This window comes from Myotis yumanensis, unplaced genomic scaffold (assembly GCF_028538775.1).
Source record: "Myotis yumanensis isolate MYYU_CA2020_CCGP unplaced genomic scaffold, mMyoYum1.0.hap1 SCAF_1, whole genome shotgun sequence".
Classification (NCBI taxonomy): Eukaryota; Metazoa; Chordata; class Mammalia; order Chiroptera; family Vespertilionidae; genus Myotis; species Myotis yumanensis.
Window position 1 is genome coordinate 236,009,237 of NW_027223752.1, and position 135,000 is coordinate 236,144,236.

A 135,000-nucleotide genomic window follows, 5' to 3' on the forward strand; every position below is an offset into this window, starting at 1 on the left:
ATATCCCGCTCTGCCTGGTGCTCACTGCCCCACTTTGGGGAAGTCTCTTCTTTCTCTGAGTGTCAGCTGCCTCTGCATTGTGGGGAGGCCGCCGCGCCTCAGAGTCCAGCCCGGCCTCCCGTGGACCCGTGGCCCCTCAGAGCCACTCCATTTAGGGGCTAAAAGACCTCACTTCTGCCTCCAAGAGCCTAAAACCTAGAACAGCGAATGTGGCCACATTATCTCCAAAGTGCTTTGGAACATAATGGTCTTTGATTCCAAACACCAGGTGAGGTCAAGATCAGAAACAAGACAGGATCCTGATTTAAAGCCGAAGTTCCCTAGGAGCCTGGGAAGACGGGCCTGGCGTCCCAGACCCCGGTGCAGGCTCGCAAGCGGCTCGGCCAGGGCCACATAAAGCTCACTGCACGTGGGAAACACGTCCCTTCTGTTTCTCAAGTCCGGGGAGCCTCTGAGGCCTTCATCAAAGGCCCGATGTCACGAAAGAGGCCGTGTGTTGAAAGTGTCAGAGAGCTCCCGGGCCCCAGATTAATGGCCGGCGCCTGGCTGGCTGGTGTACTGTTAATTTCTGCAGAATCAGGCAACTTGGAAGGATGCCAAGAGCTAATCACCACAAGGGTTCGGAGCCCGCAGCTGCAGGGCTCCCGCGAAGCCTGACTGGCCACTGCCTACAGGCCAGGGCCCGGAGAGGGGCGGGGGCCAGGATTCCAGGCCTGGTGTCCAATGCCCCACTCTCCGGAGGACGGGGGCAGGTTAGGGGGCCCTCTGAACCCCCGCTTGCCTTGTCTGGGAACTTGGGACAGTAGCAGCTAACCCACAGGGCCATTTTGAGTTTAAAATGGTAAACAGAGGCAACAGCAAGAGCTGGAAGTGGGACTCAGACTGAGGTCTCCTGGTTACCAGCAGCTCCAGGCCTCACTGCTCTGTGCCCAGTGTCCCCGCCGCCAACCAGGCCTCATAAATATTTACACCCGAGTGTGTTGCGATGCTCAGCTAATTGCTCCAGTGACGCACTCCGGGAGCCTCGGAGGAAAGGCCCGATGCCAGGGCCGACGCCAGGGCCGGGTCGTTAGAGGCACAAACGAGGCGCTCACAGAAGCAAAGTCCTCCAGAGCTTCCCATGGCCCCAGGGCAGTTCAGATCTTCGCTGACGTCAGGGAAAGGTGCTTCTATAGCACACTGTCCAGGGCCGGTGAGGCAGCCAGGCACAGAGCCGCTGGCAAAACAGCTAAGACCTATGCATATAACTTACCACAGAGGAATGCAAATGGCCCAAACCATTTAAAAGTTATTATAATAACAATATTAATTCAATCTCACTGGTCATCAAGGAAACCAGACAGGAACAAAATGCCAATCGGCAACGCTGTTTTAAAGGATGGATGTCACGGTGGTGAGATGCCGGGAAAGTTCCCTTCTCACCTGTGGGCTGGAATAGGCACCGATGCAGCCCATGAGGAAGGCCCTGGAGATCGATGTGAACAAGGGTGAGATGGCCCACATCACTGTCCCCTTCGTGGCACTGGATGAAGGGTCTTCATGGAAATATGCAGCCATGAGGTTACAAATGCAGGCACGGGTGGATGCATATTGCAACCTCGCTCACAATAGTGAACACTAGCCAGGCCCTACCTGCCCTTCCAGAAACTACACAGCCCGGACACATGTTTGTGAATAACAGTTAAAGATACACAACCCATTGTTAACATCAGGATCCTGCACAATCTCATATGCTATGCTCATACATCTGTGTATGTGAGTGTGTGCACACAGCCTCACACACACGGGCACCTGTGAACAGGAGGTTTGCCCAGACACTGCCTGTGCAGCTGGTTGTTTCCTGCCGCGTGCATTTTTCTATTTGCTATAGTCTCTGTCCTGAGCTGTTCCTTTGGGTCTAGGACAATACAAATATTGAGAAATCGTTCCGTAGGTTGACCTGTGAAACAGCCCTGGATGAGCGCCCTCCCCCCACTTCAGGAAGGTCTGTGACCCATGCAGCCGACTGACACTGACCTGGCTTCTCTGTTCTGCCCTAGGTCATTGCCTCGAGTCAGCAGCGCCGCAGGTGAGTCAGGGGCCCGTCCCCAAGGTGCGGGGAATGTCAGCAGGGGCCTGTCAGACCCTTCCTTTCCTCCGGGTCTTTCTGTTCTTCAGTAAAACCATTGGCCTGTTCCAATGACAGGAGCACTTATGGCCTTTCCCTGTTCTCGCTCCCAGGGACCAGCCTGGCCTGTGATGGCCACGGTGCTGGGACTAGGCTGAGCAGGTGGGAACCTGTCTCTCTGCCTGGCAGCTGTGTGTCCTGGGGTGGGGCACAGATCGCTCCTGGCCTGGGTTCCTTTGCCTATAGAGTGGGTAGGAGGAGCCTAAGCCAGTATTGTGGCTACTCATGAGTGTTCACTCAACTGGACTTGGTGTGATGGGTTCTCCCCAAAATATGCGTCAGGCGAATGGGTCAGAAACCACACTCTGCTTCTCTGTGCGTCTTCTCGGAGCCCAGCCCTTGGTACTTGGCGCTTATAGGAGCCCCTTCCAGTGTTACTAAGAGGCTGTACTGTTCCTGTTGGACCATCCTAATTTCAAGGAGCCTGACCCAAGTGGCTCGGTTGGTTGAGCATCGTCCTGTGCACCTAAAGGTTGCCGGTTCAGTTCCCAGTCAGGACACACACCTGGGTAGCAGTGAGGAGAACAGGAAGAAGTAAACTAAAAATCGCAAGTATGAATCTACATAAAAAATGAGCACCGAGCTCTAAGCCCTTCCAGAGAACATGTGATCAAGTTTCCCAGTCAGGTCCTAACAGAGGACCTTCTGTTCTCTCAAGGTCAATGCTCCCAAATTATACTTGAGTTTTAATCTCTAATGTACCCCATCCCACCATCCACTCAGAGTCCTGGGAAGATTGTAGGAAATGTTAAAGGGGGCATTGCCTGGGCATGAAGTTGCTCATTTGATGCCGTGGCTGATGAATTATAAACCCCAGGACCTGCATCCCTTCCTTTGACTTTGCTGTTCACCTGCATTAAGGGAGGCAGAAACTGGCAGGTGGGTATTCCATTCCATCAACAATGTTCTAGAGACTCGAGCAGGGAAAAAAACAAATCTACACACCCAGAATGTCCTGTGAGATACAGCTGCCCAGGCCCACACGCACTAGAGTGCATGCCCTGCCCAGAATTCTCAGCGGCAAAGCACCCCACCCCTGCACGCTGGCAGACCACTGCAGGTATCTGTTCAGCTCTAACAGAACCCATACAACTGGGATGCACATGGTGATTGACATGAGAGACGGCTTGTCACAGGGGCATGTATTACATTCCCAGGTGCTTTTAAATTGTCTGTGATTTTCTTTGCTAGGGGATTAGTTAAAAATAATGGTGGGGCATCCATATGAGAAAATGCTGTGTAGCCACTAGAAATGATGATGCTGAAGCAGGTTTCCTGACATGTCTGTGATAGCATGCAATTCTATGAGACAGCAGGCAGGAAAACAGCATACACACAGCATGACCATATGTATATGCATATACTATAACGTGTGTGTGCATGTGTTTAGGATGATTGTCTTGGTATGAGGAATTATGGTGATTTTCATTCTTTTTTACCTATTTGTATCTTAATTTTTCTACAGTAGTATATATTTTTAATATATTTTTATTGACTTCAGAGAAGAAGAGAGAGAGAGAGATAGAAACATCAATGATGAGAGAGAATCATTGATCAGCTGCCTCCTACCCACCCCCCACCCCCCCACCCCCCCCCCCCCCCCCCACACACACACACACACTCACTCACACACACTGGGGATTGAGCCCACAACCCAGGCATGGACCCTGACTGGGAATCGAACCCTGACCTCCTAGTTCATAGGTCAATGCTCAACCACTCAGCCATGCTGGCTGGACAGTAGTATGTATTTTTATATACTAAAAACTATCCAAAATTGAAGAGGATTCCAGGGCTGGAAAAGACAGACATGTATTCAAACATGACACTGTCAATACCAATACCCCTGTGAGGCTGATATATAGAGAACAGCGCCATGCATTTCGTAAAATAAACTGAGCTTTTCTCCTGCCACTGAATAGAGAATGAAATGGGAGAAGAGAGCCCTACTTAGAAAGTGGGTCATTCTGTCCTCAGTCACCATCCGCAGTAAAAACCCTGATCGTGCTGAGTCCATTAAACAGAGGAGAAACTTCATTTTGTCCAGAAATACTTGTTTTGTTTTGCTTTTAGTTTTCTAACAAAAGCAGTCTTGAAGGTTGTTTTTGTTGTTGTTTTTCCAATTTTAAAGGAAAAATAAATGATTTTAGAACTAGAGGAAGAAAAGGCAGGTGCGGGATATGTGAGCAGCTGGTGCCGCCTGCTGGCCCTTTCTGGATCTTGCAACACTGGCATCAATTTAGCAGAGCCTGGTGAACAAAAAGAAATTCAAAAGTTGACAGTTTATTTACTGGGAAAAGGTGTTTACTGATTTCTGGTAAGCCCAGGCAAAGATTTCAAATCATCTAAGATTGGTAAGCCCCAGGATTAAGAATTGTCTTTCAAATTCCATGTGTATCAGAATCACAACACTGAGAAGTGCATGTTCTCAAGCCCACCCCATGGTTTATGCTTTGGCAGGTTTATACCGAGACCAGGAATCTTTCATTTTAACAAGATAATTCCAATTCAGGAAGTTCTAGGGTGGTTTCTTAAGAATCACTGTTGGAAGCAAAAAGAAATTTTCAAGATTGTCCCCACCAAGAAGCTGCCGTCAACTCTCTGGACAAAAACCATCTCAGAAAATCTCGTTTGAATGTCTGGGGATCTCCCAAGAAAGAGAATGACAAGCAGCTTGGCCTCTCACCACTCCTGCATTCATCCACCTTCTCATTTAATCAATTGGTGGTTCTTCATCTAACAGATTCTAGGACCGTTGTGGGGACAGGCGCTCTTTAAAAAAAAAAGATAAAACGTCCCAAGGACTCAGCAAGTCTGAGGTTCTAAGGCCATGCTTTCCAGGTGAGGAGATTAAGAACTAGAGAGGGAGCTGGATTTCCAAGGGCCACCCAGTGAGAACATTAATACTGTTCTCCCAACCCACCAACAAATGTCGCTATTTCTGCAAGTTTGGACTCTTTGTGCTTGATATTTACAACTCACAATCTTCAGATAAGGAGACTGTGTTTCAGTGAATAAAACTGAAATGCCCAAAAGAGCTAAATGACTGAGCTGGTAGATGGATAGATAGATAGATAGGTAGATAGATAGATAGATAGATAGATAGATAGTAGATAGATAGATAGATAGATAGATAGATAATAGATAGATGGATAGTGATAGAGAGATAGATGATAGATAAATGAAAGATATAAATATATACAGTATATTATAATAGATATATAGAACAGTCATATTATACATTTATGTGTAATCTGTATCAATCTCTATTTCTGTCTCTTTCTCTTTCCCTTCTTCCTTCTTTTTCTCATTCTTCTTTCTCTTCTTCCCAAGTATAACTCATACCACCAGTGCTCATTGGATATTATAATCCTCCACTCAGAGAGAGTGAAAGTGATTATAAAGGAGTTCATTCCTGCTTTTACCTATAGCCGTAGACCGATGCTCTACAGTTTGGGACCTGCCAGAGTACAGGGTGTGGACGATCCTATTTCTCCTCACGGTGAGAGGAAAATCAGGTTGATGCCTCTGTCCCCAAATACCTTGGAGTTCCTAAAAGATAAGACGTGAGAAAGGCAGCACAGAGCGTAGGGAAGAACCCAAGGCTGTGAGCCTGGAGCCCGGAATTTGAGTGCTGGTTCTCTCAGGACATCAGCAGGTCCTAGGATCTGAAAGTGAGAGGAAATGGAAAGAAACTAACATCTATGGAGTCAGGTCCCTAGTGTGGGCACGTTTGATGCACGGGTGTCAGACAGCTGTAGGGAGGGGATTCTATTATGCTCAGTGCACAATTAGGCAAACAGAGCCCAGGAGGAGTGAGAGATGAAAACCCAGAAATCAGGAGAGGAGAGCCCCGATCCATCACCATACATTTGGCCTCAGTTCTTCTCATCTTTAAAATGAGAAGGTCAACAAGATGGTGACGGTCCCCGACTCTCCGAGCCGCACAGCTGGAAGGGGAGCCCCAGCTGGAAGAGCCCGTGTGAGGAAGCGACAGGTATGTGGCAACCAAGTTGAATGTTGAAAAAGATGCGTGTTTTGTTTTAAAAGGAGCATTAAATCACGGACAGTTTCGTACCATAGATCCAAAAGCGGAGAGTGATAAGGATCTGGGTTGAGTGAAAAAGATTTGCTCATGAACGTGACCTTGGAAAGACGTGGAACACAGAACACAGCCGTTCCTTAGAAGGGCACTGAGCCAGGGAGGTCCATTTCTAAACTTCCCCACAGCTGTTGGGGGTTGAGACTATGATTCCCATTCTACAAGTTAGTACCAGTTGACTGAGGCTCATACACTTGCCCAAGTTCCCACAGCCACAAAGGGCCACGGCCGGGATCGGAACCAGGAGCTCCTCACTCAGCTTCCCTGCTCGTGCCTGTGATCAGAGGCTCTGCTACGTCACTGGTGAACTGCAAAGCTGGTACAACATGAAAGGCTGCGTGACGTGTTAAAAAGGAAACCATGAGCCCTGACTGGTTTGGCTCAGTGGATAGAGTATCGGCCTGCGGATGGAAGGGTCCCAGGTTCAATTCCAGTCAAGGGCATGTACCTTGGTTGCGGGCACATCCCCAGTAGGGGGTGTGCAGGAGGCAACTGATCCGTGTTTCTCTCTCATCAATGTTTCTAACTCTCTATCCCTCTCCCTTCCTCTCTGTGAAAAATCAATAAAATAAGTATTTTTAAAAAACAGGAAACCATGAGGCTTCAACATGATGGGTATTTATTGTTTTCCTATGTGAGTCAAGTCTAGAGGTAAGCAGTCCAGAGCTGTGGGTGGTCCCGCTCCTCGAGGTCCTCAGAGCTCCCGCTCCTCCTGTCCCCCTCCCTCCCTTGCAGTTTCCTCAAATGGGATTTTGTCTCATCGCCTAAAGTAGTGATACCTGTGACCCGGACAGCAGGAGAGACAGAGGGGAGGAAAAGAAGGGATAAACAGCAAGCAACACTTTCTCTTCCCTGGAAATTGCGAGTTGACTTTCCACCTCTTCCATCAACCAAAACCTGGACTCATGGCCATATGCAGCTACCAGAATGATTTGGATGTGTCATGAATACTTACTCTAGGTGGCCATGTGCCCAGCTGACCTTGGGGTTCTAGTGCTGAGAAGAAAGGGGAAGTGGGGTGGGTGGGTGGCATAGGCTGTCTCTGAGACGGATTACTCGGTGATGGATTGGATCACTGGCCTCTTGCTTTCCACCACCTATTCCAGTAGGTCCTGCTGGTAGTGTCTGGAGTTGGAGGCAACCTGGACCCTCCCCCTTTCCTCTCCCCAACTCATCCCTCTGAAATCTTGTGAAGAAATAAAAATGAAAGTTGGTTCTGCTTCAGGAGTTTTTTCCAAGTATAACCATGGCAACAGCAGTTGGGGCCCGGCCAGCTCCCCTGTCCCTACAAGGGTAGTGAATGGGGTGTAGACAAGCACCAGTCTTGCGCCTCCAGGTGCCCAAGTTCATAGGAGCATTTACAAGTGCAAAGAGTCTGAGAGGGTCCATCTTCATGGCCATCTCCCATGGAAGGGAGCTGGAGCTTCCAAGTCGGGAGTTCTCCAACCGCAGTGTGCGTGTCAGCGTGGGAGCGTGGCTGCAAGCAGTCGGTTCATGCTGGGGACCCGCTTTTCCTTATTTCCTTCTTTTTTTTTTAAGCACCGAGATGAAAATGGTCAGGGGACCTCCTAATTTGATGGGCATTGGCCATACGCCTTTGTCATCCCTCCGTGGGCGTGAGAAGATGGTGTCCAAGTCCAGGGCTAATTGCTCTCTGCCCGTCAGTCAGGAAAGCCCTGCGCTTCTACCGGACACACATTCATTTTCATGTCCCTCTTAACAATAACGTCCAAGCGGGTGCTGCCTTTTGTGGAGAGATGCTTCCCCCGGGGCGCGCAGAAGAGCCGCGTGGTGTCGGCAGGTGATGAATGGGCCTCCGCAGACAGAACCTGAGCATAACTCTTCCAGGACAGCGGTGTGGGAAGCAGCTCCATTCATCTTGTTAGAAAACGGTGCTCTCTGAGGCGCCAACCTGTCCTTCAGCTCCAGGGAGGCTCAGAGACTGGGGAGCACTTGGGGGTGTCCATTCGATGGGGACGTGGGGCCCGGCAAGAGAAGGCTCAAGCTCCAGCTCACTCAGCGAGGGAGGAGGTCAGGCGGTGGCTGAAGTTTTGCCTCTGCTTCCCAGTTCTGGGGTGTATCCAATGCACCCCTCACGATCCCTCACAGCCCACTGTTCATTTATCATGCACTCAACGATGCATGGGGGTGATCGGGAGCCTGAAATCTCACCGCTGCCTGGGGGAGGAGGCGCTGGTCGGTGATGACACATTTATTGGCTTGCTTTGTTCCTTCAGAGAAACTGAAAAGACCAGATTAACCAGGGCAGGCGACCATCTATCATGCAAAAACTACAAATATTAGTCGTTTGAATAAAATAGAGGCTTCTTTCTCGCCCACATCACAATCCAATGTGGATCAAAGGAGGTCTTTTTCCAAAGGCTCTCCTTTTGCCCAATGGCATTTATTGTTCCTCAGGACTTTGGGGTCCTCTGTTTCTGGCCAGCCCCAGAGGCAGGAACCAGAGTGTGGAGTGGCCAGCGGGCCAGCCTGTCTCCACTCATGAGACAGTACAAATTGCTACTGGAAAGGGCCTGAGAAACCTGTGGGTTTCTCTTCCAGGGGGTGTAATCCTGCCGGGACAGAAGGTATTATTAGTGCCTCAGGATGGTGACAGATGCTAGTCCCACCACCAGGGGGCGCTGGCACTGGTGGCAGGCAGGATTCGGCCCCACCTATCTCAGATCTCCTGGAGATTAGCTTTGACTAATTAATAACCCCCTCCCCCCCACCACGACCCCCCGCCCCCACGCACAGGTCCTAAGCAACTTCCAGAGAGCTATGTTTCCACCCAGCCAAACTTTCATTAATTTACACATCCCACCCCACAGAAGACTGGGGACTGGGGACATATGCACAGCTATGATTTTTGTGTTTTGGTATAGCAAGAGAGCTCAGGGTAAAAGAACAACGTTTTAAAAAATGGTGAAGCCAGGCCCAGATGTAGAAATACATGTCAGACCACACTCCCTGGACACAGCCAGACATTTGCCCTGGGGTTCTCAACAGTCAAGGAGGAGGGGAAATATAATCTCTCCTGGGACTGGTGTTTTCCATTAAATCAAAGCAAACCAATTGCTAAGAAGCACACAGCTTCTGGTGCGGAGGCCTGCTGGGAACTTCTCACGTATGTGCTAATATAAGAGAATGTGATAAGAACATTTCCTGGGTATAATGTTCCTCATGCAGACTAACAGCATGACACCGGAGTGCAATTTAGGAAAATTAAGTCTAGGAGGAAGAAAAGAAAAAACACCTACAGACCATGTGACCGTCCTTCTTGGGTGTTTTTGCATAGTCTGAGGGTAAAAGGTCAGCCATGGAACACTGAGCGCCCTAGATGACCTTCAGGTAACCTTCACAACACAAGCCCAGGTGAGGGAGTAGCGTGCTGAGAAGCTTCCACTGAACAATATTCATTCAACAAATGCCTATCAAGAACTCACCTGGTCACCTGGCCAGTGTGGCTCAGTGGTTGAGCAGCGCCCCATGAACCAGGAGGTCACGGTTCAATTCCCGGTCAGGGCATGTGCCCAGGTTGTGGGCTCAGTCCTCAGTAGGGGGCATGCAGGAGGCAGCCGATCAATGATTCTCTCTCATCATTGATGTGTCTATCCCTCTCTCCCTCTCTCTTCCTCTCTCTGAAATCATTTTTTTTTTAAAAGTCACCTGGTCATATTGAGCCTTATGCCTGGAACTGGAGATAGATGAATGAATAGATATGACCCGCCCTCAAAATACTGGGGTACGGTCTGTTTAAGGAGACAGAGTTATGGACAGATAAGTGCAAAGGTAACGTGTGCCCTCGGTGGGGAGGGAAGAGGAAACCAGCCTCTCTGTGAGCTGAGTCATGGGTTGGGGAGCACTTGATGGGGGGGGGGGGGGGGTGTCTGCCTCTTTCCCTGAGTTTATTAACCTGCCGTGGAAACAGTGAGGCTTCTTGGTTTGGATTTGAGTCCTTCCCTTCCTTTCCATCGCCCCTGTTTTGCAAGAGCAGCAAAAAGAGTGAGAAGGACAGAAACATGCACTTCATTGGGAGCAATTACCATCCAGAAAAATTAATTGAAATAAGCACAGGGTTTCTGGAGAAAACCCAGGCGCATTAACCTTGGGTCTGTTTTTGTTGGCAGGCCGGCTCCAGCCCATCCGCGAGCCTTCCCTGGACTGCGTAAGTCAGCCACTGCCCTCTCCTCTTTCTCCGTCTTTGATATTTACAAAATAACTGGTTTTTTTCAAGGCGAGTGGTGGATTAAAAACAAAGAGAAAAACATTTTAAATGTGTAATTTATTGGCAGGGAAAATTGTATTTCCATTGTTGGGTATAAAACTGTATGCCAATTTCTCAGCTATAAAAGGGAGGTGAAAAGTAATTTACACGGCCACTGCGAAGATTGGATGAGTTGGAAATACCAACACGCAGTGCTGGCAAGTGTGTGATGAGGAAGGCACTTCCTCCCACTCGTGGCGAAATGTTCAAGTGGAACAAACATTCTGGAAAGCAATTTCATAATAGTAACCAGGCAACAGAAAAGTGTTCATTTCCTTTGGCCCAATAATCCTATGGTTGGGAATTTAAACTAAGAAACTAAGCCAAAATTTGGATTAATATTTAAACACACTCCTTTATATTTTATAATGATATATCTTAAATGGCAGCACACTGGAATCATGCTAAGTATTCAGTAATATAAGCATAGTTAAATATATTATATTCCCAGTATGAATCCATTAATAATATTTGCAAAGAATTCTAATGACTAGAGAAAATTTATAACATAACTCAGATAGCTAATATTTATAAGTAATTTTATTGTTAAATTGTATATGTATATGATTTAAATAGTTCCAACCACCATATCTGTATTATGACAGATGGAATAGATTGGATGGATGGATAGATAGATAGATAGATAGATAGACAGATAGATAGAATCTGCCAATAAAATCATTGGTTCTTTCCTGTTTAAAAGCTTTTTTAATCCAATTAAAGTTATGGAACTTCACTCCAGGACATACACACAACCAGTCAGTCACAAAGGATTTACCTTTGAGATGGGACAGTAGATAATAAATAGGTTAATAGGTAAAATAGATGTAACTTCTTATAATTAAAACAAAACTCTGTCTCCCTTCCCAGAAAGATATAAACCAGACTATTTCTATCCAGTTCTGTGGGCAAGACTCTCGGGGTCTAGTGCAGATTCTCCCCAGACAGGGGGAGGGGGTGGTGGCTACTATCCCCCCACCCACCCACCCCATGTCCCCACATGCCCTGCCCCCGTGATCCAGCAAGGCAACTGGTCAGAGATGGACTCCGCTCTCACCTCCCCAGTTCTCCCAGCAGGTCCAGGACTCGCCCAGAGCAGCTGCTCTCTGTGGGTGTCTTGGTGTTGGCCACACAGTATGGAGTGTAAATAGTGCCCTTGCGCAAATGCTCATCTGTCAAGTCCCCAAAGGAGCCGCATGCCTGTGCTCCAGCCCAGACCTCACTTCCGTGTGCGGTTCCTGAGAACAGCCGGCTCACCTTTCCCCTTCACCAGGTCACCTGTGAAACCTCTGGCAAGCCTGCTTCCCCCTGGCGCTCTGCTATACCTACACTCAGCACATCCACGGGAGGGAAGAGACCTAGCGTGTCCTGGGCAGGTGCCAAAGTGGAACCTTTACATGCCCTGTGCTCAGCTGGATACAACCAAATAGGGCAGGCTTAGCCATCTCCAATGTACAGATGGCGTGTCTGAGGCAGGGAGGAACCCTGACCTCCTGGTTCATGCATGGCTCGATGCTCAACCAGTGAGCCACCCCAGCCGGGCAAACGTTCTTAATTTCGAAGGCCAAATCAGGGAATGTGCATAAAAATCTCCTGTGACTGGGCCTGTTACTCCTGGCCATGGCCATTTGGCATCTTAGGAGAAACTTTAAGACGGCAAAGATCTTTCCAGTGTGTGTCACAGCCTCTCCCAGCTGCCAGCCCCCTCCCAGTCCAACGGTGTGACCTAAAGCCACCCAAATCCCCAGTCGGGCGCTCAAAGGAGACAGTAGACAGAGAGTGGCTCAGCCTCGCAGGGCCACCTTCCCCTTTCATCTGGAAACGACCCCGTCTCATCCTCCTGAGCTCCTGGCATCACACGACACTCTGCTCAGACCTCTCCAAGCTGCAGCACGACTGACCAGTGTGGCCCTTGGATTCTCTCTCGGGCCCAAGTAAAGACAAAAGTCATTTCTATCAATGAGACCAAGTGCAGCATTCTGAGGCCCCAGAAAGGAAAAGGGATCGCTTGGCGGCTCTGTGTGATGCACAGAGGGTCGCTGAGAGGAGTTTTCCTCCAGGTCCCGACACACGGTGCACATCCCAGGATTCCTATGATGGCGCCTACAGGATTGGGGACTGGTACCCAATCCTGCCATTCCTGGGGTTCCGATTGGGAGCTCATTACCAGTGTCTAGAAATGCAACTGAAATTTGTGCAACAGTTCTGTAACTTGCCACCTTACTAAATTGTATATTCTAATAATTTTTAGTGGGTTCCTTGGGCTTGCCTGCATATAAGATCATGGCCTCTGCAAATAGATCTCCTTTCTGCATTTAGGGGCTTAGGTAACCCAAGACGATTTCTCTATTTCAAAGACAGCCCATTAGTCATCTTTTTTTTTTGGGGGGGGGGGGGGGGATCCTCATTTGAGGATATTTTCCCATTGATTTTTTAGAGAGAGTGGGAGAGAAAAGGAAAGACAGAGAGAAACATCAATGTGAGAGAAACACATCAATTAGTTGCCTCCTGCATGTGCCCTGACCTGGGCTCAGGTCAGGGAGGAGCCTGCAACCCAACGGAGGTACGTGCCCTTGACCAGAATCGAACCTGGGACCCTTCCCTCCACAGTTCGACGCTCTATCCACTGAGCCAAGCCCGCTAGAGCCCATGTGTCATCTTAATCACATCTGCAGTGCCGCCTCATGGCAGCACCCAGATATTTATTTGATTGAATAACACACATGGGAGTATTGGGGGACATCATCAGAATGCTGCCTGCACTAGAATTTCCCTGCCCCAGAGCCCAGACTCTGAGCTCCCACCTCAGAGAACCTATCCCGCGCCCCTCGCCAGCCCTGCAGCCTGTCATCTTTATCAACGTTGTACCTTCCCTTGACTCACTCGAATGTCTCCTCCTGTTCAGGAAAGGAACTTCCCCGCAGTCCGGGATGGAGCAGAGGGCCCCGAGGATGACGACTATGAAGACCCCAATGTTCACGTGGAAGAGGGTTGGCAGTGGATGAAAATCCTACCCGCCCGGCCTATCAAGGAATCTGAATATGCAGGTAACAGTCGGGTCTGAAATCTGAAAATGCACGTGCTGCGATGTCCCACAGAAGTTAAAGCCGTGGGCTCTGCATTGAGTGACCGCGGGTTCAAATCCTGCCCGCGTGGCCTCCTAGAGGTGGGACCTTGAGCAAGTCTCTCAAACTCTTCTTCCCTGTTTGTTTGAAAGTGGGGTCATCATCATGGAACTTGTTCCAGAGAGTTCTGCAGAAGATGCCACCTAGGATGTATGTGGAGTTCCCACGAGAGGACTTGGCAGAACCAGGGCTCTGTAACTACTGGTGGTTTTTGTTGATGTTGCTATTGTTGTTTTAATATATATATTAAAATATATATTTCAAAGAGGAAGGGAGAGGGAGAGAGAGTAATAGAATCATCAATGATAAGAGAGAATCATCGTTTGGCTGCTTCCTGCACGCCCCCCACTGGGGATCAAGCCTGCAAACTAGGCATGTGCCCTGACTGGGAATCAAACCAGTGACCTCCTGGTTCATAGATAAATGTTCAACCATTGAGCCTTGCTGGCTGGGCTGTAACTACTGGCTTTTATCATCATAGCCAGAAGTCCTGGAGCTACTGGGAGCATGGCAAGGGGCAGGCAGCCAGAGATGCCTGCATAGAAGGGCAGAGAGTGACAGGAAGAATATTCACTGGGCGGATGCGTTTGGCAGGTAGCCCGCAGAGGAGCAGCACCTGAGCACGGCAGAAAAGCCCACCTTCCTCGGAGTGAGGGAGACCTAACCTCACACCCACATTGCCTCTCTCTAACCGGGGCACACCGGGCAGCTCCAGCGAGTTCGCCGAACCTTCGATGTGGCACACTTCTGGGAGGGAACGAGGACGGGTTGGGATGCCCGAGGGCCCGACCCACTGAAAGGATTCTATGGGAAGTTCTTTTGAAGAGAATCACCTTGTAAATAAGGATGCTATTCCTTGGTTCACTCTCTCAACAGGTATTTACTGAGTACCTACTGGGTGCCAGTTACCATGTTGGGACTGACCAAGGGGCACAAAGATAAACAAAGCATAATCCGTGTCCTCAGGGAGGTCACAATCTAGTGGCAGAAAGAGAAAGATCAACAGATAAACCCGATAGAATACGTTAAGTGTATAAAATAGAAGGAGAGCGTAGGATCTAGAAAGATCTTCAAAGGGTGTGACACAGCCCAGGCCTGAAAGGATGAGAAGAATTCCCAGGGGGTGTGAATGAGGGTGTTCTAGTCCAGACCTCCCCGTTTATGTGTATGGACCGAGCAGAGGAATCTCTCCTCTTCCTGCCTCCATCTGCTTCGTCTGTGAAGTAGGTGTGCAATTGCTGGCCTCACACTTTTGTTCTGGTGACTCCATGAGTTTGCAGATGTGCAAAGTTTTATAAATTGTGCCGAGTGCATGGCACGGATGAGTAATTTTTACTCTTTTCACAGATACACGCTATTTCAAGGAGATGATGGACACTCCCCTTTCCTTAGGTGCCAAGATTCCTATCCCTGCTGAGAGGCAAGCTTGGACCACACAGATGAGGCTGGAAGAAGTGAGTAAAGGTCAACTGTGTGACCACGTGAACCAAACCCACGTGGGGCACTTCCTAGCAGCCAGGAGCTCATCCCTCATTCCCAAGGCATCTTGTGAGGAATAAGATGGTCAGGCTCCTATGACTGGTGGGACCGTGGTCCCGTGGGAGGGAGGAGAGAACATTTGCTGAGGATATTCTGTGAGCCAGGCATCAGGTTTCCACATGCATTCTCCAAAATTCACCCCATTCTCCAGAAGCAGAATTTGAACTAGGATCATTTGGGTAATAACATACCATTTGGCCCAGATTCTTGGCCCAAAACAGAAATAAAAATCCCTGCCATGCTTACTTCAGAGGCTGTTGAGAAACTATAAAGTTAATCTTATGAAAATATTTTGTAAATGCAAATGCTCTAAACACATATTTAGAACATTATTTTTAATAACATTTTTGCTAATGTTTCATTTTCTTAATGCATAAAATACAAATTAATCACCCCTGGGGCTGCAGGGCTCTCAGTCCTAACATATGGGTGTATTTCCTATCAATATTTTCTATGCGGACATTTTATGCAAGGGAGTTCTTGTTGTATAGTATACACCTGATTTCCTTCTTTTCACCTTGTATTCTGGCCTGGGGGGATCGAGCCGAAACCAGCTCTCTGACATCCCCCGGGGGTCCCTGATTACGAGAGGGCACAGACCAGGCCAAGGGACCCCACTGGCGCACGATCGGGACTGGGGAAGGACCTCGGGAGGGCTCCAGGGTATGTCTGGCCCATTTTGTCTTAGCCAGTCTCGATTAGGGCCAATCGGGCTAGCTGGCCAGGGAGGGCCCGTGGGAGGGCTCCAGGGTGTGTCCGGCCCATCTAGCCCAGTCCCAATCAGCCAGACCCCAGAAGCAAGCTAACCTACCAGTCAGAGCATCTGCCCCCTGGTGGTTAGTGCGTGTCATAGCGACTCGTAGAACAGTAGAACAGTCAGTTGGACACTTAGCATATTAGGCTTTTATTATATAGGTTTGCCCATGTGATGAACATTAATAAGCATAATCTTTATTTAATATATTTTAGTGATTTTTTTTTACAGAGAGGAAGGGAGAGGGATAGAGAGTTAGAAACATCCATGAGAGAGCAACATGGATCAGCTGCCTCCTGCACACTCCCTACTGGGGATGTGCCTGCAGCCAAGGTACATGCCCTTGACGGGAATCGAACCTGGGACCCTTCAGTCCTCAGGCCAATGCTCTATCCGCTGAGCCTAACTGGTTAGGGCAATAAGCATAATCTTTATAGATATACCCCATTATGGAATTTTTTAAAAATATATTTTATTGATTTTCCACAGAGATGAAGGGAGAGGGACAGAGAGCCAGAAACATCGATGAGAGAGAAACATCAATCAGCTGCCTCCTGCACACCCCCCACTGGAGATGTGCCCGCAACCAAGGCATATGCCCTTGACCGGAATCGAACCTGGGACCCTTGAGTTCGCAGGCCGATGCTCTATCCACTGAGCCAAACCAGTTAGGGCCCCATTATGGAATTTTTAATTATGTTCCTTAACCATGGAGGGAAAACATTTTAAAAGCTTTTGGTACCTATTGTGAAATTTCTTATCTCAAAACATATTTAATTTACCCACCCAGCAGCTCTATATGGGAATGGCCACCTCATAGAACCAAGACCGGCTATTACTTTTTAGATTTTCTTTAAGTAATTTCACTGTTGTTTTTTTTCAATTGTGTCACATTTATTGATGAATGTGAACATGCTTTTGAATATAGCACATTCTTCCTTGGGCATTATTTTTTCACATTGTTCACCTATTTCACTTGAGGGCTTCTTTTAATATTGACAAGAAAAGGAAATCACAAATTTTACCAATGTCATTCACATAGAACACACCCAGGACAGACTAAGAGAGCAAGATGAGGGGTGAAATACTGAACACTTCCTCTTTACATAGGCACCATGCTTAACACTTTAATAATTCACTCAACAAATTCACTCAAGAAATATGTGTTGAGTGCCTGCCACGTACCAGACACAATTATAGGCTCTGGTATGCGAGTACCTGTGCTCATGAAACTTACATGCTAGTGGAGGGGACCATTCATAAATGAATAAGCATTAGACTGTCAAACAATATGGCAAGCGATAAGTGCTTTAAAAAAATAATTAAAGCCCAGCCGGTGTTGCTCAGTGGTTGAGCATCGACCTGTGAACCAGGAGGTCAGTATTTAATTCCCTGTCAGGGCATATGCCTGTGTTGCAGGCTCAGTCCCCAGTGTGGGGTATGCAGGAGGCAGCTGATCAGTGACTCTCTCATCATTAATGTTTCTATCTTTCTCTCCCTCTCCATTCCTCTCTGAAAGCAATAAAAATATATTTTAAAAAATAAAAATAATTAAAGATAAGTATGGAGAGTTATGGAAGGTCTTTCTGAGTAGAGGCTGAAATGAATAATGACATTTAATCCTCAAAATAACTTTTCAAGATGAGCATTATAATCCCTATGTTAACAGCTCCGACTTTTATGAGCTCTGTTGGTTTGGGCCAGTTACCCTCTCTGAAGCTTTATAGCTCAGTTCAAGATCTCATGACTGTTAGGCTCATACAGAACACAGGGAAGGCTGCAAGCTAAGGGTGCAAGAAGAACATTGAAATAAGCCTCCAGCACCCCAGGCTCCACAGGGTAACCTTGGAGGAATTAGAAGCTGATGGTGCAATGAAAGAAGCTATAGCAACAACAAAACCCAAACCACGCTCAACTCCCCACTAGGCTGACCAGCTGAAGAGCCATGCCCTTTTCAAGCATAAATGATGCAGTTCAATATTCCACAGAAGGCAGAGGTGGACATTGAACATCCAAGATAAGAGGTAACAGGGATCAATGACCCCTCCTACCCATCCACTTTGGCCACCCCAACTTGATGCCAATAAAGAGGAACACTAAGACCCTGTGTTAGTCAGGGTTGTATAGAAACATAGGAGAGAGAAAGAGAGAGAGACATATACATATATACATCTAAATAAAATAGCGGCTATGGAGGCTAACTCCAAGCTCTACCATCTGCAAGCTAGAGACCCAGGACAGCCAGTGGTGGAAGTTGCCACCGAGAGAGTCCATGGTGTCAATCCCAGTTGAGGGCAGGAGGAAACCAGTGTCCCAGCTCAAACAGTCAGGCAGAGATCAAATTATCCTTTCCTCTGCCTCTTAATTCTATGCAGCCCCTAGACTGGCTGAGGCCCACCTGCACCGGGAAGGGCCCTCTGCCTTATTCAGTCTACTGATTTTATTCAAAAGCTCATCTCCTCTGCCAACAGCCTCACAGACACACCCAGAAGTAACAGCTAATCAAATGTCTGGGGCCCTGCAAGTCAACATAAAACTAACCATCATAGACCCCAATATTGACCAGACTTAAAGGCTTTCAAAGGCACTGGGCATTATTATGATATATTCGTCATCTTCTTCACCCTCAGGTCTAGCAATTATATAGCCCTTAGTAGTTCATTAATGTCTTTCATAATATTAATAATGACAACTAACAATTATTACGCTTACATGGTGCCAACCCACTCCCTTCTCTAGGCACTTTGCATGATGTGTCACATGTAATCCTCCCTCTCTCCGGAGGTATCAGTACTTTTGTAGCCTCCACTTCACAGATGAGGAAACTGAGGCGCAGAAGGTTCAGTGACTTGCCATGTCTCATAGCTAGCACATGATGGAGGTGAAAGCCCAACCCAGGCAGCCAAGAGAGGCCACATGCTGATCTGCCTGCTCAATTCCTTCCAGTGTCCTTGATCCTGTATGTTGATCTTCATAACAGCTCAATAACATGAATTGACTAAGTATTGTCCCTATTATAAAAATGAAAAATCTAAGGCTCATAACATGCTGAATGCCTTTCCAAAGGTTCACAGCAATCAGAGACAGGCTTGGATCTCAAACCCAAGTATTTTTATGACAAATACCACCCAAGGCCACTACACTCTTCACTGGCACGGGGGGCAAATACTGGCATGTATTGACTGCCTGCCAACCATACACACGTGGTGATCTCTAAGAACAATGAGTCCAGAGACCTATACCTTTATCCTTTGGACTCTAACCAGACAGAGTAGTAGGGCATTATATGGTATCATAGTCACAATTAGTAGGACATTATATGGTATCATAGTCACAATGTAAGAGATAATGGTGCCCCATTGTCTTCTACAGGTGGACAAACCCACTACCAAGGACATCAGAAGCCAACGTGCTAAAGGTAAAGTCAAGTCACAATGTTTAACAGAAGTATAGTTCTTTGCTTCCAAAATCTTGCATTTTTGTCTGTGGTCACGGGTTTTCTTAAATCAGGGAGATCTATTGAACTTTCATTCTTCATGAAATATCTACTTTTTCAAGGATTCTCATACATCTTATGCCTTTTTATCACCTTATTTTATTGATGAAGTAATCTATTCTGAAAACTCATATTCTGTGTTGTGCAATTTCAGAAAGAAATTGTTTTAAAACGTATGGCTTGCATTTAACCTCTAAGTTGTTTTTCTAAGCATACCCCCAATAAAATCACAAGCTAGAAATCGAATTTTAAAATGTTGATTAATTAATATGAAAACAGATATTAAAGTTTTAAGCAAAGCAGCTCAGTTTGGAGATGAAGATACAAGTAAGAGGCAGAAGGGAACTAATCAATGTCAGTGGTGCTCGAAGCACAAATAGAGGACAAAGAAATGTAATAGGATCGTATCCACCATAATTTCTCTCATTATTTTCCCCTGTGTCCCCATCCTCTCTAACAATGCCCAATTGGAAAAGATGACAATCCCATGGTTTGTATTTCCCAATAACTGAAACATATCAAATTCACCTTTTATGTGTCTACTGCTATGTTCTACAACATATTACTAACCCCACACTTGCTTTAATGGGAAAATTAGGGTCCTAACAGGAAACAGCACACCCAAATTAGGGTAATTTAAGGTAGTTTACTTACTAAGGAGCAGTTTGCTGAGGGGTGTGGATATAGGGGAAGAACGAGGGATGGTGCCAGAACTGGGGCTAAAGCAGTGGCCACTGTCACCATTCCCTGGGCCCAGAGTGATGAGGGGACAGTGGCTGGAGACCAGGAGGGGCACCGTGCCTTCAGAGGAGCAGTGACCACTGGTTGAGGGACACCACCAGCCCAGTGGACCGCACAAGGTGGAAGCGAAGGAAACACATGCCTGGCCTCCCTCTTATCTCCTGGGGCTTCCCCAGGGCTGAGCCCACCAGAAAGCAGAGCACAGGACAGCCCATAAGTGGCCCATTCTAGTTGGTCCCGGGGCTGAGAGTGGGGTGGAGAAGGTGGATGGTGGACCTGGAAGAGAAAAGAGATGACCTCAGCACCAGGAAACATGGTGGAAGGAACAATGAGAGTAGCCAAAACCCAAGCGCTGCCACTCCCTGGCGGTGTGTCCTTAAGTGAGTCATTTTACCCAGCTGAGTCATTAAAACGTAAAGGGAGCAGGGCTTCTATGACTATTTAATTCTGTCGCATTAGTGGAGGCAGGAAGGATGCTGCAATGGTGGAAACAATAGTTACTCCTGGTACATCTCTGTCTCCATCCTGCATAGCCTCCCAGATCCCCTTCTTCCTCTTACCCCATTCCTAATCCCCCGAAAGTGGGGGCTTTTATACCAGTCCTCTTAGTCCTTAAAAGTGGCAACAGCTTCAATGTACACAGCACTCGTGACGGCTCTTCTCCATTAACTGATGCATTTTGCTCCTTAGAAACACCAGGTGCATCAGTATAGAAAGTATTGTCATGCTTCTTTTTTAATATATATTTGTATTGATCTCAGAGAGGAAGGGAGAGGGAGAGAGAGATAGAAACATCAATGATGAGAGCATCATTGATTGGCTGCCTCCTGCACACCCAACACTGGGGATCAAGCCCGCAACCCAGGCATGTGCCCTGACCGGGAATTGAACCGTGACCTCCTGGTTCATAGGTTGATGCTCAACCACTGAGCCATGCCAGCTGGCAGTATTGTCATGCTTCTTGACACAGAGGAAGACCAGATGCAGAGATCCCAGAACAGGCCATGAGCATTTGATATACAAACATTCCAGGTTACAATTGGACCTTCGTAGATGCTCATTGAGAAATGAGTCCTGGGGAAAAACCAGACAAGAGCAGGACTTCTCAATGTCTCTCTCTCTCTCTCTCTCTCTCTCTCTCTCTCTCTTCTCTCTCTCTCTTTCTCTCTCTCTCTTTCTCTCTCTCTCTTTTTTTTTTTACAGTTTGCTATAGATATCCACCTTTACTTCTTTAATTACAGAAGCTTCTTTGGGCATTATTTTACCTGTCAATATCTATGTTTAACTATTAAAATAGTTCTGATCCCAACTTCAATGTGTGGTTGGGGGCCACTGAGCTACTCTCAGACACCAGAATTGTCAATTCAATTCTGTCTCTATCTACCCCCACGTACGTAACCTGAGATTCCACAGGTGGAGGGCTCAGTCCCACAAGACCACCTCCCCCCTCCACTGCAGACGCCAGTCTCAGTCCCAATTGTCACCTGCTTCTGACCAACAGACTGGCCATAGATTGGAGATTCCCACTACCCCCTCCTTGGGTTTGATTAATTGACTAGAGTGCCTCACAGAACCCAAAGAAATATTTTACTCACTAGATTATTGGTTTAGTATGAAAGGTTATAACTCAGGAACAGCCAGATGGAAAAGATGCCCAGGGCAAGGCATGAGGGGAGGGTGAGGAGATTCCATGCTCCCTGATTCTCCAGGTGTTCACCAACCAGAAGCTTCATTACATGCATAAGAGTAATTACCTTAGTGGCCATTGGTGACTGTACCCCATCTCCAGCCCCCTCCCCTTCACAACTTCCAGTTAGACTGAAAGTTCCAGCCCACTGAGTCCATGAATGGCTCCACAGGCAACAGCTTCCACCCCCACCCTTAGGTGTGGCCTAAAACTTGCCTCATTAACATAACAAAAGACGCCTTTATAGTTCTCACTGCTTAGGAAATTCCAAGGGATTTGGGAGCTCTGGGCCAGACACAGGGACGAAGACCAAATATATATCTCTTGTTATAAATCACAATATCACAATTATCCTTTCATTTCTTTATCTACACTTTGCCTCTTTTCACAAAGAGATTGGAGTCATTAACAAAAATTTGCTTAATAAAATAGAAGAAAATGAAAATAAAAATCGTTGAAAAATCTAGGTAGCCCATATGACAAAGATAAAATTAGGGATCCTCAGGCACACATCCACTACATTCTATTAAGATTAAGATATTAATTGGCCTCTGAGTTTCCCGGTAGCCTAAGCAAAAAGGGGATCATGTTACTGTATGGATATGAATTGCCCATAACACAGAAAGCAAACCAAGTCTTCAGGGAGAGCAACAAGTACATACCTTTCAGAGATAAGTTAGTGCTGCTAATTTTACAGAGGATGTTGGCTGGAATGTGGGTACCATGGCTTCAAAAATATGACTGGTTTTTTTAAAATAGACCCCAGTCTAAACGGAGGCCAAAACTACAGAGAGTACCTCAGTGAAAGCCAGCAGTACAGAAGATGAGGCTTGTGGGGAGTGGGGGAGGGGGTGTGGAAAACTTCAGGAGGAATTATTTTCTTTACATCCTCCCACACATCCATAATTGATGGTTCTCCATTACCACCCAGAGCTCGAAGGTACTATACAGAGGAGGAAGCTGGAAGGGGCAGAATTGATATGAATGCCCCCGTTTTTAAGATTAGGCCTCTTGCTAGAAAATGCTTCAATGATTTATGTGTTTATTACAAACTTCTGTGTTTTTGATGCAAACAGATTCTCAGATAATTTATTCATTCTCACAAAAAAACATACTGGGTGGTTCAGTAATGGCAGGATTTTATGGTGATATTTTTGAGCAGTTATAGATTTATGTTAATGTACATTTCATGTCATTTTTCTTACAATCATCTTCTGACATTATCTTGAAACCATCAGATTTTAAGAACTTATCTTCCCTGAAGCTTGACTTTATTTTCATTCCTGAAAATGGATAAAAGTTTTACTTGAAGGCAAAGTACATATATATAGCATAAGTCCTCTGTGATGAACCATTAGCATTAAATACAGAGTCAGAAGAAATCACCTTTTCAAGTGGGGATGGCTATAATATTCAAATGTGGTGTGGCTTAGCTTCCTAACACTGAGAATAAAAGAAGCTAAACTGAATTTCTCTTTGCCTTGGGTGTACTAGTAAACAAAACAGAAACTCTAAACCAATTTCCTTTGAAATGACAAGCATACCCTACACAGGAAAGAATTTATAACAAAATACAATAAGCTACCCAAGAAAAGAAAGAGAGAATTACACAGAGGTGACTGAACATGCAAATCCAGAAACATGAGCTCGGTTGAAAAGAAGCAAAATAGAACTCCACATGATGCCATCGAAAGACCTTTCTACTGGTTGGCTTTCAAACTGATTGAGATGCCAAAGGAATCAGAATCAGAGTTGACGTTGACTTTAGTCTGGTTCAACTCCCTCACGTTATACAAGGGGGTGTAGCAGGAGAAGTGGCTTGCTCAAGGTCACCAAACAAGTAGTCATGGCCCAGACAAGAACCCAGAGTTTTGTCAACTATGGCAATGGTCGCAGAGTTCCACTGTTTGTGTTAGTATCTAAAATTTACTCTGCAAAGTCCCCCTCCTGTTCCCTAACGGATAGCCTACTCATCCACCTTGTGGAGAAAGACAAGAATTGATAGAGGGTGCTGCCGTCTAGTGGCAGAACACAGCAACACAAAATATCACAAAAAGGATGGAAGTTAGCATCCTATATATTATATCCTTAACAGATTTAAATTTATTTCAGACACAACCCCTGGCTCAAAAGCAACAGAGGCATTAATACAATATTCGGTTCAAAGTGAACGTTACAAACTCTTAAAAACCAATCATTGAGACGACAGGGCAGTATTCTGACTCACCACCACAGACAGTGCGGCTCAGGGAAAAGGAAAGGCGCCTGATAACTGCTTGGCATAGCACAGGTGTTTTCCGATAGAGACATATAAAGTAGCCACAAGTAGGAGACTTTGAAAAACAGGCAGCTGCAGGCCTCTGTGATAATGGCCAGGGGAGAAGGTCACTTGGTGTAAAATTGCTTCGTGCCAGGGCTACGAGGAGCCCAAGGCTGGCCAGTTCTCTGTTACATATGGTGGGAACTCAGGAACGATTTTCAGAACAAGAGGCATTGGGATGAGGTGTGAGACGGTAACCTCAGGAGGTGTCAAGTGTTATTTCTGGTGCCCGGGAGCAGCTCGGATGTGGTTGTGTGAATGTTGGACTTGAGGACAAGGTGCCTTGGGTTCAAACCCCTGCTGTAATGCTTTCCAAACATGGAATCTACAAGTATCTTCCCTCTCCAAGGTTAGCTTTCTATAAAATGGAGAAAACAGCACTACATCATGAGGTACTTGTGTGTGTTAAAGGTGCAGAATCCAGTCGCTGGGACATGGTGGAACCCAACAAAGGTACACTGAGCTAGCAATTCCCAGAGTGCTTTCCGCCCCCTTTACCTCTGCCGTTCACCCAGCACTCGGGTGTCTGCCTGACTCTCTCTGTAGACTGAGCATCTATCTAGATCAGCTGTGGGCAAACTACGGCCCGCGGGCCGGATCTGGCCCGTTTGAAATGAATAAAACTAAAAAAAAAAAAGACCGTACCCTTTTATGTAATGATGTTTACTTTGAATTTATATTCGTTCACACAAACACTCCATCCATGCTTTTGTTCCGGCCCTCCGGTCCAGTTTAAGAACCCATGGTGGCCCTCGAGTCAAAAAGTTTGCCCAGAATAAATCTAATCGAGGTAAATGTTGGAATAAGCTAGACTCCTCCATCCCAGAGACCACCGCCATTGACGTTGTTGTCCCTATAGTCATGCACAGCATCACGTCGGACACATAGTGGATGCACAGTAAATGTTTATTAAATCAACTCTAAAATCTAGCCCATTTCGATCAGGTATTAGATAAGCATTGCCGGTGTCTTGGGACCACCAAGAGACAAGCCAGGGGCCCTCCATCACACAGTCCCATGAGGTGGGCGCCTCCGGAAGGCAAGGCAAGTAGCCTGGGTTGCTTCTGGCCCCATCTGGGCTCCAATTTTTTGTTTTCTTTCAGAGAGGAAGGGAGAGGGAGAGAGAGCAGAAACACCAATGATGATAGGGAATCATTGATAGGCTGCCTCCTGTACACCCCACAATGGGGATAGAGCCCACAACCCGGGCATGTGGCCTTGACTGGAATCGAACCCGGGACCCTTAATTCTGCAGGCCTACGCTATATCCACTGTGCCAAACCAGCTAGGGCTCAGCTCCAATTTTAAACATAGGCAAATCATATTCCCTCACGGGGCCCTAATAGCCCTCATAGAAATATAGTGGGCTCAAGGGTCTCTAGGATTGTGTGAATCCATGGCTGTGGTTCATGCGCACAAAGCCACCCATCCCGCAGCCCAGGCCCACCCCCTTCAGTCCTAGCCCCTCACCTCATCCTGACTGCCCAGCCTTCCTCTGTTTCCCAGGACACCACGTCAGCAGGAAAGACGGCTCCCCTGGCTAGTTTTGGGAAGATGTTTTTATCCCACATTCCTCTCTAACCCCAGCATAAAGCTGTTCAAGTACATGATCCTAAAACATTGTACTTTATGAATTATTTGAGGCATTGTCAAAGCAAGTAGGTCCTTCCCACATCCTTCACTTTGCCTTAATTCCTCCTCCCACCTCAACCCTAAGACTGGTTTCAGCAATTTATTGTTGGAATACACTTCTGAAAGTCAACATGTGGAGAGGTTTCTCAAACAGGCCTTGTCAAATATACCTCAACTACTTGGATCATTAGTTGCTTCGCATCACTCTCCCACAATCAGTCATCAGGACTCCAAAGCCTCATGGTTCCCTTTCATACATCATGAAACTCTTAGTCATGGCAGTCCCGTGAATGAGGCCAGTATTTTGTCCTGAGTCTATTTCTCCACTTATAGTGATGGTCTGTTTCTAAAGGTGTTGGTTTTCATGATCATATTTTGTAGATAAAGGGTATTACATATGTTTAACACAAATTGAATGGTAACTAAGTGAAAAACAAGTATTATTTTATTTAATCCTAATCATCCAAGGAACAGAAATCCAGAGCCTTTAAATAACTTGCCCAAAGTGACTCAGTTAAGTGATAGAAGTGAGATCAGAACCCACTTGAGTGACTTCAAAGATCCTATTTGTGACCATTCTATTGTGCCATTGTCCCTTCTATCCAGAAACAAATGCTTGGGTCTTACATGTCTTCTTTACCAACTGTTTAAATCACAGAGAAGGGTGCCAAAGCTCAGAGAGGCCAAGCAATTTGTATTGAGTCACACAGCTCATTAGTTGTAGCACCAAAACCAGGTCACAAGCAGTGGAAAATGCTTAGAGATTGGATCTCTGAAAATACTAGTAATGTATAAGGGCAAAGTTGGAAAATTGACACTACTCAACTTCAAGCCTTACTGTAAAGTTGTAGTAATCAAGACAGTGAAAGAACAAATAGATCAATGAAACAGAATAGAGACCAGAAATAGACCCACATAAGTATAGTGAGCTCAACTTTGACCAAGAAGCAGAGACAGTACAATGCATCAAAGATATTTTTTCAACAAATAGTGCTTGGAACAACTGGATAATCACATGAAAAAAAAATTGTAGACACAGACCTTACACCCTTTACAGAAATTAACTCAAATGGGAATATAGCCTTAAATGAAAAAATCAAAACTACACAACTCCTGGAAGATAACGTAGGAGGAATCCTAGGTGACTTTGGGTATGGTGATGATTTCTTAGTTACAACCCCAAAGACACGATCCATGAAAGAAATGATTGATAAGCTGGACTTCATTAAAATAAAAACTGTCTGTGAAAGGCAATATCAAGAGAATTAGTAGACAAACCTCAGACTGGGAGAAAATAGTTTGAAAAGACACATCTGATAAAGTACTGCTATCCAAAATATACAAAGGACTCTTAAAACTTAACAGTAAGAAAACATACATCCTGATAAAAAATGAGTCCAAGATCTTCACAGACACCTTAGCAAAGAAGGTATGCAGATGGCAAATAGCGTATGAAAAGAGGCCCCACATTGTGTCATCAGGGAAATGCAAATTAAAACAATGAGATACCACTCCACACCTATTCCAATGGCCTAAATCCAGATGCTGACAATACCAAGTGCTGACAGTATGTGAAGCCACAGGAACTCTCAGTTGCCCAATTTTCCTCTTTTCACAATGGATATAGATGCAACACAATTTTAAATTTAATTTGCTTTATTAGCATTTTCTCCATCACTTTCTTAAGCCCAGACAAACAGCAAAAGAGGAAATCAAACCCTGATTTATATCATTGGCCAGTGTTCATGGTGTAAATAAATACTCCCACTATGGCAAACTTCCAGCTACCAACATGAAATAGTTGGATCTTAATTCTGGCGCTGGGGAAAGAGATGCCATTTCATGGTATTCCCACCATAGGCACAATAAAGGGACATAACTTCAACAGCAAAGATGCTAATAAAATATAGTGGGAGAATGAGGAAGTCGTGAGGTTTTTTTTGTTGTTGTTTTTTTTTTAAATATATTTTATTGATTTTTTACAGAGAGGAAGAGAGAAGGATAGAGAGTTAGAAATATCAATGAGAGAGAAACATCGATCAGCTGCCTCCTGCACACTCCCCACTGGGGATGTGCCCGCAACCAAGGTACATGCCCTTGACCGGAATCGAACCTGGGACCCTTGAGTCCGCAAGCCGACGCTCTATCCACTGAGCCAAACCGGTTAGGGCGAAGTCGTGAGTTTTGACCATGTGTTACCTTTGTCTTGAATGTAACTCCAGTGCACATTTATATAATTTACTAGAGGCCTTGGTGCACAAATTCATGCACTGGTGGGGTCCCTCGGGGTGGCCTGCGGGGATTGGGCTAAAACCCACAGTCCAATGCCACCTGCAGCTCCTACCTGCCCCTCCCGCTCATCCAGGCCCCACTGCACCTGCCGCCAGCTCCCGCCCAACCAGCTGTGAGTCCTGCGACTGGCGCCTGTCCAGAGGGGAGTGGCCTGCAGGATAAGGCGAAACTGGCTCTCCAACATCCCCCAAGGGGTCCCGGATTGCGAGAGGGCTCAGGCCAGGCAGAGGGACTCCATCAGTGCACTATCAGGCCTATGGAGGGACCACAGGAGGGCTCCAGGGTGTGTCTGGCCCATCTCACTCAGTCCCGATGGTCCTCATCCCAGTAGCAAGTTAACCTACTGGTCGGAGCATCTGCCCCCTGGTGATTAGTGCACATCATAGCAACTAGTGGACCAGTTGACTGTCTGCCCCCTGGTTGTCAGTGCACATCATAGTTAGCAGTTGAGTGACCTTAGCATATCATTAGCATATTATGCTTTGATTGGTTGAACAGTCAACCGGTCACTGGATGACCAGAACTTAGCATATTAGGCTTTTATTATATAGGATTTTTAAATAATGGCTGTGTTTAATGACTGCATTGCAAAACCCCTGAAAATGAAACAACCAGCCTTATAAATTGTTACAAGCTGCTCAGGACACGCCACAAAAACTTCTGGCGAGACAATCTTCTTCTCCGGGAGGTTTTGCTTTAACTTCACAGACCCCTGTGAGGCTGAAACATTCTTAATATTGAGATGTTGGGGTCCAACCCCAGCAGGTCCAGGGGCCCCCAAAGGTGTGAACAGAGTTGCGAAGAAGGAATGACACGGAGACAGCGTTCAGTTGATCAGCAGCCTAGCCAGGATCTCTAGCCAGGATCTCCGGCCAAGTTCTGGTTCTCTTTTATTGTCTTGTTACATCTGGATTTATACCAGTTGATTTTAATCCTGACAATTTCTATTCCAAAGGTTAGGGCGTTTCTTATCTCCATTCCAGAGAGTAAAGATTATGTAGCTTAAGGGTGATTGTTCGTAGTTAAAGTGATTAACTACCTGCCTGGCATTTATTTAAGGGGTTTTATCCCCTCCCTAACTTCAAGGAAAAATCCCTACCTGGGGAAACAACCTTTCTCGGAGAGGTGACCTTGGTTAAAACACATAGCGCTAAGGCGAGCAAACACATTAAGAACAGTATGCTATATACGCCAGGTCCCTTGAAACATATGCTGTGCAGATGTTTCTTTTCTGCAGTGACTGTGTCAAGCAGCAAGGATGGGCCAGCTTCCGGCAGGTTATCTTCAAAGCTATATGACAACATGACACATTGCTTCCTGGGTGGTCCGGTTTTCTTACTCATGGACTCTCTGATAGTCATCTCTAACCCTTAGTTTGTTGTATTTCAATTCTCTAAGCCAGTGACTTTCAACCAGTGTGCCACAAAGATTTTTAAAACATGCAATATCTGACTTCTTTTCCCTTAGATTGTCAAATTAAAAATGACAATGGGAGAGTCCTCCAGCTGTGCAGTCAGTGCCGTGGTTCTCCACCAGGTCTGAGATCTGAGCCCCAGCCAACCCGGTCACAGCTGAGATCTAAGGAGCCATGATTGCTCCCTGGCTTCAACGAGCCTCTGGTCCAGCAGACAGCAGGCTGTCAGACAAATACAGAACAGAGTGATATTGGGGGACAGGCTTACTGAAGAGGGGACCTGAGGGCTGATGATCATAAGGGAGATCACTGGGGGTGTGGTGAAGTGAAGGGGTGCTGTGAGGGCAGAAAAGGGGCCATGGAGACACTATGTAGTGAGGGAAGGCACTTGCTACCTGGGAAGGGTTCTCTGTGGAAGAACCCCGACCCTCAGATAAACGTCACCTTGTGGCAGCTGCCGTGATGTGACAGGTTACGTGTGATGGGCCTATGTTTATTTCTCTCCCGGGCTCCAAGATCCCAAAAGAGCCCATGCATCTGCCTTCAGTGCCTTTCGGGCTTGAAAATATCTAACTCCCAGGCCTGGCCTCTTTCCCTCTAATCACATTCTTAGATTTAATCTTCTCCGCCCAGTTGCTGAGCTAATCTCATCTTTCCCAGAGGAGACCCACCCTTTTCCTCCTGGGAGGGACAGAAGAAAGAATCAACGAGCCAGTCTTCAACCTTGCCCCTCCCTAACTTTCTCTTTCCTAAACGGCTATCTGGGTCAATCAATTAACAGGGAGAAACGCATAAATCCCATTAGGATTATGGGGTTTAGACCAGGGATTCTGATTGGATGTTAGCATTTGAGAAGGTGTATAAAACCTCAGGCACCAGAGGAGAGATTCAGAGTCCTCCAGCTCTGCAGTCAGTGCGGTGGTTCTCCAGCAGGTCTGAGATCCGAGCCCCAGCCAACCCGGTCACAGCAGACGTTTCTGCAGGATTCCTTTCTGAGCACCTTGAAGATGAGCATCCGGACCCCACCCACACTCCTGGAGCTGGCAGGAAGGAGCCTGCTGAGGGACCAGGCCTCGGCCATCGCAGCTCTGGAGTACCTGCCCGCAGAGCTCTTCCCATACCTGTTCGCCATGGCCTACCGTGGTGGAGGCCACCCCCAGCTACTGAAGGCATTGGCCCAAGCCTGGCCCTTCACTGTCCTCTCTCTGGGGGACCTGATGCTGCGTCCCCCTGATCATGGCCCAACCAGGGCCGCGGACTTAAAAGCCGTGTTTGAAGCACTTGACGTTCTGCTTTTCCAGGAGGTTCGGCCCAGGAGGTGCAAACTGCGAGTGCTGGATTTAAGGAACACGGGTGCCAAATTCTGGGATATGTGGCTTGGAGTCAGCACTGAGAATTGCTCACCGACCAGATCAGTGACTATGCACAGCTCCAGCCCCAACATGGAGCATCCCCAGGCTCCCTTGGAGGTGTTCCTAGACCTTGCCTTCGATGAAAGGGACCAGAATGAGATTTTCATGAACATCATCCAGTGGGCCCAGCAGAGGGAAGGGTCGCTACACCTGCGCTGCAAGGCACTGAGCATTTCTGGGGTGCCCTTCCAGAGGGTCAGGAGGGTCCTGGATGGGGTGAGCTGGACTGCATCCAGGAGGTGTATGTGAACTGCACCCGGAACCTGCCCACCCTGGGGACATTTGCTCTCTACCTGGGTCAGATGAGTAACCTGCAGACACTCTATCTCCCCCGCATCGATGTGTTGGCTGAGGAGGAAGAGGACGAAGAGTGGGAGGAGGAGGGGGAGGAAGAAGAACAACAGGAAGAGGAGCAGGAGTTGAGGGAGGAAGAGGAGTTGGAGAGGGAAGAGTGGGAGGAGGAAGAGGAGTTGGAGTGGGAGGAGCAGGAGTGGGAGGAAGGGGAGCAGGAGTGGGAAAGGCAGGAGCAGGAGGAGCAGCGATCTTTTTCCCAATTCTTCTCTCAGATGCTCAGGCTGGGGCACCTCCGGGAACTCTACATGCGTTCTCCCTCCTTCCTCCCAGGCCGTCTGGACCAGATGCTCAGGTGCCTGCAGACTCCCTTGAACCAACTCTGTCTAATATATTGCCAGCGGCTGACCCATTCAGACCTGACACACCTGTTCCAGTGCCCAAACCTCAGGCAGCTGAAGATCCTGGATCTATTTGGCCTCGGCCTTGCAGATTTCAGTGAGCCCCTCCGAGCTCTGCTGGAGGCAGTGGCACCCACCCTCCAGGCCCTGGGTCTGAATAAATGTGGGATGGAGGACTCCCAAGTCGAGGCCATCCTGCCTGTCCTGAGCTACTGCCACCGGCTCAGAACCTTCACCATCTATATGAACAACTTCCCCGTGGCCACCGTGGAGAAGCTGCTGCGCCACACAACCGGGCTGCGCAGTTTAGAGGTCGAGGTGTACCCCGTCCCCCTGGGGTGTTACAGGACCCAAGGGACTGTCAACCAGGAGAGACTTGCCCTGATCCATGCTGAGCTCACGGGGGTACTGAGGGAGTTAGGACAGCCCAGGACCATCTATCTTACCACCAAGCATCTTAGACATAGGAAGTTTTATGAGGTGGCATTTTCATGGAGCCCGTGATGTGCCCCTGTAATGACCCTGCTCACTGGGTGCACCCAGCAAAGGCTTCTTTCTGGGCCTTTGGAAGCTGAAACTTCGGACCGGGGTGCAGTATGCAGGGGGCACTTACGTTTCAGGTTCATGCTCAGTGTGAATGGGGCAAGGGAGGGACCCAGTCCGGGAATAGGATTGCAGGGGCAAAGGTTGGGGAGTTCATGGGACCTCAAAGGCAAAGTGTCCTACAATCAGAAACATGAATCTCATTTGCTTGGGGACGGGGAGAGGTATTTGGCCTCCAGCTACATGTGTGGGAGTCAATCCTGGGGAGGATGGTTGTAAAGGAATGTTCAGAAATAAAGACTATTTCAAAGGCCTAAAAAATTAAAAATGACAGCGGCCAACACAACAATTGCCAATCACTTTAAATGAATCAGAATTACAGTTTTGTTTTTTGTTTTTTACAGATCAGCAAAAAATATCTATTTTGGTATGTCCCAGAATTATAGTAATTAGTTTATGTGTGCCATGAGATAAAAATGGTTGAGCCCTAGCCAGGAATCTCAGTTGGCTAGTGTATCATCCTAATACACCAAGGTTTTGGGTTTAATGCATGGTCATGGCAAATACAAGAATCAACCAATGAATGCATAGATAGGTGGAACAACAAATTGATGTTTCTCTCTCTTTCACTCGCTCTCCCTCTTCCTCCCTCCCTTCCTCTCTCCCTCTAAAAATAAAAAAATAATAATTTTTTAAAAAAGGTTGGCACTGCCAGCATGGCTCAGTAGTTGAGCCTCAACCTATGAACCAGGAGGTCACGGTTCAATTCCCAGTCAGGGCACATGCCCAGGTTGTGAACTCGATCCCCAGTGTGGGGCGTGCAGGAGGCAGCTGATCAATGATTCTCTCTCATCATTGATGTTTCTATCTCTCTCTCCCTCTCCCTTCCTCTCTGAACTCAATATTTTTTTTAAAAGAAAAAGGTTGAAAGTCACTGACCTAGGTGATGAATGGGAGAAGCATGATGACATAAATTACCACGAGTAGGCATGTTTGATGTAGCTGAAACCCTTGGGGATTTTTGCCATTGCTGCTGATAATAGCACACCAGATTATTCTAGTGAGGGGACTACTAAGTGATGCCAGGGAAAACCCAACATTACAATGAAGACACAGAGCCCTTGGGCTGTGTATCGAAAAGCTGCACCATGGCTGAGGCAGAGTTCTTACCACAGCCCATGAGACCCCTATGACCTGGGCACCTCCACTTCCATGACCAACCCTCCCCCATCTCGCCCAGGGCCTTTGCACTTGCTGTTCCCTCTGCCCAATATTCACATGCCACGCTCCCTCACCTTCCTCGGCCTCCGTTCTCATCACTTATTCAGGAGTCCTTCAGGAGTCTGCCAAAAACACAGCAACCCCCGCCCCCCATCTCTCCCTCTCCATGCCGGCTGTCCCTCACCCTGCTTCATTTTTCTTGTGGCACCTGTCATCATAGACTTATTTGTTTTCTATCTCCTGCCACTGAAATGTAAGTTATGTGGGAATAGCAGCGTTATGGTGGTTTTGTTTTTTGGTTTGTTTGTTTTTGCGATATTACATTCCCCAACAACTACATCAACACGTATATTGAAAATGAATCCATGCCTGACCCATGCTATGTGCTCAATAATGTCAGTGAATAAAAGGAAGATGGATATCCTCTTCTGAACTCCCGGCCACTGAAGCAGATGAGATAGATATCTCTGGAACAATAAATGGAATGTCCCTATTGAATTCGGACACTCAGTCACTTTATTGAATTGTGTTTTCTGTGAATTGAATTGATCCCCCATAGGTGAGTGGTGGCTATGAAAGAAGACTGCTAGGAAGGCCAGGTCTAGCTTAAAGGGGAAGGTCAGCAGTACCAGCAGCCAATTGGCTCCCCCAGGAGCTTGGGAGGTGAAGCCAATACTCAATAAAATGAGGGCGGTTCATTTTCTGTTTTTCTAATTTTGTGCATTAAGAACACAACATGGGGTCTAAACTTTTTGGTGATATCATCACAATAGCCAAAGATACAACATGAACTATATTGCTGCTGCTGGTGAAATATGCCCTGGGTCATATTTTGTGTTTTTCCAATGACACCCAAGATTCCCATTTGCCATCAGTGCTTGAACTCATGCTGGGAGGCCTACCCTAGCTATTTAAAGGGTATTTTCCAAAACAGAAACAAAATAGGGAGAATGGTAATTCTATTCAACTAGAGGCCTGGTGAATGAAATTCATGCATGGGGCGGGGGGAGAGGGGTGGCCCTCAGCCCAGCCTTCACCCTCTCTGATCTGGGACCCCTCGGGGGATGTCCGACTGCCGGTTTAGTCCAACCTTGTTTCACAAATAAGGAACTTGAATTAATGAGATTGCTATATGTAAAAGAATGTTCATTCTAATCAAGAATTAGTGATTAAGAGGGGACCTGAAATCTTATCCTAGCATTTGCTAACTCCAGGGTGGCTGGAAGCAAAATATTTAACTTCCCCATGCCTCAGTTTCTTTATTTCCAGCACAAAGGAGAGGATTATATGAAATTACATAACTAAAGTATTTACCTTGATGCTGGATACCTAATTTGGTATCAATAAATGTTGCCCTGGCTGATGTGGCTCAGTTGGTTGGAGTGTTGTCCATACACTGAAAGGTTGTGTGTTCAATTTCCAGTCAGGGCACATACAGGGGATATAGGAGGCAACCAATTAAAATTTCTCTCTCACATCAATGTTTCTCTCTCTATCTCTTTCTATTTCCCTCTCTAAATTCAATAAACATATCCTGTGGTGAGAATTAATTTTTTAATGTTAATTGACATTATATCAAGATTATTCAAATAGGAATAATTTCTATTTAAATATGCATTTTAAAAAAATGGCCTGATGACATTTTCTGTAAACTCACTGCTGTTCCCTCTCATGTTTTAGGAGACAAGCCCTCTCCGCGAAACAAGGTAAGAAGAATCATGAAAATGCATGCGTTACCCACTCCTTACTTTAGCAGCATAGGAATGTGGACACTGTGAAGGCTGAGATATCACTTGAAAACGATATCCTGGGAGTATAGTTGGGATTTGTAATTTCTGTTTGTAAATCAAAAAATTCTTAACCATTAGCTCTGCTCATACAACAATAAATTTAACTTCTGATTCTCTTTCCTTTTGCAGACTCCCTTACCACCTCCTCGGTAAGATACTTAGAATGGTGCTTTGCTGTGCTATATGCTTAGATAATAAGTTCCAGAATTTGAAAAGTTCCAAAATTTAAAAAAGAAAAACACAAAAAGTTGACATTGAAAAATTTTAATGAGTTAGCCAACAAACTAGATTAAATAAGCCTTCATTCATCCACTCAATCATTCATTCATTCACAGTTGTCCACTCAATATACCCTCCCTCATCATTGCTTCCCCTATTCCTTCCGGTTTCTCTCCCTTCTAGTCCAGAAATCTGCCAGATAGGACTGGCCTGGGAAATGCCTTCAAGGGACTGATAGCAGTTTACGTTTGTATAAGTACATATACAAGTACAAATAGTATTACATGTTGAGTACACAGACATGGAGGTGAGAGAAACAGGCTTGAATTCTTGGGCTTTGCTGAGGCAGCCGCTCTTGTTCTCCTGGGAGTACTTTAGTCATTCCTTCCCTGAGAACCTTCTCACAGATTCTCTCTGCCTCCCGGAGGGAAGTATCTGAGCCAGCGGCTGAGTCATTTCCTCTCTGCCTTCCCAGCGTCTGTCAATAGTGCCCCATACACCTCACAAGTGAGCGAGTGGATGGTGAATACATGGGTGAGTGAGGCAGCCCCTGACGTTCAAGCATGTCCCCATCTCTCTGGGAATTTAAACAGCTCGGATATCCCAGTCTGGGGTAAATGGAAGGCTATTGTGATATTTTGTCCCCGGGCCTCCTAAAACTCAAACAGGTGGCATATTGAAGAACCAAAGACACCCTGTAGAAAGTCACATCAGATCCCAGCCAGCGTGGCTCAGTGGTTGAGCATTGACCTATGACCCAGGAGGTCACGGTTCAATTTCCGGTCAGGGTACATGCCTGGGCTGCAGGCTCGATCCCCAGTGTGGAGTGTGCAGGAGGCAGCCAATCAGTTATCTCTCCCTCCCTCTTCCTTCCTCTATGAAATCAATAAAAATATATTTAAAAAAAAAAAGCAAGTCACATCAGAAAGCAGAAAACCGAAGAGCAGGTGGCAGGGAGGTAGACGTAGGCTCCTTAGGCACCTACACGCCGCCTGGGCATTCGCAGCACCTGAAATGGACCGGGCAGAGCTGTCAGGTGTCAGCACCCAGACACTGACGTGTACCACCAAGGCGGGGGACACTGAGGGCAGGCATTGGGGGGGGGGGGGGGCACCTGTGCCGCAAAGCTTCTCACTTTCCCCTGTGACTCTTCACACAGGCTGCCTGTTGTCATTATTCCAAAGAAGTACCAGCCGCTGCCCCCCGAGCCAGAGGGCGATGTGTCCCCCTCCCCGCAGAGGCACCCCTTCCCCGAAGTCCAGAGGGGGCCCAGGTAAGAACCTGGCCTTGGCTGCTGATGAAATGGCCGGGGAGGGGGGGTCTCGTGGGTGGGTGACAGGGACAACCCACCAGTCCCCTCTCAGATCAAGCTGCCTAATGGGGTGGGGAGGGGCCAGTTATACCTGGAGGGGAAATAGTCTTAGAAACTTGTCGCTGGATTCTTTAACTGAAAACACAGCTTTTTGGTAATGAAATGAGTTATTGAAAGAGTGACTCACTTGAGACATGAATTAGTTATTCAAGAAAATGTTAAATGCCAGCACAGAATCAGGACTTTTTATGTAGAAATGACCAAAAGGTGGTTGTTCGGGCTATTGGAGGGACAGTATGGGTCCCCACCTTCCCATCACCATGAAATATATGTGTATTTCATCCAAATACAGCCACGTACGGAAGCCCATTTGTCAGAAACTTTACCGCCTCTGTGACAAATAAACATTATGAAACCAGCTCTCAGGTATGAGGTGCTGAAGACAGACCTCAATCCCAAAGGCATGGGGTGTGGGCAGGCAGCTCGGATGTCAAAGTGTGACCACCAGGATGGGCGTAATTCCCCCAGCATTTGAATGCCCAGAATGACCTTGTTTGTGAAGTCAGAGCAGCCCGGCCGGCATGGCTCAGTGGTTAAGCATTGACTCAAGAACCAGGAGGTCACGGTTTGATTCCTAGTCAGGGCACATGCCCGGGTTCTGGGCTCGATCCCCAGTAGGGGGCATGCAGGAGGCAGCCAATCAATGCTTCTCTCTCGTCATTAATGTTTCTCTCTCTCCTCTCCCTTCCTCTCTGAAATCACTAAAATTATATTGAAAAAAGAGAAGTCTGGGCAGAGATTAGCGTTGCCCTCATGTCCCGCACAGAATGAGACGCACTGTCTCCCTGCAGGGTTGTTTAGAGTGAGCCTTTCTCTCAGATACAGAAGTTCAAAATACCAGGCATGCTCACAGCTTCTATGGAAAACCCATTTATCGCTGACGGAGGCCACTGAAGAGCCTAAAATGTCATCTCCCCTCTTCATTTGTGGTGGCTGTCTCTTCATCTGCTCATCCTTCCCAGCTTCACACGCACATACAGCTTCCAGGCCACATCCCCTTCACTTCCCCACGCCAGTTCCTGCCTCCTCTGTCCCCTCCTCAGTCAGCATAGTGTGTAGGAAAGGACAGGAGTTCTCACGTCGGGTTTCAGACAGCCCAGGTTGAAGTTAATGTACCCGGACAATCGATGGGTCTGGGTTGCCTGTCACTACTTGAGCCAATTCAGCAGAGACAGGGTTGAATCATATGCTAGTATAAGCGTTTATTCCAGTCCTACTGGCAGTATGGGAGAGCAGCAGGTCAGCCACAAAAATCTGCTCTGCCCCCCACCATCAGCCAGCTGCTCATATTGAGCAGGACAAAGATTACATGGAGAAGTAGGCAAAGGGCCAAAAGGGCAGTTAACAGGTAAAGCGGGCTGGAGATTTGCAAAGGCCTGCGGGTGTGCAAAGGCTGGGGCTCTCCAAAGGGCTGGTGATAGGCAAAGGTCTGGCGCCTCTGGTTTCTGCAACAAGGTTGTTCATCTTCCCATGATAATAGGCAGCTCCCGGATGGGGAGGGTGGGTGGCATTTCCAGCTGAGCTCCCAGGGCTTGCATTCAACTCCCAGCAGGTTAGAATGTGCCTTCTTGAATCAGAGCAACACAATCACAGAGCATGACTCACATTTCTTACAATTAGAGTTGGTCCCCAGTATTCTATTTCTGCCCCTGTCACTGAGGCTCTCCTTCTGAGCTGGCAGGTTTGAGGCATGGGACTTCACCTGGGCATGACTGTGTCTCCCAGGGAGTTAGCAGTGCCTGGAGACCTTCCGGCGGTGACAACTTGCATGGTGGCTAGAGAGGCCAGGGATGCTGCTAAACATCCTACAGTGCACAGGACAGCCCACAGTACAGAGGTCAATACCAAGGTTGGGAAACGGCTTTCAGGCACAGGACTAACCTTCCCTGAGGTTTTTCTTAGCAGTGAGGTGAGAGGACTCTTCCTGCCTCCTGCCTCCTGCCTCCTGGGCTAACGGGAGGATTAAATGATTCCTGACCAGCTGGGAATGTTGCCTGCCCAGCTCTATCTATCACCTTCCTCGCTCAGCTATGACCTGGAGCCCTTTCTGCTGGTGCCTCTGCATCCCACAAACATACCTGAACACAGCCTGTCTCTTCCAGCCGAAAAGAGGGACTGTCTGGCTCTGCGTGCATTCCCCGGCACAGAGTCCGGCACAGAGTGGATGTTTGATAAATACGTGTTCCCATCTGTGGCCTCCAACGGGGGACTGAGCCAGACCAGGAGTCACCACGTGTGCTCTGCTTTGATTTCTGTTCTCAAAGACAGAGACCAGGAAGCAGCAACAATCACAGGCCACCCAATCCATTAAGTGGTGTCATCAGAACTAGAAATATAAAACATAGCGTCCCTAAAACTCCCGGGTCCATGGGCTAGGACGGTGACACCGGGTTGAAACTCAGAGAAGGAAGGAGACAGAAGGTAGGACGGATACACAGCAAAGGTGACTGACTTGTTTCATGTGGAGAAAAGAGGGTTGTTCTTTCTGGGTTTTTGTTCTGTTTTGTGCTGGCAAGAACAGGACATCAGGACCCAGCAGACCCGGGCCTGGACCCCAGTTCAGCCACTTCCGGCTGGGTCATTGCAGAAGGCTCTTCAACGGCTGAGCACTGCTCTCCTCACCTACAAAGAAAATGACCGTCACATGTGACAGAATGTGGTGAGGAGGCTCGTGATTTGTCCAAAGTGCCCAGGACAACATCTGCCACCTCCTAGGGAGGAAGAAAACCACGTAAATAGCATCTCCCCCAACCCGCGCCCTGCCCATCCCCAACAGAATTAGGCGCCAAGAGCCCAGTTTCCTGCAAACAGAGCCTCAATGTGCTAATGCAATGTTGCTCCTCCTGGCTCTACATTCATCTAATTAGGAAGCCTTTTTTAAAAATATTTTTTTTATTGATTTCAGAGAGGAAGAGATAGAAACATCCATGATAAGAATCATTGATCAGCTGCCTCCTGCACAACCCCTACTGGGGATTGAGTCTGCAACCCAGGCATGCGACCAGGAATCCAACCATGACCTCCTGGTTCATACACTGAGCCAACCACTGAGCCACGTGGGCCAGGCAGGAAGCCTTTTTTAACAGTATTATTCCCGGTATCAGCCAGGGTTAAGGGCAGCCAGGGTTAAGAACCCAGAGGGAACCCAGTTCTGGGACTGTACTGCGGGGAAAGCAGGGACAGTCCTGGGCCGTACCTGTCTGCGCCCCGGCTCCGGTGTCTGCAGCGATGCTCCCTGAACTCCGAGTGAAGTCCCTGCAGTCCCGTCTTGGTCGGCGGGGCAGCACCCAGGGCTGCGGGAGCCTTTGGAAGCTCATATGTTTCATCTCTGGTGTTTCAGCCACTGCTGTTTGCACTTGTTTGATCCTTTTTGGATGTGACGACAGGTACCTGGGTCTCTCCACCACCAGCACCTCCAAGGCAATCATGTTTCCTCTTCTTGAATCCTTCCAGCGGCCAATAAAGTACCGTTTCCTAAGGCCCCTAAGGGCAATGTGCCCAGCCCAGCGGATGGCACACAGTGGGTGTCTGGTAAAATATCACTTCCCTACCCACTTGGCACAGAGGGTCACTAAGACAGAGAAGTTGGGTGGCTCGGTCGAAGCGACAGGGCTGGTGATTACTGAGGGGCCAAACCTGTGGAGCCTTGTGCAGGCCCTGGGAGTGGCCCGGTGAAGAGAAAGAGTGTTGCTTTAGGCCCTGGCCGGTGTTGCTCAATGGATAGAGCACCAGCCTGTGGATTGAAGGGTCCCAGGTTCAGTTCTAGTCAAGGGCACGTACCTCAGTTGCAGGCTCGACCCCCGGCCCTCGTCGGGGTCCATGTAGGAGACAACCAATGGATTTTCTCTGTCTCTCCCCCTCCCTTCCACTCTCTCTCAAAATCAATGGAAAAATATCCTCAGGTGACAATTAACAAAAAGATAAAAAAAGAAAGAGTGTTGCCTTAGGAGACGGCTCTCAGATTCATTTTTGTTGGGCTTCGTGCTGGTTGGAAGGTGGCCATTACTGATGATTCAAGTCCCAGGGTCACACCCACGGAGGTGCCTGCTGGGGTCACTCTCTCTGAAAACAGAAGGAGGCTGGGGAGCTGAGCCACTCCTACCAACGCAGGAGCACTGGCCAGCTCCCTCCAACAGTCTCCAGCCCTGGGAGGTGAATCCCCCGCTGCGCGTGCCCCCCCCCCCCCCCCCCCCCCCTGCAGAGGCTGTGATTTACATCTGGCAAAGGGAGGGGAGGGGAGTCCGGGAAGGAGGCAGCTGGGCCTGGACAGTGGCCACTCCCCTGGAGGGAGGTGGCTCCAGCCATTGTGTTTCAGCCCATTTGTCTGCACCCGCCCACCATCCTCCCCTTTAAAGCTGAGTCCTGGCTTCTCAGGACAAGCGCTGAATGGAAGCCAATCAGACAAGGAAAATGCCACTTACACGTTCATTAGCCACTCACACCAGAAGGGAACTTTGAAGTTGGGGGACAGTTGGTTAAACATTCGCAACCATCCTAGACCATCATCAAGGCTTTTACAATAGTCATGTATTTAATAGGTTTTGCTCAGCTCATTTTATTTAATTCATTGATCTTTAGAGAGAGAGAGAGAGCAAGAGAGAGAGAGAGAGAGAGAGAAATATGGATTTGTTGCTCCACGTATTGATGCATTCATTGGTTGCTTCTGGTGTGTGCCCTGACTTGGGATTGAACCCACAACCTTGGTGTATCAGGATGGTGCCCCAACCAACTGAGCTACCTGGCCAGGGCTTCTCTTTCTTTCCTCGTTCATTCTTAACTAAAGTAAACTGGTGTAATAGAGAAACATATCGCCCCAACACAAACAGTTTCAGACAAAAACTTTGAGCCTGGGGTGTTTTCTCTCTGCTCAAAGGGAAGTGCATGTCAGGTGGGGCTGGGTACACTAGCGCCCCACTGAGTGTACCCAGCCCCACCGAGACTCTCCTGAGCATAATTAGAGAGAGATTTGAAGGGAACAGCTGTCTAGCTCTGTATCCATCATCATCTCAACACCATGTCACATGCACCAGATAAAGCCATCCTGGGTAATCATGGGAGTAACTGACCCCAGCTGGGCGCTAGCTGCCCCCGGGCTGGCTTTGGAGTCCCGGGGTGCATTACTCCGGCCCACAATGCTACAGTCCCCGGGTCACTGATGAGGACACAGAAATGCAGAGAGGTCACTGAGCCACGGTGTCTCCATTCTGGTCAACAAACTCATTGGCCCACAGTGCAGGCTTCAGCCAAAATACAATTTAAATAAAGTGCCTGGTTTTAACAAACAGAACACCCATTTGCTCAGCCAAGGTGTTCCCTTTTAAACCAGCCATGCTGACACACATCAGTTCAAGCAATTTCAGTGGCAAAAAAAAAAGTATATTTTGATGATTTGGGAAGAGAAAAAAGAATATAGGTATCGGGTAACTGTGGTCCTTTAGAAGAGAGAATGTATGGATTATGAAGAAGATAAACCAATTCCCATTTATGAATGGACACTGTTGGTTCTACAGTGTGAACTTGATTTATCACCATAATTTTGCACAATGTTGCCATCAGGGGAAACAGGGTGAAAGCCACGCCTCTGACCCGTCATTTCTTACAACAGCCTGAGACCTGCACTTACCCCAGAATAACAAGTTTTGTTTAAAAGGAAGTGTTAAAAGTGCTCCAAGAGATAAGGTGTTATTATTTCATGAGAACCGTAATCAACCCTCTTTTTTGCTGTTTGGATTGACCCATTTTACAGGTGGGAAAACTAAGCCTCAGAGAGGAAATTTCACTTGCCCAAGGTGACGGAGCTCACAGACCATAGAATGAGGATTTAAAACTGAACTTCAAACTAAGGGAGGCTCAAGAAGGGCTATTGTTATAGTAAAAGGTATTATCCTCAGACACACACTGAGCACCTGTTATGCGAAGGAAAGGATGTAGCAAAGCTCTGCTAGGTGGTCACTGACCACATTCTATTAGCCATGTCCAGGCACAAAATGTGGGCAAGCATGAGGTCAAAGATGAACTTGGACCAGCAACGTGATGCTGTGGGGAGGAGACCAGAGAACCCACCTCACTCTGCCCTTCTGTGACTTCCTGCAGGTCCCTCTGCCTTCACAAATCCCCTTTAAGAGAACCCCACACACCCCCTAAGCCGGGTGCCTCCATTTCACAGGGGAGGGGAGCAGCTCACGTGGGGTCTTACCCACACGTCATTTCAATGTCCAACAACAATGGTAGGGATTTCTCACAATTCCTTGGGTTCTTCCTTAAAACACCCAATATTTAAGGTGACCAGTTCCAAAGCCTCGCTTTCCTGAAGCCTCCAGTTCTATCTGTAAAGTGTATAAATCAAGTGATTTTACCAAAACAGAAGAACAGTCACTCTGCTTGTCACCTGAGAGAGGTCAAGGGATCTTAGACAATAAGACTCCTTTACAAGTAAAAAGTATAATCTCCTTAACCATTTGAAATATCCTGATACATTTCACTCGCTTAATGTTGAAGTACTTCTAATGCCGACCAGCAAAACTTTCTTTAGCAATTCATTTTTGTAAATCTAATAAAGTAAGTGTATAAATATGCAAAATTTTAGGTTCTCATAAACTGTTCAAAGGCTACACAAATGGAGTCAAACATGGGTTGACCCTTGAAACTTAAAAATCACAAGACTAAAATGAGTGACACACTTTAAACGGAAGCCACGTGGCCGATGGGTAGTGTTCCGAATACTCCATGGTCTCTTAAACATGAAAGCCCTGAGATTAGCCTCAATTTAACCCAAAAGTAATTAATATTATGGGTGTTCATTCTACTTTGTTACTTCTAATCCTAGTTATCATCTCACTTGGCCCATTAAAAGGGAGAGGCAGGGTGTTAATGTCCCATCTCAGAGGAGCTATGCACCAGGTTAAAGACTGTGGGACTTGCCCCAACAGCATAGCTCAGTAGTTGAGCATCGACCTATGAACCAAGAGGTCAGGGTTTGATTCCTGGTTAGGGCACATACCCAGGTTGTGCCCAGGTTCAATCCGTAGTGTGGGGCATGCAGGAGGCTGACAATCAATGATTCTCTCTCATCATCTCTCCCTCTTCTTTCCTCTCTCTGAAATCAATCCTCCTATATAATAAAAGGCTAATATGCAAATCAACTGAACAGTGGAACAACCGGTTGCTATGAAGTACACTGACCACCAGGAGGCAGACACTCAATGCAGGAGCTGCCCCCTGGTTGTCAGGGCACTCCCACAGGGGGAGGCTGCTCAGCCAGAAGCCCTGAGCTGGGCTCATGGCTGGGGAGCACAGCGGCAGTGGCGAGAGTCTCTCCCACCTCCGAGGCAGCGTTAAGGATGTCCAAATGCTGGCTTAGACCCGAAGCTCCCAGACTGCAAGAGGGCACAGGCCAGGCTGAGGGAAAACCTGAGTGCACAAATTTCGTGCACCGGGCCTCTAGTAGAAATATAAAAATTAAAAAAAAAATAAAAAGAATGTGAGACCTCAGTACAGGTGCCCATTGTTTGAGATCTGAGGCCAGGACGTAGCACCTGAGTGCCGGGTGCTTCTGAGACTATCTAATCGGATACATACAAGTATTGTAACTCCAAGTCAACAGCCTTCGATGGAGATTGGGTTGCAACCTTAATCTCCTGGCATTTCTTTATCACAGTCTCTCACCACAGACCCATGTAGACAGAATGTACACGCCCCCATTCCCCACACAGTCTCCTCATCCGACCTGGAGCCCTTTCAAACACAGAGTCCACTGAACATGCAGCCTTCTCATTTCCATCTCTTCCAGTGCTCACAATAACCCTCTGAAGGTGAATATGCTTGTAGCCATTTTGCTGATAAGAAAAAATGAGGGTTAGAGCTGCTCGTTGACTTACCTGTCAATATAAATGGAAGGCTTGGAGTTTCTCCTGAGACTTGTCTGGTGTCCACATAGCAGATCTCAGAGTGCACTCCTCCCCTACCGTTCAGCTCCAGGGGGTTTCTGCCTCAGGTCTCCACCAGCAGCAGCATCCTTCCTCCCACACACGCTGTACCTGACACTTTCCTAGTTAGAACCCTTCACACTTCCTCGGAGCAAGAAAACCAAGAGCTTTAAAATCAAGGGAATAAGAGCAGGTCTGACTGAGGCAATGAAACTTGACAAGGAAAACCAAATGTCAGGAGGAATGGTGATGTGATTTAAATTCTCCTAAAGCGAGAAGCAAGTTTATGCATGTCCTTCCTGCCACCACTTTTCACATTGGCTCATCACTTCTTCTTGTGCTTAGAAAATTATGAGAAAAATAACCTGGCTGTAGTTTTATAGGAGGGTGATAAATATCACACTGGACTATGGGCTGTTGATTTGGCAATAAAAAAGGTAATCAGTAGTTTTTAAGGGCTCAGAATGGTTTTATTTTGACCATTATGAACTGTATTTTATGTGACAATGTATTTCTTTTCCCTGCAGACAGATAACCCTAAAGAACTTAAATGAGGTGAGTGGCAACTTCATCCCGGGAAACAGAGAAGGGGAATTTTTGTGCGTGAAGGGTCTGTGATGGGCAAGATATTATTTGCTTTAAATACTCGGTTACACTTCATGATCCAGAGCAGCCAGGCTCAGGGTGTTTTCGCATCCCTATTTTAAAGGTGGGAAAGCTACGCTAGCCGCTTTGACTCAGTGGATAGATCATCGGCCTGTGGGCTGAAGGGTCCCAGGTTTGATTCCAGTCAAGGGCACATGCCCAGGTTACCGGCTCACTCCCCAGTAGGGGGCATGCAGGAGGCAGCCAATCAATGATTCCCTCTCATCATTGATATTTCTCTCTCTCTCTCTCCCTTCCTCTCTGAAATGAATAAAAATATATTTTAAAATAATAATTAAAAATAAAGGTGGAAAAGCTAAAGGCAAAACAAGTTAAGATCCAGATTTTAAACCAAGACCCTATTGGCCAGCATATTCCATGTTTACGGGGCCAATGATGACAACATGCCTAGTTCCCCTGGAAGACTGAGTCTCCACCATGGCTTCCAGTTTCCAGCGTGTCAGACATGAAATGTGGGGAACTGTAGTCCACCTTGCTAGGTATTCTTCACAGGAAAGCCAGGACTGTGAAGTAGGAGAAACACAAGATACAGAGTCACACAGACCTGGGTTTGCAACCTACTTCCCTGAACTCTGGAAAATCTCCCTGCCCCCTCTCCATCCCCGGTTCTGTTTTCCCGGCCACGAAAGAGGGATGAGTGCACTCAACTTTGCAAAGTTGTGCTAAAGTCAAAGTGACCACGTACATGACCAGGTGAGCCGCAGAGGCTCAATCAATGGCATGACAGTCAGGTAAGATGGAGATATCTTAGGGCCTCCTTGGATGTTTACTTCCTTATGACCCCAAAGAGGAAGGTCCTTAGGAAGAGGGTGGTGAGTCCACCATGACTGGTGGAAAGTCTCTGTCCAACCATGTGAGTGTCCTCACTTCACGCCCACTGGCCTCCTGAGGGACTTGGTTCTTGTCTTATTATGAGCCAGTACAGAGGTTGGCTTTTCTTCCTCCCTCCCTCCCCCCCCTCCCTCCCTCCCTTTCTTCCTTCCTTTCTTTTTTCTTTATTGGCATTATGAGAATGTAAAATCAAAGGTCAAATTTCCAGCCCTAGCCAGTTTGGCTCAGTGGATAGAGCCTTCAGACTGAAGAGTCCCGTGTTCGATTCCAGTCAAGAGCACATGCCCAGGTTGTGGGCTCGATCCCCAGTAGGGGGCATGCAGGAGACAGCCAATCAATGATTCTCTGTCATCATTGATATTTCTATCTCTCTCTCCCTCACCCTTCCTCTCTGAAATTTAAAAAAAAATTTTTTAACTCACTTTTCCATCTAATCTATAAGGCAGTCATGTCCAGGAGAAAGCATAGAACTGAAGGAGAGGCCGGCCTTGGCTTATTTAGTACTTCACCAGCTCACCCTCTTCTGGGAGTTAACTTCCAGGCACCGCCAGGAAGGAGAAAGTTGGGGGTGGTACCCACACGCCCAGAGCGATCCAGCCCTTTCTTCCTATGAGTGAGATTCATGGATCCCAAGTAACAGATGGCTGCCACTCACGGTCCACAACTCAGTGGTCAGTGTGGAAGGACAAGAGAAGGTCAGGCCTGGAGGGCAGGGACCAGGCAGGCCAGTTCGTTCTCCTTGCCTTTGGTTGGCATTTTGCTAGAAGATAATATCATCTATAGAACCATGTGGGTAGTGGAAAAACTCGTTCTTCCTTCTTATCTTTTGCCAAGATGTTTCCCCGTTGTTTGTCTGGAGCCAGCATCAAGGCCATTTCTTATCTCATAGGACAAATGTCACGCTTGTATGTGGCCAGAACCTTGGAGATCAGAAATGACGAACTACCCACCCCAACTCAAGTTCACGTAGCACTTGATAGTTTTCAAACACAGTAGAGACTGTGGTCTCATTTAATTCTCACAAAACCCTAAGAGAAAGAAGCCTTGGAGAGGCCAGAGCCCCCACAGCTGGCAGAGCCCCTGAGAGCCCCAAGTCCAGTGTGCCCTGACCTAGGACTCTCTGCGTTAGCAAATACAGAGACACCTCTGAGCTCAAACAGAGAGGCGGGGTGGGGAGGAAAGGGGGAGGAAGGGACTTATGGAAAGCATTATTATTTAACTTGCATATACTCATTTTCAAAAAACAACACAAAAAGTTAAAGTAGAGAAACTAGAGAAGTTTCACTCCACTCTCCTGATCTCATTAAATTTAAATGCAGTGCCCTCAAGCGAAAAGTGGACTGGGTCTCAATTAGATAAAACATCTGTTCCCCGAGCCGGTTGGCTTCTCTGTTGCACTAACAGCTCAGGCACCTCCCCTTTGACCAGCCCGAAAACCACAGCTGCATCTGATTGAGGCTTTGAACTGCCAGGTTCAAAGTCCTGGGGAAGACTCGGTGGGGATACTTCCAAACCACTCATCAGAATGGATTCATTACCCTTTTTACTTTGCCTGGAGGCTTGCCTGCATTTGCTGTCCATGATGAAGTGCATGTCCCCTTTCCAGACCCCCAGGGCCACCATGGTCTTTGAAACAAAAGAGCTTGTCTGTCTGTAGACCAGCTTCAGATAAGACTTCTGGAGCCTCTCTCAGCTCTTTGTTGCTAAAGGTTTCTTGTCTGGGAAGCAAATGTGAGTCCGGAGACCTGGCCTCCATGGTCAGCTCAACCGCAAGGTAACTGTGGGAATCTGGGTGAATGGCTCCCCCTCTTTGTTTTTGTTTATTTATTTTTTAATATATTTTTATTAATTTCAGAGAGAGGGAGAGAGAGAAACATCATTGATGAGAGAGAAGCATTAATCAGCTGCTCCCGCATGCCCCCTAGTGGGAATTGAGCCCACAACCCTGACACTTGCCCTAGGAATCAAACCCTGACGCTCAACCACTGAGCCATGCCAGTGAGGGGGCACCCCATCTTTGTTCCGTATCTGCAGACTGCTGGCTTAAACTTTTCATGGACCTCAGACCCTTTGGAAAATTTGATGAAAGGTATATATAATAAACCTTCCTTAAAAATATGCACAAGTATACGAAGGAAAAAAATGTAGCTATTAATTTAGAAGGGTCATGGGCCCCCCTAGGCCATCAAGGCCCTCTTCCATGCCTCAAATGAAGAACCTGTTGTCTAAATGATGTCTGAGCAGCTCCCCAGCTGCATGAAGTGCACTTTAGAAAATCATTCACAATTGCCCAGCCAGTGTGGCTCAGTGGTTGAGCATTGACCTATGAACCAGGAGGTCACAGTTCAATTCCTGGTCAGGACACATGCCCCAGTTGTAGGCTTGATCCCCAGTAGAGGGGGTGCAGAAGGCAGCCAATCCATGATTTTCTCTCATAATCGATGTTTCTGTCTCTCTCTCTCCCTCTCTCGTCTTCTCTGAAATCAATAAAAATATATTTTTTAAAAATTTTAAAAATAAAATTATTCACAATTAAGGAGACACTTCAGCAAATACTATACCTCTTGTAAGGTTTTTTGCTCCTTTCAGAGTAGAACAGGGCCCAAGGATGCAAGTCCAATAACATAGATTTTTTATAATAAAGGCTGGTCAGGAATTCTACCATTATCATTAAGGAAAGAAAGAGAAAGAAACTGATTCGGAATAGCTACCTTGAAAAAGAATAATGTGACTATTTTCATGCTCATTTTTTAAAATATGAAGAAAATTAACGACAGCCTCATCTCTTAAACACAACCTCTATTAATATTTTGTCATATCTCTTCAAATCCCTTTTTATACACACACACACACCCCTACATGTAAATATGTCATGAATCCAGTGTTTATTCTGGACTTTTTATGGAATATTGAGGCATACTTAGAATATAATCTTATGCCACACTCTGTGTAAATACTTGCGATACATGGATAATATCCCAGTAGGTGAATGTAGCACCAAAATGTGCTTAATGGTGCCCACTTAGATGGGCATGTAGATTGTTTCCAGGATTTTTTTTAATCTTTATTGTTGAAAGTATTACGTATGATGGCCCCTCTTTCCCCATTGACCTCTTCTCGCCCGCCCCCGCACATGATCTCACTCATATGTGAAATCGAATGAACAAAATACACTGATGAACAAAACTAGATCCAGGGACATAGAAGCTGGAACAGACTGTTTCCTGGGTTTTGACGGTATAACTGAGGATATGCTAAACAGCTTCATACATGGAACTCGGTACAGATTTTAGGCTCTTTTCTTAGAAAAAGAGTCTCATCAGTGGAATTACTGGGGTAAGAATAATAGTCTCTCTCTAAGGCTCTTGAGATCTATGGTTACATTGCTTTCCAAAGAGGCAAAGTGATTTTTAGTCCCTTCGGCAGCCTGAATATCTGCCTGTTACATCCGCAAAGAGGGTACGCTTGGTTTATGCTTAGTCTCTTGGAGCGTTATTTGTAGATTTAAAAAATCTCAATACTAACAAAAATGTTGCCCAGTTCTACTAACCAATTGTTCTAAAGATACATATTATGACGTTTTCTATCACCAAGAATTATTCAACTTTTTTTTTTGCCTTTTAACACAGGTCCTTGGAGCAGAGAAAGGTAAACTGTTTATGTTTGTTTTCATCCCCTCATGCTGTTAGGCTAAGTGCTGTTTCCATATTTACAGTGTTAGTCATTTGCTGAAAGGACCGATTGCTTCAGGGCCTGGGATGGATGAGCACATGGCAGGGGGGTGGAGGGGCAGGGGGAAGAGGGGCAGGAAACGTGACCCAGATGGACCCAGAACTTCCTGTCTGTCTGTTGAAGAATGCTCTGGCCTAAACGTGGTGATTTAAATTGGGGCTGGGCTCGTGGTCTTTCTTCAGCGCAGGCTGCTGACAGGAGGCACAGGCCACCACCAGCCAATTTGGGAAGACATTGCTGGCCCACTGCTCTTGGCCTCTCCCTCTTTGATGTCACCCATGAACACACACCTACACCTCATTTGAGCACATACACATACACACACACACACACACACACACACCATCGGGGTCACTGCTGTGAAGCAGGCAATCCATCACTCGCTCGCCAGCTGGCAGGATGCGAAGTAGGTAAGAACCTCATGTCCACCTGTGAAGTGCTGTTCGCCATTCACTCAGAATGAAGAATTACCTCCAGAGCCAAGGGCTGAGCCTCGTCCAAAGAGTTCACGCAGGAAGCGCGGTCACAAAGCAACAGGGGCCACCACCGACCCATGGTGGTTCTGGCCTCCGTGGGTCTCCAGTGTGCTGTTCCTTATACTGAGGACGTTAGCCTTAAGCGAGGCCTCATCTGGGTTTGCAGATGCCCAAGGGCCTCTGATGGAGGAGGGGGGCCTGTTGGCGATCTAAAAAAATTCAAAACCAAAAGGAAACTGAGCCCTTTCCCGCACTGAAGCTCAGCATCCTGACTGAAAGTCCAAGGGTCGTCGCCTTGGGTTCCAACGATGGTCGATGCAACCATGCGACCGTGTTCAGCTCACAAGGGGCAGGCGCTCTGGGCGGCTGCTGATGACAAGAAGCACTTTTATAGGATGTGCAGCTAGTGGGCCAGTCACTGACTCCAATCACATTCCAAGTAATCACAGTCCCTCAATCAACAGTGTCCATTCGGTGATCAACCTTGAACAGAGCACAGAGTCACAACCCCAATGAAGACACGGAGGCGTCTGTATGCTTCCTTAACTTTATGACTACAGCTGGCATTGAGAGCTTTATGGGGTTTCACACCAGGGCGGTATTGTGTGTCCTTGGTACTTCTGATGGCTGATTAAAATCTATTCATGATGAGAAGGAAATAAAAAGCGATAACAGCATTGGCCTATGCGATTACTAAATAACTCCAGTTCATCTGGTTGGCAGAACTGTTCAAAACTTGACGATCAAGGGGGACATTCTGAGAAAAGGCATGCCTACACAGCAGGCTAGGAACTACTGGTCTACACCAGTCTCCTGGGGCTCGCCTGCCCTGGCACAGGGGCATGAGAATTTAGGGGGTGGGCCAGCACTGAGCATCCCCGTGCCCTACATTACTCAAAACAGTTCTTGAATTTAATCTTTTTTTAAAAATATGTTTTTGTTGATTTTTAAGAGAGAGGGAGAGAGAGATAGAAACACTGATGAGAGAGAAACAGCATCAATCGGCTGCCTCCTACACACACCCCACTGGGTGTTGGGCCCACAACCCAGGCATGAACCCTGACCGGGAATCAAACCAGTGACCTCTTGGTACATGGGTCAACACTCAACCACTGAGCCACACAGGCCGGCCTCTTGGATTTCACCTTTTCATTTATGTTTCTTTGTAAGTCTTCGTTTGAATCAGAATTCTACTTCAGTTCTCTTCCACACCAAACCCCTCCCAGCACAACATTCTATGTTTTGGGAAGTTCAATGATGAGTTCCAGATTCAGTGTTCTCCATCACAGTATTGAAGATTCAATATTTCAATTTTATAGCCTCAAGGAGAAGCCACTCCCAGGAGCCAGGGTCAGTGTGGAATACGTGGGTTGCTGCTGGCCACCACCAGCAGATTAGAGGTTAGAAAGTAGATCACCCGAGATTACTGGATGAAATTATAGCCGTTCCAATGGGCCTCAGATGGTCTCGAGTCATTTTCCTTTTGCATCCTGAAATGATCTGACTCCTCTCTACAGCTCCTCATCCCCCGACAAAGCCGGAATCCTCTCACGGGACCCAAAACCCAAATGCTCCAGAAATCCCTCTTGCTGTCGCCAGGTAAGGAGCCAGGAACGCCTGGTTGGGTCCCAGCTTGGGGGTCAGGGCATGTGTTGTGTAGGATAAAGACTCGCCAAGGCTTCCTGACACACGGGAAGTCCTGGGCCTTTGATAAGAAAGGAAGTCCGGAGCCACAGCTGTTATTGAAGCTAACAGCAACATCCTTCCCGTGCCGTGTACTTCTCCGAGTGAGGCTAGAGAAGTGTGGCTGACTCAAAGACCTGAGTACTAACTAGGTCAGATTAACTGGGACAGATGCTAACTACTCCAGGGAGAGAAGTGGGCTTTTCTAACTAGACTCAGTTACTTTTGAATTTCACTTTACAGATGGCTAGGACTTAAAGAGACCATTTTCTGATTAAATACTTTACTGATCAGGTTATTTTAACAATTGTCATCCCAACTAAACAGTCAAGAAAGCAAGGGCTCAGGCTGGAAGACACTGTATATTAGTGGTGGCTTCCTTAAAACAAAACCCAGGGCCCCCAAAATTAGTGCTAGAGGCCCTATGGCCCTGGTCTGACCAGTGGCTTCAGCCTCCGTTCATGCCCCTCACCCACTTTCCCACTCTCCACTGTCACCTACCGCAGGACATTAGCGCACACTATTTCTCTGCCTGTACCCCTTCCCTCCATAGCGCTCCCTCTCCACTCTCTCCAGACTTAGAAAACTTCTCTCTATTCCTCAGACCCCAGCTTAAAGCCACTGAATCCAGGCGACAGTTCTGACCCATTTCCCAGAGTGAATAAATGAGGCCCAGAGAATCTGAAGCCCTTTCCCATTGAAGTCAAGTCCAGCTTCACGCTCAGCAGCCCGTGATGTCTATACTGGCAACTCTAAAACCGTAGCCCATGAATCTTGACTTCCCCAGGGGCCTGTCCAGGGTGAAGATGCTGTCATTGTACCTAGTAGATACTTACAGGGAGCCGCCCTGTTTGTGGTGGAGTGGAGCAGTGGTTAGGAGGAGGAATTCACTGGGATCAGGCTGCCTCGCTCCACCACCAGCGAACCACATGACGCTGGGCTATATCACTCACCTCGCACACAAAGCTGAGAGCAGAGCCAGGCCTGTTGCAAGTGCCTGGCACATGTGCGCTCTCATTGTCATGGCCAGGTCCTGTCCATCAGGGTGACCGCCACCCCCACATCTTGCCCTCCCTCACTTTCCTATCTTGTCCTATCTCACACCTTCAGTGGCTTTGTTCTCAGTCTCTGGCCTGTGGGTGTTAGAACTCTGGCTTCCTAATTCTTGTTAGGCTGTTTCTGTTTAAGGCCCAACCTGGCACAAAATTCTTGCCCATAGCACACTATAAACACCCTCTCTTAATGTAATTTTCTAAAAGGAAAATAAAATTCTCAATATTGTTGTGAAAAGATAATGAGCTCTCATTGGCACTCAGATCTGTAGTAGTTGTTTGGTGGGGTTTGGCTTCTTTTGTTTCTTTGTTTAATTAGTTGAACAAAGTCTCCTGATTTTTCTTCCTCTATTAACTGGCTTCTTCTTCTGGGCCCCCTGGTTGGACTTTTTCCCAAGCTGACCTCCAAGTGCTGGGATCCCTCAGGGTCCATCTGAAGTCCTGGTTTCTCTCACTAACAGCCTGGGCAGTGTCAGCCACCCCACAGTGTTGATGTCACCCTATGCTGGTAATTCCTAAACCTCTATCTTCGGCCACAATCACCCTTCTTAGTTCCAGACCCAACAGGCAGTTTTCCTTAAATAGGTGACAGGCACCTCAAACTCATACGTTGAAATGGATCTCTTCATTTCTACTTTCATTCCCAAACCAGCGGTATCCTCCCACAAACGTTCTCTCCCCAGTAAATGATGCGTTCTCCTCCCCATCTTCACTCTTCCATTTCCACCTCCCCAAGTTCTATCTCCAAAACATGTCTTAAGTCTATCCATGTCTCCTCATTTTCCCAGCTCCCAACAGGGGCCAGCCACCTTCAATCTCGCTTGGACTCTTGCAGTAGCCACTTAATGATACTTACCATCCCCATGCCTCACCTTCTATCCAGAAGGAACTGAGTTCTGGTCTGTTGCAGAATAAGCCATGTTTCCTTGCCCCTGAGCCTTTGCACCTGCTGTTCCCTCTGCCTGGAACAACACCCTCCCTTGTCACCGTCTCCTATTCATCTTTCAGAAGTCAGCTTGGTTAGCACATCTCCCAGAAAGGCTTTCCTGAGACCCAAAGTGACTTTGTCTGGATTAAGGCTACTGCAGGGACTCCTGCTGTGCACACACCTGTCCCGGCACTCAGCCCACTTGTGATTATGATACAATGTCTTCCCTCCCCAAATGGAGCGGCTTCAGGGCAGAGGCCTTGTCCTACTCATGTTACATTCCTCGAAACATGCCATGTGCCCAATAGGTACTCAACACACCTTTTTTTCTTTTCTTTCTTTTCTTTTTTTTTTTTATCCTCACCCAATGATATTTTTCTACTGATTTTTTGAGAGAGTGGAAGAGAGAGGGAAAGACAGAAACATCAATGTGAGAGCAACACATCGATTTGATTGCCTCCTGCACGAGCCCTGACCAGGGAAGAGCCTGCAACCAAAGTACCTGCCCTTGACTGGAATCAAACCTGGAACCCTTCAGTCAGCAGGCTGATGTTCTATTCACTGAGCCAAACTGGCTAGGGCTTAACACACCTTTTAAAAGTGAAAGAATCATTGTTTTTATTTATTTTTGTTTGCTTGTTTGGGTATTGTTTGTTTGTTTTTGCTTCGATCCTTATAAACTTGGTATTTGAGACCTAAAATGTCCTCAGAGGATGTTCTTAGTCTCTCAACATTTTCTTTTTAAAAATCCTATGAAATTAGGGCAGAGACATTTTGATATAGATGACTTCCCTCCCCCCCCCCCCCCCCAGACATTTATTAAAGCTGTACACTGGCTCCTGGTAAGGGAATCTGGTGTTAACAGAGTCCAAGTCTTGGATGTCAGTAGAAGTCTGACCGGAGATTACAACACAGCGCGGTGGTTAAATAATCTGCGAGCACTTTTATCCACAAAGCAAGGCTCCCACCGGAGAGCAAGAACCAGGTGTGCCCTCAGTTGATTTCAGGGGTGCTAGGAAAGGGCTAGATTTCAGTTAATTGGCCCGGAGGCTTTATAAATAGCGTACTTTCTGGTGTGGAGCATGCCCCATGTAATTAAATTTAACTGTGGTAGCACCTAGCGCTTATAATGATGGTGCTGGCCACAATACAAAGCGAACCAGAAAACCGAGTGTTAAGTAAAGCTAAACATTAAGTAAAGTGCTAACTAGAGCCATTGGTGAACAGTCTTGGTAACATCGTTATTATTGTGTTTATTAGTTTCTCCATTTGGTTTCTCCATTGTCTTTTAGTACATATTTTTATAATCCCTTTTTCTTTATGGATTTTCTTAGAATAATCCACAGTTTTCTCAGCTAGCTCACATTTCAAGGAAGACTAAATTGCTCTCTATACTCTCCCTCAATTGGGAAATAATTACTATGGAATAGGAGCCCGGCCAGCCACATGCCATTCTCTATAGTGGCTGTAGTCAGAAGGCAAGTCTAAGTTCACGTCTTCAACAAGTAAAGAATCATAATTGTGCTCATTGAAATGACATGAAAAGAACTCATATGGGTCTATTTGTTCCATAGCTAATGTTTCTAACATTTTCCTTAGCTCTTCGTTCATGATGAGCAACCACAGTATGCAAAGCAGAGGTAAGAGTACTTGACCTAGGAATCATAAAATAGACGGGTAAGTCCTCTCATGACAATATTCCTGCTCCGTGACTTTGCTCTGTGACCCTCAGACTTGCTGAGTGGATGTGGATAAAGGGCATTAGCTTGTTTTCATTGACAGGTAGCATTCCATTGGGTGAATATAACAATTTTTATCTATAATTAAATAAGATCACTTAGGTGGTTTGCATTTTTCTCTCTTATGAGCATTATGATGTTATAAACAATATTGTCTTCCCACATACATAATATGTACATTTTTCTCAGGTACATACTCTAAGTTCTCTCTCTACGCGTAAAATGTATAGGTCTTAGGACATTCCTTTCTTCACTTGTACTTGGTGGATTTTACAAAGCAGGTGTGTCCTTCAGTCTCGCCGACAGCTTATGACTCCCCAGTGTGCCCCATCCTCTCCAGGAGTTGTTTTGAGTTTTTGCCAATCCATTGGGTGTAAAACAGATTTCTCATAAGAAAATCTGAGAAATGGATAAAATAACATTGACCTCACTTACTAATTGATTGTAAAGATAAAAATCAAAAGGATAACATTTCTGTGGTGAGATCTGAAGCAGCATATTTAATGACTAGAGGCCCGATGCACAAATTCGTGCACCAATGGGGTCCCTGGTCCTGGCCTACAGATCGGGCTGAAACCAGCTCTCCAACATTCCCCGAGGGGTCCTGGATTGCAAGAGGGTGAAGGCCAGGCTGAGGGACCCCACCGGTGTACAATCGGGGCCGGGGAGGGACACAGGAGGTTGGCCAGCCAGGGAGAGACAGTGGGAGGGCTCCAGGGCATGTCCGGCCCATCTCTCTCAGTCCCAACCAGCTGGACCCCACCAGCAAGCTAACTACCAGTTGGAGTGTCTGCCCCCTTGTGGTCAGTGCACATCATAGCGAGAGGTTGAGCAGCCTTAGCATATTATTAGCATATTATTCTTTGATTGGTTGAATGGCCAACCAGAAGACCAGACATTCAGCATATTAGACTTTTATTACTAGTATATAGGATTACTGTGGTGATGGGTTTTGACATTAATATTATTTTGCCCAAACTAGATGTTATGTTCTTTTTTTCTTCTGCCTAATTGCCAGGGAGATATGTGTTTAAGTCTAATCCTGCAGTCTCACTCTCTGTTGAGCCATAAGAAGGAGCTTAGGGCTGGAGGAAGCAGACCCCACCTGATACCACGGGAAGGCTGAGCGCTCTACTGACCATGGTGCTAATTCTGCCTCTCTCCCTATAGTAGGGTCAGCTTCAGCAAGTTCATTCTTGGAACTTCACCCTTCCCCATCCATAAAATTCAAATACTAGTGTTAACTCACAGGGTTAATACACACACACAGCCCTCTGCTAGACACATTTTAATATCTCTCCTTTTTTTTCTGTATTCCTGTTCCTTTTCCAGGGATTCCCTACCCAATTGATTCCATTAGACCAAGAGTTTCCTCCCTAACCTCCATCATGTCCTTCTCTCTCTTCTGCCCTCTGCCATCTGGGCCTTATATTGGAAAGCCAATCTGGAAACTCATTTCTCCTGATGTACACACGGCTAATAAGAGTTTCCCAAGAGAGGACTATTTTTTTAAAGGAAGGTGACTAAAGGGGGCAGTGATTTACTACATGGGCTCAACCCCTTGGAATCAAATGACAGTGGTCCTGGAGGCCAGATGACGGTGTAAAAAGATGATAAGGCTGGGTATCCGGGTGGAAGGTCCAGGGCTGAACAGGCCCAGAAAGGGCATGACTTATCAGGTTTTGAGAGTATGTTGCAAGGATGGGGGAGCAGAATCATAGCTTAAAGAGGAATCCAGAGTTGAAAGGCAAAATCTTGCACAAATAAAAAATAGAGACTGTTGAAGAATGGAACATTAGTTAGTGGAGCGGGTGGCCTTCACAGACATGAGTCCAGTCAAGCACCCCAGGGTTGAACATAGATCATTCGTACTGGGCTCTTGTAGCTTGTTCTCCATGCCTCTCATAGGAAACAAGGTTGCTTAAAGAAACAGCCTGGCATGAACAGGGGAAATGTTTTGGCCTCCAGCACCTTCAAACACCATTAATTCCTCTTTCAGTCAACAAATATCCACCAAGCATATGATTGACACCCAAAATTGGGCTGGGCCCTAAAAATACAAAAGAGAGACAGCCCAATCCTTTAACTAACCAGTGTGTAAGCACCTGCCATGCCCCTCCATCAACTTACTGAGCCATGGCCATTCTACTGGATAAAGGTTCACCTCTGAATCACAGTGCTTGTAGAAATCAGGTGAATGCAATCTAAGCTCTACCAGAGTTCTCAGTCCCAGGGGCTCTCTACAGCTCACCGGTTTAATTTGAGTGCCTCCCGTGAGGGGGGCAGTCCTCTTCCTGCAGAATGGTGAAATCTACAACTGTATCCATGGAGACACTGTCATCTTTATTTCACAAGTGAGAAAAAAATTGTAGAAATGTTCAGTTATTCTTGATAGCTCAGTTGCTACTTGATAAACAGCCTTGGCTCAATTCTCTGATACATGAATTCAAGCTAAGCTATTAGAAGCCTACGCAGATGAATCTCAGGACAAAAAAATTAATTTTGCTATTAGAAGAGGATCGATTGGTTTGGTTATATTCCAAAATAGTAAAGTTACTCTCTGAGTTTTGGATTGTGGGTGACTTGCTTTCTTTTTCTTTTTAGTTTTTGTCCATTAACATTTTATTTTTTTATTTTTATTGATTTCAGAGAGAAAGGGAGAGGGAGAGGGAGATAGAAACATCAATGATGAGAGAGAATCATTGATGGGATGCCTCCTGCACAACCCCACACTGGGGATCAAGCCCACAACCTGGGCATGTGCCCTGATCAGGAATGGAACCATGACCTCCTGGTTCATAGGTCAAAGTTCAACCATTGAGCCATACTGGCCGGGCAACATTTTCTTTTTCTGTCTGCATTTTTTATTCTTTAAACTATGCGGTTTTTTCTTTATAAGATGCTTTTAAATTGTATGTAAATTTGCTAATAAATATGTATGGACACTAGGTTAAAATAAAATGCTTTTATTATAAGTTACAAAAGAAAGGTCTAGAGCTATGTGTTCCGAATCATGTTAACATTAGCAGTAGCATTTTTTGAGTTACTAATATGGGTCAGGCACAATGCTAAGAGCTTCATATATATAAGAATTTTGAAATAGTAGTGTTTATTGATAAAGGTATGAATTTGCAACCCATATCATTTTTATTCAAACTCCATTGATAACCTACACACTGTCCTCCCCAATGTTCTCCCACTTACCTAACTCAACCTCTTTATTTCTGTGACCCTCCCTTCCCCAAGTGGGAGAGTCCTATGCCATGGGGGTACAAAACACAAATGCAGTGTTTTAGGTAAAGAAAATTGTTCAGAGATTAGTTATATGATTTTAGAATAAAACCAATTAAACAATTGTAGTGGATTATAAGCTCCGAATTTTATTTATTCTTTTTTTTTATTTATTCTTTAAGCAAAGACCCACCAGGGCTTCAGGGGGAAATTGCATGGCCGAGTGGTTTTCTTGCTTGTTTTGTTTTGTTTAACTCATTCTCTGAATAGGCTACAAATGCGTTTTGCTGCTTCCCAACGGTCTTCGTCAAGTAGGATTTTTTAAATATTCAAGCAAAGCGCTCAGAGTTGAAATTTAATAAATCAGTTGCCACAATATAATGAAAAATTCATAATCACGGAAACTATTGTGTACGCTACACAACTGATAGGAAATGCTGATGATTGTTATTTTCTTCTCTCATGTATGTTCTTATTGTTTCAATCCACGTTGAAAGGATAGTTGTGGCTAGTCCAGTAATAAGCCTCTATGTCTTGCTTCACTACATTTTAAATATATTTTTAAAGTCTTTTTTAAATGTTATCATAGCTCTTTTAGCTTTCTCTTGGTTAGAATTCAGCTGGCACATAATTCTCCATCCTCTCATTAGTGAGCTCTCTGTGTCATTACATTTTAAATGTGAAATTAGCCCATAACTGGAATGTTTAAACCAATCTGCATCAAATTTTGTTTTCTGGGGATTTTTAAAACAATTTTTAAATGTTTTTCTATTACAGTTTACATTTAATATTATTTTGTATAGTGTCAGGTGCACCACATAAAGATTTGCATCTGATTTTTAAATGCTAAGTTTATACCTTTGATATTTATTGTGATTATTAATATTTTAAAATTTGTCTTTATATTATTTTGTGCCTCCTATTTGCCCTCTTTTCACTGGTTTTTCGTTTCTTTTCCTGCCAGATATTGGATTCATCTCTCCCTTATGCCTCTCTCTCTTTCTTGGAAGTTATACTATTCTTCCACTGGTTTTTAACATATATATATATATGACTGTTACGATGGAACGACTGGAACAACCAGTCAACCAGTCACTATGATGCACACTGACCACCAGGGGCAGACGCTCAATTCAGGAGCTGCCCCCTGGTGGTCAGTGTGCTCCCACAGGGAGACCGCCACTCAGCCCAAAGCCGGGCTCATGGCTGGCTAGTGTAGCTACCATGGCATCAGGAGCCTCTCCCCACTTTGCTGCAATGCTACCAAACAGCGACAGGTGTAGTGTGCTGTGATGAGCGCGGGCAGTGCAGCGTCCAGCCCCAGCTCAGGCTCCTCCCTGGCCACCTGCAGCTTGGTGCACTGCTACACTCTAGCCTGTGGGGATCCAGGCTGAAACCAGCAGTCGGACATCCCCCGAGGGGTCCCAGATTGCGAGAGGGTGCAGGCCAGGCTGAGGGACACCCCCCACCCCGTGCACAAATCTGTGCACCAGGCCTCTAGTCTTAAATAAAAGTATGACTGAATTTTAAAACTCTAAAGTTTACATCCTCGTTCCAAATAATACAGAAAACTTTTAAAATAAAATGTTAAAAGGAGAAATGTTAAAAGGAGAAATATCTTTAGCATTATTCCTATTTTCAAGGCCTTAAACTGTGAATAAAATTAACGTACTGTGATGAATGTAATTTAAACTTTAAGTGGTCAAACAGTCCCTTGCAACAAACAGTTTAATGCACACAATTTTCTATAACAAACATTCTTAGGTTCAATGTAAAAAGCCACAATCCTTGAAATTATTAAACTAGAACACCCGATGTCTCAGGCATACTCTTTGTTCTTAATAATCCCTGAGAGAATTCAGCTCTTTGATGGGCAGAAGCAGACTAAATGCACATGAAACCTAACTTTCGGTAACTGGCATATAAATATTCCCTAACGTTTGAGTTAGTATTTTGCCTCAAAAATTTGCTGTGTCAAAAGTATCCTATTCTTTTTTTTTTTTAAATATATTTTATTGATTTTTTTACAGAGAGGAAGGGAGAGAGATAGAGAGTTAGAAACATCGATGAGAGAGAAACATCGATCAGCTGCCTCCTGCACATCTCCTACTGGAAATGTGCCCGCAACCAAGGTACATGCCCTTGACCGGAATCGAACCTGGGACCTTTCAGTCTGCAGGCCGATGCTCTATCCACTGAGCCAAACCGGTTTTGGCGAAAAAGTATCCTATTCTTAAATGGTGATGGAAGGAGACTTAACTTGGGGTGGTGAACACACAATTCAATATACAGATGATGTATAATGAATTGTACACCTGAAATCTATATAATTTTATTAACCAGTCATCCCAATAAATTCAATTAAAATTTATTTTTAAAAGCATTCTATTCTTTCAAAGTTCTTGTCAAGCTACTAACCAAGACTGTAACTTTGGTTATATTTTCTAGACTGGATTAAGACTATATAGTTTATAACTCTGCCTTCACACTAATTACTGCTCTTCCATTTTATTTGCTACTAGAGGCCCAGTGCACAGATTCGTGCACCAGTGGGGTCCGTTGGCCTGGCCTGCGCCCTCTCGCAATCCAGGACCCCTCAGGGAATCTCAGATAGCCAGTTTTGGCCTAATCCCCCAGGCCCAATCCAGACAGGAGGGAGCCCGATCCTGTGTGTTCAGCATCTGCCCCCTGGTGGTCAGTGTGCGACATAGCAACCGGTTGACCAGTCATGTGGTTGCTTAGGCTTTTATATATATAGATTATTGTCCAGTATTTTATTTCCATATTTTTCTACTCTTAAGTCTTTATGAATTTTTTACAGTTATTTCTTGCTTGAAATTACTAAATTATTTACAAATCTTGTATTTACTATTCCGCATAACACCTCACTCCTTTCTTATAGCCTTAACTTCCTCAAATTCATATTTTATTATTATTTATTGATGTGAAATGATAAGCTGTGAAAATATGTTATTTTCATCAAAGAATATAGAGAAACTATCACATCAAAACTTGACAAGTGCCCTGGCTGGGTGGCTCAGTTGGTTGGAGCATTGTCCCACGCACTAAAAGGCGGCAGATTCAATCTCAGTTAGGGCACAGGTTGTGGGTTCAATCCCCTGATCAGGGCGAGTATGGGAGGCAACCAATCAATGTTTCTCTCTCCCTCTAAAAAACAATAAAACTAAAAAGAATACTTGACAAGTGGTAGTATCTTAAAGCTAAGATACCAGATGAAAGCAAAACCCTTTCAAGGAATTTTTTAAATACTTTAAAATTGATTGTTCTGTCTTGTCTTTTAAAAAAATATTTACCCGGACATGATTTTATAGCTTCATACATTAGTCACTTGGAAAATAATGATTCATAGACTTGAGCAGATCTCTTCGATGTTCACATACTTCATTATGAAATAGTTTAAAATCACTAAGAAAAGTCTTTTGAGATGCTGTTATATCAAGATAGCAGCTGCAAGTTTTTCCAAATTCCAGTTTGCATTTCTAAATTTATAGTTGGCAGAAAATACTGCCATTGTTTTCCATGAATTAACTGGCTCACCTTGTTCATTTCTAATAAAATATCTGCCAAATGCCCAAGTCTGAATAACCACAGTTTGCTATTCTTTCTTTCAGGTTAAAAAAAAACTAAATAAAAGTGACATTTTGTCCATTAAGACAAAATGCATTCTTCAAGTTTAAAAAAAAAAATAGTGTTGCCTGAGTTGGGAATAAGCTTGGCTTGTTTAAGAAACTGAACACAGTTCATTATGGCCAGAAAAGAACAGATGATGGGGGATGGATGGATGGATGGATGGATGGATGGATAGTTAGGTGTATGGATGGAACAAAGGATGGGGGAATGGATGGAAGGATGGATGGATGGTGTACGGGTGGATGGCAGGAAGGAAGGAACAGTGGATGGGGAGATGGAGGAGAGGATGGGGGATGGAGAAATCAGAAGAGAAAGATTATTGAGTGTCTCACTGACAGATGTCAAACATTTGGGTTTTCTTCCATGTGTAAAGGAAATCATGGAAGGATTTTTACCAGGGGGAGTAGCAAAGTCAAAATCACATTTTTTAAAGATTACTCTGGCTGCCTTAGAGAGGAAGGGGCAAAAGCTAAAGCCAAAGAATCCAGGGAAGATTGCCGTCTAGAGTGAGACAACAGTGGTGTAGACCAAAGTTGCCCCAGAGTGAGATGATAGTGGTGTAGACCAAGGTTGCCCCAGACACAGAGAGGAGCGGCAGACCCCATCCAGCTCCTTGTGGGAGGGAGGCAATCTGACACTAATAAAATCGCACTTAAATGCACATTTACTTTTCCCAGATCGTAAAGAAAGCACACAGTCCCGCGCTCCTCAGCGATGTCAGGCTCCAGCCAGCTGCGGCCCTCGCGAAGATGCTCTTCACTATAAAAACATGAACTGGAGGAAACCTTGCCCCACAAGGTCTGACGAAGAGGTAGACGCCTCTCTGCATTGTCTCTCTACATAACCTTGGTGTCTGAATAGAGCTCTACTGAACGTTGCCTCAGAGGGTTATCACGATGAACTTTAATTTTTTTTCAATATTATTGGGTTCTAACATTTTAAAGAGTTTTGCTGTATAACATTTTATATTGCTCTTCCACCAGATTCTTCAGTTTGTATATAGTCATGCTCCCTATTCACAGGGATGTGTTTTAAGCCCCCGGTGGATGCCTGAAACCACAGATAGTACTGAACCCTGTACTTACTATGTTGTTTCCCATATATACATGCGTGCATACCTATGGTGAAGCTTAATTATAAATTAGGTAGTCAAGGATTAGCAACAACTAATAATAAAATAGAACAATTATAACAATATACTGTAATAAAAAGTGAAGGACTTTATTCCAAAGGACCCTTCCAATAAGAGATGAGTTTGATCCTAGTCTTGATGGAAGAGAATGACAGACCAGGTAGGAGGAGAGGTGAGGAGTAGGAGGGATTCCAGGCAGGAGGGCCAATTCATGCCAAGCCCTGAAGCCATGTGTCCACAGAATGTCAAGCACATCTGGCCGGCCAAACCCCTGTGCCAGGCCTGGAAGCAAGGGCACGGAGTTAGTGGGGAGCTGGCTCACACATGCCCATCATTGGGAAGATCCCTCTCTGGGAGGACCAGAGACTCAGACTCAGACTGAGAGACCAAGCACTTGCCAACCAGGTGACAGGTGTTGACTTCCTGAGCCCCTCTCCCCGCCTGGCATGCCCACCTGTCAGGTTGCTGCAGGAATGGATTGGGACAATGGATGAGGGGTCTTCGATGTGCTGGACTCACACAGGAGCTTGTTTAATATTAGATCTTTGAGAACTGCAGGTCCATGGAGCATCTCTCTGACTGCCCCCTTCTTCTCGCTGTCATGATGGATTTTACAATCCAAAGAAATCAGTTGGTATACATAAGGGAGCATGGCACAGGGTAAAAGCCAGGCAGACTAGGGTTCAAATTGCAGATCCAATACATGTGGCTTTAGGCAAGTGGCCTAAAGATGCTCCCTGTCTACACCTGTCCTGCCCTCCCCTCCCGTCATGACTAGGGCAGCATAGACTCCACAGACAATAACCATCCCATCTCAGTAAGCTCCAGCAGGTAGAGAGCATGAGGGTTTAGCACCCACTCTGAGCCTGGTGCACAGGGCCTTTCATGTAGACGGAGTGGAATTGCAGGTTACTCCGTCACGCCAATTTCACAGTTCCTACGCTGCAGTTACTTCTGCATCCAGATCCAGGGACAGAATTTTTGTACCACATCTCTACTGTCAATCAAACTGTGATTTGGCACTGGGGGAACAAAAGAACATTTTCACTAATTAATGAATAGGGCTTCCCCTTGACCCTAAAATAGTCATCATTTCACCTGTCCTGCAGGAGGCCCAGCACGGCGATTGGTACGTCGGAGAGTACAGTCGCCAGGAGGTGGAAGAGGCCTTGATGAAGGAGAACAAGGTAAGACCTCGACGGGCCCATCAGCCTACGGTTTTCTGCCCACCGATCAGAGGACATAGCAAGCAGTGGACTTAAATGGAGTGGTTCTTGCCTCACCTTGCATTTCTCAGTGCTGGCAGTTACCACAAACTTAGTAGACTAAGACAAATTTACTCTTACAGTTTGGGAGGTCGAATTCCTACATGGGTCTCCCTGGACTAAAATTAAGGTGTAGGGCTGTGTTCCTTTGGGAGCCTCCAGAGAGTCCATGTCATTGCCTTTTCCACATTCCAGGGGCTGCCAGCCATCCTTGACTTCTGCCTCCCCCTCCCCCGCTGTCTGACCCTTACACCCCTGCCTCCCTCCTACAAGGATTCTTCTGATTACATTGAACCCACCCAGATAATCCAGGATAATTTCCCATCTCAAGACTCTTAATCACATCTGCAAATCCCTTTTTCCCTGTAAAGGTGACCTATTCACAGGTCCTGGAAGTTAGGACATGGACATCTTGTGTGTAGGGGCATTATTCTGTTTTCCGTAGCAACTTAATGTAAACTTATCTTATTTAGTTTTATAATATCAATTCCGAGAGCTAGGTTTTATTAAAATTCATTGGGGTCCTATCACTAATGAACTCACCCACTAATGAACACATTCATTTTTTAAAATATTATTAATTGATTGCTTGATTTGAGAGAGAGAGGAAGGATTCATTGTGACAAACTCATTGTACAGTTTAAGATAATAAACCCAGAAATTGGTCACACATCTTGGCCCCCTCTTCCTTTCTGATCTTTGGCCATGTTCGGTGCTTGAGTCTTAAGGCTTCAATTACAGCCAAATGTTTCAGGCAAAAGAAGTTCCAGAAAATTTCTCCATGCCACTCTATGTTCTCAGAGGCTGGAATATTTAAAGAGCAAGTTTTCCATTGATGAGTTGTGATGTTTTAGGAGATTCACTTAAGCTATTGGATCCTAATTTCCTCACCTGTAAAATGGGGATAGAACACCTCCTCAAATTATAAGTAAAGATCAAATGAAATAATGTGTGTAGAGTGCTTGGTATCTTGAGGGAAATTCTCAATAAACCTCAGCTGTCAGCATCATTAGAATGTCACTATAGTTTTATTTATAAATTTAACATTTTTAAGTATTATTCTAGAGCAGCAATTTTCAACTGGTATGCCACAAGAATTTTTAAAACAAATTCTTTACTCTTTAGCAATACCTGACTCTTTAGCAATACCTTGACTCTTTAGCAATACCTGACTCTTTAGTCAGAGGCACGAACCTCTTGTCCCTTAATCAAATTTTTAAAATGATGTCAGCATAACAACAGCTGTCTGGTGTGAACGGTACCTTTTTTTGTCAGATCAGCAAAAAATATATATTTTTTGGTGTGCCGAAGAACTGTAGCAATTAGTTTATGTGTGCTATGAGATGAAAATCACTGTTATATCATATTATAAGCATTATATAAACATATATTATAAATATTCATTACATGTAACATATGCTATAATCACATATAAATATACAGATATTAGTCAAGAGAGAGATAAATACATGTAACAACTATTATAAATATAAACTATACACAATACCTCATTGTATAGATCATCTACACTAATAAAAGAGAAACATGGTAATTGGCGTACGACCGCTACCCTTCCCATTGGCTCATCAGCGTATCCTTATGCAAATTAACTGTCAGCCAAGATGGCGGCCGGCAGCCATGCACTGAAGCGGGCAGGAAGGCTTGCTTCCTCCAGGAACTGCAGACTCCAACGTTCCCCGCCTCACTTGCCGGACTCTCAACTGCAACTCTAAGAAACTATTACTATGTTGCAAATAAGAAGCTAAACAAAACCGGCTTTCAGTCAGCCCCAGACCGCAACATTGTATCCATGTTTTCAGCAGCGAGGCCTCAGAGCTAAAGCTGGCCCAGAATAAAAAAAAAAAAAAAGAAAACAAGGAGCAGTTGGGAGCTTTTAGTCAACTGCCAGCGGGAAAACAGCCCTCAGCCCCTCAGCCAGCCTGGCCAGGCACCCGAGTGGGGACTCCCACCCTGATCCAGGACACCCTTCAGGGCAAACCAGCCGGCCCCTACCTGTGCACCAGGCCACTATCCTATATAGTAAAAGGGTAATATGCCTCCCGGCACCAGGATCAGCAGAGCAGCAAGGCTCCCAGCACCGGGATCAGCGTGACAGGGGGCAGCGCCCAAACCTCCTGATCAGCCCTGCTCTGTGCCTGATAGGGGGGGAGCTCCCCAACCCCCCGATTGCCCTGCGGCTCTGTGTGTGACAGGGTGCAGCGCACCAACCCCCTGATCGGCCCTGCTCTGTGTGTGACAGGGTGCGGCGCCCCAACCCCCCGCCTCCACGGGCCCTGCTCTGTGTGTGACAGGGTAGAACCATAACCTCTCCATCGGCCCTGCCCTGAGTGTGACAGTGGTGGCGCCCCAACCTCCTGATCGGCCCTGTTCTGTGGGTAATAGAGGGTGGCGCCCCAATCCCCCTCCACGGGCCTTGCTCTGTGTGTTACAGGATAGAGCCATAACCTCCCCATTGGCCCTGCCCTGAGTGTGACAGGGTGCAGCGCCCCAACCCCTTGATCCGCCCTGCTCTGTGTGTGACAGGGGGCAGTGCCCCAACTCCCCTATCGGCCCTACTCTGTGAGTGACAGCGGGGAGCTCCTCAACCCCCTGATGGGCCCTGCTCTGTGAGTGACAGGGGGCAGCGCCCCAACCCCGATTGGCCCTGCTCTGTGCGTGACAGGGGGTGGCTCCGCAACCTCCCCATTGACCCTGCCTTGAGTGTAACAGGGGGCGGTGCCCCAACCCCCCAATCAGTCTATCCTGAGCACCCCCCAATCGGTCTACCCTGAAAGTGACTGAGGGTGGCATTGCAACCTCCTGATCCATCCTGCTCTGTGCATGACGGGGCGGTGCCCCAACTCCCCAATCGGCCCTGCTCTGAGCCTGACCAGGGGCTGCACCTAGGGATTGGGCCTGCCCTCTGCCACCCGGGAGCAGGCCTAAGCCAGCAGGTCGTTATCTCCCGAGGGGTCCCAGACTGCAAGAGGGCACAGGCCGGGCTGGGGGACTGCCCCCCACCCCCGAGTGCACAAATTTTTGTGCACCGGGCCTCTAGTTTATAATAATCTATAAAATTACAGTCAGATTTTTCATCATGTAAGTGATGCCCTGCGACCACAGAACTGAGCCTGCAGGCAGGTGTGATCACCACCAGAAGGCCTGCTCCACTCCTTAGCCGCTCTGCCCGGCCCTCATCCTGAGCCTTTCTCGAGGGAGAGCCTGATGACTTCTGACCCACGTCAGGTGCCCTTCTCGGCCCTCAGACCATCCCACACCGTGACCCTCGCTGTCCATAGCCTTGGCTTCCTTCTCTCTCTGGGACATTGTCTTAGAGCCCTTTCCTGTCCCCTCCTGCCTGCCCTGCTCTGGCCTGCCCCTCACACCAGGCTGTACTTTCTCCCCCCTTCCTACGGCCTCTGCACTCACTTTGACCTCAATGACCTTGAAGCTCCACATCTCTTTTTGGGACCCTAGTCCTCTGTTGACATCTCCCCATTCAGAGGCCCACCTATCATGCTAAACGCCTCTGCTGCTCTAGCCTGCGGGGGCTCCCACTTTCTCTGGATGGTACCTGCGCATCGGGTAGGACAGGAAATACTTGGACACCGGCAGGTGAAGGGGGTACCTGAGAAGAGGAGGAGGAGAGCTATGCCCAGCATCCCAGAGCCAGGCGGGGCCTTTGGGGGATGGTGGCTGACTGGAGCCAGCACCGGGGCGGGAGGCTGCAGGAGTGACAGCAGATAAACCACAGGCAGGCTGCTGTGTTCATCCCTGAGCAGCTGAGGTTGGAGGCAGGTGCTGAGGAGGTGGGGCTGCTAGAAGATCTGGAAGAAGGGGTATCATCTGACTGGTTGACTTCTCAGAAAATAACAAGAATCCTAATACATGCTGTCACCCCATAACCACTGAGTTCAACTGAGTAAAGAGCTAGTTTACCCAAAACTAAAGCCGTTGGGGAATCTGGAGCACAGGCGTCGCTTCCATGAGGCGAGGGTGGGACGCGGGCAGCCCCGCTGGCAGCCTGAGGAGTGATCACTCTTCCTCTCCTTCAGGACGGCATGTTCCTGGTCCGAGACTGCTCGGCGAAGTCCTGCACAGAACCCTACGTGTTGGTGGTGTTTCATGGGAACAGAGTCTACAACGTGAAAATCCGCTTCCTGGAGAGGAATCGGCAGTTTGCTCTGGGGACGGGACTCCGAGGAGATGAAGTGGGTATAACTTAATGGCTCCCCTTTTCTGACTAAAGGAAAATGAGGGGGGAACGTGCAGGGTGCTGGCCAAGGCCACTCCAGGTCCCCTGCCTGCAGGATGGGAGGAAAGAGCGCCACCCTGGAGGTGGGGAGTGTAATTAATCCTTCCAGCCCCTTCCACAAGCATCTGTGCACATGGTTCATACTCACGGCCAGGGCTGACATTCCACACACCCTCTGTCCTGCTTTGCCCATTAAAGAAAACTCATTCTGCCTCCCAGAACACTCCACTGAGGCCACGTTAATGCCATGTTAATGCCACAGGCCTTCCCTGCCCCAGCACTGACTCCCCCTGCCTGCATTTCAGACAAGGTCTGTTGGCAATAGGAATCGTGAGGTTTGTGTCCCCAAACTAAAGTGGGCTTCATCACAGCATCCAGTGCCCGGCCTGGCAGGTGGCGGGTGAGGGAATGACTCAGTTACAGCATCGTGCATAACTGTGTCAATGAATCACAGGGAAAGGGAAAAGGAGATTGATTTTCACTGAATATAGTCATGATAGGCCTGGTCTGTCTGCATTATCTCATTTTAGTTTTCAAAGATTCTTTGACATAATAATTGGTTCTACCTTAGATGGAGGGAGACTGAAGCTCAGAAAATTAAATGAATGCTAGAGACATCGAGGTAGTAAGGGGCTAGAAGGGGCTGCTCTTTTCACTCTTCTTGGGAAGGTGAGAGGGAAGGAGGGAGGGAGGGAGGGAGAGAGGGAGGGAGGGAGGGCCATCTACACACCAAGGAGAGAGGCCTCAGGAGAAACAAGCCCCGCCCACCTGGACCTGGGCCTTCCAGCCTCCAGACTGTGAGAAAACAAATTTTTATTGCTTAAGTCCCTCTCCACCCTTATCTGTGGTAGGTGGTGGTTATGGAGGCCCGAGCAAACTAACACAGTAATAAACCAGAACTTCCACCAAATATCTATTCTTCAATAGAGAGCAAAAGAAGGAATGTTGCGGGGCCGCCAAAATGCCCCAGGTGGGCCCCCCACGTGGAAAAGCCTTTCAGCAGCTGCCTGGATTGTCCAGCTTGAGCCCAGTGTCTGACCCGGAGCCCTTGCCTGTGTCACGTGTGGGCTGGAATGGCTGGTCGGCACCGGCCAGGCCGCCCTGGGGTCTGTTCACTACCTTTGCTGCAGCCCGGGACAGCCCAAATGAGCGCCCAGATGAGCAAGTAGATGGATGCAGAACTCTGCCAGCTGTGGCCAGATGAAGGAGCCCATGTTTCCTTTGTGCTGAGGGTTAGTGAGCTCATGAACGGAAACCACGGAGAACATGCTGGGAACATATCGATGATGGAGTCATTTTGGTAACTAGGACATAGTTCCCCTCAACTAGATCCCATGGTTATTGCACTCTCCAGCTAGATATTCCTTTATCCTTCCAGTACCTACTTTCAGCTCCTAAAATTTCTCATTTAAAAAAAAAATGTAATGATTTTTAAATGCTTGGGATTAAGGATTCCTTTTTTGTAAAACATATTATTGATTTCAGAGAGGAAGGGAGAGGGAGAGAGAGATAGAAACATCAGTGATGAGAGAGAATCATGGATCAGCTGCCTCCTGCACACCCCACACTGGGGATAGAGCCCGCAACCCCGGCATGTGCCCAGACAAGGAATCGAACCGTGACCTCCTGGTTCATAGGTCAAACCTCAACCATTGAGCCACACCGGCCAGGCCTTCCTTAGGTCATATGGAAAGTGGAAATCATGTGCCCTGCGCCAGGCTGTTCTATTTTCTCTCTCGTGTGGTCCTCAGAAAACCCTGGAAAGGCCCCATCACTGAACCCCTTTACCAGTGAGGAAGCTGAGGCCTGAGAAGGTTACAGCTTTTCCCCCCACAAACCACAGCCTGGTCTGCTAATAAGAGAGGAAATGGATACACTGGGATGTCCCTGCTAACATCCTCGGCCCTCCATCAGAGAGACAGCCACTCCTGCCGCCTCCGCAGGCGCCAGCCCTCATCTCAGTACCTGTCCCCATCTCAGGGGAGAGGTCAGCCTCCAGGTGAGCTACTCCCCTCGAATCTGTGAGGACCCCTGGCGCCTTCCAATGCCTGTTTGAAGGGGACCCTTTTATGTGACGAAGGAATTTTCTCGCGCATCTTCCAACAAGAGTTTCCATGACGCTTCTTTACCTTGACTATGCACAGGCATTATTCTGTGCAGTTAACAGTGAGTATCCGATCAATCGATTTAAATCTCACAGCAACTGTGAGGTAGGTGCTGCCCATGCCTCCATTTAACAGACGGTGAGACTGAGGCACAGAGGTGTGAGGTAACTGGCCCACGGTACCGCTAGTCACGGCAAAGCTGGGATTCCATGGACTCTGCACAAATGCCGACTTCCTCTCGCAGTCTCAGACCACATCATGGCAGCGCACACAAAGCCCAGGCTGCTGGGAAACAGCAAAACACGGGTGGGAGAATAGGTCACACCGATGTGGGGCTTACAGGTGCCACTGGTGCTGGGTGAGAAAGTGCCTCACAGGTGCTTCTTCCTGCTTCTCCTCTGAGCCAGGCCCTGGGCTAAGAGCCAGACAGGCCCAGCTTGCACCTCTCACCTCTCACCTGTCACCTGTCATAGTGGGGGCCTTTCCCTTGCTGAGGAAGAATCACTCATTTTTTAAAATATGTTTTTATTGATTTCAGAGAGGAGGGAAGAGGGAGAGATAGAAACATCAATGATGAGAGAATCATTGATCGGCTGCCTCCTGCACGCCCCACACTGGGAATGGAGCCCCAGATGGAGCCCACAACCCAGGCATGTGCCCTGACCGCGACTCGAACCGTGACCACCTGGTTCATAGGTCAATGCTCAACCACTGAGCCATGCCTAAGCGTTCAGGGGGAGGGGGCTCTGCTAAATGGGAGCCAGCTACCAGCCAGTCTCTTGGAGCTCAGTGAAGAAACAGCATCTTCGTCTGACCGCAGGGACCCTGCAGTGAGACACGGGTTTCAGAGACCGCTTTGGTTTTGTGTGGCTTCGTGGCTGGCTTGTGCACTTTAGATGTCACCACACATACAAGGCAGCAGCACCTGTCTCCAGGGGTGATTGTGAGTGAAAGATGAGATGATGTAAATAGAGTGCCGGACACACAGAGGCAGGTGCGGACGGGGTATCAGATTCCATCGTAACTGGGCCCTGAGGGCCCTTTCGTTAGATCTGTGCACCGGACACAGGCTAGGAACGGAGCCCTGAGAGTTGCCACCACCTGAATGCAGTCCCCGGGGAAGGGACAGCACAGCAACACCTCGCACAAGCCCAGAAGACAAGCAACTCACATATGCCCGCAAGGAATAAGTCTGGGAAGGTCCATTTTGCCCACAGAAGGCATTGAGTCATCCTGCTAGCCACGTGGCTAGAAACTGGCTTCAGATTCAGGGAGCATCCAGTGCCTTCCTTCCTGTGGCTGCTCTGACAAAGGACCATAAACTCGGTGGCTTAAAACAACAGACGCGTATTCTCTCACAGTCCTGGACGCCGGAAAACAGAGGTCCCAGTGTGGGCAGGGCCCGCCCCTTCTGGAGGCTCGGGAGGGTCCCTCCTGCCTCCCCTGGCTGCCAGCGCCTGTCAGGCTTCCTGGGCTGCGGCCCGTCACTTTAACCCCTGCCTCGTGGTCACACTCCTCTTCCTCCTCCTCCTCCTCCTCCTCCTCCTCCTCCTCAGAATGGTTCTCCCTTCCTTATGTCTTGCAAAGGTACGTGTGATTACTTTTAGGGGGGACCTAGGAGAGATACGCTCTTCCCCCCAAGATCCTCAACTTAGTCCCGACTTTTGCCATGTGAAGCGACAGTGGCTCTTTGATATATAAGATTTCAGGGGTTAGGACATGGCACATTTTGGGGCCCACCAGTCAGCCCACTATATCCATTTGCTCAGTTACTGAGCCAGTTCAGTCCTCAGGCCTCACCTTATCCTGCAAAAGTGTATGATCCGTGGCTGAAAATTATGCTAGATGTTCACTTGATAAATTCAACATTGAAGACTAGAAAACAAGTAACCATGGCTTTATTTCTCACTTCCCCTGTCTGCTTCTTGCCTCCCTCTCTCTCTCTGCTTCTCTTTTCCTCTCTTCTGCTTTCACTCCCATGTGTGTGCCCAAACAGACCGGCGTACCCTCCAGCAGTGAAATATAGCCTATAGTGAACACATGGGGCTAACACAAAAGGCTTAAACAAATGTTAAGATCCAATATTAGGATGGCATTTGCTGTCCTCCTGAAAAAACACCATTTCATATCAAAACAAGAGCTTAAGTATAATTTTTTAAAAGTTTCTTTAAGGAAATATATCAGTTGCAGGCTTATCACTAGATGTCAATAAAGAGAATCGACAGTCTGATTTACGGCCCCTGCCTTGCCTGCTTCCTACTACATGTTTCATATAACATGTCGATCCGTGTGGATTATTAAAACAATTAATGTTGAATCCATTATTCCGGGGCCCTCCTAAACAAACAGGAAGGAGAATATGAAGCAAGCACCTTCCCTCTGAAAATTCCTACCAGGAAAGAGCATTTCCGTCATGCCATGCGGGTGAACCAATTTTGTACAAGAGTTCTACGTGAAAAGTTGTTCTCATAAATCACTTTTTGTTTTGTCAAGTACGAAGAAAGAGAGGAAACTCTGTCTGAAAATGAAACAGGAAAACTTCTGTTCTTCCTTAAGGCTCACAGGCATAGTCTGTACACATCTCGGGATTTTGTTGCTCCTTCCTCATGTTCTTGACAACCTTGGAGGGAGGAGCTCCCAGTGATGACTGGTGTGTGTTGCACCCTCACTGGACACCAAGGTCTCTTCTAGAGGCTGTATAGTTAGTAAGTCAGCTCAGAGGCAGGTCCTAACATCACCGTCGCTGTTCATAGAGAAACTGAGGCAGAGCCTGTAAGAAACTTGCCCAGGGACACACAGCTGGTGGGTGGGAGAGCCTTGCATGGAATGCAGGCATCCAGGCGCCACAGCCCTTCACTTAGGATGGCTTTCACCGACCGAGTGTTGCCCCATTGGACAGCCAGGGAACCACCTCACCTTAGCCCCAGGCAGGAACTAAGTAATAGTTATCCAGTACCTGCCAAGGGTGGACAGACAGCTTATCTCATTGAAAACTCTGCTAATAGATCCAGTAACAGGCCCAGATGTGCAAGTCATGTACAGATTTAATCAGAATTCTAGAAAGACAAAACCCAACTTAAAGGGGCTTAGGGGCAAGGGGGCAGGTGTGTGGACTCAGTCGCCAGGAAGAACCAGAATGGCGTGGCTCTGGAAACTGGCCACTGTCAGGAGAGTCATCACACATCTCTTTCCTCAAGTCCCTCCTTCCCACTCCCCTCCCCCCACCTTGACAAGGGGCAGGAGGAGGAGACAGCCAGGGCAGTTGCTGGTACCTTGCATTCCAACCTGGTGCCCCGCCCCTCCCCACTTCCAGGAAAAACAAGTTTCCTCCCCACAGCCAAATGCAGCCCCCAAGGGAAGGCCCCTGGGTGGCCTGGTGAGATTCCAGTCCAAAGTTGATTGTTCTCACAGCACATTACCTGAAATGATCTATGCGTGTGGGAATTTATTTTTCCCCCACCAGGATGTCACCTCCTTGAAGACAGGGACCTTGACCATCTCACTCCCTGCTGGCTATCCCTAAGGCCTGCGGACATTTCTGTGCCAGGATGGGGGCGCAGAGGGAGGAGTAGACGAAACCAAAGCAGAATCAGATCGTCCCCACCATGATGCCCTTCCTTCGGGCTGTGTCAGCTCTGCTCTGTTCTGTTGGGACATCAGGGTTATAGCCACAGGCAATGTTGCATCAGGAAAGCACTGACAGATGTCCAGCAAAACCAGATTCCATTCCTGGTCCTGGCCTTGCATCTGTGTGACCTCTGAGCTGGAGTGTCTTTAGCTCTGCAAGGTCATTGCTCACCTCACAAAATAGCCCAGGAGGCTCAATGTTGTGTTCCAGTTTAGAAGGCAGGTGGTGTGAGCTCTTCCTCATTAGCTCCCAGAATTCCCTTCCAAGGACTCCTCCAAACTCAGCCAATCAGACCCAATGCCCACATTCTCTGAAGCCCTGTCTTGCTTCTTCCTCTGCTTTTACCATCTTTAACCCTCCCTGTCCACGTATCTGGAATCACCCAGAATGAATAGCCCACTTCAGGTCTGTATCTTTGACAAAGCATTTTCTGATTCCCCAAAACTTGACATAATCTTAATTTCTCTCAAATCTGCACAGGACTTTATCTGCTCATCTCTAGAAACATAAAAGTGAAATGAACAGCAGATCTGGAAGCTAATATGCAAATGGTCATCTTTGCAAGAAGCCCAGGGTAGGAAGCTAAGTTGATGAAGAACTATCAGCAGCCCACGGTCATCATAGACATTCTGTTCACACTAAGTTAGAACAGGAGGGGTTTACAGGAGAGAGTTTTCTGCAGGCCTTTCCCACCAATTTACTAATCAAAGGTCAAGTCTTGATGATCTGCATTTGGGTTTGTCTCAGGTAGGGGGAAGGCAGGGGGCACCAGGCATTCCCGTGGGCTAACTGCTGTGAAACTCACTCATCTAACTTATCTTAACTGCTTACAATAGGAACCTGTGATAAAGGTGAAGCTTGACCAGGTGACCTGACTACTGGGTGTGGGAAGCTCAGCTGCCTTAGTTCATCTTTGGTCTCCCCAAGTGCCTTTATTCTCCCTTATCTTACTAGAGGCCTGGTGCATGAAATTTGTGCACATTAAAAGGGGATTAATTAGAGGAAATATTTTAATATTGCTATTTGCCCTTTCTCTATAATAGAAGTGTCAGAGACAAAAGAAAATTAGTAAAATGTATATGAAAATCTCCCTCTTCTCAGAGTCTGGAGCCCACCACGGGACCCAGAGTCAAGTCCCCGCCCACCCATGCGCGCCTCGAAATCGTGCCAGACCAAGACCCAGCCGGCCCCACCCCCGTTAAGCCCCACAGGGGCGGGGGGGAGCAGCCTCAGATCCCCCGTCAAGCCCCACCAGGTGGGGGGCGTGGCCTCAGGTCCCGCACCCCAGCCTGGCACCACGCAGCCTCAGGTCCCTGCTGATTGGTCATTACGGTGTTACGGCATTATGGCATCACGGAGTGATGACCATTTGCATATTAGCCTTTTATTATTATGATTCATGTCACTCATCCTTTAAGAGATTGCCACACCCCTTTTTTAAATGACTTTCTGACACACCTTTACAACACCTCACCCCCAAAATGTTAATAAATTCCCTTTTCCAAGTAAAACTGAACATCTGTACTTTAACCTACAGGCACCAAAGGGATGTAAATTTCATTAACTTTCTTGTCTGTGTTTCAGAAGTTTGATTCGGTGGAAGACATCATTGAACACTACAAGTATTTTCCTATTGTGCTGATTGACGGGAAAGATAAAACCCGGACCCACAGGGAGCAATGCTACCTGACTCGGCCCCTCCCTCTCAACAGACTCTCCTCGCTTTGGTAGCCTGATCTGCTTATCTTCAGTTCACAGGATCCCGGGCCTCTATTATTTTTCACCTCTTTCCAAAGATTCTTCTTCTGGGGTTTTAAGGGATTACATCTTAGATTTCATAGAAAAGAAAAACGTTCTATAATGGAAATTGGAAACTCATCCATGGTTTTTGAAATCTCAAACCACAGACTATGTAAAAGATGCATAAATCAAAACTAATTTTTCAAAAATATGTTCTAAAGAAAAAAACTGTAAAGACGGTCATTGTGCTCATGTTACAGATGAGCAACAGAGGTTACAAGAAACTATCGCTGGGATGTTTGCAGCTGGCACATGGCGAGTCTGGCGGAGACCCCCAAGTCTATGCTCTTCCAGGACCTCGTGCGGCCTTGTTTACTTCAGAAATGTTTGGACTTGTGAATTTACAATGTTTTCAGGATTCCTTATGCTGAGGTGTTAGTGAATGTCAGCTCTATTTTATTTGTGATCCTGGGTATTCAGTTACAGAGAAGCAGTATGGTAGGAAAAAAGAGCACTTGTGAGTATCGCTTGAAAGATAGAAATCAGAAATGCGTTCCCTGTGGTGTGAAATGGCCAGCTCCAGTGTACTCTGCTTAGAGTCGCTGTAAGACAAATGGAATTAGGCGTTTCCTAGTAAGGGAGTAAGCTTACGCCTGAGGGAAGGTATAGTTATTCTTACAAGTCCAACTGTGGACTTCCATTTGAAGGAAGAGCAGGCCTCACGTTAGCATTATGTTGCGGGAACATTGCACTGTCCCTGCTCAAGGCCAGGAGGATGTACTTTCATTCAACAGAAGAAGAGAGCCAGGATTTTTATCCTTTCTTGCCTGGCTCCCTCCAAGCACATATTCCCAGGTACATTTCCTGCCCTGTGAAATTTTACAGAGAGAGAGAGAGAGAGAGAGAGAAATTATTTGAAAGTACAGAGTTACCTACCTTAAACTATATCAATAAGTAAACTCTTGTAGTGACGTTTAAAAAAATAAAAAAGAGTCCCGGTTGGAATGAATAGTACACAATGACTTCAAATGTCACCAAAGCCTGCATGTGGAAGTTATAGACTATGTCATTGTAGCTAGAAGTAAAACCAAAATAGAGTTAAAAGGCAAGGGATACCCAGGAAAATACTACACACAATGCCCAGGATTCTCTCTTGTCCAAAATAGCAGACAATGAGCACTGGGAGCATTTACCAACCAGCGGAACAGGTGCCTGGCTCTGACCTTTCACAAGGTCAATGTACGGTAATGCCTCTAGGACAGACTAGGAGCATTTGATGCAGAAGCTCCTTGTAAAGTTGTAACTTTTTAAAAAATATTTTCATTGATTTCAGAGAGGAAGGGAGAGGGGCAAGAGATAGAAACATCAATAATGAGAGAGAATCATTCATTGGCTGCCTCCTGCACACCCTATACTAGGGATCAAGCCGGCAACCGGAGCATGTGCCCTGACCGGGAATCGAACCGTAACCTCCTGGTTCATAAGTTGATGCTCAATGACTGAGCCTCACCAGCCAGGCAAGTTGGAACTCTTGATGCCCACCTGAGCCTGTCTTAGATGTGCCTGCACAGGGTAACATGGGAACCAAGAGACAAGAGTGTATACATTGGAGCCTGGCTACTAAGGAGGAGACTGATGAAAGCTGAAGGCAGTATAGGGGCTCATCACGCTCACCTGGGCTTCAGCAAACCCCAGCCAGTGTGGAAGCGGGCTCTGCAGAGAGTCCACGGGCTCATGTGTGGGAAGAATCTACGCCTCACTCTAAAAGGCTATTGGCAGATTTTACCGAGACCTCCAATTCACCTATCACAAGGCCCTGCCATTCCGTGCTGTGTTCTCAAGAAATGTTTCTGAGTCTCCTCAAGCACTGCTCTTGTTAAAATAAATGAACATCAGGTGGTGGCTAGAATTTTTATGAGGCTTATGGGTTTTTCAAATGCTTTATCACCTCTTATTCATAAATGCATGATATTATGCTATGAGGAAAAGGAATCGACCATCTTAAAATAAAATGCTCACGATACTTAACATGTGAAAAATCTTCGAAAAGAAGATATTGGCAGGGCTGGCTTAGATGACTGGGATTTGAGGCATGCTAGCTGGGTTTTTCTGGAACTCAGATGCCAAGGCAGGAGTTAGAAGTGCAAACATTTAGTGCAAGTAATACCTGTGAAATATAAGGGGGGAGAGAGACAGGAGGCAGGGAGAGCCTTCAGGCTGTGACGTAGGTCTTACACTTGTGGGAGGAAAGAGGGAAGGAGGGAAGAGGAGTGGGAAGAGCATCAGACTGAGACGCAGCACTGGGAGAGCCTTGTCCAGCCCATTGGTAAAATCCAGAGTAAAGATTGCCCGTAGAGGAGAGAGTCCCACACTGGGCAGAAGTGGTCAGGTGTTGGCACACCACCCATGTTGACTCATGCCAGGGGCTCTCCAGGAAAAACGTGACCTTCAAATGCCACGGGACATCCAGAGGCACTGCAGCTGGAGGCTGTCAGAGAACTTGGCAATCAGCAGGTTCTTCCTGCAAGGGAGAGCCAAGCGGCCCAGCCCCGTGTCTGCCGAAGGGACAATCCGGTTCTCGGTGTTGATTGTAATGACATGTTGCTTGTAATAAGTCACTAAAGGATAAAGATTTATGAGCTTTAACTGTACTTGATTATTACAACAGTTCTGTAAAGAGGGCAGGGCCAGGTTCTGAACCCATGTATCTATGAGGAAGCTGTGCCTCCTTGGCCAAAATCTTATGGTGACCTAGCCATGGCTGGAACCAAGTTTTTCATACACCACACTCCATTCAGTGTCTAGTGTCTCATTGATCTGTAATTAAAAGCTCAATGATTTGGGCTTGACATGCCCACATTCCAAAGGGCTTTGATCCCTCTTCAACTATGATTTCATTTTCAGTTGAGAAGTGTCACTTTATACCTCCCCTCAGCAGAGCAGTGGGATTTTAGCTTTATCTGATTATAGCCTTCATGAATATTTCTTTTTGACGAAATCATCCCCATTTGGATCTTCCTCATCTTTAATAATACCTTATTACAAGCACTAGTTTGTGTATGAGTATGTATACTATGTTGCTAGGCAATCTTGTAGATGTTGGAATTACAGCAGTGAATTAAGTGGGAGAAACAGATAGCAAATAGTAAATAAGATCATCTAAGTTGGTTTCCCATGACTTTGTTGTAGTTTTGCTTTAACACTGTATCACTGAGTGCTTGTAGTAAGGCCAATATTAGATATTTTGCTGGAGCCAATTTAAGATGGCTTTAAAATGTTTTCAACCAGAAAATGTTAAATTTTTCAAACTTACTTAATGGAAAACTGCTCTTGGGTGTACTTGTGTGGGAGTTGGGAAGGCTATTGACTAACCACAAGGCAGGATATTAAGATAATGTCTAGAAAAATCTCCAAATATTTGGAAATTAAGCAACACATTTCTAAATTACTCATGGTCAAAGAAAAAACACACAAAAGTCAAAAACTATGTCAAAATGAATGATAATGAAACATAATATAGCAAAATTTAAGGGATACAACTACCATTTAATTATATTTAATATAAGCATTGACAGCTTAAAAGGCTTAAATGCTTATATTAAAGACTAGAGGCCCGGTGCACAAAAATTTGTGCACTCGGGGGGGAAGGGGATCCCCCAGCCCGGCCTGTGCCCTCTCGCAGTCTGGGACCCCTCGAGAGATAACGACCTGCTAGCTTAGGCCTGCTCCCAGAGGGCAGGCCCAATCCCTAGGTGCAGCCCCTGGTCAGGATCAGAGCAGAGCCGATTGGGGAATTGGGGCACCGCCCCCTGTCATGCACAGAGCAGGGCGGATTGGGAGATTGCGATGCCACCCTCAGTCACGCTCAGGGTAGGGCCGATTGGGGGGTTGGGGCACCGCCCCCTGTCACACTCAAGGCAGGGTCAATGGGGAGGTTGTGGCGTCACCCCCTGTCACGCACAGAGCAGGGCCAAGCAGGGGGTTGGGGTGCTGCCCCCTGTCACTCACAGAGTAGGGCCGATAGGGGAGTTGGGGCACCGCCCCCTGTCACACACAGAGCAGGGCGGATCAGGGGGTTGGAGCGCTGCACCCTGTCACACTCAGGGCAGGGCCAATGGGGAGGTTATGGCTCTACCCCGTTACACACAGAGCAAGGCCTGTGGAGGGGGGTTGGGGCGCCGCCCTCTATCACCCACAGAGCAGGGCCGATCAGGGGGTTGGGGCGCCACCACTGTCACACTCAGGGCAGGGCCAATGGAGAGGTTATGGCTCTACCCCGTCACACACAGAGCCACAGGGCGATCAGGGGGTTGGGGAGCTCCCCCCATCAGGCACAGAGCAGGGCCGATCAGGGGGTTGGGGCGTCTTCCCCTGTCATGAACAGAGCAGGGCAGATAGGGAGGTTGTGGCCCCGCCCCCTGTCACACACAGAGCCACAGGGCGATCAGGGGGTTTGGGTGCTGCCCCCTGTCACGCTGATCCTGGTGCCGGGAGCCTTGCTGCTCCACTGATCCTGGTGCTAGGAGGCATATTACCCTTTGGGGGCCGGCTGGTTTGCCCTGAAGGGTGTCCTGGATCAGGGTGGGGGTCCCCACTGGGGTGCCTGGCCAGTCTGGGTGAGGGGCTGAGGGCCATTTTCAGGCTGGCGGGTGACTGAAGATCCCAACCGCTCCTTTTTTTCTTTTCTTTTTTTCTATTCTGGGCCAGCTTTAGCTCTGAGGCCTCGCTGCTGAAAGCAGTTTTCTGTATTTGATACAATGTTGAGGTCTGGCTGGCTGAAGCCTGGCTGACTGAAAGCTGGTTTCTGGGGTTTTGTTTAGCTTCTATATTTGCAACATAGTTGCTTAGAGTTGCAGCTGAGAAGCCGGAAAGTCAGGCGGGGAACGTTGGAGTCTGCCATCACTGGAGCAAGCAAGCCTTCCTGTTCGCTTCAGTGCATGGCTGCCGGCCACCATCTTGGCTGACAGTTAATTTGCATAAGGATATGCTGATTAGCCAATGGGAAGGGTAGCGGCCGTACGCCAATTACCATGTTTCTCTTTTATTAGTGTAGATAGTTCCATAATCAAGTACCTAACTGTCCAGTTTATGACATAAAGAAAGCATAAATTAAACCCAAAGTAAGTAGAAAGAAGAAAATGTTAAGGATAAGAGCAGAAATCAACATTACAAACAAAAGGAAATAAAAGAAAACCAACAAAGCCAAAAGTTGGTTCTTTGAACAATTAAAATTAATAAACAGCTAGCAAAAGTAATAAAAAAACATAAGCAAAAGAAAACAAATTACTAAAGAATAAAAGGGAAAACAACAGATCCTACATACACTGAAAGGCTATTAAAGACATATCATAAGCACCTTTCTTTCAGTGAGGTTGAAAAATATAATTCCATAGAGACAATACTAACACAAGAAGAAACAGGAAATCTGAACAGTACTCCAATTTTTGAAAAATATATTTTTATTGATTTCAGAGAGGAAGGGAGAGGGAGAGAGAGATAGAAACATCAATGATGAGAGAGAATCATTGAGTGGCTGCCTCCTGCAAACCCCCTACTGGGGACTGAGCCCGCAACCCAGGCATATGCCCTTGACCGGAATCACACCTGGGACCCTTCAGTACACAGGCTGACGCTCTATCCACTGAGCCAAACAGGCTAGGGCCAGCACTCCATTTTTTAAAAGAAATTAGCAACTTTCCCACACAAAGAAAGCTCTAGATCAAGCATGTCAAATTCACGGCCTGCAGGCCGCATGCCTCGTTTATTTGGCCCATGTTAGCCTTTGAGTTTGACATGCTTGCTCTACATCATGAAGGATCCTATAAAAAATGTTAAAGTTATAACACAAAATTCACAAGCTTTTTAAGAAGGTCGAGAGAGAACATTTCTGAACTCTTTATAAGGCTCCCATAAACCCAATAATAAACAAATACACAAATAAGCACATAAGCCTGACACGGACAATACAAAGAAAGAAAAGTCCAGATTATGTGCCCTAAGCATAGATACAAAAATCCTTAACAAAATGCAAATAAGTAAATATGGTGGGTGGAGCAGTCAGGCTTCTCACTACTAGAATGGGGGATTACTGATAAGCAAAGGATCAGGTCAGAATGAGCCATAACTCTGCATGAGATTTGGAGACGTCAGTATGCATTCATGTTTTGCTTAATATAGATCTACAGGGATAAACATTGAAATCATTACACATGTTATATACACACATCCAGTTCCAAGCTCTGTGCACTTAGGGGGCCTAGAAGCAATGACACTGATAGAAAAAAAATCGTGGGAGGAGGTGAGGAGGCAAGCTTGCCTTACCAGATTTTTTAAAACATAAAGCCACTGTAACTGAAACATACTGGAAATTCACAAATAGGAAAGCGAGGGTGTGATAAAGGTGGGCAAAGATGGGTTTATTTAAATAAGTTTTGCTGGAAACACAATTGCCTGCCAAATGAAGAGGAAAAAAATATACCTACATAAAAAAATTCCATGGCTATTAATTATTTAAAGATAAAAATATATAACAATAACTACTTAGAAGAAAATATTTGCATGCCCTTGCCATTTGTGGTCGTGTTGTATGTATTGGAGGTACTTTTTTTTAAAATAATAGTTTATTGATATTTAGAGAGAGAAGAAAGGAGAGAGAGTGAGAAATATCAGTGTGAGAACACAACACCCATTGGCTCCCTCCCCACCAGGGTTTGAACCCACAACCCAGGCATATGCCCTTGACCAGGAATTGGAACCAGCAACCTCCCAGTGTACAGGATGAAGCCCAACCAACTGGCCAAGGCTGGGGTTACTTCGTAAGCAACACAGGAAACAACAACAAAGGCAGGGAAATGAAGAAACATTTGACTGGGAGGCAAGACGTTCAGAAGAACGTTACAGCCAGTGCTATTTGGGGGGGTAGGGAGGGCAGGCCAGGTTTCTATAAATTATGAGTAACAATGGCCACTGGAATCCCTGCAACTCTTTGGAATTTAATCTGGCAAACTCTGTGAAAATGAAAAATATATGTATCCTTCCCACTACTTCTACTTCTAGAAGAATTAAAAGTATACTTCCTGAAGAAGGAAGTAGAAAGGAGGAAGGGTGCTTAATGAAGCATTGTCTGCCAAGTAACAAAGCAAAAAGAAATTAAAGTTCAGTAATAAAAATGTCTTAAGTGTACTCTCACTGTGGAATAGTATGCAACTATTTAAAGGAATGCTTTAGCATTGCGTGGATTTTCCCGTTGAAATAGTCATTATGGGCTGTAAGTGATAAAAGCACCTTGCTGAGAAATGTATATAAAATTGGTCTATATTTATAAAAACAACTACTCCTCACCACACGTAGCCGGCTATTTTTTTATATTATCATTATATAAGAACATACTAGGTTATTAAAATTTGTTATGGTGGATAGGGACCTATTTGAGAAAGAAGAACTGGTTTGGAGACAGATGAGGGAAGAGATGACTGTGCAACATGAAAAACACTCCAGCATCGTGTCAGAATGAGAATAAACCAGAACATTGTTAACACACCAGCAAATGTGTGAAACCAAACATGTATGTGGGCATGATTAGAGGGCAGCAGGGGAACATGAAAACTTCTTCATTGGCTGCAAAAAGAAAAAAGAAAAAATATACATCATTCTTTGGTACCAAGCCTCATAATGCATCCCTCTAAAATGATCCCATATAATAAAAGGCTTATATTCAAATAGACCAAACAGTGGAACAACTAGAACAACCGAACAACCAAACAACCAGTCGCTATTATGTACACTGACCAACAGGGAGCGTGTGTGGAACATGGGGGTGTTGGTCATGGCAGGATAGTGGAGCAGGTGAGCGGGGGTGCCAGACCAAGGCTGGGTGCCGGTAGCTGTCATCGGGGCGAGCCTCTGGTGGTTACTGAAAATTCTTGGTTTCTGTGTGCCGCGGTCCTGTCCACCACTCACACCTGCTGCCAGCACTGGAGCCACCACTCGCAACCATTGCCAGTGCCCAGCACCTGTCCAGATCACTTGGCACCATCAGCAGGTGTGAGTAGCAGCTACCTGCCCTGATCACCCCTGAGGGCTTCTCTACCTCCCTCCGGCTCCTGAGGGGCTATCTGAGCAGCAGCTGCCGCTCACACCTGCTGACGGCACCAGCCCCACTCACACCCACTGCTGGCGCCATCAGCTCTAGGGAGCAGCAGCAGTGCATGGGAGCTGCGGCAGTGGGAGTAGGGATGCTGGCAGACAGGGCACTGGGAGCTGAGGTGGGAGGGGCCAGGCAGGAGCACGGAAGATGGGCCAAGACCCGCCCCTGTGCCTACCACAGCCTCTCGGCCCACAGTTCCTTTCAAAGTGCATGAATTCGTGCACTGGGCCCCTAGTATTACCTATAAAACACAATTTGCTAAGTCAATAGCTCTGGGCAATTTCTCATCGTATTTGCAAGCAATCAACACTGTTCACGTCTTGAGTCCCTTTCCAAATACATATATAACTCAAGTCCCCCATTTTAACTTCTCTTTAAAAACTGGTCTTTTTCTCTAGGGGACAGGAGACCATGTACATGGAAGAAGAGCAGAGGTGGCCTGGGAGTACCTGGCATGTTGATGTTTTGTTTCCGAGAAGGGAGACCTGAAGTAAATATACTCTGACATCAGGATGCTCTGAGGCTGGGTGAAGGGTATGTGGGTGTTTGCTAAATACTCTGGCAATAGTTTTAAATACCCCATCATCTAAGGAGGCAGGAGGCCCCAAGAGGAAAGAAACCCACTTTCTGGCTTGAGGAGTCCCTGGCATGAATAACAGCTCCTACCCAATCAACCCCAAGTCAGCAGGCCCTGCCATGGACCCTAGTCTTCCCACTGGATTCCCATTACTTCATTATAATAAACAGGGGACAAACAGGGATCCCCAGACATTTGAGGAAAACCTCTCAAGAGAATGGGCGGGGGTGGTGGTGGAGGTAGAAGCAGGTATAAGGCGGGTAAGTGGTGATGGGGGGAAATAATAAAGACGGAAAAAGAGAAAGGGAATAAAATTGTCGCCAACAAAAGAATAAAAAAATTATTTTAAAATTCTAAGTAGTATAATCCCCAGAGAGATTAGAGAATGCCCTGCGTTCATAAAATTCCATAGGAAAAAAAATTATACATATCTTGCAAGATAAAAATCAAGAAAATCTTTCAGGAAGTAAATAGAACAGAAAAAAAAGTAGAAAATATAAGAGAAGAGATTGAGAGGCAAAGAAGATCAACCAAGAAGTTTCATTATCTGGATAATAATAATAATAATAAGATGATGATGACGATGATGATGATAGAAACGGATACTATAGAGAAAAAAAGTGTTTTTAAATCCAAAATTGAAGGACAATAGTTTATATATTTAAAGCTACATTAACTGAACAGAATGACAGGTGATGACAAATAAAAAATGGATGGATGGATAGATAGATAGATAGATAGATAGATAGATAGATAGATAGATAGATGAGAGATAGATGATAGATGATAGGTAGATGATAGAGAGCAGGTAAATAGATACATCATCACAAATGATTAAGAGGAAACCTGAATGCTCCAGGGAGGCAGAGGGGGACACTCTCTAAGCGAAGAGAAGCAGGCCTCCCAGCAGCGCCTCGCCCAGCTGAAACCAAGAAGACAGCAGAGCTCTGCACCCAAGGGTTTGAGGAAACTGTGCTTTCATCCATGTAAGGGATAAAAAGATCTTTTTAGACATTCAAGGCTTTGACAACTCACCTCTAACCCTCTTCCTCAGTAAGTGTTTTGAAATAGTCTCTGGCAAATAACAAGCAAGCAACAAACAGAAATCTAAGGGTACCCGGGGTTTTAACACAGACCAGACGGAAGACGTGCAGAGGGTCCAGTGGGGGCAGGTAGACACCAGCACAGACGAGAACTGGAGGTCCGAGCGTGTCAGGGAGGCAATCTGGGAGCTGGAAAGGGGGAAGGAACCTTTTAGAGCACCCCATTGAATAGAGAGGTTGGAAGAGTTTAAAGCTACAGCCATCACTGGGGATCTGCTGGGGATTGTTTCTAGGACCCTTTTGGACACCAAAATCCATGGATGCTCAAGTCCCTACATACAAGGGTATAATGTTCACATATGTCTAACCTCCGCATATCCTCGCACACACTTTAAATCAGCTCTACATTACTTACACTACCTAATACAGTGTGCGTGCTGTGTAAATAGTTGTTATACTGTGTTGTTTAGAAAATAACAATAAAAAAAGTTTGGTGTGGCCCTAGCCAGTGTGGCTCAGTGGATAGAGTGTTGGCCTGCAGACTGAAGGGTCCCAGGTTCGATTCCGGTCAAGGGCATTTACCTTTGTTGCGGGCACATCCCCAATAGAGGGTGTGCAGGAGGCAGCTGATCAATGTTTCTCTCTCATCGATGTTTCTAACTCTCTATCCCTCTCCCTTCCTCTCTGTAAAAAAAAATCAATTATATATATATATATATATATATATATATTTAAAAAGGTAAACCTCTTTTTAAAAAAAAGTTTGGTGTAATACCGATAAATCTAGGTCACATATACCTGCAACTCAGGTCACTAGGAAAGCTCATCATGAAGCTTGAAAATGCTGAAAAATTATCCATTTTAGCTCCCATTTTCCAGCATTTCAACATCAGCATTCTTTTTTGCCTTCTCATTGCTCACCGTGGGTACTTATTAAATAACACACAATTGTGAAGACGTGGCTCAAAACTTCACACTGAGCGCCCTGCTGGGGAGTGTTCTCTGCTGAGGGAATGAGCCACATGAGTGCCTGATCCCGAATGTGCTCAGCTGGGCATCGGAACCATGCAATGCACGCCAAGCTCCACTTACTTTAAAGGGAGCAAGAGGGCGTGTGGCCCTTCACGCTGAGATTCTAATAAAAGCGGTGAGAGCCTCCCATGTGCATCCTCGAAGATGCAGTGGCTCTGGCTTCACATGTGGGGACTCGTGAGGGGACGGGGTAAGAAGAGAAAGAATACCTCTATTTCTTCTGCAGGCTTCTCAGAGGTTGCTTCCGCTGAACTGTGTGAGTTTGTACATCATTCAACATAAACTGCTCATTTTTCATATCATGTTGGCCAGGGCTTTGCCCATTTCTACCCTTTACTTTCCCTACCGACACTGGATCAGTTCATTCTGGGTTTTGCAGTGAGTGAGAGGAAATCCAAAATATAGAAGCCTATCTACCTCTTAAGTAAATTAAATCTGGGAGTGAGCCGTGGGCGTCAGTTATGGTGGGTCCGTGATTATCAGGGACTCAGGCTCCTACCTATGGCTCCCCATCCTCAGCCAGTTCTATTCACTTCATGGCCCACGTGGCTGCTCCCGCTCTAGCCATTGCCTCTTCATCCCTGCATCCAAGCCAGCAGGATGAGGAAAGTGGCCAAGAGTCGCATGTCCCTTCCTTCAGGGACACTTCTGGATGTCATGGATACTCTGGTTCTACTTACTTCCCATTGCTGGTCACACACGTAGCTACAAGCAAGAAGTGCACGTTTGGTCTTTTTTCCTAAGTAGCAAGAAATTGGAGGAGGGTTATTACCAAGAACAAAAGGAGAAACAGATTTGGGGAAGCAGCTGAGAAAAGTCTGCTACCACTGTACTCATGAACTGCGGGTAAGTGCTGGTGGGCCCGCCATCTATCCATCTATCAGGGGTCTTGGTGAAGGAGAAGCCTAGTGGTCAGCGGGGCAGAGAGGGGCCCCGTGTGGCAGCGGGCACAGGCTGAGGAGCAGCCATAGGAGGTACTGGGGGAGACAGTGTAGGGCAGGACTAACTCTATATTGAAGGACCAGGTCTTCCCTCATTCCTATCCCGTTTGAACCTATTCGTGTCTACTGCTGGGGGCGAGGACCCTGCCTGAGCCAGGAGTGACCGCCCCCAGTCAGTATTCTTCTACTTGTTCTGCTGGTCCCACCGCGTTCCAATTGCTATGAATGTTTCTAAACGCTCATCTCCCTTTCTGCACCCATCCCCTCCCTGGGGAACCGCAGTGGGGGCTCCCCTGTCCCCACCATGCTTTGCCTAGCCCTGGTCTGGGCAAGGGACGCTGATGGCTCCGACAAGCTTGGACTTGGAAGCCGGCCTATTCTGCGCCCGGCCTTTTGTGATCCTCCAGGACAATAATTGCACTTGCTTGAATGCAAGCCTTGCAGACATAGATCAGGATTGCGCAACGGGAGGCCAGGGGGCGGTGCACAGCGCTGCATGGAGTCCTCGGCTATCCCGCCAGGGCTGCAAGTCCAGCCCCACCGCTCCTGCTCCAGCTCCGGTCCGCAAAATAAGCGAAACAAAAGCAAAGAAGCCCATCGAGATTCTCACAGGGGCAGGTCGGCGGGCCGTGGGCTAGGGGAGCCCAGGATGCAGCCCTGACAGCCCGGCGAGCGCAGAGCTGGCACCCGGCAGCTCGGACTGAGCCTGGTAGAATTCTACGCGGGAGCCAGCAGGGCAGCTGCGCAGCGACGCCACAGGCGGTTGGTGGTACTGCAGCGCACTACGCTTGCGGGCGGGGCCAGCGTCCTGGCGGGCTCCTGGGTTCTACTGGCTGCGCATGCCCAGTGCGCTGCTCAAAGCTCCCCTCCAGCAGACCAGTGGGTGGTGAAGCAAGGCGTGAGCAACCCGGAGCTCCAGGGAAGGAGGCAGGGCAGCTGGGATCTGAGCCTAGCCGCAGGCGCTGTCCTCTGCCGGACAACCCCCATGGAAGGTTGCTCCACTCCCTCCTTTTTACTGTTGAGAAAAGCGTCTCAGAGACTGGCAGTAACTTGCCCGAGGTCACACAGCTGGTACAGATGAGTAATGGGATCAGGATTGGACCCTGCAGCCTCCACTCCCTGCGCCCCAGGACTGGGAGAAGAACTGAATTGAGCTCGGGGACCGGGGCAAAGAGGCATTTATTATCCCTCTTTCACAGATGAGCAAACTAAGGTCAAAGAAATTACTAGACATTTCTGAAATGTTTTCAACAACAAAAAAAGCCACCGCCTTGGATGTCCTGTTTATGCATTGTCTTGAAGCGCCGCAGATTTGCCTGTCCTTGCCTCCCCTCCCCCAATGTTAGCCCAGAATTCCTAACCGGCTGTTAGAGACCTGGCCCTTTTCCAAGGCACAGAGGGGTAGGTTGCCTCCCTCTGAGCCACAGCCCTCGCTAGCAGAACTGAGGAAATGACTCCTTAAAGTCGCAGTTTGCAAGTGGCTGGGATGATCCCAATCTGCACTGCGCTTCCTGCTCTTCCTCAAACATGCCCAGTGTATGCCCACCTCAGGGCTTTTGCACATGCTCTTACCTTTATGTGAAGTTCTTCCACCTTCCTGCACTGCTTCCTACTCATGACTTAGAGCTCATCTTCTGACACTCGCTTCACTGAGCCATTCAGATCCTTTCTCTTGCTTTGCACTCCCTTCCACATCACACCCCCCAGTTTTATTTCCTCCCCAGCCGGCCTCTAGCACTCCCCAGTTATTTATCCCCGTTAATTGTTCGAGCTGTACAACCCCCTACTAAATGAATGCTCCCAAAGAGCAGAGCCTTATCTTGCTCTTCATCCTATCCTCAGCATCTAACCTGTGCCTGCAAGGAACAGGCATTCAGATGTTTGTTGAATGAATAAGTGAGCAAACATTGGCTCCCAGCCATGACACTCAATGACTGGTTTTGTTCGTATGCCTTTCCTCTTTTCTCCTGCATGTTAGGCAACCATCTCTGGGAGTTTCTTAGGGTTGCTGTTACAAACACACTTATTATCTTACAGTTCTAGGGGCTAGACGTCTGAAATCAAGGTGCAGCAGATCTTGCTCCCTCCAAAACCTAAAGGAAAATATCCTTTCTTGCCTTTTCCAGCTTCCAATGGTCCCCGGGCGTTCCTGGCTTGTGGCAGCATCGCTCCAATTTTGACCTTCATCTTCCTGTGGCCCCTTTCTCCCTGGGTCTCTGTGTCTTCACACAGCAGCCTCCTCTCTGCTTCTTCTTTAAGGATGCCAATCATGGGATTAGGGCTCACCCGATGACCTCATCTAAACTCTGTCTGTAAAGACCCTCAATTCCAAATAAGTGCACATTCACAGGTGTGAGTCTGCATCCGCACTCACTGGCAATTTAGGGCTCTAACGTATCTTTTGAAGGGGGGACATAATTCAACTTGTAACAGAGGTGATCCATGGAACACTAGGAAGAGATTTAGATAAACGAAGCTGGAAGATGGGAAAAGAAGACCTGAAGGGCTGTCCTGCATGTAGGACAGGAGCACTGGTTGAATGTCCAGAAATAACATGTCTGGGTGAACTCTCCCTGCATCGGGACTTTTAGGGAACAACACTTCGACTTTAGGGGTTCCTATCCCTGCTTGGCCCTTTTGCAGGCTGTAAACTTCTCATTTCCCAACACTTCACGAAGTATTTTTGTCACTGAATTTGGGCTCCTGAGAAATATTTAAAAAAGAACTGCTACTGGGCACTTCTTATGTGCAGGGACTGTGTGAGCCCTGACCTGCCCGCTCCCGTGTAACGCGGAAGACTCAATTGTGCGATTGGTCCTATTATTCTCTGACCTTTACATGAGTCCTGAGGTTCAGACAGGCTCAGGAGCAGGCTCACAGCTTCGTGCCAGTCGGGGTTTCTAACCAGTTCTAACTGCAGGGAAACTTCCAGGAAATCCAGAGGGACTTCCATTCATTCTACTTGACTCAAGAGGGCCCAGCTCTCTGCGACACATGGGTGCAAGTTACAAGGAGATGAAACAAATTAGACTAAATTTTAGGGGGGAAATCTCTACTACTCAGACTTGAAATTCTCCAATACTTAAAATTAACAGTTTTCCCTGATGTGACTCCTTTTGTTGCTAAAAATTACCAGGCAGTGGCCAGATTAGATTCTCACTCTCCTTCCCAAGCCCACCTCACTCTTAAGGGGGACTATGAACTCTGTCCTATTCTCTCTGCTATGGACTCTTAGTACATAAATGTGTGTTCTGAGAAGACATCCACCAGCTGCCAGGAGCCCTCGGAGACAGAGGGCCCTCAGCAGCAATGGGCAGCATATGGCAGCATAGAGCCGATGCTGGTGATCCTCTCGGGGTTGGTATTCTCTCTGTCGGGCTCTGGCTAGTTCAGGCTGGGACAGTTTTGTCCTCCTGCTGATCCTGTGGCTGACATTGTGTCTTGGCCTCCATCTGTCCGTGTTGAAGAGTTGCCCCAGCCCTGCCTCTCCTCCCTGCTTCTGGCCGATGTCCACGCCTGACCTCTGGCCTGGACAGGAAGGCGTCAGAAGCCAGCCTTGCCCCTTCCGGAGCTTTGAAACAAACTTTCGGCTGCAATCCCTGGAGAAACTGCGCTCCCCGGTGACGCTGCTTCCCCGCCACACTCTGCCCTGAGGCGGGAGCAATTTTATTTTATAGGGAAATGCATCTGTGTCACTGATTGTGGGGACTCTAGCGACATGGTCCCACTCCATCCTCTGGGAGGGTCTATTCTAAATACTTCTTCCTTCCGGAAGGACGGCAGTGAGCGGGTACCCGGGTGGGGGTGCAGGGAGGTTCCCAGAAATGGTGCTGGTGCCGAAGAAGCAGGAAGAACCGCTGGCATCCCATGAGCTCACTCCATCTACCGACTCTCCCACAATCCTTGTCTTCTCTGACCCTCACACCCACCTACGTAACCGACGAGGCTTCAGGGCTGAGACTCAGAGAGGCCAGGGACCTCCTCGCCCAACACTGCGGAGCTAGGGCATAGAGGAGTCGGAATTCGAACCTGGGCCTTCTGGACCATCTCAGGCATGGCTGCTCTCAAGAGAGGACTTGGGAGAATGAAGACCTGACTCCTTTCCTCTCCTCGTCGCTCGCCGGCTGCTGGACTTCAAGCTCCACGAGGGTAGGGGGTGGCCCCAGCAGGGCACAGACAGGGTGCACGCACGGAGGCGCCTGGAGCTGGTGGACCCTGCACGCAGCGGGTGTGGACGCTCTGGGTTGAGCACTCAGCCTGGCCCCGGGCTGTTGGGGGTTCGGCTTTGCTCTTCGGCTTTGCAGGGCGCGGGACCAAGCGGGACCACAGCCTCGGTTCAGGACCCGGCACCAGCCCCGAGCTGGCACACTGCGCATGCGCGGCGTGGCTCCGCCCCCGAGTAGGGACCTACTGCGACCGACCCGGTGTGGGGCGGCGGCGCGGTGGCGGCTCGGCCTGGGCCGGGGTCCAGGGGCCCCTCCCTGCACCGGACTGGCTGGTGAGTGGCTGGGCAGGAGGGCCCAGGCTCCGGGTTCGAATGCGCGGGGCGGGTGGGGTCTGGGCGAGGAGGGGGGTCGCGGGGGCCGCGAGTCGGGGCGGACGGCTGGTGCGGGCCGGGTCCTGCGCGCCCACCCCGGTCTCCCGGCTTCCCGGCCAGGTGGCCCCGCGCAGGCGGGCGCAGGCGGGGTGCGGGCAGGGGCGGGGGGCGCGGGGACGGTGCAGAGCCGGGACGGGGTGGGGTGGGGGTAGGGAGCCGGACGGGAGGTGCGGGGAGCGCTCAGACCCACGGCCCCGGTGGCGTGGAGTGCTGTGGGCGCCCCCTGCCTGGCCGCCCGCCTTTGTGCCACCGAGACCCGCAGGGTCACCCCAGAGGCGCCGGGCCGCCCCTCAGTGGCCGCGGGTCCGGGCTGCGGGCGCTGGCGGCGGAGCCTCGGGTGCCTCCAAGGCCGCCCCCTGTGTTTTAAATGATGCATCTCCCGGGAGCGTTCTACCGGTCGGTGGAGCAGGAAGTGTCGTCAGGAGGCCATTTTTAAAGCCTCCTTCGGCCTCGGAGGTAAGGGCTGACGTGTTTAGAGTCTCAGAGTCAGAGGCACCCTCCCATCCCTCGAGGGGGCCCGGCCGTCTGTCCCCAGAGACCACGGTGTAGTCGGTTGTACTGCGCTGCCCTCCAGCTCCCGCGCTGTTAGCTGTGGACTCGCCTCGAATAATGTACCATCGGTGTGAGCGTGCCAACAATAAACTTGAAAACCAGACTGGCATTGTCTTTTCTTGGGTGTCTTAGGGCGTGTCCAGGGACGGGCTTCTTTTTTGAGGACCTGGGCATCTTTTGCTGGGGAGGGGGGAGGGGGAAGAGGGGATCCCACCACCCACCACCCACCCCCATTCCAGCCTGCCCGTTTATCTTAGGGTTGTTGGGCAGTTTCAGGCCAGGAAAACAAGGCAGGATGCAAAAGAACGAACATTTCTTAATGGGAAGGGGAAAGCCACAGGAGAGAATGAAAAACACTTGAGTTCCTCATGTATGTTGGGTATTTAAAATACCCCCGACTTTACAAAATAACGTAGCAACCCACCTTTATAAAACGAAATGCGAAACGCTGAGCATTATTTAAATAAGTCTAAACGGCCGAAAACATTTATCCAAAACATTAATCCGGCCCGCCCATTTATCTAGCCCGCCGGGTGTTTTTGCTGCCGCTGCCTGTCCTGCATAGCAGCCTACTGTCCCGGGCCCGCAGTGCGCATGTGTGGAATGTCTGAGGGACAGTGAACTGGCCCCCTGTTTAAAAAGTTTGAGGACCTCTGGGCTAAACTGTGATGTGTTCGAATCCTTAAATAATGTCCCCGAAGTTTAGAATGAGAATCACCTAGAATAAGACAGAGCTTGCTCTCCAGGTGTTGGAAGGACTTGCGTACAGAGGAGCAGAGACACTAAGAGTGCATATCTTGTCAGTGAGTCACACATGCACAGGTCAGCCCAGCCTGGTGCTGTGTGCACACCGCAGACAATACTGGCCAAGGGTTCTGAAGCCCAGCAAACGGTTATTTAGAAACCAGCACCTTATAGGCTCTTTAAGCACTGGAATGCAAGTAGAATGTTGGGCTTTTTAAATTGCATGAGATCGATGTTTTCTGGGATACATTTTTTTAATTACTTTTTATCGGGGTTCTAAACGTAGCCTTGAAAAGTAACACATGTTTGTGTGTGTGTCTAGTTTTGTTGTGCTGATGGCATTCACTGCAAGTGCATTTTGAAAACAGACAAAGGAGGAGGGCATGATTCTGTTTGTTAGGCCTCCCTGGTGCGTTATGCCAGACTAATGTCGGTTTTAAAAACCCAGGAATAGCCATTAAAAAACAAAAACATGTCTACTTGCTTTTAAGTAAGGGGATCTGGGCCAGTTTCTGTGCAAGAGGAAGAAAAAGAACATTTTTATTCTTGTCGCCATAAAGGCTGGCATTTCTTTCATTCATTCATTCATTCATCCAGCCTGTATTAAGTATAATGGCCAAGCCCTGTGCTGTTGACTATGACGAACAAGGTCCTTCCTTGCCAGTGAGGTTCCAGTCTCAATTATTCTCTGGCTGCCTAGCATAGAAGGCCTTTTCTTTGTTCACAAACTCAGCCAAAGGCCATTTCCAGGATCCATCCTTGGAGCTGAACGTGGCTAGAGATCATCTAAACCAGACACTCATCACGGGATGAGGGGTGGGGAGGCATCCGCATCACCTGGGAAGAATTTTAAACCACAGGCTCCAGCCCACCCCAGGCAGAGGGTCATCGGAGTCCGGGGAGGCCTTGTTTTCCATTTTAAGGTCCCTTTGTGACTTTGCCCGACATCCCTGCTTGAGAAGCACTTTGGGGGCTCATCCCCTTTTTTCTGGAAGAAAAATATCTGGAGAAACCAAGGCTGCACAGGCCTGGACTTCAACCCAAGTGTCTGGCTTCTGTTGCAGGGCTGTTCGTGCAGGGCTCGCCGCCCTCGGGTTCTGAGTGTAGACGCCTGTGCCAGGGCCTGGAGCACAGACTGGATGGGCCTGGGTGCCTGAGAAGACCAGCAAGAGCCCCTGCGACCTGCCCTGCTTTGGGCTCACATCCACAGCTTGCCGGCTCCAGGCCAGAAGTCGGAACAGTGCCCAGCACAGCAGATGCTGTGACCTCGGTGCCCAGCTCACACAGCGGGTAGCAGAAAGCACAGGATTTCCATTAGACACCAGCTGACCAAGTCCTTGACCTTAAAAAAGCCACAGCTTCTCCAGGCCGGTTCTCTTCCAGGAAGCAGGTAATTGAAGGTGTGCTTTGAGGAGGTAATGTATGAATCTGCTCCTGCAGGCACCCTTCTGCCTGACTTGGGCCAAGGTGCTCTGAGATTGACAAATGCCGCCGGCCACTGAGCATCCGGATCTGATCACGGGGGTAGCATTTACTTCTCTCCACCTCCGGTTAAAGACTGCAGCCCCTGGCAGGTGTGGGGGTCAAGCAGTCCCGGTGCAAGCTCAGTGGGCTCACTGTGCCGGGAACGTTGAAGTTTTCGAGAGTCTGTTAAGTGGTGACTGTCATTACATACTTCACAGAGAGCCTCAGTGAGATATTTCCAACGTCACGTGGCTAAGCAAGGTAGGACTGGAGTCCACTTGCCTAATCACCTCATTTCAGCCTAAGGCACAGGCCTTGTCCTGCCTCCAGGCACCCGCAGGTGGGTCCGGCATCTAACAGGCTGCACAGGATGTTGGTATCCTTGCCGCTCCTGCACGCTCCCCTGCACCTGTCCTGCCAGGTGCTTGTTCTCAGCCTGGGCTGCCCCTCAGAACCACACCTGGGGCCCAGGCAGCGTGAGTTTGGAGCCTCCCAGGTAATTTGACACACAGTAGGGTGACCGACCATCCCAGGGATCTCTTTAAAAAATAAGTTTAACCTCCTGGACCCATTATGAAACGTGGGTACCCTGATGCAGGCAAGGTTAAGAATCACTGATTTGGGGGGAGGTATTTCTACTATGTTTGATTATACTTTTTATTAAACTCTTAATCCATTTCCTTTATGAAATTTGATCTTTCCTGAAGGCAAGAAAAAAATATATATATATATATGGAAATACAAAAATATATTACCTTAGAGACCTGAAGTCACTAGCTGTTTAATAACAGAATTTTGTAATATCCCTTGTAAAGACTGCCTTGTTTTTTATTTTGTAGTTTTTAATGCCAACAAGAGCATACTTGCTTCTTAACATTTGTTTCCACATATAGATCTCTAAGTTTCAGACTTGAAGAACTCTAGCATTAGTCATAGCCTTTCTTCTGAAAGGTTTCTTTCCTCTTAAACTGTTTTTCTTTTTAAACTATAAAAGAACTCTGTTTCCTGAAGTAGTCTCAACTTATGTGCTCAGCGGTGTCAGGTCCAACCCAAAGTAACTCCTGAATAGGCCGGGGGTGTGGAGGGTTGGGGGGTGGGGATCTTCACCTCCAGCTATGGAACTGCCTCCAAGACCCTTCTCTCTTCAGGCCCCTTTGTTAAGGGGAGTTTCTGCTTCTTTGCAGATCACTGGACTCTTCTGTGTCCCAAGGAGTCTTACAAAAATGTTGATTTATTTTTTGACAAAACATGTACTGACTGCCCCGTATAAGGTTACCTGCTGTTTGCATATATACCTTTTCCTCACATCAGCCATGTAAATTAGGCATTATTTATGCCCATCTTACAAATGAGAAAATTCAGGCTCAGAGAGGCTAACAAGTCTGGCATCACCCAGCTATTGAGTCAGAAGCCTAGGTTTTGGACCTTGTTCTTGCCATCCAAGGTCCTCGCTGTTCCTGCTGTTAGTTACACTCTCACCTGGATGGCGGAGGCATCTGAGCGGGCTCTCTTGTCCGGCCTCCAGCCTCTTGCCCGATTCTGAGCCCCAAGCGAACCGCATGGTTTCAGATGGAAAGCTAGGGTCCCCAGTGGGTACATTTGTCAGCAGCATTTGGAAATATTTTTTGTCATCAGAATGGCCACCCATTTGTAGTTCAGTCATTTCTAAGTGTAAGGAAGTTTGGCAAAATGTCTGATAACCCAATTGCTGTATTTCCTTCTTTAGATCCATTTACCATTCAATTCAATTCTGATTCTTTGTAATGGTCTGAAAAAGGTTTTACTGAGTGAGGCCAGTTTCTTCCTGAATGCCATCCTCCTGGGGAAATACTACGTTTACACACCTGATGTTGGATCCCTAATGTTGGACTCTCTCCACGCCCCTCCCCTTCCCCAATCAGGTATTACCTGTCTACATGCTTCTGGATACTGTCGGGTAGGACAGCGGTCGCCAACCGGTGGTCCGCAGACCACTGGTGGTCCGTGAGGTCCGCAAGGTTGGCAACCGCTGGGGTAGGATGTTTTACAGACAGACCAGCCTTTGCAAAGGCTCAGCACACAAAAGGAACAGGTGCAGTTTTTGAGCACCTCTGCCACCAGGCTGAGTGCTTTGCCTACATTATCTAGTTTGTTTCTCTTAATTACCCTTTAAGTTTGATGCCTTCAAAGCCTGTTTCCTTGCCTGGTGGTGCATAGAGAGAAGTCACTTGCCTAAGGACCCAGCAAAGAGACAGATTCGGGGTTGGGCCTGCAGACCTTCAACTCCATTCCCGTTGCTTTTCATGGGCACACAGCTGCTGCCCCGCCCCTGGGACAGGGAGGCAGGAGCCACAGTGAAAGGCTTTCTGGAAAGAGTTTCCCAAATTTGCTTCTCCATCCAAAAAGGATTCAGTAGGCCAACTAATACTGATTCTGGTGGGCATCTCTCACGAGCAGAAATCTCTGTGATGATACAATTGACGCAATTGGTCAGTGGCTTTTCTTACTTTTCATGTGAACATCTCGCATGGAAACCCATTCGTTTGCCACAGGGACTTTGCACAGTTCACTGGGCTTGAAGAAGACAACGCAGTTTGATAACTGACTTCTATATAAGCCTATGTTGTAGCTAGAGCGCCTTCTCTGCAGTAAATCTAAGCACCTGTCCACCTCTTTGCAGGTCAGGCTGGAGGGATGGTTTTGCCCAGAGGTAAATTCTCCTTTAGGCTGTACAACCAAGCAAATGTCATTAAAATTATAAAGTGAGATTCAATATGTATTCTGGAGGGAACAATTGCCAAGCAGCTAAGAAGCCTGTTAGTTAGCCCCTTTGACTAGTTTTGTGGTAGGCATAAATTCATAAAAACTGGAAAATAATATTTTTTTAAATATATTTTATTGATTTTTTACAGAGAGGAAGGGAGAGAGATAGAGAGTTAGAAACATCGATGAGAGAAACATCGATCAGCCGCCTCCTGCTGGGGATGTGCCGGCAACCCAGGTACATGCCCTTGACCAGAATCGAACCCGGGACCTTTCAGTCCGCAGGCCGACGCTCTATCCACTGAGCCAAACCGGTTTCGGCTGGAAAATAATATTTTAAGCAATGTGATACGTAACTTATCTAAGCACTTGTAGTCACATGATCACAGTTCCTTCTCACGCGGTCCTGCGGTGGAGGTACTATCACTCTGACGGGGAAGCGACAGTTCGCCCAGGTCACCTTGGAAGCGACCGGGCTGGAAGTCGAAGCCTGTACTCTGATTCCAGAACCTGTAGCTTCAAGAACTTCCTCTAATTGTGTTAAACATTCGATGTTTCCAGTATTGAGGAGCCAAATGCTTCCTTTTTAATAAGAGGTTTTACGTACAGTGCTTTCTGGTTTTCACAGCCCCCAGGGTCACTGAAGCGTTCTTACAAAGCCAGTGTTGTTTTTCCATGTGTCCCCACGATAAATCTCCAAGAAACCAGGACAAGGACGCTCACAGTCAAAAGGAAGACCCACCAGCAGCAAGTGCTGCACGTGGGCCTTTCCAGGAAAGGAGGGACAGTGGGCAGCAGTGCATTGGTGGCACTGTGTGTGGCAGGGTCTGGCTGACACACAGCTGATGCTACTTTAAAACGCTGGCTCTGTGCTGTTCAGAGCAACTTACTAGTAATGTAAAGGCCATCTTACTTATTGTGTCAAAAGTTAGTAACACTGCCCTGGCCGGTTTGGCTCAGTGGATAGAGCATCGGCCCCCGGACTGAAGGGTCCCAGGTTCTATTCCAGTCAAGGGCATATACCTCGGTTGCAGGTTCCCTGATCCTGGCCGGGGTGTGTGCAGGAGGCAACCAGTCAATGTGTCTCTCTCACATCGATGTTTCTCTCTGTCTCTCCCTCTTCCTTCCACTCTCTCTAAAATTCAATGGAAAAATATCCTCAGGTGAGAACTAACAACAACAAAAAGTTAATACTAAGTAGTTTCCGTGTTTTGAGAGCCTCCCTAAATTCTCTAAAAGAAGGTTTGTGGTGAGCTTGGAAGGCAGGGGAACACCGACAGTGAGGGTGACAGTCCTTTATTGGGTGCCTTCTCAGTGTCAGGCACACGCGCACACACACAGCCCTTTAGCTACTGGATTTAGTGTAATCCTGGCCTGGCTGGGCAGTGAGCTGCCAGGAGGACCCAGCCTAGTGTCCTTGCACGTGAACCCGATAGAGCAGGTTGGTGGAGGGGACGGGGAGAAGGAGCCCATTGCTCAGGTGCGCCTGCTGCTGTCCACGAGGAAGTACCATGGTCAAAGCCGTCCTGGTTCTCCCACTTGGTCCATTCATCTCTGACTTGGGGCATTACAGCTGAGGTCCTTTTCCCCCTTGACTAGCCACACAAGTTGCAAAGGCTCAGAGGATGTCTGCTTGTTTTAAGGAAGCCTGACATCTTTCTCACCTGGACTAAGGGAAATGCCAGTAGAAACGTTGCATGGTTTTGAGAATGCTTTAGCCACAGCCTTATGCTTCGTATTAGCACTTGTTCCTGTCGATTTTTCACTTAAAATCACTGTTGGGACGGTTTTGCATAGTCATCTCCAAGCGTTCCTCAGGCTCTATGGTGGTCTGGCTCATTCCCTGGGACCTTCCTCTGTCAGGACCTGCTCCATGCCTTGCTAATGTATGTGATCTCACCGGCCAGTATGTTGGGGTGGCCGGTCTTTAGTGTTAGGAGGCATGACACCCCTGCATTTTAAAAGGACCTGGAAAGAAAAGGGCAAAACTGCGTCTGTGGCTTTTGAAGACTCTTGGAGGCTGGGAAACTGAAAAGGTGCAAACTGAATCCTGGTTTGGATGATGCTTCAAACAGAGGCAGCCCGTTACATGATTTCTTTGCAAATTTCTTAGCGTGTCAGGGGTTCAGCTGGAAGAGTTGGGGAGCAAGCTGTGCCAGCCAGGCCTGTTCGTTTCCTCTCTGCTGTTCTCCCCGTCCCTTCCCTCTCTGGAAATAGTAGGATCCTGAGGCTGGTAGATGAGAGACGGGCAGATATTTGAACAGGGCTGGGAACTAAGGACTGGATGAGAGGAGATGTGCGGGGTCACAGCCAGTCTATGAAGGGGACTGAGTTGTTGGCAGCTCCAGAGTCAGGATATAGGACAGTTACCAGGAGGCTGCTTTCAGTCTGGTTTAAGGGTCAGTGCTTGACAATGAGAACTGCACGATGATGAAATTAGCCGCCTGGAGAGGAAAGGAGTTTCTCTCATGGCACCATCAGAGCATCAAGCGCATGGTCAGCTGGTGAAGATGTTTTAAAGCTTGGTATCAAGCGCTGATGTCCTTATGACGCTTTTCTAAACTGCTTGTACCGGGCAGGTTCTAGGCTACATCTGAACGTGCTGGAGTTATTTCTCTTGACCCTGCAGAGCTTTTCAGACCTTGTACGGCTCCTGGCCTGTCAGTGTCCCAGGAGGAGGCTGCCAACCCTCCGCAGCGCTGCCCATCACAGAGTAGGCACTGCGTGCCCTGAGTGCTGCCCATACTGAGAGAGGCGCCCCACACAGAGAGAGGCCCCCCCACACTGAGAGGCCCCCCACACAGAGAGGCACCCCACACAGAGAGAGGCCCCCCACACAGAGAGAGGCCCCCCCACACAGAGAGAGGCCCCCCCACACTGAGAGAGGCACCAGACTTCAACTGTGCTCCCACGGAGACCTGTCCTTAATTCCAGTTGTGGATGAAAAAATTGAAACCCAAAGGTTTAAGTGTTTTTTGTTTTGTTTTTTAAAGAAAGGCTTTTAACCAACCCCAAAACAGACTGGTTTTTGCTTAGTCCTAATTATGAATTCTGGGAGGGGGGTTGGGGGGGTGTAATTAAACATTATCAACTGTTTTTATATAAAAGTGGTCACTGTGTTACATGTACTGTGGCACTTGCTGTAGAAAATTTCTGCCTGCACAGCCGCAGCCTGATCCCCCTTCGTGTCCTAGCTGGTCCCTCCACCCCTATCCCTTCACCCTCAGCAGCTGGAGGCTGGAGCTGAAATTGCTGTACAGACCATGTCCCATCCCCACTCCGGTCTCTCCCTGGTTCTTTCCCACGCGAAGGAGAGGCCACATCCTATGAGGCTGTGCTGTAGACCCTGCCTTGGCTAGTCTCCCACTCCCCTGCTCGTCTACAGTTTTTCCTTTGCTTCCCCTCCTGGTTCGTTCCTCTCCTTGCTCAGCCCCTTCCTGTCCCTCGTGTGCTCCAGGCCCGCTTCCCACAGATGGTTGCTTCTCTGCTTGAGATGCCTTCTCCCAAACAGCCATATGTTACTCCCTGGCTGCCCTGGGGTCTATGCTCGGAAGTCAGCTTATTGGGGGGGGGGCTTTGCTAACTCTCTTCACCTCCACCCCAGCCCTAAACTTCATCACACAGTTACTCCCTATCCCTCTGCCTGCCTTTATGGCATTTTGTTCCCAATTACTGACAAATAAATACATAACCTGCTCTCCCCTCCCCACCCCAGTCCTCAGGAGGTAGGGACTCATTTGCTTTTGCTCACTGCCCTGCAGCACTTAGGATAGTGCCTGGCACTGTTCACGATAGAGGCTCAGGAAGATGTGGAAGGAACAAATATCTGTCTACCTAATACTGTCAGTATTGACTTAGCACTTGTGAAAGCAAATGGGGTGTGCGTGAGAGCCTTGGGTCTATGCGGGTCGTTAGCTGTAATGTAGAAACCAACTGGGCCCGATCCAAAGCCCCGGGGCACTGCTTGAAGACTCGCATGTCTAAGAGCTGAATGGCAGCGCACTGTGCCAGCTGTTAGTGAGGCCAATGAGATTATACCTGTGATGTGGCTAGGATGCCCTCAGCGACATTGAGAAATGACTGTCACTGACGAAAGGCTCTTCTGAATGACTTCTGTGCTCTCCTTACTCCTTGTTTATATTCAGTTGGTCTAACGCAGTGGTTCTCAACCTTCCTAATGCCTCGACCCTTACTAAAGTTCATGTTGTGGTGACCCCCAACCATAAAATTATTTTCGTTGCTACTTCATAACTGTAATTTTGTTACTGTTATGAATCGTAATGTAAATATCTGATATGCTATATCTGGTTTCCAATGGTCGCGACCCACAGGTTGAGAACCACTGGAAGGGATGAGTGTTAGAGGCTGATTTGAAAATATTTTCAGTTTACATTCCTTATTGGCCAGCTCGGTTGTATTATGTGTTACCATCAATGTGTCTAAGATGCTGTGTTGAGATTGAGCATGAATTCCCAAAGTCATTGAGATATACGGTAAGTTTGGAAATAGCTCAGCTAACTCTTAAGTTCGTGTGTTCATCATGGTCTGTGATTTCTCTTTTCCCCTTTAGTGTTGCCTGGAATAGCAGAGAATTGGAAACAGTCATATCTGAGGACCATGCATCTATGTTGTGGTATTTAAAAAAGATAACTCAGTATGCTCCCCAGAAGGAACCACGTGTCTGCCAATCAGAGTTTGTTGAATGCTGCCTGCAAAGGACTCAGTCATGTGAAGTCTGCCTGGATCCCCGTGGACTGTGTTTGGAAATGCAGCTAAGAAGATGAAAGACATTGGACAGCAGTTACTCAGTTCACAAGTACTTGATGGACACAACTCTTTGACCATGTCGCCTAGACAACCTCATGCTAATAGAGCCACTCGGCCAGACAGACAAGAAGCTCAGACGGCTTTGTATCAAGGCTCAGAGGCCGAGGCCGCCGTGATGACCACAGCCACGTGTGTGAAGTGCAAGACTGTTCACCAGATCCCTCTTCAGGATTTGAAAAAGGGGCCGGGGCAGAGCCACAAGGAAGACAGATACGTGTGCTTCCAGTGCAGCCTTGGAGTGGCTTCTCCCCACTTCCCTTTCGGGAACAGTGATCCCAGCGCTACTCACGTAGGAAATAAAGCCGACACCATCACAAGTTCTGGCAATAACAAATTTAAGGTAAGGAACTTTAAACCAGGCAAATACTATTGTGATAAATGTCGATTTTCCACGAAGGACCCTCTGCAGTACAGGAAGCACACGCTTCAGCACGAAGAGATCAAGTTCATTTGTTCTCACTGCAGCCACATTTCCTACACGAAGGGGGAGTTTCAGAGGCACTTGGTGAAGCACACAGGCATCTTCCCTTACCGATGTGAGTACTGTGACTATGGTGCTATTAGGAACGATTATATTGTCAAGCACAGGAAGAGAGTTCACGAGAGAGCTGGTGGAAAACGACAGCCCAAAGCCGTGGCCAAGCCGGAGCCGAAAAGGACCAGCGCATCAAAACAAAACGCAGAGCTTTTCAAAACCTCTGATCCAGGCACCACACTGCAAAGCAAGTTACCAGATCAACTCTCAAGGTTCTCCCTCCAGACAAACAAAGACAGAGCGCGCAGCATCACACTGGTACCCGAGTCGAAGGAGCATCAAAAAGACGTGGTGTGTATTCCAAACAAAGGGACCCTGTTGGAGCCAAATGAAGTCGGTGTGTTGGAGAACAAAAGCGTGGAGGTGGAAGTGTTATCCCCAGCCACAGAGCCCGTTCAGCCCGGAATGCCGTTGACTGTGGTGGCGCCAGCAGAGCTCGTGGTCCCTGCCAACTGTTTGGCACAGTTGATAGATGTGAAGGTTGTCAATGGAACACAGCAGCTTGTTCTGAAACTGTTTCCTTTGGAAGAAAATAATTGTCTAGAAGCTGGTGGGGGTGATGGAGGTCATTCTGAACGTAGGATTAAAGAGAAGGGTTCAGATGAACAAGGAAAAATGCTCCCTGCAGAACAAACCAAGTCATTGACAACTGAAGGGGGTGCTGGAGAACCTTTAGGCCTTGATTGCCTTCAATCAGTTCAGAAACAAGTTAAAAATGTGAAATGGGTACAGTCTTACGATGTGTTCATGTCAAATTCTAGTGTGTACCCCTGTAGAGAATCCCTCCTCAAGTCGGCTAGAGTTGAGGATTTGCAGAAAAAAAGTCATATGTATCCACATAGAACTGCTCTTCCTCCCGTTGCCTTAAAAGGTCACTCCCCGTCATCTATAGTGAAAAACAGTGTTTTATGTGGCCTTGGCACTGCCCCAAATCCTTTTCCATATAAAGCTGCTGCTTCTTTTACTGAAGATGGGAGGCATTTGCACAGGGATCCCCAGAAGTTTCTTCCTCTGGCTGCATCACCTGCAGCCATTTCCTTCTCTGGAGAAAAGGGCTTTTTGCCTATAAGTAAAAATGACTTGGAATCTAGAAGTGAGATCAGTATTCCTATGAGAATGGTTGCATCTACTAGGAAGCTAAAAGACAACCAGAGAGAGGAATATAAGGCAGTTTCAAATACAGGCCAGATTTCCTCTCATCGTGAAAGTGAATATTTACACATAAACATAACAGAAGACAGAATCAGATCTCAGCAGCCTGGGGATAAACCTTTGGAGTTAAAGAATTCTGAAAGGACTAATAACTCTTTCAATGGCCCAGTCATTTCATCAGTATTTTCTCTGAGCTCCGGATCTGAAGACGTCCCTGAGGGCGTTAAGTGGAATAGCTCAACATCCAAAATAAAGTCAATTGAACTCCTGCGCAGAAAGATCGCTCAGTTAATTGAATCCTGTGGCAAGCCTTCATCTCTGGCTGCCAATAATGCACATCGTCGCTCTGTAGGGCAGGCATCAAAGGTAACTTCAAAATCCACCCCTGAAGGTATTCAAGAAATTAATGTGTCATTTACTGGCTCTGGCTATTCCACTCACACTCTCTCAAAACCTCAGGATGATAGTTGCATTAGTAGACAGCTTACCCGTCAGCAGGTATATCCACAGTTTGTAGAAGGCAGCAATGGGAAAACCGAAAGCCAAGTAAGCAGGAATGCTCATGTTGCTACTCCAGTGTTGATCCCCAAAGGAGCAGTGTTGAGAGTTCTTAATTCCTCAGAGGATGCCCACATTATAGAGGCTACATGTGAAGCACCTGTCAGCATCCCTTACAGTGAGACACAGTTAATAAAACCCATTCCATTCTGCCCCGTGAAACAGGCAGATTCAGACTTACAGTCTTCAACAAGTGAAAGTGGGCCAATAGACATGTCCCAGAACCTCGACACATCTCTTCGGCCTAAACCAAGAAAAGAGAGTGCTGTTGGTAGCACCATCCCGAAAAAAACTGGCCCTCTGCATGGTCAGCAAGCAAGCAGTGAATTGAGCAAGCAAGGGAAAGTGCCCTACAGAAATCTTCCTATAAATAAAAATAAAACCAAGCAAGTAAATTCATCCAAGAAGAAAAGCAAAATTCAGGCTGACCCCGGCCTCTGTCTCAAGGATCCTTCAATTTTTCAGGTTACAAGACAGCTTCGACTGATAGCAGTTAAACCGGACCAGTTGATTAAATGCCCCCGTCGGAATCAGCCCGTCATTGTGTTAAACCATCCTGATGTTGACTCACCGGAAGTGACCAATGTGATGAAGGTAATAAACAAGTACAAAGGCAATGTCCTCAAAGTCGTCTTATCGGAGAGGACCAGGTGTCAATTAGGCATCAGACGGCATCATGTGCGGCTGACCTACCAGAACGTGGAGGAAGCCAATCAAATAAAAAGGCAAATGATGTTGAAAATGAAACTTAAAAAAGTCCATAAAAACAACTACCAGGTGGTGGATTCCTTGCCTGATGATTCACAGTGTACGTTTAAGTGCTGGTTTTGCGGACGGCTGTACGAAGACCAGGAAGAGTGGATGAGTCACGGTCAGCGGCATTTGATAGAAGCAACCAGGGATTGGGATGTTCTTTCTTCCAAAGGCAAATAAGTGAAAAATTGGTGTTTGAAGCAATTTTTTTTTTTTTTTTTAGTTTATTCTGGTTAGGGTTGGGTTTGTTTTTCCCCATTCCTGACTCAGTAGGAGAAATAGAGATTGTAGGAACAGAAGGACCGTTAATTGTTCAGATCCCTTGTAGGAATGTTGAGAACCAGGCATCTGGTGTTCCCTAATATGTGACTGGAACTTGGAAGGTATTTGAAGCCCCTGAAAGAGTACGCACACATTTATGTACATGCATTTTTTTGGAGAAGTGAAACTTTCAACAAATTTTCAGTGGGATCTGAGACCTTTCTGTTTAGCACCCCGGTTTCTGTGTGGATACAAACCTCTTGTCATCCAGTGAGAGGGTGAGTTTAGAGTGTCTTACACATGCTACTGATCAATTAAACCCATGTGGTTTTCTTTTTCTTTGCATTAACTTGTCTCCTGAATATTTGGTACATAATGGAAATTATATTTTCTACTGTTATCTTAAATTTGGTTACAGAAAAGTGGCCATTCTTTTCAATCCCTCACCCCTTCTATAATCCTCGTAAGTGTTCTTTACAGCACAGAGAACTGTGCTTCTTGGGACTGTCTGAAAGAATGATTGTAAAGTTTTGCCTGAATTTGCTACTTCCACAGCGTGTGTTAGGGGAGAAAGAAAACATTTTCAAGCTTTTGCATTCTTTCTTAAACATCTCAATTTATGACAATTGGTGAGGGAATGTGCCTTTTTGCAAAATAAAAAAGAAATGGTCACAAAGGGAAAATATCTCAAATTAAGTCTTTTGTTTGTCCTTACCCCTCTCATAAACAAAGTAACCAGTTAAAAATGTGAATATGCAGGTCTCTTAGACATAGATCAAACCTGGGAAGATAATGCAAGGTCAGATTGTGGAGGCAGCTGTGACTTTAAGGTGACTGAGTTTTCGTTTGGGAACTAACTCTCCATCCATCACTCAGGGCTCACAGACACTGCCCTCCACCCCAGGTCGCAGCCTACTCTCCTTTGCCACTTATTCCACGGGGGGGTCTGTTCAGACAACTCCCCACTCACTTCCTGTCCCTTTCCTTTTGTGCCTTTGAGGCCCCTTAAAGTCGTCCCTCATGAAAATACTAAAAAAGGGCAGGAATCAATAAAACGCAAACATCCCACCATCTTTGCTAAGATTATAGGAACACTATGCCGGGTCTTCATTGACGGTAACAATGTGCATCTAATTGACCTTTGCCACAGCCATGCTTTCTCCATTACTCGCTTTGCTAGGAAGCAACTCCCGAGAGCATTCCTGCTCCCCTCTCCATCATCAGGTGTCAGGACCGGTGCTGAGCTGTACAGCACCTTCATGTGCATCAGAAAACAGCCCGCCCTCTGCCGCTGGGGCAATACTCGGTTGGCAAATGGAGCTTGGACTGCATCTTAGTCCTTCCTTGCCCACTCAGCTGGGCCCCAGCCATCCTGCAGAAGGCGAATGGCTCAGACACACGACAACCCTGCCCTTGAGTGCTCCTCGCTGTAGGCATTCAGGCCTGTGCTGGGGTAGGGAATGCCACTGGGGTTGTCACAGCTGAGGAATACACGAGATAGAGTCCTGTTGCATTGGATAGTCAGAGATTGATATTTCTTTTTTCCCCACAGGGGAAAGTCTTAGATTACCCTCTGATTGGGGGAGGGGGGCAGGAGGGTTGTTGCAGTTCTGTGTCGTTTCTCATTACAGTAGTTAACATGTCTTATGTGTAATTTAGGACATGATCACTGAGTTGATTAATTGATTAATTTTTGTTGAAATTTGGAGTTTTTTATGTGTATACAAGTATATGTACACATACCAGTATTTTTTACCATATGAAAACTGTAATACCTAATTTTCTGATTTCCTATTTTATAATGAAATTAGGTGGTTTGGAAAATATAAAATGTTTTATATTCTAGAAATAACTTATTTTGGAAGTACCTTTTTATAATCGTCTGATTTCACTTTGAGCAAATGAAAGCACAGTCGAGAGTGGGTCGGATTTGTATGAACAAACGGAGTGGCCACCCCGGCGATCATTTCATCACAGACCTCAGTCCCGCACATTTCCCTTTGGGGCGTTCTGAGCAGTGGAGCGCGCGACTGCTTCGCTGCATACAGGAGGCCATTGCGCAGGTCTACCCGGGTGTAGGTCTGTGCCCCTCCAACATGAAAGAAGCCTCCGGAGGCATTCAGAGAAGAGAAGGCTGTGGTTTTCTTTTTCCTCCTATACCTCACTACATAGTTGCATCTTTCCTGAAAGCATAGACTGGCCTTTCAGGAGAGAAAACCATGAATCGGGTCAGTGTTAAGTGTCAACATGAAGTATTTACACTTTGCAGCATCAACCCTTTTGCAAGTATTACCTAAAGCAGCTTACGTCCTTGTACAGAGCTCACTTTCATGAGGGGGGGGGCGGGGAGGCGGGTCAGAATTACAGTACTTGTTAAGGAATTAAGAAGGCTCCGGGGAGTCGTAAAAAGTGAGGAAGCAAAGACTGGCTGTCTTCCTTATGTGAAGAGCGTTAGGAAATAGCTTGTTAGCATGTAGGTGAGTGTCGTGAAATGGGCTGTAGCGTCATTTCTAACAAGATTGGAGAAGGTAGCAGAACTGTGTTGAGTATTTGTGTGCTCTTTCTTGCCATGATTTTGAAGGACCTCCTCTCACTAAACTTTACTAATAATACTTACTAATGACATCATTTTACGCTTATTTTTAACAGATTTTCTTTTGGGGGGCAGAAATGAGATGATCTTATATTTATGATATGACAAAGAGTGAAAGTTGTTTTTTAATGACTTAATAGATTATATTTTACTCAAGTTGTTTTCCTCAGCCCCAAACAATTTTGTGAGCCCCTGTTATGGGCCAAGTGCTGTTGAATTAAATGGGACACAATGTGTTAACCCTCGAGAGCCCCTGCCTCCTGCTCTGGGACCTCCTGTAGAAGCCATCCCAGGAAATGACGGTGTGATGCTGCCCTACCTTTTGAAGATGGTGTGAACCTGTCAGTGTCAACTGAGAAAAAATAAAACCTTGCATAACCCGTTTCAAGCACCCCTAGAGGTCCTGTGTTAACAGTGTGTGCTGCTGCGCTTTGGAAACACATTTATATAGAGATTCAGGAGTTGGAGTAAATTTTGTTAAATAAAGCAACTGTCAGCGTTTCTCTGCCCTTTCATTTCAAATGTTCAGCAGCATGGCTCTTTCTTGCACAGCCTACCTGTGCGCGGTACGTTTCCGACCCACATACAGTCCAGTCAGTGTCACTGTACACATCGCAAGGGCCTTGCTTCCCCTGGGGTCTGTTCTGAATTCCATGCTCTGCTGGTTAACTATGCACCCTGAGAGGAGGCCAGGTGACACTTTTTTTATTAAATATATTTTTATTGATTTCAGAGAGGGAGAGATAGAAACATCAATAATGAGAATCATTGATTGGCTGCCTCCTGCATGCCCTCTACTGGGGATCGAGCCTGCAACCCAGGCATGTACCCTTGACTGAAATCGAACCCGGGACCCTTCAGTCGGCAGGCTGATGCTCTACCCACTGAGCCAAACCAGCTAGGGCCCAGGTACATTTTTGTTTTGCTCTGGCTGAAACCCGCAAGGTGCTGGTGTGGGCGGCAGTGTCAATCTTGGCACCATGGTCAGTGGCCTCATGGGAGAATGTACGGGGCACTTAACTTGCATAGCTCTCCACGGGGAGGAGTCCTGGGTGGGAGTGCTCAAGCCATTGAGAAGCCTCGGGACCACACTTACATGGGGAGAAGGGGCATGAGGCTATTTGGAGAGGGCTTCATTCCCTCCTCTCATTCCCAGCATCCAAGGAGGTCAAAAGGGAAAAAGAGACTTGAACTTGAGATGACCCTGAGGAGAACAAAGAGAAGCTGGGAGTTGCTTCAGGGCAGCAGTTTGGCTGATTGTTACCCCAATTGCAGTGCCGATGTTGTCCTCTAACCCTACAGAAGGAGGCTCCTAAGTTGTCTCCCCCTGGTTATTTAGGGGGCAGGAGAGATCAACAGGCAGTGAAGGCTTGAAGGAGGTTGTAAAAGCCTGGACCACCAGGACGGCTGCCATGGAACAGAAGAAGGGACTTGGGCAGAAACTGACTTCAAGGCTGTAAAGTTAGGAAGTGGCAGTCACTCATCCACATTTCATCAGTAAGAAAACTGAAAGGTTAATGATGCCCATTCACAAGCTTAGGGGCAGATGAGCACAGGAAGCAAAGGGGAACCCCTCCATCTGTAATGCTCTTTGTTTTGCAACATGCAGAGCCTTCTGTGGCCTCAGGCTGTGCTCAGCGTGAATTGCCTTAAGGTTCCAGCTGGTATCAGACACACTGGGTGGGCTGAGACCCCCGTGATAAGGATTTTGGACTCAGTCTGGAGCAGTGCTGTCCACTAGAGATAGGACATGAGCCGTGTCTGTCATCTTCACTTTTTTAGTAACTACACTTAAAAGCGTAGAAAGAGATGAAATTAAATATATTTGACCCAAGACATCTACGGTGTTATTTACACATTTTCTATCAGCATACAATTGATTGAAATAGTTTTATGAATATGTGTATACATAAACTATTTTTCATAAAGCCTTTAGAAAGCTGGTGGATATTTTAAACTTATGGCTTGTTTTTATTTTGATGCTCAGTTGTCACAATGAGACGTAGTCCAACACCTACGTTGTGTTTAATGGAAAGATTTTAGACTGCCTGCTTCAGACTTTATCAATTAAATTACCACTCAGTTCTTCAGTCAGCCTCGCCACAATCCATTACCAGTAGCTCCTACATTGAGCAGCACAGGACAACGGAAACACACTGTGTTGTAAATATTAGCTTATTGTCCAAGTGCCTTGATGGGAGGAATGGTGTAATTTATGTCTGTGTCTCTAAAACTGGGGTAGACTAAGTTTCACTAACTCTGGTTTAGGAATACCAATTCTGTGCCCAATTCTGCATTCATTCCCTCCTTGCACTCCCACTCCCAGCAGTTCTAGTTCTAGGTCTGTCCCCTAGAGAGTGGTTACACCTGTGACTTGGAGATTATTTTTTTTTTAGAAGTAAAGCTTGAATACTTTTTTAAAAATATTTTGATTTTTACAGAGAGGAAGGGAGAGGGATAGAGAGTTAGAAACATTGATGAGAGAGAAACATCAATCAGCTGCCTCCTTGCACACTCCCTACTGGGTATGTGCCCACAACCCAGGTACATGCCCTTGACCGGAATCGAACCTGGGACCCTTGAGTCTGCAGGCCGACGCTCTATCCACTGAGCCAAACCGGTTAGGGCAACTTGGAGATTATTTTGCAACAACCTTAGTTGGTCAGCCAAACAAATGTTTATTTCTCATTCACACAGCATGTGCACAGTCTGGCAGGGGGAGGGGCGTCTTGTAGGTGAGCCATCTGAACACCTGGGCATCCTCACCCCAGCAGAGAAAGAGCAAGAGGAGAGGTCGCTGCACAGGTGGAGAAGCACACAGCGCTCCACTGACAACCCAGAGTCCGGAAGAGGTCACAACCACCCAAGGGGCTCCGCAGCCCGTCTGTGTGCAGAAGGAAAGGGCACTGACAGTAGATCACAGGTGGTGCTATGAGTGTCAATGGTAGTCACCTGCGTGGAAAGCAACTTGCCAGTCTGGTAGCTGGAAAATAAGACCATCGGCTGAGAGCCGGTGAAGACATGGAGAAACAGGAACTTCGGCATACTATTTGGCAATAAATACTGAAACTGGATGAAGCACTGTATTATTTCCCTTTTCATTTCCCCGATTCCTAGTGGGATCGTGTACTTTTGCAAGTTGGACATTTTCATTTTCTGTGCATGGCTGCTGGTATTTTGTCCATTTACTATTGAACTACTTATTTTAAACTTTTAAAAGAAAATGTAGGCTTTAAAAATCCATAAGGAAAAACAACTTCCTTTAGGTTTTGGGGCTTTTTGTGCTTTTAGAAATTCTTCCCTACGTTTAGGTCACAAAGATAGCCTTTATATTAAATTTTGTATTAAAAATGAGCTTCCATAGAATAGTGAGCACCATCATAAAATACAAGCTGTCAGTTACAGGCATTTCAAAAGGATTTCTGGGTCCAAAGTTGAGAAATACCTAAAGCAGATTAGATGTATATCCTCACAAATGTCAGTCCAGGCAGTCACTCGATTGAGCTAACACCCATTTTTGGAGAGTCCATGCTTTTCTCCCTGGTTTCCGGCTTCCACGTGTGAGTAGACCTATGGCTGGGTCTCTGTGCTGCTGAGCTAGCTGTTTATTATGATTCTTCTTCAAAGATCATTCTTTAATATATTTTTATTGATTTCAGAGAGGAAGGGAGAGGGAAAGAGAGATAGAAACATCAATGATGAGAGAGAATCATTGATCGGCTGCCTCTTGCACACCCCCCACTGGAGATCAAGCCCACAACCCAGGCATGTGCCCTTGACTGGAATCGAACTTGGGACCCTTCAGTCCACAGGCCAACGCTCCATGCACTGAGCCAAACCAGCTAGGGCCAAAGGTCATTCTTTTTTATTAAATTGTTGATGGTATTACACCTGTCCCCCACTTTCCCATCTTTGCCCCCTGTACCCTGCCCTAACCCAGGCCTTCACCACACCATTGTCTATGTCCATGGTCTTCTGCATATATGTTATTTGGTTAACCTCTTCCTATCTCTCCCCCCACCCCTCTTCCCTCTGAAGTCTGTCAATCTCTGGACCTATTTTGCTCAGTTTATTTTGTTCATTAGATTCCACATATAAGTGAGATCATGTGATACTTGTCTTTCTCTGTCTGGTTTATTTCTCAGCATAATACTCTCCAGGTCCATCCATGCTGTCACAAACGGTAAGAGATCCTTACTTTTTACACCTGCATAGTATTACATTGTGTAAATGTACCACAGCCTTTTTTAGTCACTCATCTACCGATGGGCACTTGAGCTGTTTCCAGATCTTAGCTATTGTAAATTAGCTATAAGCATAGGGTTGCATAAATTCTTTCTGATTGGTGTTTTGGGATTCTTAGGATATATTCCCAGAAGTGGGATCACTAAGTCAAAAGGCAGTTCCATTTTTGATTTTTTGAGGAAATTCCATACTGTTCTCCACAGTGGCTGCACCAACCTGCATTCCCACCAGTAGTGTACTAGGGTTCCCTTTTCTCCACATCCTCACCAGCACTGTTGTTTGTTGATTTACTGATGGTAGCCATTCTGACAGGTGTGAGATGGTACTTCATTGTCGTTTTGATTTGCATCTCTCTGATGATTAGTGACATTGAGCACTTTTTCATGTATCTATTGGCCATCTGTACATCCACTTTGGAGAAGTGTCTTTTCAGGTCCTTTGTCCATTTTTAAATTGGGTTGTCTTCCCGGTGTTGGGTTGTTTGAGTTCTTGGTATCTCCTGGAGTGACCAGACAACTACAAAACAGGCATTCCTTCAACCTGTAGAATGCCAGCTTCAGATCAAAAACTCATAGTTTTCTGTACATGCCAGACTGCCCATTGCATTGTTGGGCTGAGATTTACTTAGTAAATTGCATGCACAAGCCACTTTTCCCCTGAGAAGCAGCAGTTATGTTTAGAAGTCTTGCCAGAACATGCTCTCCAGTTCCAGGTGCTCCTGCCCTGCCCAGACGGACCTGACGGTGAACTCTTCCTACCTGAGATCTACAGACAAGCTGATTGAGCCATTTAGGCTGACAGAACCCCAGGTAGAACAGTTAGCATCCCACCCACAAAAACCTAAAAGAAGGGGCATGGATCCCACAAAAGAAACAGTGCCCCCGTAAAAAGGAAGCTTTAGAGGGAATCCAACCAGTATTGCAGAAATTCTTAAAATCAAGATTAAGTCGTCCATGCCTGTCTCTCCCTCTAACACTCCCATTTTGCCAGTCAGAAAGCTCCAATCGAATTAGTGCGATTTGTACAGGTTCTCAGAGCCATAAATGACGTTGCCCAGGACATCCATCCTACGGCACCCAACCCTTATAGTTTGTTGACCATGGTGCCCAGGGATGGCAAATGGTTTTCAGTCCTAGACATGAAGGATGCTTTTTTCTGTGTCCCAATAGATGAACAGGCTCAACTATTTGCCTTTGAATGGCAGGACCCAAAAACTAAAACCACACTCCAATACAGTTGGACTGTGTTGCACACGGCTTTAAGAATTCCCCCACCAGAAGGCCAGAGAGAGTTGGGGGGCAGGAGGGAGGGGAGTAAGAGATCAACCGAAGGACTTGTATGCATGCATATAAGCATAACTAATGGACATAAGACACTGGGGGGTAAGGGAGGGTAGGGGTTTGTCAAGGGTGGGGGGGAAAAAAGGACACTTATGTAATACCCTTTGTAATACTTTAAGCGAAAAAAATAAATAAATAAATAAATAAAAAAAAAAAAAAAAAAAGAATTCCCCCACCATATTTGGGGAAATATTAGCAGAAGATTTAAGGGATATTCAATTGAAATCGAGAATCCTTGAATGAACAAGAGACTGCAAGGTAGCATTTGACACCTTGAAGGGAAAACTCATTTCTGCTACCCACCTAGGATTGCCCCATTTACGGAAATCTTTCAAATTATACATTCATGAAAGGCAAGGAATTGGACTTGGGATACTAATCCAGACCCTGGGAAATACCCCTCAACCCATAGCCTATCTCTCAAGGACACTAGATCACAGGACCAAAGAATGGCCACCATGCCTCTGGGCAATAGCAGCTGCCTGAGATTTCTTACAGGAGGCAGAGAAATTCACTCTGGGCAACCTATTTAGGTATTTGTGCCACTCCGAAGCTAATCCTAATGGAACAGAAAGGAGGGCATTGGCTGACAGCAGGGCACATGGGAAAATATCAGGCCACTTTATTAGACAACCCAAATGTTACCTTACAAACCACCTCTACCTTAAACCCAGCCATCCTGCTCCTGGACTCAGAGGGAAGCTCAGACCTCCAACACTTGCTCAGAAATCATTGGCAAAGTGTATTCCAGCTACCAGATCTGTTAAACCAGCGCTGACAGAACCTGGCTGGAATGACATACGGACGGGGGCAGCTTCACGAGCCGGCGACGTGGGCGTCACCACAGACAAGGTAATAGGAGCCCAGAACCGTGCTGTAGGAACCTCAGCACAAAAGGCTGAACTGATAGCCCTCACCAGAGCCTTGGAATTATCCCAGGGAACGAATGTTAACATCCATACTGACCCTAAATACCCCTTCCAGGCAGTCCATGCTCAGGAGGCAATATGGAAAGAAAGAGGGCTCTTACCCTGAGGGAATAAGTGTATCAAACATGCAAAAGAGATTTTAAAATGCTTGAGGTAGTGAATCTACTGAACCAGATTGCCATAATGCCCTGCCTGGGACACCAGGACGGGTCCCAAACAAGCCAGGGAGACCAAATGGCCGATGAAGCAGCGAGACAAGCCACCTGAGGATCGTCACTTCTTGGGGCTTTAATTGCCCACCTGGACTTGTCGGAAATTAAACCCCATTGCACAGAACCAGAGGAGGAGTAGGCCCATGAATGGGGATTCTCTAACACTGACCCTCATTCTATATGGATCAACACTCAAGGTGTGATCTTGCTCCTGCAGCTCTAGTATATTCCATCCTCGAACACCTACAGGAAGGGACCCATTATGAAAGAGATGCTTTAATAGACCTCATTAGACCACATTGAAGGGCCCTCATTTACAAAGGGCCATTCGGAAGATCACCCAAGCCTGTCGGATATGCACCAAAAACAATCCTAACACAGAATGTGCCCCAACAGGAAAAGGGAGTACAATAGAAAGGGGTATGCCCGTTTGAGGACTGGCAAGTTGACTTTACACAGATGCCTAAAACCACAGGAAACTTTAAATTTGTATTAGTTTTTGTAGACACCTTTTCTGGATGAGCAGAGGCATAACCTCACCAGAACTGAGAAGGCAACTGAGTTAGCAAACTTCCACCCAAAGAAATAATCCCTAAGACTGGACTTCCTAATAGCGTTCAACTTGACAATGCACCACCATTCACTTCAGAAATCTCCCAGGAGTTAGGGCAGGCACTACAGATTCAATGGAAACTGCATGCATCTTGGAGACCCTGTTCTACAGGGAAGACTGGGAAAATGAACCACTCAATAAAGACCCTAGCGAAATATGCCAGGAAATGCATTTGAAATGCGACCAGACATTCCCTATTGCCTTGCTCTGGATTAGGGTAGTGGGCTGAAATTAAAGCTCTTTGGGAATAATTTATGGGAGACCCTTCCAAGTTTCTGTTTCAGGAACACTCTCTTTAGATGTAGAACATGAATCAAAAAATCAAACAATATGTACAACATTGAGGGCAAACACTGACAACTTTGCACAAGTTTGCTCATTGCAGGTTCATCTACCTACCCATCATTGCAGGTCAGTCTCCGGCTGGAACAAGTCTTATCAAAGACCTGGAAGGCTCAAGGTCCTGAACAGCAGTTAGCCGAGCAATGGACCTGTCCCTGTGACATCCTGCTGACAACACTTCCCTAAAGCTCACATCTGGCTGCTGCCCTTGATACTCTGAGGGAAAGCTGGACCCGCACTCCTGAACTTTTTAAAACCTCTCTTTAGGGAAGGGACAGCACCTCCAAAAGCTAAGTGACAATGTTACTTATTTTTATCGTTGACATTACAGATGTCCTCATTCTCCCCCCTTTTGCCTGGCTCCACTCAGACCCTGCCCTCTTCTCCCTGTGGCCCTCACAATATTTTTATTTTTTTGACAATTGCTATGCTGGATGCCCATGCTTGGACTGATAACACCTTTGTCCACATTTCCCAGACAAGTCACTCAGCAGGAACGTATCCCGCTGTAGGGTGTGCCACACAAAGCCCCACTCAGGATTAGCTCATGGGGATCCTTTAGCCTCTGCAGTTTCTGATTTCACTACAATTCCCCCTGCACTAGTAGGCATACCCCTCACTAGACACTTGATTGCTCGTCTACACAATGGTTCTCACTTTGGAAGCCCATTGGCAACGCCACCTCTTGAAATATGAAGCAGGGTATCAGTTTCGCTTGTTCAGCTGTCTCATCCTCTAGACAACACTCTGTTGCCTTCTGAAGACAGCAACCCTTCTCCCTCGTGTAAAGGCTTCCCTCCTTTCCTGACCCTCTTCTTCCTTTAGTAAATAGCAAGAATCTCTGGGCCTGGGGATCGGTGAGACTATGCCCCTTGACAGCAGGAAGGGTCTACAAATGAGACCTTCATCCATTTACCCTTACAAGAGATCTTTATAACAATCATTCATGGGCCATATAAAATTATCAACTTAAATATTAACCTGCTATATTTGATCAAACATTTAATTCACTCACCCCTAATGCCTTGGGAGGGCCAGACCAAATAATTTCCTGGGCCTTATATGGCGCGCGGGCCGGACATTCCCCACCCCTGTCATAGGCAGTCAGAGCACCAGGAGTCCCCCACATTGGATGAAATGGTGCCGGGGAGGTTCTACACTGAGTACACTGAATATTGGAAAGATGAATGGACAATACCCAAGAACACCAAAAGCTAGCAAGACTTGGATAGGGAGAAACACTCCCCTCCCTATCCCTATAAGAATGGGCTTGAGCAGGAAGGGGAGCTGGTCTTTGAGACAGGAGCTCACCATTCTCCCAGGTCGTATGGCACCTGAAGAAAACCTCTTTCCTTCTTCATCTGCCTCAGGAGTTAGGCTTTCACTGTGGCAGGCAGCCGAACTGTGTTTTTCGGTGCAAGTCACACTAGTCAGAATAATCAGCTTTCAAAACTCAAACTTGCAGCGATTTAAATTCAGTGATAATTTCTGTATCCTCCTGTGTCGGGCCCTTCAGGTTGGGCAGCACTCCTGCTGATCTTACTTTGGGGGCCACGTTTCAGACGGTAGAGTGCCCATGTGCCCTGCTGTCAGTTGATGCCGTCCTTTCTGTTCCAATAGGGTTAGGAATCGGAGTGGCACAAAATAGAGAAGAGAGACCTGGAAGGGCAGGGCCGGCTGGCTCCTAATGGCCTCAGCTAGGAGGTGACATCTGCCATGTCCCCAGCAGCCTGTTGGCTGGATTTAATTGAACAGCTTCAACTGCAGGAGAGATTAGGACAATTAGGGGAAGCACATGGAACATTCGGTAATCAACAACTTGCCAGAATAACCATGACTGTGAGCAGGTACCTCACTCTCTCTGTGCCCAAATGTATTGATTATTAGCCTCCATTTTACAGCATCAGCATCACTGGATATTTTGTAAGAATTACAGTCTCTGGTCCCTTTGTTCACCTCCTGAATCAGAACCTGCACATCTCCGAGTGACTTGTATGTATATGACAGGATGAGAAGCACTGGCCTATAACACTTCATCAGTCCCTTCATCTGGCTAATTGTTTCCTTTCCCCAGAGCACCTGCTCTGACTCACCCCATCCCCACCTCCAGGTGAGGGATTAGACGTTGCCAGGGCATTGCTCTTACTCAGAGGGAGGAAAGGTACTCATGGTCAGTGGGGAAGAAGCACACTGTTACCAGAGAAAACGCCAGATGCAGAGCCTGGGATATAATTAATGGTAACATGAAGCAGGGAAGTGGGAGGGGCAAGCAGGAAGGATGGTGGTGGGGAACTAAAGGGGCGTGTCCTCGTGCTGGACCAGCTGTCCTGGTCAGAGAGAAATCAGTTTGGAAAGACATGAACCAACATGCTGTGGGCCAGTCGGTGAAGAGCTCATCGCTGAGCACCTGGCACTTCTCCTTCCCAAGGTGGCAGGGGCTGAACTCACAGGGGAGCTTGGATTTGCCTCCCTGCAATGTAGCCACACAGCTCAGCACTCGCCCCATTGGGGTCCCAGAGAGAAACCTCCTAGATGAGTCTGAAAAGACCAGCTGTGCAGTCTCCCCCACCACACACCCCACTTTAGGGCACCCAGATCTCCTCTCAGCTGGCCTCAGCAGGTGGGGCCAAATGTCCCATCTGAAAGGGGAGACTGGGCTCCAAACCCAGCAGTACAGGTGGGCAGAGCAGCTCAATAGGTACACACTGAATATTCTGGAAGAAATTGGAGGTGGACAAAAGGCCAATAATGACATTATTGTCAACTGGGTAAAGGGAACATTGGAGGAAGAGAAGAAACGTTCATGCATCTCTAGTTCAAGGCCCCGAGAGGAGTACGAGTCCGCCTGTTCTGGATCTCATCGCTGCCATTCAACCAGCTCCCATGAGCTCTGACCTCTGAAGACAGAAAGCCTGAACGAGGAAGAGAAACTCCACAGTGTAAAGTACACCATCTCTACGGCCCGGGAAATTGGAGCAGGAGTGTATGCCCTTCTGGAAATCCTGGTTGAAGTGAACCCCAAAATGGTCCTGATGGTGTTTGCTTGCCTCCTGGTGAAAGGAGTGAAGAGGGATTCTGACCCTTCTTCAGGCAGGTTTGGAGGTTCAGAGTGTCCAGCTCAGATAATCCAGCTCACAACCAGGGAGCACAGAGCGGTAGGAGGAGATTCACAAGTCTGCAGCCGAGACAGAAAGACGTGAAGGTCTTAGGTGGTGTGGTGAATGGTGGATCATCACCCAGAATAGGGGCCCTGCAGAACTTTGTAGGTCAAGAAAGGGATGGAGGCACAGAGGGCCCGGGAGGCACCAAAGTCTCCCCTATCCAAGGATGAGCTTAGCAGGGGTTCCACCCGGCTGATGCCCATCCCCACGTCCAAGAGGACGCGTATGCAAGACCTCAGTCTCAGCCCTGGTCACCTGGCAGGAAAACCGAGGAGACATCCCCAGCGACTCCCTTCAGAAAAGCTGAGGGGAGCGCCTGCTCACCTTCTGGGCTAAATAGTGGGGAGTTCTTGTCACTGACACCCCTCAGCCAGCACACACACGCTTGGTCCAGGATGATACCCAGAGTGTCCAGCAGATGCACAACAAGCCCCATTCTGTCTCCATGGCCTGAGCCACACCCTCATGCCTCAGGCACCAGCCAGGTTCCCCGATGGGAACTCACCAGCATACCACATCCTGCTGCACAGAGTTTGTGCCAGGGCTCCAATCTCAGCACCAAGGTGCCCAGGCCAGAGAGAGGCCCAGACCTCCATCCAGCTCGGCCAGGAGGCCAGGAAGAAATGCAGACTCAGGCCCTGCCTGTCTACCTGAGAGACCATACATACAGCAGACCTCCAGCCTCCGCACGTGGGCCCTCTGGCCAAGACCCAGCAGCCCTGCCAGCTCCCACCCCAAGTCCCCTGATTCCAGGCGAGCCCATCAGCATGATCTTTAAGACATTGCATGGAGGCCAGTGGAGCTGCTGGCTGGTGACACCTCCCTCCCTTCGTCCGGCTGAGAAGCCCACATGAGGTCTGCAGTTTTATTATGAAATGTTTTATTAAATTCCATTTTATATACTTTTTATCCCATGACCCTGCTCATAATAAAATTCTGGGAAAAAAAAGAAAAAAAAAGGAGTGAAGAGGGTGTAGGCCCAGGGGGCAGGGCTGGAGGCGGCTCCCCTGGCTGCTCAGCACCTAGGGATCCCAGGAAGCATGGAAACAGCTCTACCCCTCCCAGCACTTTCACTTGATGTCATTATACACGATCCCAGAAAGTGTCTCTGTTCAGCTAGGTAGCCTCTCCTGTATTCAACAAAAAGTGTTTCCTCCCTTGCAAAAACCCAGTCTCTTACAAATACATTTTTACCATTGAATGTATTGATTCTTAGAAAATCTAGAGAAATAAATAACTTATTTTCCAAGTACTGTTCCTGCTTCCTGCCATTAGTCGAGTGCGGATGCTGCAGTGTTATTAAGTTTAACATAAACTTTCAAACCAGCTTCATTCGGCTGTGTTTTTGTTCAAGGGGAGGACCAGCAGAGGGAGCCAGCAAACAGTCGTCAGCCTGTCTCCACGGAGGCCAGCATTTGATCTGTGACCAGCCTCTCCTTCTGTCCCCCTTCCCTCCACTCTGTCTCCCTGTGACTTTGCTCTCCACCCTCTCAGAACTATGCTTTGTTTTAGGAGCAAAATACATTTTTAAGATGTATGATGTGGGGGGTTGGACTAGACCATGATAATGCTAATTATTATCATCATCATCATCATCCGGTAGAGCTGGAAAGGGCCTTCATTCAGTCCATCTGAACCAGGTTCTCAGGTGAGCTTCCTACCTTCTAGATTCAAGAACCCCACCAGGAGCCAGGAAACCAAAGCAACTCAACACAGCACAAGCGGGAACTGAATTTGTGGCAGCTGGTGCAGGGCTAACTTCATGGTTCTTACATAAAGCTGACAGGAGTGCTCTCAGCCCCACAAGAATTATAGTTGTCTTTCCAGCTTAACGTTCTGGCCTGCAGATTTGGCTAGGAAACAGTAAAAACCGGGACATCCATCAATGTCTGGTCAGTTATGCAGGACAGATTTGCCTGTTTGGAAGGGAGCCTTAACCAAAGCTCAAAGACGCTTTCCCATCACCTCTGCCTCAGCCACGCTGCGCCAAGGGATGGCTGCTCAAGCCCAGGCAGGTAAGATCAGCCACAGAGCATCACCGAGCTTCTGCTAAGTCCTCATCAAGTACAAACAGCTCCTCATTTGTGAGCAGAGAAGAAATAAGTTCTCTGGTCCACCACCTGCTATTGAGGTCTTAACCCCCTGGCTAACCCCAAAGCCTTGATCCTGCATCTTATTATTATTCCCAGCCAGCAGAATTTGCATTTCAAAGTCCTTAGCCAATGGATCAAGATTAGTATTATCAACTGGCCTCTTTTAAATCTTCACCCAAGAATAGAGAGACAGGGAGGGAGAGGGAGGGAAACATCCATCGGCTGCCTTTTCATTCCCCCTACCAGGGATCAAGCCTGCAACCCAGGCATGTGCCTTTGACCAGGAATCAAACCTGGACAATGCTCAACCAGCTGAGCCAGTCTGGCCAGGCTCAATTGGCCTTCATAAAACCTTTTTATCCACTCCCAAAGTTGGAGTCAAACAGGAGATGACCATGAAGTCAGACAGATGGCATTAAACATGTCAACTTCATTGCTGACACAACTAGAGTGGAGAACATCATTAATATATGTGGTCACAATGGGTCCCCTGATATTTGCACTCATGTAGAACATGCCCAGCCACTGACAGGATGGAAGGACTTCCCTGTAAGTGCCCACAAGAGGAAACAGAGCATGCATCCTGTGGGCGAGGTGAATCCAGGAGAGAATGAGCAGCCAGGTGGTCTCCAAGGTGCTCAGATCACTAAACTGAACCTGATAGGACTGCCTCTCTTCCTCCTCTGCCCACCGTGAAGGTCACGGGGAAGAGGGCTGGAGGTCTCGCTAGAGAATGGAGCAGAAAAATCCCCTCTACAAGTGAAAACGTGAGAGGTGTGGGAAGGAGTGACAGGACATCCAGCACAGGAGACATAGGTAGAACCTGAAAAGCATACTATTAGGGACACTGGCTAGGTGTGCAAAGGTGTGCTGCTCCTGGGTGCCAGCACTCCACTGGGTGTTACATGCATAGCTTTCTCCTCCCAACAGCTCTCGTGGAAAATAAATATTCACAGTTCCTAGCTGGGTGGTGCTGGGAAGATTATTTAACCTGCCTGAGCCATGACTTCTTCACCTATAAAAGGGATAAATAGAAACTCAAACTCATTTCCAAATTCATTACAAACATCGAGCAGCATCCATAGGGGTCTGATTCATGAAACAGACTAAGCTCACAAGCCTTTTGCCCTGGCCATCCAAGTTCTAACTCTAACTCCTAGACTCTGTGATGACCTGGGAACTGTGTGTGGACCATCCAATCACTGGGGGTTAAGGCAGGGGGTGAAGGGCAGGGGGCTGGCTGAAACCAGTCTTCAATATCACTCTAGACTCGCTTTCCTTGCAGAAGGCGCTGGGGTCCTCATCTGGACCTAGAAAACATGCTGTAATAAAAGGGGTTGATTCCATTTTCGAAATCCATCATTCCAAGCCTGATGAACAATGGGAAAAGGGCTGCTTTGGGGGGGAAGGAAAAGAGAATGTTTGCCAAGTTCTCTCCGTTCATATTCATTAGCCCTCTCTCCCAATGTGTCACCTGTCGAGCCCAACAGGATAGAGACAGACAGGAATAATAGACCTCAATTATGTGGACTTGGAAAATAAATGAAAAGTAGAAAGCGAGAGGATCCAAGGAAATGAGTGTGGTTGCTGCTGGGTCCTCGTGCTCCCAGTCAGAGGCTGAGGAGGAAAATAACTGACATTTCTATTCAACTCAGCCCCCAAATTGTTGGAGCTGGAGATACAGAGATGAAAACACTGTCTCATCCCCCAAGCAGCTTGGATGAGCTGAGTCTGCTGATCCAGCCCAGTGAGAGCAAGGATGGAGGTGGTCCTTCTGAAAGAAATGATACCAGAGTAGAGTCAAAGGTTAAGAAGGAGTGAGGTAAGCAGAGGGCACAGGGCAAACTCAGTGATGAGAGAGCCCTAGGAGAGGAAATTATGTCTAACACCCACCAAATCTCACTGCCTTCCAGCGTGCTGCCTGCTTTCCACGAAGCCCCTGTGGTATTGTGATTTATAATGAGAAATACATATTTGCTCTTCAGCCATTTCTGGCAGAGTCCTGACTTAGACTTTCCTAAGTAACTACTGGACCACACCTAAGGATGGAGACTGGTGGCCAGTGGAACCAACCAAAACCTCCCACCAAAACCTCTGGAAAAACAGAGGTGCTAGAGGTTGAGTTCAGTTGCCAATGGGCAATGATTTAATACATCATGCCTAGGCAACAAAGCCCTCGTAAAACCCCAAAAGGACCGAGTTTGGAGAGCTACTTAATTTATGAACATGTAGGTGCTGGGAGAGAGGCTCACCTGGAGAGGGCGGGGAACCTCCGCACAGTTTCCCATTCTTTGTCCCATGCATCTCTCCCATCCGGCTGTCCCTAGTTATATCCTTTTGTAATAAACCAGTGATCTAGTGAGTAACATGTTTCTGAGCTTCGTGAGCCGCTCCAGCAAACTGAACACAAAGAGGGGGTATTGAAATCTCCAATCTATAGCCATTGAGTCAGAAGTGAGCGGCAACTTAGGCTGGTGAGCACATCTCAGGGTGGAGGGAGGACAGTTTTAAGCCCATAATTTGTTATCTCTGGGTATACTAGTATAGTGTGGAGATTGAACTGAATTGTATGGCACCCAGCTGGTGTCAGAACTGTTGTTGGTATGGAAACATCCCCATCACACTCACACTCACACTCACACACACACACACACACACACACATATATTGGAATTTGGTCCAGACTTTTAAATTCCTGTGGCAACATGCTCATGAGACAGCTACTGTTAGCACCCCCATTTTTCAAATGGGACAACTGAGGCTAGACAACTAGCTTGCCCAAGAAGTGGTCAGCACACAACCAAACAAGGATTCAAACCTAGGACAGTATCATTCCAGAGCCTAGGTTTTAACAGAGACAAACTATGCTGCCTTCTGAACATGATGAGCAAGGCCCAGAAGTGGGCTCCAGTGTACTGTCTGTGGGTAACTATACAGAAGGCTATTTCTGGACAGTAATGTGGGAAGCAGGGACTAGCTGAACACTATTTGAAAGACTTTATGTACCATGGGAAGAGGCAGGATGGGACCCTGGGGTAAGATCATCTCAAAGGGTTTTAAGCAGAGGAATGTCATGTGTATTAAATAAATCCATTTTTTTTGGTCCCACCAAAGTAACATGAAATAAGACCAGAGACAAAAGGGCTAGCGAGGACACTCTTGTGGTAATCCAGAGAGAAAGTGGTGGGAGCTGAGATGGCGAAAAGCAGAATGATCGGAGCAAGAGGAGAGAGAGACCAGCAGGACTGGCTGATCTAAGGGACAGAGGGAGGATGGAGGGTAAGGGTGATTCCGGGCTTCAGATGGGATGACTAGAAGGTGCATGTTGTCTCCAACTGAAACAAGAACATAGGGAGACTGCACGTTTAAACACTTTCTTCTTGGCAGCAAATAACATCTTTGCTCAAAAAAAAAAAAAATTAAAAGCAGTTGTGACCACTCTGGCTTCAAAAGAATGTATATTTCCTCAGACACAATCTATGCTTGATTATGTGGATCTGTTATGGCCTTGGGAAGTTAGAAATATAAGGTATGGCAATTAAAGTAATTTTTTAAAATGTATGTTCTATTGATTTTTAGAGAGAGAGGAAGGGAGAGGGATAGAAAGACAGAAACATCCATGAGAGAGAATCATCATTGATCAGCTGCCTCCTGCACACTGTCCTACTGGAGATCAGGGCCACAACCCAGGAATGTGCCCCAACCGGGAATCAAACCGGTAGTCTCTTGGTTCATGGGTCAATGCCCAATCACTGAGCCACACTGCCCAGATAATTAGAAATCATCCTAAAAGGGAGCCAGTGATTGACTTTCATGGAATCAGAAACACTTGAACTTGGCAGCAACATTATGTTTGGGCAGGGCAGCCTTCTCTTCTGGGAAGAGGATCCCTAACTTTCTCGCACAATCGGGACAGGACAGCCTCTTTCATAAATGGTGCTGGAAAAACTGGACAGCCTCCTGCAAGAGAATGAAATTGGACCCCTCTCTTAGGCCGTACACAAAAATTACCTGACAAGGATTCAAGACTTAAACGCAAGAACTGAAACTCCCAGAAGAAAACACTGGGGAAGCTCCTTGACATTGGCCCTGGCAGTCATGTATTTTGGATCTGACACCAAGAGCACAGACAAAACAATATGAAAGCAAACATTTAAAAAGGGGGGGGGGGGGACTACAAACTAAAAAGTGTCAGTACAGCAAAGGAATCATCAACAAAATGAAAAGGCAACTTACAGAAAGGGAGAACATATTTGCAAACATATATCTGATCAGGGTTGATATTAAGAATATAAAACTCAATAGCAAAAATAATAATAATAAACAGAAAAAAAATCCAATTTTAAAAGGACTAGAAGAGACATTTTTCCAAAGGAGACACCAATGAACAGCAGGTCCATGAAAAAGTGTTCACCATCACTAATCCCCAGGGGAATGCACAACAAAACCACAGGGAGACATCCCCTCACACCTGCTGGGATGGCCATTTCTCAGAAAGACGACTAACTAGTGTTGTCCAGGGTGTGGAGGAAAGAGACCCCCTGTGCACGCTCGGTGGGAATGTAAATTGGTGCAGCCATAACTTTTGTGTGTTTTTTGTTGCTTCCATTTCCTCCTGGGAATTGAATCTCTGCTAGTTCCTCCTCTGATACACCAGATGGCAGTGTTCAATGAGACCAGAGAAAACTAGGCTATGGGCTGCAGCACAAGATAAAGGCATTTCATTCTACTAGTAAATGGCTCTTAATCCCTCAGAGCTTCGTGGAAGTACAGTCGTCCCCACATATCTGCAGGGGAAACACCCGAGATATTCTCTGTGGATGCCTGAAACCATGGAGAGTCTGAACCCTATGTTTTTTTCTTGTACGTCCACTTTGGGGCTTCTCTTTGGTGTACCCGGATTGCCTGCATCACTACTCCTGCACTGTGGGGCCACTATGAGTAAAATAAGGGTTCAACAGAATCCATGCATACAGGACAGCAGATGCAATGACAGCTAAGACAGCCTGGATGCACCGGACAAAGAGTGCTCCCTGTCCCGAGTGGGGCAGAGGACTATGGGATCTCATCATGCTACTTCACTTGGCCCATCAGCGCGTGTCTAAACCATCATGCCCGGGGGAAGTGAAGGCAGGACAAGGGTTTTAAACACACCTCACCCTTGCTTCGGGCAGGACAAGGGTTTTAAACACACCTCACCCTTGCTTCGGGGTTAGTCCTGGGAGTTTCAAAAGAGAAAGTACTTACTTCCCAAGTCAGACTTCGTTAGACATGGTGGGACTACATAAAGAGAAAAGTCAGAGATTGGAATTTAAACTCTTTTCCCCCACAGGAAAAGCATAGATGGCTCACAGTCAAGACAGAAGGAAACAATTGTTAGCTCAATCACTGACAAGAAAAATGTAGCAAGCTAGAACATAGTCAGAAAACATTTAAGCCACATTATCCCCCAAATGGCAAGAATATAAAGAACGGTGGGCCGAGAGGCACCAGGGCTGACAATGGAGCCCCACAGCAGCTCAGCTTTGGGCCAGGACTACGGGGTTTGAACAGCCGTGTTTGTGAGGAGCTGCAGCACTTAGCCATCTACCAGTTATGATTGAAACAGACCCCAGAGGAACAACCCAGCGGAGAGTGCATTCCCGAAGTTCACTCTTTCTGAAAATCTGGGTTAAGAATGGCTTTGGGTCTCAAAATCTCATCTCAAGATGAACCATCCAAGAATGGTCCTGGGTCAGAAAACCTAGAGCTTAGATCTCGCTGAGGACCTGCCCACCAGAAGGGAGAGGGGGGCGAGGAGGTCAGCTTTCCAGCACTGCTATAACGTCCCAGTCTATTTAGAACATGCTTTATAACGTCCCACTCTTACTTTCCATTCATTGTCTCCCCCACTAAAATGTAAGTTTAAGGGAGCCAGGGTATTTATTTTGTTTACTAGTCTCATGAACGCAGAAAGTGCCTGACCCATTTCCAATGACCAATAAATAGTTGTTGAATAAAAAAAATTTAAAAAAAGAATGGTATTCCATTAGAAGTGCATACCTGACATATTAAAGTATTCACACAGCAATAGAAACCTTAAACCTCAGCAATTATTCCGCTGGGGTGTAGGAAATGAGTTCTCCAATAAATATTTCATGAGAGAAATCTATATCAGCAAGTCAGATCGAACTTAGACAATACAACAGTGTTATGTTCCTGATGGCAAAGAACAACACTTGGAAAGACAAAGCGACACCACCCAGAGAGGCCAGCAAAAGCAAACTACTCCCCAGTCATCGGAATCAGAGGGATCTGCCTCTCAGAGATGTCTGCCAGGATCATAGGTGGGGACCTGGCTGAAGAGGATGAGTGTCTCTGAGGAATCTCTTCTCAGTGGGGAGAAAGACATCAGCACAGGAAGACAGATGATGCAGACCACAGCTGTGGGAGTGGGAGAGTCTTGTACAGCAGGAACAATGTCTCTTTCACCCTGAAAGGAAGACCAGGAGTACTGACATCCTTCTGGAATGGGTGGGCATTTCCCTAGAGCCTGGGGTGATCTGTGACCATCTTCTAAATGCCTGGTTTCAACACACCATAGCAGTGACATGTTTTAGTTGTAACTAAAATTTGAGAATCACAAGAAATGAGGCAACCCTTCCTAGCTTGCTTGGTAAGCCAGAGCCCTCTCTTCTGGAGGTAGCTGTCCTCAGGCTAACTCTGAGACACTGTCCATCCTACCTCTGTGGTGAGGGCCCAAGAACCACACATCTTAAGTCACAATGGGGGAGACGGAAGATGACAATTGGCAGGAAGGTAGGGAGGGAGAAAGTGTGAGAGAGTGAGGGAGCAATAGAGGAGTGTGTGGACGTGAGTGGTGTGTGTGTGTGTATGAGCTAGGGACAGTTAGATTCTGCAGGTCTTCCAAGGGGCTGCCAAACCGGGCAGTCTTAGACGGCGGAGCCCCACTCCCAACGCGGACACTCCTGGGCGGCCAGCGCAGGCAAAGAGACTATGCCATGTTGAGAAACAGAGCTGCCTGAGACTAGGATCCTGGCCTCAGCACCACCCAGTGTGGATCAGATGCAAACCAGGACCCTGCAGCCACTGGGGACAGAGACCTGCGACTACAGCTGCAGACCCACAGACACCAAGGATCCAGACATTCCCACCGCAGATTTCTGTGAGTCACAGAGCCTATCCCCCTCCCCGCAGGCTCGTGAGCAGCGCCATAATAACTGATAGACCCGCCCCTCGCACGGGCACAGCGCCCCTACAGGAATTTGAGCCTGAGAGTGTGGGGACACTGGGAATCTGTTCCCCGCAATACACGCAATCGGTGACCAAACCCAAAGCCCATGCAGGGTGGCAGTGCCACCTGACTTCGATTCTGGGCAAGTGCACACTGAAGTCTGTTTTCCGCAGCACAGGTTATGACCTTCTGCCAACACAGTGCTACTGTGCAAGCCAGTCCCCCAAGCTGACCAGGACCCTGATTCCCCAGGCAGGAGACAGCACTGAGCACCAGTGACTTGACTCTGTTTCTTATCACGTGTGCCTGGGATCCCTGACTCCCAGTGCATTCACACTAAGAGCCAGTGACTCCAATTCCTGGTGCATGCGTACACAGGGACCCTGATTCTCAGTGCGAGACCGTGCAAAGCAACAGAGATTCTGATACTGGATTCTTGGGGAACTCTGACTCCTGGCACAGGCTTGGGGGCTCTGATTTTCGGCACATGCCAGGGGGGTCTATGTTTCAGCACGGTGCAGGCGGGGTCCCTGATTCTAGGTGTGCACACGAGGCCACACTGAGCACTGGTAACTCTGATTCTGGGCGAGCCTGGTCCCACCAACCCATGGCAGCCACACATCTTAGTGTCGGAGCTCTTCAGTGACCCTAGGGTGGTGCGAAGCTCCCACTGCACATGGCCCAGGCCCACACAACTCAACGTTTGAACCTTCTGGTGATAGTCAGAATGGGGAGACGACACAATCCCCAAAGAAAATTAGGTGTTGCCAAGAAAGGAAATTAGTGAAATAGAAGCATGCAATATAACAGAAAAAGAATTCAGAGTAATGGTTGTACAATTCATTCACTGGATGGATGGGAAAATCAACAACCTATGCAAGAATCAGGAAGATATGAAAAGTGATACAGCTACAATCAAAAACACTATGGAAGGTTTCAACAGTAGACTAGAAGAAGCAGAGGACTGAATCACTGAGTTAGAAGTTAAGGTAGAGAAACAAGCTCAATCTGAACAGCAACTGGAGAAAAAAATTAAAAAGCAGGAGGAGAGCCTAAGGGAGCTTTGGGACAACATGAAACGAAGTAACATATGCATAATAGGGCTGCCAGAAGGACAAGAAGAGCAGCAGGGATTAGAAAATCTATTTGAAGAAATAATGACAGAACACTTCCCAGATATGGGGAAGAAAAAACTTACACAAGTACAAAGAGTCCCAAGCAAGATGAATCCCAAAAGACCCACACCAAAACACATAATTACAATGGCAAATCTTAACAAAGAGAGAATCTTAAAGGCTGCAAGAGAGAGTTACCTACAAAGGATCCCTCATCAGATTATCAAATGATTTCTCAACAGAAACACATCAAGCGAGAAGGGAATGGAAGGGGGTATACAAAGTGTTGCAAAGCAAAGTACTGAATCCAAGAATACTCTATCTGGCAAGACTATCAATCACAATTGAAGGGGAAGTCAGGACCTTCACAGACAAAAAAAGCCTAAGTCACAAGAGAATGGATGCTCTGGTGGGAGCAACAGACACACCCAAGGACAGGACATCCAGGGTCATTTTCTTCCTTCAGATGTAGCTCAGAACAATGTTTGGGGAGTAGATCTTTGCTGGGATGTGTTTGTTCAATAACATAGTAAAGGAAACACACCAGCAAGAACCCACAAGGTGCGCGCACGCACACATACACACACACACACACACACACACCCCTGCTTTCTGTTGCCATTCCCATAGGGGCCAACAAAGAAAACATGGAAGAGGGAGGAGAGACCACCTCCTGTTAAAGGGAAGAACTTTTTTAGAATATAGAGTTGCAGTCAAGAGATCAGAGTTCTTTTTTTATTTTTTAATGATTTCAGAGAGAAAGGGAATGAGAGAGAGAGCTAGAAACATCACTGATGAGAGAGAATCATTGATCAGCTGCCTTCTGTAGGTCCCCCACTGGGGATTGAGCCTGCAACGTAGGCATATGCCCTGTCCGGGAATGGAACCATGACCTTCTGGTTCATAGGTCAATGCTCAACCACTGAGCCATGCTGACTGGGTTCTGCATCCTATTTTGAGGAGGACCCTAATGAGACAACAGTGATGTTGCCCTGCTACTTTCAACACTAAAGGACAGATAAGGGGAAAACAGGAGAGGAGGAGCAGCTACATCAATGTGACAAGGGAAGAATGGGAATTATCTGTCTCCAATGCTGACCTGTCACTGCACAGTGAAGTGCTCCTCATGCAGTTACAGTCACAGCCCTGAGGGCAGCGCCACATGACCTCTTCTGCATCAACAGCTCTGCAAGCCCTGGAGTAGGTCAGGCAGAGAGGCTTCAGAAAGGTTATTGTATTCTCTAGCTCTAGAGCAAATGGACATTGCTTTAGCCACTCTGTTAGTGGTCATTTGTTATCTCCTGGTGTCGGTGGGTCAAAAGTCTGGGCGGCACAGCTTCAGGAGGGGCAAACGAGGTGGGCTGCATTCCCATCTGGAGGCTTGACTGGGACAGAATTTACTTCCAAGATCACTCAGTTATTGGCAGGATTCAATTCCTTGTAACTGACACATCATCAAAGCCAAAAGGGGAGGAAGAGTCTCTGCAAATACTGGAGTCCCCACCCTCAGGGCAAACCCAAGATCTCATGTAACAATCTGAATCAGGCCAAACCAGGGTGATCTCCCTCTTGAGTTACAGCCACCTGATATGAGACCCTAAGCACAACTGGAAAAGCCCTCAACCCCTGCCCCACAAGGCAGTCTATTTATGGTCATGACACCAGGGGGCAGAGGTCCTAGGGCCATCTTAGAATTCTGCATAGAGCACAAAGTCTCTGCTAATCCCACCTTTAGGTAGCCAGTGACTCTGGTGAAAAACCACACTTCCTGCTACATAAGGGAAAGAAGCTGGAATAAGATGTGGGATATAAAAAGGTGGTGAATTCAAACATGGGACATCTGTAACAATGTCAACAATAAAAATAATAAAAATTTTAAAGGCCAACTGAGACAACAAATTAAGGCGGAGGAACTTAGAAGTGACCTAGCGTATTGGAGTATTGTACTCCCCCATAGAGTCTTTGTCAGCAGAGTCAAAGTGTGCCCATTGGGCTACAGGGAATTTACAGGTCAAGAGTATTGTTAGATGTGTTCAGCCATCTTACACGCCCAGGTTACCTGGAGAATTGACTTAACTCTCAGTCTGGATGAGCCAGTAGCTCAAGCACTTTTGCCACAAATGGAGGAAAACAGCACAAAATTCAGCAATGGCCGTCATCGGAAGCAAAAACCAGACATTTCAGTGCAGGAGGAGGAGGGGACGAGGGCTCATTAGAACCCCAGCAAATATTCTCCCATAGGTCCTAGAATTTTCATGCCTAGGACAATGATACACTTGACTCTCCTGGTACCCCAAGGGGCTAATGCCTCCATTTAAAATTCATCATGAGCTGTTTGAGGAACATCCTCGCTGGCTGCTCTACCATGAACTTGTTTTCACCACAAAAGAATTCGTGAGTCAAGTACTGGAGATAGAGAGCAGTTGGCTTCTGGAGGTGGCACCCCACTATTATAAGGCCAAGGAACTAGAAGATCCTTGTAGTAAGAAAATGCCCCCAAACAGGCAAGTATCGAGAAGAGCTTCTTTAAAGAAAAGGGGCGTAAACAGCACCCAGCATCAGCTTCTTCCTCAGACACAAAGCACAACCCTCTGAACCAGCCTTAATAGAACCCCACTGACAGGAGCTGCACACAAGTCATGCCTGCCATTAAGAGTCTGTGGCTCTGTTGGACTTGTCCGTGAAGTCCTGATCCCCCATAAATAAGACAGGGGTATACCCTGAGAACTGCCAGGAGGTCAACGGAGAGTGGGGAACCGGCCAGCACCCAGTGACATGGTGTGGAGACAGGGACAGAAAGTCCTCCTGCAGGAGACGATTCCCAAGAAAAGTGACCCGCAGGGTGTGAGGGCCATGGAGCAGTTGGAGAAGGATGTGATGGTAGACAAGGAAGGGGCAGCAGTACTCACATCTCCAGAGCCTCCACTTCCCAGCAGTCCTGGAGATTCTGTGAGGACAGAGGGGGAGCAGAACCCGCAAGAAGGAATTGGCCATGAGCATGTGGATGCTGCTGACGTACCTCCCCACCCACATTCTGGAAACACAGGCTTTGACTCAGCGTCCGAAGAGAAGAGGTTTTGGGAATCCAAGAGGTGCCCCAAAAGAAAAAGGGGCAACACTCCCACCCCCCAAGAGGAGCCTCAAGAAGGAGCCGTGTCGTTGGACAAAGGACAAGTCGCCAGACAGCACAGGTGCAAGTCAGTCGGTACACCAAGCACCGTGGAGTCAACTGGTCACCCTCTTGGCAAAGAATCTAGGCAACAGATACGATACGAGTGTCAAGACTGCAGCAAAAGGTTCAGTTTAAAGGTCTAACTGAGATTTGTAACTGAACCTCCCAAGAGATTCATTCAGGCCTCGGACCACTACGTCCACCATCGGATCCACATGGGCAAGAAGCCATACCGCTGTACCATCTAATGAAGAGGTTCACCCACGAGTCCACGCTATTTGGCCACCAGCAGGTCCCCACCCAGGAGAAGCCATACCAGTGCTACATCTGCCACAAAAGGTTCAGCCAACGCAGGAACCTCAACGTCCACATGCGCACCCACTCGGGCCTAAGACCCTACCCTTGTCCCCATCATGAACTGACCTTCCGCCAACTGGGGACATTTAAACACCACCAAAGGACACATGTCAGCGAGGTGCCTCAGGGGCTCCAGGTTCCTACTCACCCAGAAGGAAGTTAATGGGTCACCTATGGTGCAAAATTGGTCTATGAGCACTTATACAGAGGGGGTTCTATGAATTAGAATTGTGGTCCTTGAGTAATTGTTCATGTTCCCTATTGACCCAATACTCTGTCAGTCTTGCTGGTTGTTTCAATGATTTTTTTAAGGGTTGAATCATGAAATAAAAAAAGAAAGAATCTGTAGCTCTGTTTTCAGAGGAAGAAAGAAATTCAGAATTAACATGAAGAGCCAAATTCAAGCTCAGAAATTTCATTCTATGGTACTAAGCAGCAACCTCAAACTCTTTGGGATGAAAACGGTCCTTCTGTGAGGGCAGTCAGGACAGAGAGCACCCCAGAATTACCATGACCTCTTCCCTGAAGACCAAGACGATGTCCTGCAGCCACTGGTGACATCCTCAGTGGGAGTATTTCCAGCTCACTGAACCTAGGTGAGCTCAGTGGAGGGTTACCATGGGACTGAGATGGGTTCAGCACTGTCTGCCTGTGCCTTTCAGATCAGGCCCCCATCTTCTCAGAGAAAGTGCAGATGTTGACTATGGGCACTGTCCCCAGCATGCACTCATTTTCCCCATAATGTCCTCAGTGTCTATCACTGAGACATGCCCTGCCTTAGAGATAATTAAGGCAGAACCATGGTCCAAAATATTAAATGGAAAACTCCAGAAATAAAAAATTAGC

The 135,000-nt window shown here is 47.2% G+C and overlaps 2 protein-coding genes across 3 annotated transcripts; both read left to right on the forward strand.

The window, feature by feature from the left end:
• The first annotated feature begins 1,981 nt into the window (after window positions 1-1,981).
• On the forward strand, window positions 1,982-80,300 carry CLNK (cytokine dependent hematopoietic cell linker). The gene is made up of 16 exons (XM_070399323.1): window positions 1,982-2,068; window positions 10,400-10,437; window positions 13,442-13,583; window positions 15,009-15,115; window positions 19,327-19,372; window positions 35,085-35,110; window positions 35,324-35,343; window positions 36,573-36,686; window positions 45,238-45,265; window positions 49,837-49,855; window positions 51,933-52,014; window positions 55,678-55,718; window positions 63,377-63,510; window positions 64,941-65,018; window positions 69,152-69,307; window positions 76,669-80,300. Exons 1-16 carry the CDS (start codon window positions 1,996-1,998, stop codon window positions 76,813-76,815), a joined length of 1,251 nt encoding a protein of 416 aa, XP_070255424.1. The 5' UTR covers window positions 1,982-1,995; the 3' UTR covers window positions 76,816-80,300.
• Window positions 80,301-92,975: 12,675 nt separating this feature from the next.
• ZNF518B (zinc finger protein 518B) lies at window positions 92,976-109,842 on the forward strand. 2 transcript variants are annotated; one of them, XM_070399337.1, is made up of 3 exons: window positions 92,991-93,061; window positions 95,521-95,846; window positions 103,233-109,842. In XM_070399337.1, exon 3 carries the CDS (start codon window positions 103,443-103,445, stop codon window positions 106,665-106,667), a length of 3,225 nt encoding a protein of 1,074 aa, XP_070255438.1. In that variant the 5' UTR covers window positions 92,991-93,061; window positions 95,521-95,846; window positions 103,233-103,442; the 3' UTR covers window positions 106,668-109,842. The 2 variants fall into 2 exon arrangements, with proteins under 2 accessions (XP_070255445.1, XP_070255438.1); XM_070399344.1 differs by lacking the exon at window positions 95,521-95,846 and having other exon boundaries at window positions 92,976-93,061.
• Window positions 109,843-135,000: the final 25,158 nt, after the last annotated feature.

Bases quoted from the DNA above. Each gene is read 5' to 3' on its own strand.
- ZNF518B (XM_070399344.1), top strand. From the start codon at position 103,443: ATGAAAGACATTGGACAGCAGTTACTCAGTTCACAAGTACTTGATGGA.
- CLNK (XM_070399323.1), top strand. From the start codon at position 1,996: ATGCAGCCGACTGACACTGACCTGGCTTCTCTGTTCTGCCCTAGGTCA. The intron at 10,438-13,441 runs GTAAGTCAGCCA...CCTCCTGTTCAG, and splicing joins GCGAGCCTTCCCTGGACTGC to GAAAGGAACTTCCCCGCAGT. The intron at 36,687-45,237 runs GTAAGAACCTGG...TTTTCCCTGCAG, and splicing joins GAAGTCCAGAGGGGGCCCAG to ACAGATAACCCTAAAGAACT.